Source organism: Balaenoptera ricei, chromosome 16, assembly GCF_028023285.1.
Source record: "Balaenoptera ricei isolate mBalRic1 chromosome 16, mBalRic1.hap2, whole genome shotgun sequence".
Lineage (NCBI taxonomy): Eukaryota > Metazoa > Chordata > Mammalia > Artiodactyla > Balaenopteridae > Balaenoptera > Balaenoptera ricei.
The window spans coordinates 1,284,433-1,426,902 of NC_082654.1; the positions used below are offsets into that span (position 1 = coordinate 1,284,433).

Here is a 142,470-nt window from a genome sequence, read left to right on the forward strand (position 1 = left end):
TTGGGGAACTAAGATCCCACATGCCAGATTTTCATTTCTCCTTCCTGCCTTCCTGCATTGCCTCAGACCTCCAGACCAGAACGGTCACAGGTGCCCTGGCTCGTTACTGACTTCATGGAAATGCACTAGCATTTCACTCTTAGTACGATGATTGCTGTAGGTTTCAGGTGAGTCCCTTCATCAGGAAGACTTCTTAGTTGAAGTAAAGGAAACCAGCTCCAGCTGATGTCCGTGGAAAAGGGATTTTTCTGAAGGAATATTGGAGGGTGCACAGAATTGCTGGAAAGGCCCAAGGACTAGCCATGAAAAATGGCAGGAACAAAGGGCAGCTACACAGCCAGCACAGCAGAAGTCAGACTGCACACCTGGTGCAGTTAGGAAACCGCTGGATGAAACAGAAACGCTTGTTCCATTGCCAGGCGGCACCAGGCACTGGAGGCTGCCACTACCACAGGTACTCCAGGAAGTGGAGAGCTGCTCTTCCCCTACCCAGCTGTGAGGGAGGCTAAGGATGCGAGACCCAGTGTCTTAAGTTCCTATAAATGAAAAGTTGGGAATTCAGGCACTGAGCAGGGCTTCAGGAGTTGAGCAGCCAACAAAAATTATTAAATGTCTCCTACACATTAATTAATTAACTGAGGACCTCCACCCCCTTCCCAGCTCACCAAGCTTGTTTTTGGTGTGTGTGTGTTGTCATGAATGCATACTGAATAATTATTTGCTTCTAAAATGATGATTATTCTTAATCTTTGATCTGTCAGGTATTTCATAAGATGATCAAGATATTTTTTCTTCTTTAATCTTTTATTAAATATACTATTACACCATCCTTACATTCCCAGGAGAGACCCTCCTTGCTGTAATGTATTAATCTTCTTTAGAACTCAATTTGCTATCATTCTACTCAGTATGTTTGCAGGTGTATTTCTTTTTTTTTAAATTAATTAATTTAATTTATTTATTTCTGTCTGTGTTGGGTCTTCGTTGCTGCGTGCGGGCTTTCTCTAGTTACGGCCAGCGGGGGCTACTCTTTGTCGCTGTGCGCAGGCTTCTCATTGTGGTGGCTTCTCTTGTTGCAGAGCAGGGGCTCTAGAGTGCAGGCTCAGTAGTTGTGGTGCACGGGCTTAGTTGCTCTGCGGCATGTGGGATCTTCCCAGACCAGGGCTCGAACCCGTGACCCCTGTGTTGGCAGGTGGATTCTTAACCACTGTGCCACCAGGGAAGTCCCAATACTGATGTATTATTATTAAAGTGCATGTTTTATTCTTATCTTCTTCGTGTTTACCTGAAATCCTTTTTCTGCCCCAGGAGGCGACCCTGGACACCACATTTCATTTAGTCTCGAGTCCCCCTTGGCTCCTCTTGGCTGTGACTGTTTCTCGGTGTTTCTGTATTTTTGATGACTTGACAATTGCAGGAGCGGGGATTTTGTAGAATTTCCCTCTGCTGGGCATCGTCTGAGGTTTGTCTGGTGGCTGAACTGGGGTGGTGTGTTCTTAGAAGGAAGACACGGAGGAGGTGCCCTTCTCATCACGTCCTATCAGGGGTACGTACTCTCAACACGATGCATTTCTGCTGATGTTGACCTTGACCCCCTGGCTGAGGTCGTGTCTGTCAGGTGTCTTCACTGTCCAGTGGCTCCTTCCCTGTCCACACTGTACTCTTTGGGAGGAAGTCACTCTGCACGGCCCACACTTAGCGGGAGTCGTGCTACCCTCCTGGGGGCACGACATCTATGTCACTTACTCGGGATATTTCTGTGTGGGAGATTTGTCTCTTTTCCCTCGTTTACTTGCTTATTCAATCATTTATCTACGTTAACACGGACGTGGGAATTTCATTCTTTGGGTGATAACCCACTGCTACGTCATTGCTCACAGAGCTCCAGCTGGCCCCCGTGTCTTTTCAACACCCCCTTCTCACTATGGCTTCAGTGAATATTTTTAAATCAAAATAATATACACCCAGACAGAAAAATCAAAATCATACAGGTCACAAAATGAAGAGTGGAGATCTCTTATCTCACTCCTGAGAAGCAGCCATTTTTAACCACTTTTGCTTCCAGTTTTTCAGGTAATGACCAACATAGCTTTGAAAAATAGATGTGAATAACTCTTTTTTCAAGTTAGGACAGCATCTACTGACTCCCTCATGAAAAATAAGAGATTAGCTCACTTCCCTATCGATTTATCCCTAGTTTTGATATTGGAACTAAACATGTTTTCTATTTAGGTCTTTTTAAAAATAATATACTTAAGTATCTATTTCTGGTTCTATAAACTTTAGACAGCACCTCCTGGTGTCTGCTCCCCTAGACGGCAAAACAGAGCCTCAACGTTGCCCTTCTCCTCGGGCCCCTAGTCTCCCCACCTTGTCAGGGTGCGTGAGTGGGGAGACCTGCCCTGTCCACCTCCTGCTCCCCCTCTCCACCAATGCCAGCACGAAAAGGGCTTCTGTTAATATCGTCAGCAGGGTGGTCTCAAGCTGGGGTGCACCTGGGTACACAGGAAGACTTTTCAAGGAGGGAGAGGCAGGATAGTTTGAAATAAATTGTCCTAAAATTTTCCTAAAATTGATCTGCCTGTGAACAGTTTCTCCCCACCCCCTTCCACCATCACCTCCTCCTACTCGCATCCCTTCAATGCTGTGGAGCTTGCTCCGGGCTGTGCAAACCATTACGTTTACAGTGATGCTGTCAAAAGGCTAGGCCTCAGGCCTCTCTCGCGTGGGGTTCTCCGAGTGCTGGAACTTGCTGGGAGTTGTAGCACGGGGAGGGAAAACCAGGTGCAGTAAGAAACATTTCCATTTAAACACTTTCAGGTAATTGCCTATAGACACTTCAGAGGACTTGGAAAATCTGTAAGTTTCAGTGAGTTTAGCAGGTTGCAGGATGTGACAGTACCCAAAAATCCAGTATGTTTCTATATGTTATCAGTGAGCAACCAAATGAAATATAACCATAGTAATCACAATAACATAAAAATATGAACACTTCGGGATACATCTGACAAAAGATGTGCAAGCCCTGTACACCGAAAACTACAAGATACTGCTGAGAAAAATCAAAGAAGACCTAAATAACAGAGACACACGGTGTTCACGGGCTGGAAGGCTCATTGTGGGCAGCTTCCCGGGTGAGGGGGACCGAGGCGCTGGGAGAGGCACCAAGGCAGAGGTGCATTGTCCGGGGGGCTTTGCAGTTTGTCCTTTGCGGGGACGCTGCTTGCTGTTTTCCCCGGCTGTACCCACTAGCGCAGGGCTGGGACAGGGCGCCGTTTGGTAAATGCGCGTTGACCAAGTGAGAATGAGGGTCCGGCTGAAAGGAAGGCCGGCGCTTCCACATCCAGAGAGAAAGCTGAGAAGACCAGCGCCTCTCCCAGGAGCAGCCTCATCCAGAAAGGAAACCAAGACCCCAAACGTGCACAGCGGCGGCTCCGACTCAGAGCTGCTGAGCGACGAGCCCCACGTGCGCGTGTCTGCAGAGACCTAGGGCGGGCGGGCGGGGGAGGGGAGGGGAGGGGAGGGGAGGGGAGGGGAGGGGCCCCCCGGGGGAGGGGCTCAGGTGGGCCCACGGAGGCGGGGCCCGGCCCACTAGAAGTGGTGATTGGTTGGGGGACCGAACGTTGGTCATATTTGGCTTCCTCTGGTTGGTCCTGAGTGGGAGGCACGGGCAGGAATCGGGGAAGCTGTCAGTCAGCGACCAAGTCCTGGCCGCTTGGGCTGATTGTTCCAGGGGCTGATGTGTGGCTTGCTGGACCAGCTGCTAGAGATACTGTCTGACTTCCTGCCGGTCCAATTTACAGCAGGTGGTCTCTGCACTGCAGGTGCGGGGCGGCCTCGCCGCCGGCCGCAGGGTGCGGGTCACAGCCCCGGGCCCGACTCTACACGCAGCCCCACTGTCAGCCCCCCGTCCCTTCCCCGGCCCTGTGTCTGAGGGGGCGCAGTCAGGCCTCAGGCAGCGTCGCGGATACGACTCACCCCGCCGGGCCCCGCCTCCCGCCCTCCTGTTTCCAGGCGGTGCCGGCACGTCCCGCGCGCACCTGCTAGACGCCCGCGCCCCGCCCCCGCCCGGCTGCGCACGCGCGGCCCCCTCCTCGCGTCCCGACCCGTGCACGCGTCGCACGCGCGGCACGCGCCGCGCGCCCTCGCAGGCCCCGCCCCACGGCCAGTGGGCGGTGCCGCCGCTTATCCGCGGAGCTCCGGCCGCCAGCGTCAGTCATTCGGAGCCGCGGGCCGACCGCGCTCTAGCTGCTGCGCCGCTCCTGCTCCCTCTCCCTCCTGGAGCGCCCGCCGACCCCAACCCCGACCCGCCGGCCGCAGTGCCCTTGCCCTGCCGCCATGTCGCAGAGCGAGACCCCCGGGCTGCAGGAGGAGAGCCTGCACGGTGAAAGGGGGCCGGGGGCTGGCCTGGGTGTGGGGGGCCTGCGGGGGAAAGGCGCCCGGCCTGCAGAGGAGGGGCCTGCGGAGGGACCCCCGTCTCCGGGTCGGGGCGACCGAGGCGCCGACGGCGTCCCAAGCCCGCGCGGTGCCTGGTCTTCCGAGGTGCAGCCCGGTGCTGGTTTCGGTGCCGCTACCGGCGAGCAGGCGCCCAGACTTGCGGTTGGCCTCGTGGACTCGGGTTGTGAGCCGTCCGCGGCTCGGTCTGGAGTGGCTGGGGAGGACGGGGTCCCGGGATTCGGGGCGAGTCGCCGTGAGAGGGAGAGCCCTGAAAACGCTGGGCCGGGGGCGCGGCCGGCCTTTCCTTGTTACGTTCGCTCGTCCGGGTGTCGTTCAGAGCCCAGCTCGGGGTTGACCTGCGGGGGGGGAGCACGAGGCCCCGTGGCCGCAGTGCATACACCCCGCCCCCTCCCGGGAAGCCGGGGCCGGTGGCGGCCTTGACCCACCCGGCTCTGGCCCCGCGGGGCCGCCCCCGGGCCGCCGCCTCCGGCCCGGGTGAGGAGCCCGAGGCCCACGGGTTGGAGGAGGGGCCGGGCGCCGACCTTTATTCTCTGAAGCAAGAGTTCAGGCGGCGGCGGGAGCTCGTAAATAAGTTTTGGAGAGGGCCGTTGAAGCTTTAGAGAGTGAATTTTAAAGTTTCGTTACGATTTAAAAATCTTTATACTGTCTGGATTTGAGCTACTAGTTTCTCGTATTCCTCAAAACAAGATTTCACTAGGCAGGACTTGGTCTACTGCGTTGTATAATTTAAAACTACAACCACAGCTTAAAAATCCTGCAATCGCTTAATTTCGACAGTGACTGTTTTCTTTGAAACAGATTAAGGGATTGAATCTTTGTCTTACAAAAGACCCAAGGAGTGTTTTGTAAACTGTCTTTTAAAGTCAGCCCTGTTACCAAACTACTTAGTTTCTAACACGGCCTGTTTTATTAGTCGGTCAGATTTGTCGGGAAGAGTTCGGAGTGTCCTGAACGGCTCCATCTTCGGTCCTCGATTGGCAGACCAAACTGCTGAGTCATTGGCAGTGCAGAGTGCCAGCTCGTGGGTTAAAAGATTTTTCTGTTTTGTGTATTCTATAAAAAGACAGTTACACGCTGAGTGGAAAGTGTCGAGGGTTCTCCGGGCTGCGCTCTCCGGGATACGTGCTGCGGGCACTCGCTGCCCGGCCGCCCGGTGTGGGAGGAGTCACGTGGGGCCTCGGCCGCCCTGGGAAACTGAATCCGAGCAGGGATTGGTGGCTGGGGCGACACTTGTCCTCTGCTCTGTGTTGATTTGATTACCTCTTGTTTACCTCGTTAAGAACTGAGAGCCTTGGTAGCTGAGCCCGCAGACAGTGGTAAACCTTTTCCCCTTTGCTTGTATCCTCGGACCAAATGTTTCCCCTGAGTTCACAGCGAAGTTGATGTTGCCTCTCGGACCCCTGGTCCCTTCTAGTTAAAGCTGTTAACCAGCAGCAAGATGTCGTATATGCCTTTCTTGTTCTGAGATAAACAACCCCTAATATGCAGGGAGAAGATGGAGTTTTGTGATACTGTGTCACAGCATCATGGGAGGGGATGTGAACCTTACTTCCCAGAAGGACCCCCCCCCCCAACCCCTGCTGTGCCGGGAGGGGGGGGGGTTCAATGCAGTAAGGTGACAGCCGCTGCCCCTTCACGCACTGCTCTGTCTGCAGCCAGAGGGTTCCGCTGTCCCGGGCACCCACCGCGGCTGAAGTTATATGAAGAGGAAGAGAATTCGCAGTTTTTGTGTCATGCAGTTTGGAAGGGGTTTCAGGCATCTAGATCCTGGCCCAACCTCTACTTTTCACAGATGTTCACAGTGAGGCTCAGAGGTGACGTGAAAAACAGGGCAGGCAGGCGCGTCGGTGACAGAAGACAGACAGGCAGAAGGATGGGTGCAATTTGCCAGCTCCTGTTAAGATCCAGGAACCTGAATGACTTACCTGCTTGACTTTATGTTCAAAATCACTCGTCAGTCGAGCCTCTCATTCCTGTCCCATCTAACTTGAGAAGCTTTTAAAAACAGTAATTTCTTAAATCCCACCTCTCCCAGGGAAGAAGCCCTCTGCTGAGGGTGGTAGTTGCTCTGCCCCAGGGCTCTCCTCAGGGATTCCACCTTCTCATTAATCCCATAGTCGTGTAGGTCGTTCCCCTAGTAGTTTTCAACCCCGGCTGCCCGACATCACCGTTACGGCTTTTTCAGAATAAATGTACCAGGGTTCCATTGCAGCATTCCCAATCAGGATTTTCAGGCCGCCGGGTTAGACTTGTGGAGAACGGGGGGAAAGCAGCACAGGTGGTCCTCCATAGCCAGGGCTGAGACCTGCTACCCCGGACTAGGGTGTGGAGCCTCTGCCAGCTGGGGCTGGAGGGCAGTGTTTGCCCCGGGATGTAGGAGGGCCTGGGGTCCCACAGTGGCAGCAGGAACTTTGAGAAGCTTTGCGCAGAATATTTAGGATGAACAGTGTGGGTGCTATATTAAAGTTACTTGATAGAGTAAGGGTTTCTTCCGTAGGTTGAAAAAGTACTGCTGTCGTTATTATCTCTGTTTTCAAGCTGGGTAAATCAGAGACAGCTGGAATCTATTCCGCCACCCAACTAACCAAGCAGTGGCTCAGTGAACTACGGTTAACACTTCTGCATGTGTTCCTAGCTTGCACTCAGTTAACAGCAGTTGAGTTTAGCTGAATTAAATGGCACCTATGGCTTACTCAGTAAGTAGCTATGTGTTTGGGTAATTCCTATAGCCTCTCTAGGGCTCTAAGATGTGATAACATATTGAGTTACAAATCTTGGGGCCCACAAGTCATCAAAGTCAAAACATGGTCTTTATTTTCTTTGGGACCAAGGATCGTGGAGGTCACAGGAGATTTAAAAAAGAAAAAAAAAATGGGTTAACTCTAAGGCTAGTCGGTTTTCTTTCTGTGATGATGTAATATTGGTAGCCTAGGCTTTCAGTCCATCTCATCTGCCTTGTTTGCGTGCCCTGTGTCTTGTTAGCGTAAATTACAGGTCTTTGTGGGCAGGGACCGGAATCGGGGTGCAGCTGGCCCGCGTCAGCAGCTTCCACACCTGGTTTTTTCCCTGAGGCCTAATTACACCAATTATCTGATAGGTTATTTGGGATTCTGAGGAAGTGTTATAAGGTTACCCTTCAGCAACCGGAATCCCGTCTTTCTTGCTTAGAAAGGTGAGTGATCTTAATTGCAGATGCAAGTAGATTAATGGCACACCTTGTCTTCATTTTCCAGGAAGCTGCCTTCCCTACCCAGTTGCTGCAGGTTAATAATAAAACTGTTGTCCTTTAGTAAATCATTTCTTAGAATACAGCTTTTGGACCCAAAGCTTTTGCTGTAGACACCCCAGAATGGGATTTTTTTCTGAAGGATGCTTGAGACTTTCTATGAGATGATTCTAAAAAGCATGTATATTTGTCTCCATGGAGTTTTGAGTTGGCCCTTGTGGTATAATATACATACACCTGAAACTGAGAATGTTATATGTCCATTATATCTCAATTTGAAAAATATATTTCATCTTTGTCCCTGGTTCCTGACCCAGACAGAGCTCAGCTCTAAAAACCCCTGGAATTTCCTGAGAGATGTTGTTATTCATAAGGAGCCCCTTTGGAAAACACTTGAGTCTGCTAATGAGGTAACTCACGAGGCCCTGATAGCCTCAGGGTGGGGATGGGAAAGCGCACTGGAGCACGAGGGTGGGAACTCAGCACACACTACCCACCGCCACCCTCCACCCGACACCCTCCACCCTCCGGGAGGGGAGGGGCGGGGCTGCAGCCTGGGTTATAAAAAGCTTTGAAAAAGGCTGCTGAACCCACTGAGGGCCTGGGAGAGGGTATGGAAACTGTCCCCCTCCACTCCCGCCCCCCCCGTACCCTGCCCTGTGCAGCTGGCTGTTCCTGAGCTGTAATCCTTCTGAGACTGGGGAAGTGTAAGCAAAGTATTTTCCCGAGTCCTGTGAGTTCTAGTGAATTATTGAAGAGGGAGGGGGTTGTCGGAACCCCTGAATTCTTGGTCTACCAGGCATTTGCGGCTGTCTGATGTGGGGACAGTCTTGTGGGACTGAGATCTGTAACTTGTGGGATCTGACACTAACTCCAGGTAGTGTCAAAACTGAATTGTTGCACAGCCAGTCGGTGCTGGAAATTGCTTATTGGTGTAGGCCTCCCCCTGCCCCAATTTCATGTCAGAAGTGGTGTCACAGAAGACATTGCACCTCAAACTCCACTTATGCCAGACACCGTAAGTAAAAGTAATCTGGGCAGCCAGGCCCAGAACCTGACTTAGAACCGAGAAAAATGGAACTGTGCCCAGAGCAGGGCGCCGTGGTCCTGTCCCATGCCGTGGGGGCCAGAGCTGCCGGGCCGGGTGTCACCTTGCTCCTGGCAAGGAAGGAGGGCTAGTGAAGGAACCGCACGCTGGAGCCTCTTATGGTTTGCTTCAGGGCTTTCCTAACCCCTGCGTAGCCACCAGAGCAGGTGGGAATAGGGTCCCCAGTCAAGACGGGCTGTCTCAGGAATGACACGGAGTCCTTGTAGCTTCTGCTGACCTGCAGAGGCTGAGTGGCCCTGGCTTTTGTCCAGGGAGCCCTGGGCTCCCAGACAGACCCCGGCCTGCCTTGTGCGGGCCAGGCCAACATGAAGTGACTTGAGAGGCTACAGTGAGAAGCGTGTTAACATCTGAAAACTGGTGATCCTTTTGTTAGCAGCCAAGTGGGAGGCTGGACGTGGTATAAACTGTATGTTTACGTTTTATTCCTGGACCCTTGATCTGCTGTCTTCTGACGAATGTGACCTATTCTGCAGCAAGCTGCTGTTGAGGGCAGGCCCGGGCTCTCAGGGGAGGGGGTGACGTGTAGGGGACGGGCCCGAAAGGGGGGCGCTGTGTGGCGCCCCTGGGGCCCTGGTTTCAGCGCAGAGCAGCAGCTCTGGGTCACAGTTCCTGGAGCGGCCGTACAGTGACCGCCAGCCTCGGTCGGGGTTTTCACTCTGGTCTGCCTTTGCGCTCCCCCTCCTGCACCCACCCTGGAGAGGCCTGGACCCACGACACACAGCAGAGGAACTGTCCTGGGCCCAGGAGCCCTGTGCGCGTGGCCAGCTTGGAAGCAGGGCGGGGCAGAGGGGACCGCAGAGGCAGTCTTGCCAGTGAACGGAGCCTGGCAGTGGAAGAGTGAATCGAAAGCAAGAACTTTTATGTTCGCCAGAAGGCTTGAGTGGAAAGGCTGTCTTTCCACAGCGAAAGTCACCTGCAACACATTCGAATGAAGAAAGGCTTGTGTCGGGAGTCCCTGGCGGTCCAGCGGTTAGGACTCGACGCTTTTACTGCCGGGGCCCTGGTTCAATCCCGCAAGTCTCGCGGCGCGGCCAAAAAAAGAAAGGCTTGTGTCTTGAATATCGAGCTAGATGGAGAAAGATGGACCGCTCCGTTGGAAAGAGGAGCAGATTTCAACAGCTACTTCAAAAAAGATGCTCTCCACATGGCCAGTAAGCAAGTGAAGAAATGTTCAACCTCAGTAGAAATCGGAGAGATGCGGAATAAACCATATAGCCCCCACCACACACCCACAGAACGGCTATATTTAAAGACGGATGCCACGTGTGAGGCAACAAAGACGCTCCCATTGCTTCGGCTGCATCGGAAAGCAGTGGCGTTGCAATACATTAAACGTACGCCTAGAACTTTTCCACCCTGGGACCCCGCTCCTAGGTGTGGGTTCAGAAGTGAGAGCCTGGGGACGCCGTGAAACGCTGGAAGCCAGCCTTGGTCCACGGCACAGCAACGACAGGATGGGCCCCCGCCCCCCATCCAAGCCCCCAGGTGTTGCTTCAGGGCCCTGACCGCCTGCCTTGTCCGCACACCTGTGGGTGTCTCAGCCCCGCCGCACAGAACGTGTACTTTCCACCTTTCGGGACCTCTCTAGGGTTCACACCTGTCCTCCTGTGGGAATTGCCGAAGTTGATCTCACCTTCCAGCTCTTCCACCTGTCAACCCCCAAAACACACACAGCCGAGCGCGACGGCACCTCTTCCCCTGCCTGTACCCACCTGGACCTCGGCTGTGCCCAGACCAGGGACACCTCCCCTCACGGGTGCCCCTGGAGGGGCTCTCCCCGGTCACTCCCGATTCCGGAGCCCAGCACGGCTGGTGCAGCAGAGTGCCCGCCGGGTCAGCTGTTGGCTGCCTTGGTGAATTTATCAAGTCAGCTCCCAAGTCATGGGGCTGGAGAGACAAAGCTAAGCTTCGAATGCTGGCTCGTAGGATGTGGGGTGGTAGCTGCTTTGTGCTACATTTTGGTAAGCAGATGACCTTGGTGCTAAGGAGTTCTCTGTTTTGATGACATCTGGGTGGATACATAACATGTCGGTTTTCAGTTCAAGTTAAAGAATGCTGAGTTTACTTGCCGTAAAGACTTGGCTAGATGAACACTCGGGATGGTTTGCTTGCTCTGGTTCATCAGGTTTAGTTACCTTTGTTCTATTCATCTGGTGTAAGATACAGAGCAGTAATCGGTAATGAATCCTGTGGGACCTCAGGGTCAGAAGGTGGCGCTGGAATGTGTAAATAGGTTGTAAACCTTTCCTGAGTTTGTAAATCCCTAAGGCTCTTGCTGACGCCCTTTGCTTTCTAAGAGCTGAGTGCAGGAGAGTGTCCTGGTCACTGGGACCCCACTGACTGAGCAGGTCGTCTGGGAGTGGCAGCAGGTGCACTGCCTTGGCTCCCAAGGGTCCCTGGGGAGGGTCACTGTAATGCAGGTGCCAGAGACGGGCCTCAAGGGCGTTGCAGCGTGATTCAAGGCGACGGTTCCTTGCGAGTCCCCGGCGCGTCTTGGAAATGGAGGGGTGAGCTGGTTATTTGTTAGGACCAGACTCCAGAGTGGGTGGAAAATTGCAACCATGTCCTTTTTTTATCCCCATCAGGCTCCTGGGTGGAATTACACTTTGGCAGTAATGGGAACGGGAGCAGTGTTCCAGACTCTGTTTCTATTTATAACGGCGACATGGAAAAAATCCTGCTGGACGCCCAGCACGAATCTGGACGGAGCAGCTCCAGGAGCTCCCGCTGTGACAGGTGGGCGTAAGCGTGTGCATCGCAGCGCTGGCGGGCCAGGCAGGGGCAGGCGCGGCTGCGAACGCCCGCCTGGCCTCGGCCCAGCCCTCCCGAGACAGCGGGCCCTGTGCCCTCAGGTGGGAGGAAGCGACCGGGGCCTGCCTGTGTGGTGCTGGGCCCCTGCTTCTGCTTGTCGACGGCGGGGCGTCAGAGCTCCGCCGCGGAGATGGAGGGACGCTTTGGCCCTGGTCTGGCCCCAGGTGCTGGCGGGAGCACTCGGGCCCTGGAGGCTGGCCCCTGCCTGTGGGGTTTTGCTTCTCCTGGTGGAAAGAAGGTTAACATGTTGTGTTTTCCCCAAGCCCACCTCGCTCACAGACCCCACAAGATACTAACAGAGCTTCTGAGACAGATACACATAGTCTTGGAGAAAAGAACAGCTCCCAGGTAAGGTGTGCACATGCACACATTTGCGATCTGTTTGTACGAAGTTCTGTGGAATCCAGCCCTCAGAAGCAGTGGGGGGGGGGGGTCACTCCCCGCTTTTCACGCTGGACCGGAAGTGGCAGGGGCTTAGGTTGGGTAGGCCGTGCGGCCTGGGCACCTCTGCCGTCACACGCGGTCCAGGGAGACACTGGGAGTGGCCAGTGGGAGGGGAGCTGGGAGCCAGGCGGCGGGTCTGTCTGCTGGCCAGTGTGTGGGTGGGAGAGAGCCTGGGGCCCTATGTGCTGCTTCTCCGGTGGCCTCGGTTGGGCCGGGGCCAGTGCGGCCTTGCCAGGTCCTTTCCGGTCGTGATGCCTGGGGAGTGTATTTTAGGAACCCGTGGGTCCCCGACTCGCTGTGAAAGCTGTCAGGAACCGTGGGCTCGGTCAGTACCACTTGGTCCCCCCTCCGCCCGTGCTGGTCTCCCCTCAAGGCCTCCCTCACCAAGGAAACCCAGGAGTCCTTGGTGCTCAGGCTTCCTCAAGGGCGGCGCCCGGCCTGCCCCCAGACACGTGGGGTCCACCCCCAGCTTTGGTGCGCCCAGGCGTTTGGTTGGTTTTGGTACCGTGTTTTATTAGAGTATTTCCAAAATTTGAACTGATTTTTTTCCCCCCTGATTTTAAGGAGGAATTAGATGATCAGGTACAGAGTTTTTCAAATGTAGAGAAGTAGGGCAGAGCACCTATAATCCAACTTGAAAAGCTCTTTAATGACGGTATTATGTACTTTACAAAATGTAGCTGCAATCAGGGGTGCACACAAGTGTTTGGTGTTTTTCTCTCCCGTTTAACTCGAAAGTGTGTGTCGCTTTCATTGCCCTGCAGTATCCTGCTTGCTTAGGCACATCCCTGTTTTGGGCCATTTTAGATGGTTTCCGTTTTCATCTCTGGACGTCTGTCCTCATTCGGCATCGCTTCCTTGGGGCAGTGTCTGCAGCTCTTCGAGTCTCAGTCGGGCCTTCAGCCCGGTGATGTGTGTGGAGGAGGGAGGAGAGCCGGGGGGTGCGGCCCTCGCCTCCCCCCTTGGCTGGGCTGTAAGCTCAGCTTGCTGGTCTGATGCTTGGGTGGGAGGTGAGATTTCTGCTGTGGGTGCAGTAGGCTGGCTTTCTTTTAACATCTGCTCTACCCCAGTCTGAGGAAGACTATATGGAGAGAAGGAAAGAAGTCGAAAGCATCTTGAAGAAAAACTCAGACTGGATTTGGGATTGGTCAAGCCGGCCGGAAAATGTCCCCCCGACCAAGTGAGTCTGTTTGCACTGGGGGCCTTCCTTGGCCCGGCTGGCCCGGCACGCCTCCGCTGACCAGCACTTCTCCCCCAGGGAGTTCCTCCTCTTCAAGCGCCCGAAGCGCGCGCCCACGCTCAGCATGCGGAACACGAGCGTCATGAAGAAAGGGGGCATCTTCTCCGCAGAGTTTCTCAAAGTTTTTCTGCCGTCTCTTCTGCTGTCCCATCTGCTGGCCATCGGGTTGGGGTAAGTGACTCCCCGTGTGGACGGCACAGCGTGGGGTCCTTCTAGGTCTTAGAAGCACGGGCGACGTGGGCGTGTGAAACAGAGCCCAGAGCCGTGAGCCCCGAGTGTCCGGCAGCAGAGGCTGGTTCCGCGCCTCTTTGACGCGCAGGGGCGCTCGTCTGGCTGCGTGACCTGGACCGCTGCCCGCAGGTGCAGATCAGCCTCTCTCCTTGTGGGGGGGCAGTGTCGGTAACTCGGGCTGCACGTGTCTGCTGGCGTCCACTCAGCAGTGAGAGAGAAGAGGGCGCCCGTTCTGACGACCGTGCGGAACACAGAGGGGCAGCCTGGGTCGTGGAGACGCTGAGCCCGGACGGTGCTGAGGAGCGGAGCCCGAGGCCGCCCTCGGTGGCCCCTCCCCAGCCTCTGACCAGGTGGGCGGGGGGGTCTCACTGGTCCTGGTGCGGAGGGATGGGCTTCTGTGGCTGCAGCTGACTGGACATCTGGATCGTCAAGATGGCATTCTGACGCGGGCTGGTGCCCCCGCAGGCTCCGTGAACGCGGCAGAGGAGACGCCGGCCCGCCTGCTCTGGGAGGCGAGAGCGGAGTCCTCCCGACCTCCCGAGCCCCAGCCCACGGTCCTGCCTGCTTGGGGAGAGGGCTCCCTGGCGGGGCCAGGCCCCCGGCCTCTCCCGCTCGGTTCTGCCTTCCCGCTCGGTTCTGCCTTCCCGCTCGGTTCTGCCTTCCCTCTCGGTTCTGCCTTCCCGCTCGGTTCTGCCTTCCCGCTCGGTTCTGCCTTCCCTCTCGGTTCTGCCTTCCCGCTCGGTTCTGCCTTCCCGCTCGGTTCTGCCTTCCCGCTCGGTTCTGCGTTCCCTCTTGGTTCTGCCTTCCCGCTCGGTTCTGCCTTCCTGCTCAGCACAGTGCTTTTCAGAGTCAGACTCTGCCAGTCTCACGCAGGGAGGTACTGATTTCTGGAGCTTTCTCCAGAACTAGCAGTCAGATGCTGTGGGGGCCTGCCGGGTTGAGGTTTAGGCCTTCATGTCAAGATGGATTTCTGCAGCCAGCCCCCAGCAGGGGTGTCTGCCCTTCTCACCAGCCTCCAGAGTGGTCAGGATAATAAAATCCACGCCGCCAGTTGCTCTAAGGAAGCTCCCCGTGCTGGGCTGCAGGCTCCTGAAGACATCCTCCCCAGCCCCCTCTGCCCGGACAGCCCTCTGATGCCCACGCCCCTCAGTTCTGGGCTCCTGGGGACGTGGGCTTCACTGCTCAGCAGGGGTCTTTGTGAGGTTGGTGCTGATAAACTTGGCGATATCACCTGTCCTGCAGGCGACTCTTTCTAGCAGCGTGTGGTCAGTTCAAAAAACAGTGACGGGAGTAAGAGCGTTTCAGGTTGGGTAGAATCCTCTCCTCTGTGCTTGAATTGAGTTTATCCACTGCAGGGCTGTTAGAGCACAACTGGATGCTTCTAAATTAGATGCTGAAATGTATACACACTGAGGAAGAATAAAACACAGGTTTTAACCGTGGGTATAAGAGAGCCAGTCCCCTTAACGTAAATATGCTGGGACCAGCGTCAGCTGCCCCTTCTCAGCTGTGCAAACCTGCCCGGGAGTTGTGAGACCACGTTAACTACTAATTCCTTTTTCTGTTAAGGATCTACATTGGAAGGCGCCTGACAACATCCACCAGCACGTTTTGATGAAGAATCGGCGTCCAGCTTTCTCCTGTAGTGGGGATGTGTGTTGTCCACAGCACAGCGTACAGAGGAGGCTGCCTTGGTCCTTGGGTGGCTGCACCACTTGTGTCATTTCTTCTGTAAATGCCACGTTCCTAACTCAGTAAAGTAAAGACACTAAGACCATGCTCTCCCATAATCATACTTATGGGATAAAGTAATATGCCTGTCACTGATTAATATCTATTAATAATTTGGTGGTAATCTTTCTTCGGATATTATATTTAAGTATAAATAATTTTAACGTATCCATGATGTATGTAGTATTTTAACACATTATCTGCAACCTTGATTGAGTTAAACACTGTATTTTGAAAGAACGAATACCGTTGACATTAAAAGGACTACATGAGGGTTTATCCCGAATAAACACTGTGGCCTTACCCCCCGTTGTAGACCATATTTAAGTGGATGCATCCGTCTACTACAGACGCCGCTCAGCTCTCACTGTGCTGGTGGTTCTTTGTGACGTGACACGTAGGCTCCAGGCCACAGCACGGGTGGGCCAGGTGGTCCCCACACCGGCACCTTGTGCAGCACAGGGAGTCCCGCTGAGGCTGTTACCACCACCCTGGACAGCGCCCACCGGCTGATCAGTGTCTTCTCTCTGCTCTCGGGATTGCTAAATTTAGTCTGTCTGTGTTCAGTTTTTGTGTGCTCTTAGAATCAGCTTTATTCTAAGCTATTCTGTGTCTACTTTAAAAGCCTGGAAATAGATAAAAAATGAATCTTTGCCAAATACTTGGTTACGGTATTTACATATGGTTTAAAACCAAACGTCACACAAGCTTTTTCATTAAACCAGGTGTATCCCCACTGCATGGTTTTTAAAGGCTGCCCCTTTGATATACTGTATAAATGCTGTTGTATTTGTTTCACTTTTCCAGACTAAATTCGGTTGTGTTAAATAAATGTAACATTCTAATTTTTAAAATCTTTGTATTTAAACAATTACCTTGGAGGTAGAGGCCTACAGTCCTTTCATTTGGAGACAGCTGATGGAATGGTATCAAGATTCTTTATGTAATTTATCCCTAAAACGTTAAGCCTGCATCCCACTGACCCACTCTGGCCAAGGGGATGATTCCCTTTTAACAGCAAATGCTGGTGGTTCAAGTGTCACGAGCACACCAGGCTGCACTCAGGACCTTCCAGCAAGGCCACGTGTCCTCAGAGCCAGCACCCCTTGGACAGCTGTGTGAATCCATCACTCAGGTGACCCGGCCCATGACAAAGGCCTTTGTGCATTGAGACATACAAGGCATCCCCCAGGTCTGGGGAGTTCTAAGCTATTAAGTGTAATCTCTGCCACCACCCCCCAACCCCCACCGGCCCCCGCCTCGCTCCCTTCTCTGGAGCACCAGTTTTAATTTATGATTGATCCCAATAGCTTTCGTCTGATTTCTTCACTTTTAAAAATCTGAGTTCTCTCTCGTCTTCTAGCTGGATCATGACTCTATTCCTTTCCTCCGTGTTACGTATCCTTCCTTCCATCTCCGCCCTGTCACTGACGCTCCCCAGGGCACAGGCCAAGCTGCCTGACGGTGGCCGGAAGTGCCTGCTGCAACCGATCACAAGGTTTTCCCCTCTCACTGCAACATTACAGTGGACGTTTGATTCTTTTAAAATGTGTGACTATATATGTATTTTTGTTTTGATCTTTTGGGCAAGAGGATAGCAGAATGGTGACAGCCTTTCCACACACCCCTTATGTTAATGCAAATAACACCATCATTCATTTTATTCACGGAATAGCAAGTTTACAGAATATTTAATATCATCCAGACAATTTTGGATTAAAATAACACCGATCCTGGGGTCGAATCCATTCTCCCATAAACCAGAGCTCCTTGGAAAAGTGGGAATTCCAGGGCAGCATAAGGAACATTTGCGGTGCCAGGAGGTGAGGCCATGCTTGAGGTGAAGGACAGGGAGCCAACCTGAGGGACCTGCGGTGGCTCAAAGTGGGTCAGCCTGGTAACAGGTTCCTGGTGGTGATGGGCTGTCACCAGACCCGAGCAGGATCCCCAAGTCCACACTGAGGGAGACCAAGTAAGTGGGGGAAGGGACAGTTCTTCCCGACAGAATCCAATTAATAAACGGGACGAGGGAACGAGTGACCGTCAGGCAGACAGCTGCTGACGTGGGCCCGGTGTCACTGCCTCCCCAGGAAATTACCGCCAAGGGAACCTAGGGTACTGTGGACCTCCTGACCCCAACATCTCTGTATTCTTGCCGAGATGTATAACTGTAGGTTAGTCATGAGAAAATATCAAGCCATCCCAAATTGGGGGAGGTTCTACAAAATACCTGTCTGAGGTCAAGGTCATGAGGAAATGAGGATCTGTTAGAGATTGAAAGATACGGAGTGGGCTCCCCTGGTGGTGCGGTGGTTAGGAATCCGCCTGCCAATGCAGGGGACACGGGTTCGAGCCCTGGTCCGGGAAGATCCCACATGCTGCGGAGCAACTAGGCCAGTGCGCCACAACTACTGAGCCTGCGCTCTAGAGCCCGCGAGCCACAACTACTGAAGCCTGCGTGCCATAACTACTGAGCCTGCGCTCTAGAGCCCACGCTCCGCAACAAGAGAAGCCACCGCAATGAGAAACCCGCATGCAGCACCGAAGACCCAACACAGCCATAAATATAAATAAATAAATAAATAAATAAATAAATAAATAAATAAATTAATTAATTAATTAATTCAGAGATGCGGCAATGAAATGCATCGTGGATCCCGGGCGAGAAAAAGACAACTGGGAAAACAAACACGAAGGTTTGTGGATGAGCTACAAGTACTGTGGGGTGACTTCACCCGCTTTAGGTGGTGTTAATTAAACCTGGGTGATGGGTGAAGGGCAGGCAGGAACTCTACAATTTTTGCAACTGGTTTAAAATTATTTCCAAATAAAATGTTACAAAAGTAAGATAAACAGACAGTATCTTTTTACTCAGAGAGCATCCCTGGACCGGCAGGTCAGCATCCCCCAGGCGAACGAGGAATGCCCGCCCAGTCCGGCTCCTGCGTCCTCGTGGTGCTGGATGTTTCCTCCGAACTGTGGGGAGACAGCCAGGACCACCATGCGGTGGAAAGAGCGAAATGCAGGTGTGTACACATTGCTACCTTGTGTGCAAAAACGGGGAGATGGGAATATGTCATGTTTGTGTTTGAGTAAGAAAAAGTGTGGCCCAAGACAAGACTAACAAGAGTTATCAATACCACCAGGCTCAGAAGAAGGGGCAACACTTTGCTATAATCCTTTTAAAGATTTTTGAAATTTGTACAGGTGTTACCAGTTTAATACTTAAAGTAAGAAAAAACATTTATCAAAAAGAAAAGAAATAATAGTATTGGCAAGGATATGGAGAAAAGAGAACTCTCACACACCGTTGGTGGGAATGTAAATTGGTGCAGCCACTATGGAAAAGAGGATGGAGTTTCCTCCAAAAATTAAAAGTTGAACTGGCATGTGATCCAGCAATTTCACTTCTGGGTATTTATCCAAAGAATGAAAACACTACTTTGAAAAGATACATGCACACCAATGTTCATAGCAGCACTATTTACAATTGGCAGGATATGGAAACAACCCAAGTGTCCACTGGTGGGGGTATGGATAAAGAAGATGTGGTACATGTATACAACAGAACATCACTCAGCAATAAGAAGAATGGAGTCTTGCCATTTCAGACAACGTGGATGGACCTTGAGGGTATTATGCTGTGAAGCAAGTCAAAGACAAATACCATATGATCTCACTTCTATGTGGAATCTAGAAAAACAAAGCCAATCTTGTAGCTAGATTGGTGTTTGCCAGAGGCAGGTGTGAGTGTGTGTGTGTGTGTTTATGTATATTTGTGTGTGCTTATGTGTGTTTGTGAGTGTCTGTGTGTAAGGGGGGGGAGGGAGAGGGAGAGAGAAAGAAGGGGGGTAAAAAGGTACAAACTTCCAGTTATGAAATAAGTCCTGGAGATGTACAGCACGGTGACTATAGTTAATAACTATCACATATTTGAAAGTTGCTAAGAGAGACCTTGAAAGTTCTCATCACAAGAAAAAAAACTTCCTGTGTGGTGACAGAAGTTATCTAGACTCACTGTGGTGGTCACTTTACAACATACACGAATACTGAATCATTATGTTGTACACCTTAAACTCATAGAGTTGTGTCAGTTACACCTCAAAAAAGAAAACCAAAAACAACCTCACAACATTTCTCATAAGAACTGTAGCGTTACACTGCATTCAGATAATTAGATTTTAGAAAACAAATTTTCCCTGAAAGTTAGTTCTTGGAATAACAAATTAGCTTCCCATCCTTACAGAACACACATCTTGTTTTTTTTTTTAAATAAATGTATTTATTTATTTAATTTTTGGCCGTGTTGGGTCCTCGTTGCTGTGCACGGGCTTTCTTTTAGTTGCGCCGAGCGGGGCTGCTCTTCATTGCGGTGCGCAGGCTTCTCCTCATTGCAGTGGCTTCTCTTGTTGCGGAGCACGGGCTCTAGGCGCGCGGGCTCAGGAGCTGTGCTCACGGGCTCTAGAGCGCAGGCTCAGTAGTTGTGGCACACGGGCTCAGCAGTTGTGGCTCGTGGGCTCTAGAGCGCAGGCTCAGTAGCCGTGGCGCACGGGCTTAGTTGCTCCACGGCATGTGGGATCTTCCCGGACCAGGGCTTGAACCACCATGACCCCTGCATTGGCAGGCGGATTCTTAACCACTGTGCCACCAGGGAAGTCCCCGGAACACACATCTTTTAAAGATGTCCCAAGATATACAAAGATAATTTACTGCTAATAAACTCTGGGGCAAACAAGTGAATCGTCTCAGGACACACAGGAAACCCCAAAGGAACACGGAGCAGCCTGGTGAGGGTCGGCCTCCACAACCAGCACCACAGGAGCCGGGGTCCCGCCCGGAGCCCCGGCCTCGGCCAAGGTCCCGTATCCTGCCTGGGGTGCCAGGGACCCTGTAGATGTGCCCAGGATGCAGACTCACCCGAGGTTCCGGTTGCGGGCGTCACCGTCCGGAGGGTGAGCAGGGAAATGGGACCAGCAAGTCCTCTCAGTTGCTCACCGGGCGCTGACGGGGTCGCAGGAGATTGTGGGCCCCAGCCCCAGCCCTCACTCTTCAGACGCGGGGCAGCTGAGGGAAACCTTCCCGGGACGGGCTCTGCGGGTCCTGGGGGGGCGCAGAGGCGGGGGTCAGGCTGGGCCGCGGCTGTCGCCTTGGATGCTTCAGGACCCCCCACCCCCCCGGCCGGGACTCCTGTGATCTCAGCTGCCCGTCCCCCACCCCCCCGTCCCGCCGCCGTGACTTTGCTCCTTGCGGGACTCAGCTGGTGGCGTGAAGGGAGGGGCTGCCGGACGAGAGGGGTGACAGCTGAGCAGAGACCCTGAGGTCTCCAATTCCCCCTTCCCCATGTCAGGGCTGCCACGGTTCCTAAGAGATCAAGGTGGCACTCCACCCCCCTGCTCACCAGCTCTCCACCAAGGGCTCGGGTGGGACACGGACCCCAGTGACCCCGCGCTGTGGCGTGTCCATCCGCGAGCACCGCTGGGTTGGTTCTGGGGAGCCCGTGCCGGGTGCCTGCCCGTGGCCCGCCCGGTACAGGAGGGCTGTCACCAGCCCCGTGGGCCGCACTGGTCAGGCCCCACCCGACCCCCCGCTGTCCCCACCCCGTCCACACCCCCATGGAGAAGCCCTGGCGGGGTGGGCCCCATGCGGCGTCCCCTCCCTCCCTCTCCGGTCCCCCCAGCGCCTGTGGAAGCTTCTCCCGGCACAGCACCCAGTGGGCAGTTCCTGATGGGAGGACTGTCCCCCGCCGCCCCATCATGACCCCGGGGCAGCACCTGGTCTCAGACCGGGACTCGGAGCGCGGCGCGCCGTCCTCCCCACGAGGGGCGCGGCCCGGCCCGGCCTGCGCACCCGCCTCTGCCCGCGGGCGCCGGACGCGCTCAGAAGAAAAAGCCTCAGTGCCAACCTTGGACCCCCTTTGACAAAAGCGTGCAGACAGTTCCTCCTCAGACGGCCACGCAGCACCAGAGCCCTGGGCTCGGCCCGCGGGGCCTGGACCCCACCACGCTGACCAGGGGACAGTCTGGGCCGGCTCCCGGCTGTGAGGCCACGGCTACTCAGCTCCACGGGGGAGGGAGTTTGCTGCTCATCCTGCGAACGCCCACGACTGGCGGACGGTTTAAAATCAGACTCTGAGTCCTGTCCTGTACTGGCTTCTAGAAGCGCCACTGTTCTTTAAAAAGTGCACGTCTAAATCCACACACGAATAAAGCGTATTCATCCAACCCAGGCCATCAACCTAGACAGCATTAAAGCTTCAGGAAAAACAGGAGCACAGAATTCTAAGGAACGATGAAAACTCACAGAATTACCTTTCAGGAACAGATAAAATTTCTCTAGCTTTCTCTAGCTTTAAACAGGAGAAAAGGGGTAAGCTTTGGAAGAACAAGAAATACAACAGATACTTTTTAAACAAAGAATATGAAGAAGAAATAAACGTCAAGTCTGAAACCCATAGGATTTTTACCTCATCAGGAGGGGAAAAAGGCTTAAATGGAATCAGAAGTGTCTAATGGAAAAAGACACGGAAGAAACTGCTAGACACCTCTTAAATTACACGTTTCTCAACAGCATCTCTGAGGGGCGTCTGCCCGACTCGGGGGAGAAGAGCCCAGGGACACAGGGAGCCCCGCCCGGCCGGCAGCAGCCACCACGCACGCGCCTCCTGCCCGGGGCCGCCTGAGAGGCAGAAGGCTGGTTTCCTGTTTGGTAGGAAATACGTCTTAAAGGAAAGATGGAAAAAAGTCGTCCAGTTACATAGTACAAATCTGGTTAAACATCTGAAATTTATTAAACTTTTTGGTCAAAAAGCTGAACAAGTAAATACAACCCCATCTTACTAGAACTGCTTTACCTTAAGGGCCAGGGTTGACTGATACTTAGACAACTCTGTTCCACATCTCAGGTTTGTGAACTGCGTCAACCAATACGCAGTAGAACAATTACCTTTAAATGAAAATAAATGTACTTGTTGATTCTCTATTTCCAACGTAACGTGAGCTAATGTGGCACCCTGTTAACATGAATTCAGGGGAATGAGTTGACAAGACATTTGTTCTTGCATATCCATATCACCAGTGACCAAAATACACCTTAATTTCAAGAGCAGCACGTGAGCCCCAGCTGTCCCGTCCCCCGGAGGACTGGGTCTCGGGCTCCTGTGTGAAATTTCACGGCCGCAAGCTCCAATCACTTAGTGTTGTTACCTCTGTATTTTTTTGTCTTAGGAAATCTTGATTTCTGATATCAACCTACTTTTAAAGTAAACCACCAAGGTACTGGTGGCATTGCATAATAATTAAAATTGTTTAATTTTTGCTGCTTGAAATGCAGTATGAAATTCGGCATGCATATAATTCCAGCAGTTTTTAAAAAGTATGTTACCCCTCCCCCAAAGTACTTTTAAAAAGGTTAAAAAAGCACGTAAGTTTTCAACTGCAGTGAATTTGAGGCATACTTTAAACCACGTGTTACTTTTTCAGCAGCGATCCTGTTACTACTCCTTGGGATTTTCTTTCTCAGAGGCAGCTGCAGTTAAGGCTTTTTCCAGACCTTACCTGGTGTGTCAGATGTACCATTTCTACAGAAACAAAAAAGTTATGGAAGTTTGTGGATACATACGTTCAGAGTTTGAAGTACTGCACACGTTCCACCACTCTGTTAACGAAGGACAAAAGATTTTTAAAGTTGAATTCTGCATAATTTCATTATATGCAATTAAATCAAATAAAAAGACGATACTTATTTTGGACTTAAAAACGCTTTTTAGAGTGTGTTGCTTTTATTAGGCGGTTACACCAGAGGCGTGATGGGAGTAAAGCGGCCTGAGCCCGCTCGGCCGAATCTCCGCGCCGGCCGAGGCCCCGCCTGGGCTGAGAGGGGCCGAGGGAAGGCGGGCAGCAGCCGCGCACGTGGAGGCCCCAGGATGACAGCGGAGGAGGAGGAGAGCTGGACAGGAGGAGACGTTGAATCTGACAACTTTCCTCGTGGATGTTAATTTTTGGTCTATAAATTGGAAGGAAGGCTCAGACTTCAATAAATACGTTTATTTTAGCAATGGCCTCTTTTGAGTCCTGTCCATCACTCTGCTTCGAGCGGGCTTCTCACCTGAGCAGCGACACCCAGGGCTCACCTTGCTGAAGCAGAAGCCTGCGGGCACCCGCGCGGCCAGCCCATGCAGTCTGTGCGGAGGCAGGAGGGCGTCCCTGCTCTTCACGGAGAGGATGTCGCCTGTCCTCTGGCACCAAACGACCAGGCGCGATTCTGCACGAGACGCGGGTCCCGCTGCCTCCTTAGTTGGCCTTGTCCTGGAATATGTACAGGTTATTGGTGGCAGCCACCGCAATGATGTTCTCCGCTGGGTGCCAGGCCGTGTGCAGAATCTTCTTGCTGAAGTCCAGGCTGTCCACGCTCACCTCGTCCTTCTTTCTCTTCCCACCTGCACACACTCTGCGAGGCTTCAAGCTGGCGCGAGGCTTGCTGTTCTCCCTGGAAGCTTCCAGCGTAACATCCCTCCATGTAGTCCTATCGAACATTCTGAAGAAGTTGTTGTAGGACCCAGTCATGATTGCACTGCTCAAAACAAGGAGAGGAAGACTTCTAAGTGGCCACCCCCAACCCCCAGCCCGGCCCGGCCCTGGACGCGTGGATAGAGCTGCTTACCTCTCCTACCCCCAATTCTACACAGCAGGGTCATTTTTACAAATAAGAAATGAAAAATGATAATGGTCAGGAGAGAGATGCAGTGAGAATTTCTTCCTAAACTTCGTATACATAATCCTATCCGTAAAAATAAATACAAAAAGTAATGGATTTATAGTTTTAATTACATTAATGTGTTTTCAAACAAGGTAAAAACCCCGACACAGTCACTGCCGCAGGCTCGGGGGACGGTCTCATTAACCTCCTACGCCTTGTCCCTGATTCAGTAGGGCTCCACACGTGCTCAAAAGACATTCGTGAGATCTGTCACCATCTTCGCTCACGACTGACCAGACAAGGTTTTAAAGTTCATTTTAATCTTAAAAGCGTTTTTCTCGTGAAGTCACAGGTATATAAATAGTTAGGAGGGGCCTCAGACACGGGGTCAGTGGGCGAGACAGCCGGGGCCTTCTTTCCCGACACTCCAGACGCTGCAGCAGCGCCCGTGGTCTTTTCCCTTCCGGGCTGGCTGTGGCGGCTTCCCACGTCTCCACTGAAGCGCACAGCACCGTGACGCGCTTCTATCACACTGGTGGAAACTTCTGGTCTCTCTACACAGCTAAGAGGAGAGTGGCTGGTTGCCGGCAAATGCTTCTGTGTGCGTCCAGCCCCTGCCTCAGCGGGCCTGTCGGGCGGGGTAAGACCAGAGTGTCCTGCAGCCTCCGCCTTGGCACCTTGGGCTCCCGGGCCATCCCCGAATCGTCAGGGGCGGGTCTTGAGGCCCCACGAGACACGTGCTGCCTCATTCACACAGTGCAGGGCTGAGCCGACTGTGCAAATCCTTCAGCGTCGGATTAACCTCATCTACAACCTCACACCACAAAAAAAGATAAGCTCTCCTGGCTTATCTCACCTGTACTGTTGAAGCCTGGAATGCACACACCTCAGGGACGGAGGGGCCCATGTGGCGGTGGACGCGGCAGGGCCACACAGTGGGGCCCAGGAGGGCCGCCAGCAACTGGCACTTGGCCACATTGATTTCCACACAGAACACGATGTTCACAAAAGGATAAGCAACAAACGTGCTGATCTGAAGCTTACATTTGTGGTATTAAAACTTAACCGCAGGGACTTCCCTGGTGGCGCAGTGGTTAGGAATCTGCCTGCCAATCCAGGGGACACAGGTTCGAGCCCTGGTCTGGGAAGATCCCACATGCCGCGGAGCAACTAAGCCCGTGCACCACAACTACTGAAGACCGCGCTCTAGAGCCCGCAAGCCTGCTCCTCAGAGCCTGCGAGCCACAACTACTAAAGCCCGCGTGCCTAGAGCCCGTGCTCTGCAACAAGAGAAGCCACCGCAATGAGAAGCCCGCGCACCACAACAAGAGTAGCCCCCACTCGCCGCAACTAGAGAAAGCCTGCGTGCAGCAACAAAGACCCAACACAGCCAAAAATAAATAAATAAAATTTTATATATATATATATATATATATATATATATATATATATAAACTTAACGGCAGCAATTATTCAGAACAGAGACCAATGAAAGAATTTTTTCGGGAAGGAGTATTTTATTATCAATGTTGATTACAGGTGCTGGTGCGTGACAGAAATAAAAGCAGACCAACCTTCATGCCGTTTATTACAATTATCACTATTATTCAGTAGTCCCGACGGCACCTGCGTGGGCGTGGACGTCCCCCCGGCCCGCTGCTCCACACGGCGGGAACGAGAGCCTTCCCCGGCACCTGGCCAGGTGCTGCCTAGGTGGGAACACCGCGAAACACAGGAGCACGACAGAGGGGGGCAAAACTTAACTGCCGGGCAGCGCCGTCCCAGGCAGAGTGACTGGGATGGTGGCAAAAACCTAGCCCTGCCCCCGCCCCCAGCTCCACACAAGCTTCCAGGCAGGAAGGCAGGGCACGTTGGCAGGCGCCACCAGAGAGCTTCTGGACGTGCTGCGGGTGGGTAACGTAAACGTGTTCTGCAATATCTCAGATCTACCGCGAAGCGTAAAGAACCGTGCAGGGAACATTCCTGTACACGGCTGTCCTTTGAACAGTTACACGGTCTTAAAAACAAAACCGTCTTGCATGCTCTAGACAGCAGATGAGTCACTTGTGTGATCGTGTACAGGTCTGTGCAGCTGTAACCCTGGCTTTCACTGCGTCTGGTCCACACCATGAACAGAGGACGATTCCTCGTCCGCACGCCCAGGGAGGAACCCCGGCATGGGTCAGCTGCCTCCAGGGCACGTCTTGGAACGTGTTTTCTTGTCTGTATATTCGAGAGGTTCCCAGCCCACCCGGCCAGAGAGCCTCATAAGAAGGGCAGGGGCGGTGGTCACGCCCACTGGCCTCCACCTCCACGCACCCCAACATTTCCGTCACTCTGATGGATGTGAAGGGACGTCCCTGTTGCTTTGATCTGCTGATTACTAATGAGGATGGCTGTTTTTATTCATTTCCCCCCCATTTCTGTTAATTCCCATTCATGAGTTGTTAGGACTTTCTCACTGACTTACGATTCTTCACATATTCTGGATATTTATCTCTTTGTTAATTTTATGTGCTTTTGTGGGTTTTATTTCCATTGTTTCATTATGATACAAAGAAGTTTAAAGTCTTAATGTAGTTGGATTTCTTTGTCTGGGTTTGGGGCCTTGTTTAAGGCATATTCCTGCATGATCATTTATCTCAGGACACAATTTTAGGAAGCGAGTCAGAAGGGATCACGACACACTGCATCAAAGTACCTTCCGGCTTCCACTGCCGGGCCGAGAAGTCTGCCCGCAGTCTGAACACCCTTTCTCCGAAGGCAACGGGTCTTTTCTCCCCTGGCTGCTTTTAAGATCTTCTCTTTGTTTTTGGTGCCCTGTAACTTCATTATGATCTGGATGTGGATTTCTGTGCTTCTTGAATCTGTGTATTCAGTGTTTCATCAGTTATAGAAAATTCCTGGCCATTGACACTTTAACTGCTACTTCTCCACAATCCTCCAATTTGGACACTTCTCTCCACTTAGGTTACGTTGGACCTTATCTGACCCTCCGTGTTTTCCAACATTCCATGTTTTTTCTGCCTCTTTGGCTCTCTGAGCTGAATCCTGGATAATCTCTCCTGATCTTTCTTCTTAAAATATTTCTCATCTTCAGTTCACTAATTCAAGATCTTTTCAGCTTCACGGGGTGTGCTAAATTCACACAGTGATTTTTCAACTACCACAGTTTTCATTTCTAGAAGTCCTGCATGATTCTTTTCCAAATGTCCTGGGTGGTTTTTAATGGCCTTATGGTTCCATGTTCAGGTTCTGGTTCCGTCCTTTAACCTGTGAGTATTTCCACATTCTCATTTTATATTCTGTGGCATATGATTTCAGTACCCGATTTCTCAGAGGTCACAGTTCTGTGGTTGTTTCTGCTGGCTTGCTCCCACTGGCTTTCCTTCATGTGCTCGGTGGTTTTCACCTGTGAGCTCCTGTTTAACTGATTTTAATCTGGGGAAATCCTGAGCCCGGGAGCGCTGGGAAAGACAAGTCCGCCACGGGTGCCGGGCACCCCTACGTGTTTTCAGTGGGTTTGCCAAGAATGCGTTTCTTCAGTGCTCTCTACCTGGGCCACATCTCAGGGCTGCAGCCTTGTTTACCACTCTCTGTAAAAGCGGTGGAGCCCCAAGCTGAGTGTGTGCTGGTGTGAGGCCAACCCCGCTGCGTGAGCGGCCTCTGCCCGGGCCCCTTGTGTCACCCCCAAGGCACTCTGACCAAGCTCATGCTGCTCTGCTATGCTGTGAGGAGTGAAGTCCCCTGCCACCCAGGGGCCCCGTGTCTGCAGCAGGAGACACTAACAGGTGGCACGTCAGCCTGTGAACAGTGCGGGTGCCCGGGGCTGCCTGTCTGCTGGGACTTACCCTCAGTGAGCTTCTCCAGGTCAGTACAAATACAAACACACGTCCTTGGGGGGGCGGGAGGCTTATGGTCACAAAGGTCAGGGGACTTCATCCACTCCAATCCAAGGTCTCAGACTGATACATTTCCCTTGGGACCCATCTGAACGTAGATGGATGCCTTTTCCATAACCCCGAGGGTCCCAGTTTCAACTGCCAACCCTGTGTGGGTCCAGGGCCACAGCTCTTGTACCCTCCTGGGCTGCAGGTTCCTGGTTCCAGCTAGTGCCCTGAGGCCAAGGAGGGCTTCCTTCTAGTTCCTGCTCCCTCTTCACTCCTGGCCTTACTGGTTGTGAGCTCATCTATACCCACGAAGAGATTTGTGGCGTGACATCTGATGTTGCTAGGTGTTTGTGCCAAAGCATTTCTCAGAATGTCCGTCAGTCCCTCACCGGAAGTGGCGAGGTCCTCTGCTCACTGACACCCTTGACAAGCAGCACCCGGCACAGAATCCATCACAGACGATGCAAGAGCATCTCCTTCCATCACGTGAAGCGTGGCATTCCGTAGAACACGAAACACAGACCTCTCGGCAGCACCGCCATCACCTTCAGGACGTGCACAGCCAGGTGGCGGAGGCCTCCGGCCGCCTCATCACGAGGCAGACCACGGACTCACACCAGCCACCGCCACTCTGTCCAAGCACAGCAGCGGCTCTGAGGTCTCGTCCTCCACTTGTCCCCGAAGGCAAACTGGAACGTGGCCACCCCACACAGGCCACAGTAACTAACCTCCCCACCGCCTTCCTTTCACTCATCTTGGAAATAACAAAAAATAAGAAATTATCATCCACTAAGCGTTTTAAAAACAGCCAGTATGAACCTCGTACTACGCTTGCTGTTTACATACAGGTGGAATCGTAAGCAAGGTGGGAAGTGGGCTCAGACGCCCCACGTTTCCACCGTGCTGCGGCCGCGCCTCCCAGACGGCCTGGAGAGCCAAGCCCGTCGGGACTCCTCCTGGCAGCCCGGCCCGCCTCCGCGGACATCAGCGTGCTTCGGGCCTGGTCACGACGCAGCGCTCACCTGTCGCAGCCGTTCCAGCAGCACTCAAACTTGTCAAAGATGCAGTCATTTTCGTACAGGGAACACAGCTTGCTTCGAAGGTACTCGTGGACCTTAATGAAAGTACAGGAAGGTCAGAGGGACGGTCGCGTGCAAGGCGTGGCAGGGTCCATGCCGCGGCCTCACCTGGTGGGTCTCGACAGGCCGGCTCTCCATGTTGAGGTCCCACACCTTCACCGACAGGTAGTCTCGGGTCATCATGTACCGACCGCTGTGGCTGAATTTCACGTCGGACACAGAAGAGATTATTTCTGAGAAGAAGGACCTACTGCTGGGGTCTTCCGGCTCTTCAAAAACTGGAAAATACAATGTTTTCAGCTTCTGTTTAAAAACCAGAGAACAAATCATTTTAAAGTCCAAGCGAGACTCGGGCCCTGCCCTGGCACCGCTGCGGCCTCCCATCTTCCTGAAGCACAGGACCCAGGCCCTGGCCTGCAACCCAGAACGCTGCTCGGGCGCTGAGTGCGGCCTGCTGAGGCCCCTGCATTAACCTGACGCTTCCCTGCAGACCCTCGGGACGCCAGTCCCTAGCAAACCGCGCCCCAGCCCGACCCTGGCTCAGGAAGATGCACAGGGCGCTACAGGAGACGCCGACACGGCGCCCCGAGCGGCTGCAAGTGCACTGCAGGGCCCGGCCCTTAGCCGCGAACGCCTGGGTCAGACTGAACACCGGAACAGTCCCAGCCGCCAAAGCCCGTCAGGAAAGGGGTTTTCCTTCACTATTCAACAGTCCAGACTTAGGCTAACAAAACCAAACTGCTAGTTTCAGAAAGATTCTACAGGCTTCCTTGGCAGACCTTTCTTTCCCTGACACTTCTGCTTTCTCAGCAGTAACTCGAGTGCCCCCTCACTCGCCCCCTGCCCGGGCGCCAGACCCCAGAGCCCCCAGCGCACTGTTGACCTTGTGGCTTGGTGAACTTTGGGTGAGGATTTCTGTACTTCATTTGCAGTGGCTTATGATTTTCTTTTTTTAATGTAGGAACCTATGTTTGTTGAGTCTGCATTTGAAGTTGATTATAAGCAAGCTGGTGGCAATACTGAGCATTTACTCAAATAAGTAACTTTGCTGACAAATAAAACTACTCTTGGAATCTAAAAGTGTTATTCACGAGTGTTGTCTTGAAAACATAGGCCAAACATTAGAAAAGACTCATTTTTCATTGCAGGAATTCTACTAAAGTACAAAGTCCTTTTAAAACACACTATAGGGGCTTCCCTGGTGGCACAGTGGTTGAGAATCCGCCTGCCAATGCAGGGGACACGGGTTCGAGCCCTGGTCCGGGAAGATCCCACATGCCGCGGAGCAACTAAGCCTGTGTGCCACAACTGCTGAGCCTGTGCTCTAGAGTCCAAGTGCTGCAACGACTGAAGCCCGCGGGCCTAGAGCCCGTGCTCCGCAACAGGAGAAGCCACCGCCATGAGAGGCCCGCACACGCAACGGAGAGTGGCCCCTGCTCGCCGCAACTAAAGAAGGCCCGCAAGCAGCAACGAAGACCCAACACAGCCAAAAATAAATAATTAAAATAAATAAATTTATTAAAAAAACCCCCAAAAACAAAAAAACACACTATAGTGGACTTCCCCGGCGGTCCAGTGGTTAAGACTCTGCGCTTCCACTGCAAGGGGCACGGGTTCGATCCCGGACTGGGGAAGATCCCACATACCATGCAGTGTGGCCAAAAAAAAAAAAAAAAACAAAGAAAACCACAAACCCCCAAAACCAAAAAATAAAACTGCAAGAAAACCCCCCTCCCCCTACACTTTAGCCTCAAAAAGAGACAGAACGAGGCAAAAAGGCTCCTAAGAACCAGTCATCAAGGACACTTCCCATCAGGCTCTGCTGGAGCTGCCCCACTTTATGACGGGAGACACTCTGGACAGACTGACCGATACACTGACTTCGCTGCAGGACCAAGTGTCCAGAACACGACAACCCGTGGCGCTCTGGGCTGGGATGGCGTCACTGCTCAGTACTTGGGAACGTGTTGGCAAAGTTCCCAGGACACACTCTGTATGTCTTGTGACACACAGACTTCTGGTTTTCTACAAAGTAGGGCCTGTTGGTTATGGCTGAAAATAAAAACAAAACCAAAGCTCTCCTCACCTAGAAGGACTTCAAGACTCAGTGGATGAAAGCCTAGACTTTCACCTGAGGGAACTGGCTTCAGGTTCAGCGAAGATCTCTGGGAACAGAGCCCATTCCGAGAGCCGAGAAATTTCGGTCACAGGTGGCCTGCGTCTCCAGCCTCAGCAGAGGTCCTAGTGCGCAGAGGTGGAGGCGACAAGGGGCTCTCACTGGGCCCACCCAGGGAGTCGGACGCCGCATGGAAGCGCTGGCAGGAGCGACCTGCGGGCTCCACCGCGGCGCCACAGAAGCGGGCCTGTCGCCCCGCATCCCGCCGGCAGCGCTGCGAGGACCAAGGCCGGGCCTCTGCTCGCGCAGGCACACGCGTTAACAAGAAGCACCTCTAAGTCTTCGGAGGTGGCTCAGCGCCCAGACAACACGGGCCCTGGACGGGACGTTTATATACACGCCCGGCACTTACACTTGGAGTGTCGGTCGCACAGGGCGGAGGAGCGCATGTCGCACAGCCTGATGGTCCCCTTGCTGCTGCTGTAGACGAGCACGTTACACTGGTGCGGGTGGAACTCGGCCGCCGTGATCACCTCCGTCAGCTCTTCCATGTTGGCCGGCTTGATGTCCACGATGTCTGAAGCGCACAGTTAAGGCAGGGCGCTCGCAGGCATGAGATGACCCACGTGACGAGGTTTCAGAGATTAGGTGTGCAGGAGGCGATTACACGTACTGTATGCCGGGCGAGCACACCGGTAAGAGGATCTACGTTAATACACTAATCAGACTCCAGTAACGTGCCCGACGGGCTACATGCATGCAGACACGAGGGCTGCCTTCATCTCGCTGCTACTGCTAGCATTCTAGGAAGAGACTTTCCCAGCAACATAACACACATTAAAAGATAAGGAAGCAAGTGCCCATCTGCACAAAAGTCCCATACTAACATCCACAAAAATGACACAGACACACGAGTATTGCCAGGTTCCAAAAGATTCTGCTTTGTTAAGTATCTGACACCAAGAGCTTGCTCTAAGTAGTCAGAACAACGTCACATGGTAGGTTGCCAAATACAGAAATCACTCAACTGAAAAAACAAGGAAGTGTACAATTTGGCTTTGGGCCAAGATAGGATAGCAGAAACAGATCACAACTAAGGAAGCTAAAAAACTTGGTGACACTACAGCTCAAGTCTCCAGACATCAGACAGCGTGGGCAGGGACCCTGGAGGGACTGGAGCCCTACACTGCCCGGCACGCCGTCGTGGCTGTCTCCAGGCCACCAGGCAGAGTGGGCACCAGGCTGAGCCCGCGGAAGCATACGAGGCACGCAGGGCCGAGTGCCCGAGAAGAGTGGCCAACAGGCTCTGGAGGACCGGTCAGCAAAGGCCTGTGAGGACACTGCCCAGCTGGGGAAGGAGCCACGCCCACAGACGAGAGAACGGCACCCCAGCTCATGCGAGAGCTCGCCAAAGAGCAAAGCTGGGCTGAAAGCGAAGTGGGAGGTGAGGAGCCACGAGGGCACCAACTGGCCCCTGTGAGTGGATCCAAGGTGTTTTTAAAGTGCTAACAGATAGGGACTTCCCTGGTGGCGCAGTGGTTAAGAATCTGCCTGCCAACGCAGGGGACGTCCTACAGGTTTGAGCCCTGGTCCAGGAAGATCCCACATGCCGCGGTGCAACTAAGCCCATGCGCCCTGACTACTGAGTCTGCGCTCCAGAGCCCACGAGCCACAACTACTGAAGCCCGCGTGCCTTGAGCCCGTGCTCCGCAACAAGAGAAGGCACCGCACCGCAACGAAGAGTAGCCCCCGCTTGCCGCAACTAGAGAAAGCCCCTGTGCAGCAACGGAGACCCAACGCAGCCAAAAATAAAAAAAAAAACAAAACCAAAAAAACATTATATATATGTATATATATAAAAGTGCTAATAGCAGAAAGCACATGCCTGTTTCTATGCTGAATGATCTCAGTTGCAATGAAGGGCATCTGAAGCATGACGGTGGGACAAAATCTTTAAGAAAACCACGAAAGATACGACTGCATAAATGAACCCTTCATGAATTAGAGTCCTCACAAATCATTGAGAGAAAATGTGAGCTTCCGACAGGAGAAAAAAGTGACAAAGGACAGACTCTGAGACAAAGGGGTATAATGAAGATGAGAATGACCTATCCAAGAACAATCCTATAAAAATGTTGCGATATCCATCTGATGAAGGATACTAAAACTTCTATCTGTGATTTCTAAATGCCATAGATTAATTCTCAGGTCATCTGCAGAAAGATATGTTTCATGATCACTATTTACTGAAATGGAATTTATATGATATGTGTGAGCATTTGCAAAAATTCGTCGTGGACTTGCTTCTACCATAAGGTCCATGGGCTTCAATATTGGGACCTAAAAATGGAAGGAAACAGGAATTCAAAACAAAGATCCCAGCAGCATAAAATCAGAACAGTTACAGTAGGTAACAAAAAGGAACAAATCTGTATGCACAGTTAAGTAACAGTATGTACAGACAATACTCCAAACAAGCAACAGCTTCTGGCTGCTCGGTAAGCAGATGGCCCCCGACACTGATGCCTGATGTGGGGCCTGAGTCGAGCCCCCCTTCCTCCTCTGGCCTCACAGCCATGGCCTCCAGAGTGAGAGCAGGCGCATCGCCTCGTCGCCCCCCCACCCCTGCGCCCTGCAACAGGGCTGGGCGTGCGGGGTGCAGGGACTGGGCGGGGGGAGCACAGGAGAGGCCTCTCCTGACCTGGCGCCCGCGACACGGCACGTTCAGCCTGCAGACAGCAGCGGAGCTGCTCACTTAGACGGCAGAGGCATGTCGGGTACGTACGTTATACTTCAGTAAAAGGCTTTTTAAAAAAGGCACAGAAACCCCGACTGCGATGAGTGCTGTGGTCAGGAGGGCTCCCAGGGAAGGGGACGTCTGCACAGAAAGGGAAGGGGACGCCTGCACAGAGAGGGAAGGGGACGCCTGCACAGAGAGGGAAGGGGACGCCTGCGCGGAGAGGGAAGGGGACGTCTGCGCGGAGAGGGAAGGGGACGCCTGCACGGAGAGGGAAGGGGACGCCTGCACGGAGAGGGAAGGGGATGCCTGCACAGAGAGGGAAGGGGACGTCTGCGGGGACGTCTGCGCGGAGAGGGAAAGGGACGTCTGCGCGGAGAGGGAAGGGGACGTCTGCGCGGAGAGGGAAGGGGACGTCTGCACGGAGAGGGAGGACAGGTCAGCCGGGCGCAGGACGAGAGGGAGGAGCCAGCACAAGAGTGACCACAGCCAAAGGCACAATCGTGGGTGACGGTGTCACATGTGAGAAAAAAAGAAAAAAGGCCCAACATCACTGACATCTAGAGAAGCTTTAAAATCAAAACAAAAAACTAAAGTGTGCTATTTTTTAAATTAAAAACCCAAGGAGTGTACCTAGAAAGGGTAGGAGAGAATCTCTTAATTTAGTTTTCTCCAGCCAAAATGCTGTAAAAATGAACTTGGGGAAACATGTATAAAAATACTCCCCTCATTTTAAACCAGCCAAGCGCTGAGCACACGCTTCCCTCCTCTGGTGCAGGAGCTGTTGGTTCCACGAAGGACAGGACAGACCCGTCATGCCCTCTAACAAGTCTCTAATTAATCAAAATGCGAGACAACTGTAATATGGATAACAGAAAGAGCCCCTTTCTGGCACCAAAATAATTTAAGAGGAGAACAAAATTTCTGTTCCCCTTTCAAAATTTTGTTTTCCTCTTCAAGTTCAAAGGAGTCCATGAACTCACAAAGGTAAATCCACATACAGAGTGACCTGGCCTGCGATCTCTCCCCCACCGCACCCCACCCTGCAACTGTGATGACCTCACACCTGTCACATGCTTCGCCACGGCCCCCGACGAGACCAGCTTGGTTAGGCTAATTGTAGAACAGCAGCCTTGACCAGGGCGAAGACTGGGCCTCAGAAGCCCTTACAGACTTCCCACAGCCGGGACGGACGTGAGCATCACGGTGGAGAAGCAGGCCTGGCTGGGAGGCGGGGGGCTCCCTGGAGAGGGGGAGCGTGCCGGGCCGGGTGCAGGGGAGAGGCGGCCGAGACAGAATCGGTGCACCCACAGGGCACCCCAGGCCTCATCCTTCCAGCGCACTTACAGTTTCCAAGGAGCAGTTTACATGGTGGTAACTGTAAAACTAGTGTTACTGTCACCAACAGTGATTTACCTACAAACTGTCACTAATTCACGGGTGGGAAAGCAGCAGCATGGCACAGAGGATCCACCACTTGGATCAGAACATCTTGGTTCAAATTAGGGTTTAGATTTGAGCAAATTACATAGCTTTCTTGGCCTCAACTCCCTGGAAACAGGGCGATACCACTGACCTACGAGGTCCCACCCCACCCTTCTCCTCGGCAGTGCTTACCTGTTACACCCACTGTGCTCCTGTCGGGAGCACCCCCTGCACGCGGGGCTGCGACTCCGTGCTGGGCGCCCGCTGCCCCAGCACCTGCGTGCACGCGGCCAGCAGAGCACGGGGAAAGAGATCGAAACCCACCACACGCACCCTGCGCTGGGGCCCTGTGGGGCGCGGGATGGGGAGCTTCCTGCAATTCCGTGCCCTCCTCTGTAGCTCCTCAGCTACTAATACAATGTGTCCACTCACTAGGTCTTCACTTGATAGATCACACTTCCGCAAAGGGTTTAAACCTCGCTGAAAAACCAACCAACCGGCCAACAACTTTCTAATGAACCAGGCGGTCGGTTCGGGGAGCGCCTGAGTGACCGCTGGTCTCCGCTGTGGCCCGGCCCATCGGCAGCACCCCGGGGTCTTACCAGGGCGCATCTGGGCAGGACTCAAGCTTGTTTAACCTCCTTCTCATACTCCATTTAATTAAAGGCACCACCCCAGGACACTAGATTTTAAATTGTACTCAATTTCACAGATGTTAAAATGTGAAAAAAATCGAGATATTAGAATTGATAAAACACAGTCATTTCATACTGTACCTAGGGGCACCAAAGAGGGAGTGAAGAACTTATTTAAAAAAAAAGAAAAAGAAGAAGTAATGCTGCTCATGGATTGATGGGCAAAGAATTCTGGTCAGAATCTGCCTTAGCTAATAACTCAGAGGAAATCCAATGAAGGCCATCCTGCTGGTCCACAGGTCATCTCTCTATCTGCAACCCACGCTGCTTCCTCCAGGGACGTGTGCTGAGTTCCAGCTGCTCCAACCCCACCAATGGGCTACTCTGAACCTTCACAGTGAAAGGCAGTGGATGTACTTAGAAAGATTTGTTATGGAATTAAACCGGAGTCTTTTCTTTAGTAGTAGTATATTTTCTGAAGACGTGTGACGTTTTTGTTTTTGTGAGACTATGAGGACTTCCATTGTAACAAGTATACATAAAAATGATTACAAATAACTTTCAAGATCAAGAAGACAGACCCCACAGTATTTCTATTTAACAGTACTCTCTAAACAGCCGACTTAAGCATTGTTACTGATTAATCTATGACAAGTACCGGCTAGGTGAAAGAAAACGTGACGTGTACCCGCAGTGCCGTGACGCTAGACGGATCTCGAAGTCGTCCGTCTTCATCTTGTAAGTTACAGCCTTCTGCTCGTTTATCCCGTTCACTTATTTTCCATAATTTAATAGTTTTATCTGAAAATAAAAACCTCATTCTCCATATTCAAAGAAAAACCATATATCATGCACCACTATTAGCTGAGTATCATACAAGAAAACTCTGTGGTTCTATGCTGGTTTATAAGCTAGGAGTATTTGAACATTAGTACTTCCAGTTGTACATGAACATTTTGTTTCCTACACTAAGTAAAGATGTAGAAATGTCTGCAGAGTTGAGAAATATAACACTGCGAGTGTGTGTGCGTCTGCGTACTTTGAGTTTTCAACCTGTCACTTCCTGCCTACCTAATACTTTACCCTCCCCCTAAGTTTAAAGCAGAGATAACCTCCAGAAGGGTTAAAATCAAAAAGAATCTACACGCAGAAAATTAAAAACACAGCCTCAACTCAAACGGCCGCATAAGGAAAACAGCTCTTACCATTTGTCGAGAGCAGAAAACGAGCAGCACTCTGTCGTGGTAACCACCTAATTTTATTGATTTTTTCTTCAATTTCTAGACTCTTCAAATAGTCAAACTCTGGTTCGTGACTTTGAAAGGTACTGTAAACGTTATATTCCCCCCTGGAATGAGGGCGGCTTTTATTCTGCAAGGAAACATGAAGCCATTTTAATGAACAAAGCACAGTGCAGAGAAACGTTCAGTTCTCCCAATTTGAATATCAAATGACCACACACATTTTTAAAAGTTAATAAAAATCCTGGGTCAAAAAAATGTCAAACAGATGACGCTCAGAATTACTTTACTTGGAAGAAACAAATAAGAGAGCCGACTCCCCAGCCTTCTCTTCCACTTCTGGGCATCTGCTCTAGGGCAGGGTCTGGAGTCGAGCTTCCCTGCGTGTACACTGGCTCTGGTCGCCTCTGCGCTACTGGAGCAGCTTTGAGAGAGGCCGAAGGGCCCATAGAGGTGGCAGCGGCTGCAATCTGGCCCCGTGGAGAGTCGGCTGAGCTGGCCCAAGTCCTCCAGGGGTGAGCCACAGGGACGCACACTTCCCCATCACCTGTGACAGCCAGCCAACACACACCCGCGCCACCAGGGAAGGGGACTGCTAATTGGCAGAGTCACGAATGGGCAGTTATGGCAAAGGAACCAACGAGGGCAAATCCTGCAGCACGTGTAAGAGAAGCAAGTTGCGTGGACACACCCATAGTAAGATACCTCTTGTGCAAAATTTTAACACACACAAAACAATTCTACACATTGCAGTAAAAACAAAAGAACAAGCTATCGCCAACTCGGAGGAGGTAGAGGGATAACAAAATAAGATGTGGAAGTAACATGGAAAGATAGAATGGGGGAGGGACACAGCGCGTGCTTCATCTACATGCCCAGGGTTTCCTTTTCTAAAGGAATAAAAGCCTGAGTGGTGGGTTCATAAGTATATTTATATTAATCCCTGAAATCTTCTGCATGTCCAAAATGACATTTTCTATGAAATAGTAAATATTTCATAATTAAAAATCAAGGAGACCAGTATTTTAATTCTTGTTCTATAACCAGTATCTAAAATCTTACATTTTTAACACATTAGTGTGTGTGTCAAATAAATTGAACTAAACAAATAACCTTCATGTCTAGATAGACACCCCTTTACGTTTCTGCATCAAGATCATGTAGTATGAGAAAAATCTCCCCAAACCACCTACATCTCTCTACTGCGCTGCCCCGGGAAGTAAGTGCTGCACAGCCCTTGCGATCAAGCACTCCTCAGCAGGACCGCGGAAACCCCTACCACGTGTCCCACGGGTGTGCTGGATTAGAGGCTTATGCTATTCACACTGCTCTCCTTCTTCGTGGCCCGCACGCTCTCTATGAAAAAGTCTAATACACCAACGGATACTTCTAACTCTCAAATGAACAAACCGAGATTGAAATATTTAAAAGGGAAAATCTGTGGAATCGGTCAGTCCCATGCTTCAGACGTGAATCTCCGAAGAAAAGCACCCATCACGGTGCTGCCCGTCCTTCCCGGGCCATTCTCTCCGGGAACAGCGCCCTGCCTCTAACGCTGCCACTAACTGCCCTGATCTCTGCCCTCAACTCCTGAAACCCAAGGCCCCTGCTACCCCCCCGGCCTTGTCCTCCACCCTGAGACCTCACATCAGCGCCCGAGGGCCTGTCCAGGGAGAGGCAGGAACAGACCAGGGGAGAGGAAGGGACTCTGAGGAAGGCTCGCAGGGCACAGTGACTGCACGCCGAGCAGGAGGGCGGAGCTGAAGCGGCTGAGACCGCCGGTCCGGCTGCTGGGGACACGGGGACGACGAGGAGAGGGAGAAGGTGGGCCTCGCTTTGTTTTGGGACATGCTGATCCCTAGTTACAGTTCTGACGTTACTGGATGGACCATGCAGAGGGAAGACATTCTGCAGAGGGGTGGGAGCTGTGGGGCCACGTCCACAAACTCTGCTCGCCCCAGACTGACACACTAGGGTCCCTTGGACAGAGGGCTCCACCACTAACATGGAAAAAAAGCTCGAAAACCACGTTGCCACCGAGTTTCTGATGGCTCCCTCTTGACTGAACGTCCTGCACCTTCCCCAGCCAAGCGGGGTGCTGCTCTCTCCTCCAGGAACCCTGTGCGCTTCACGGATTCTAAAGCACGTGTTCTGACACCTCTGGAGGCTTGTTGCAGTTTCCGATCGAGAGCTGCTGCAGTTGGACCGGCAGCCGCCTCACCCCAGCGGTGCTGCGATATCATCAACTGTCCTTTTGATGATGGATGAAGACAGAGTCTTACCCACACTGGAAACACTCAAGTCCGCAATGAGGATTATACAGCAACCACTAAAATATCTGAAAGGCAGATGGGATACAAAACCTCTTTTTATATTAACCAAAATACGAAGAAAAAGACGGGGAAAAATGTTGCCCAGGATTTCTGAAGTTACAGTTGGTCGGGCTTATCAAATTTAAACAACTTTAGGGACCTGCTACTGTACAAATCTGTGGCAACATGGACTTAATACATCTTCACTGAACACAACATGATAGCTTCTCAAAACTAAAATACTTAACACATTTTATAGCAAGATGCTTGAGTTTTATCCTCATCTTTCGTATTTGAAGCTAGCCTATTTTTAGGTTTAAACAATGACCCCCCAAAACAAGAAAAAACTTCATTTTCTATAAGGACATCATTCAAATGGCAGACTTTACGGAGCTAAAAGTGAACTCTTAAATTTAAGATAGCTATGGCTAAGTAATCTGTTAAATAATCCTTCTGCTAAAAGTATTATTCAAACACCGCCACCGACTTTTACTTCTGTTGAAAAGGGTAAAGTATATAGTTCTTTTTAAGTAGCACTGTGTGATGATCCACCTCCAAGATTATAATTATAATCTAATTATAAACTTATCAAATTGTCTGTGAAGATTTAGAAAGATTCATGATAATATATATGATATTCACAAAAGAATTCTCACCATCCCGAACCAGAAAAAATACAATTAAAAAATTTTTAATCAACATTGGAGCTGCAACAGGTATATTTTAACCAGGCGATGTTGGGGGCCCAGGGCTTGCCCCCTACAGACGCCACCAAGTGCCCCTCTGCAGTGCAGGGCTGGCACTCCCTGCCACGAGGAAGGGAGCAAGGGCCCACCCGCCTTGACACCACAGTTGTTTTACCACAAGAAGTTAGAGGGCAGAATTTGGAGATGAAAAGCAACTGCACGCTGACCAGCTAGGAAGCAGGCAGGAAGGGCGCTCTGTCGGGAAAAGGCAAGGTGGGCACCTCACGGAACCCCCGGGCCTGGCTGCGCTGAGGCTCCTGCCTGGGGCACCTGCACAGCAGAGCCTCATCCTGCCTTACTGGGCACTCGGCGAGGCCCGCTCGCCAGAAACGAGAGATGACAGGGGCTGGCAAGGCCTGGCGATAGCTCCCATTCTCCTCTTACGTGTAACTGACAAAGTAGTGCTCCTCTCCCCTTTTCCCCCGGATGGGAAGGACCTGATAGCCAGTGTTCGTGAGTGAGGCTCATCTGTGGCTCCTCCAAGGCCCGCGTTCTGAGGCCCCGGCCCTCGAGGGTGCGGCCAGTGCTGCGGGGCACTCAGAGTGCCCGCACCAGCCAGCAGACCCTGGGGCTGGAGGCCAGCACCTCCACGGCCGGTGAAGGGGTTTCACTCGCTCCGGGATGAGAGCAGACAGATCCAGAACCCCAGCAGCCTACACCCTTCACTTGGTCCGCACCGCCGCCTGTGACAACCTGGGGCGGGGAAAGGACTCTCCGCCCGCCCTACAGATGAGGGCACTGGGGGCTTAACGGGACTTGGGGGCTGTACGTCCGTGAGCAGAAACACAGGTCTTCTCGTTTGCCCCGAGATAATTTCTGAAAGAAGGTGCTACATGGTGAATGTGATATAATGGAATCAAATGAAATCAGACACTGAGAAAATAATTGTGCTTCCTTTCTTATAAGTGATGTGAGAAGTGTTGAATGATTTCACTTGGTTTGTGGACTGTAAATTACTGACCTCTTGTTCACGCTGAAAAATAACCACTCTGCCGCCCTTGTCTCCTGTTGCAAGAAGATCTCCAGAGTGACTAAATTCCACAGTTGAGATGACATCAGCTGTCAAACAACAGAAGCAATTTAACAGTTTATGATTCTGAAAGGGGTTGTAATAAATATTTAAAAAATCAATAAAAAGGATCAAAAGAAAGATACACACATAAAAAATTTCCTCCAAGGATAAAGCAAAATTTTCATGGGAAACTTATAATTACCAAGCAGCCACTTCTTGGTTCTGGCGCCCAGAGCCCATGTGGATTTATGGGTCACTGATCCAATGCCTGGTCTGTGGCACACCAGCATTTATCTAGACTGGGTTGTCTTGATATAAGATATAGGGTAGTAATTTAGGAAATTAATTTTGAAAAAAAATAGAAACAGATAAAAGTTGGCTCTAGAAGACTGCTGCCTAACTTTATAATGCATGCCTGAATTACCTTTAAAAATAAACCTGATTCTTACATTACATTAACACAGTGACTGGTTGGCTTCTGTACAAAATAACGTTACAGACAGTACAAGTTCTAGCTTACTGTCTGGGTAAAGTCACTGCCATTGATAGCGATGACATCGTTACCTAGTGAGACACTGCTGGTCAGACACCGAGATTTCTACACCATCAACACCAAGATCTGGACATCAGCTCACAAGGGGTAAAGGCCACAAGGTACAAAAACGAAGTCAAGCCTGGAAAAGTCTCAGGTGTCCTAAGGTTAATACTTCAGGTAGAGGAAACGGATCTGGATTTACGACACAGACTACTGAATCAGGAAGAATATCCCAGGCTGGGCTTTAGGGGAAAACCACTTTCTCCATAGTTCAGACTTGCTGAGCACTAAGAATCAGACAAAGGTACGGCTCTGGTCTCCCAAGCGGCTGCTGTGAGCTTGTTTTCCGACTACAACTGGACGCTTCACCTTGGCTGCCGCAGAAAATCTCCTCTCTGGCTGCTCCGAGGAAGGGATGGATCATACAGACCCGTCCCCGCTGCCGGGGCCCCAGCTCAAAGGGCATATCCTACCAGCAACTGAGAGTGACCTCTCTGGGGTGCCAGGGCCCCAGCATCATTGAGGTCGTTAAGTGTTTACACACAAATAGCACTAAACAGCTGTTATAAACGACCTACTTACTAATGAGAAATGGACCGCAAAGTTGAAACTACTTGAAGAATGCTTCCGAAAAGTGGTCATAATATACTGCGATTCTTAAAGGTCTGCACATACATTTATTTGTTAATATACAATATCCTGGGCTTCCCTGGTGGTGCAGTGGTTGAGAGTCTGCCTGCCAATGCAGGGGACACGGGTTCGAGCCCTGGTCTGGGAAGATCCCACATGCCGTGGAGCAACTAGGCCCGTGAGCCACAACTACTGAGCCTGCGTGTCTGGAGCCTGTGCTCCGCAATAAGAGAGGCCGTGACAGTGAGAGGCCCGTGCACCGTGATGAAGAGTGGTCCCCGCTCGCCGCAACTGGAGAAAGCCCTTGCACAGAAACGAAGACCCAACACAGCCAAAAATAAATAAATTTATTGAAAAAAAAATATATACGATATCCTTCCTGCAAAATAAGTTCTTACTGCATTGGTATGGTTTACTGACATTTAAGAGCACACCGAATTCTACCGCCTGGGATTTCTTTTTTTCTTTTTTTTTTCTTAAGTCTTCAGTAAGTCTTGGGGAAAGGATTAGGCTTCTTGTTAGCAGTGTCACTTTTTAAATTAAATTACCTGAAATAACCTGATTTGCTTAAATGAAACTAAAATATTCTGTATTGGACTAAAAGGAACTAAAAATTTATGTCATTTATACCCAGGGGGTGCACAATATAATATAATTAATGGTATTCTAGCTCTGTCAGTGATTTTCTTTCATTCATTCATCCATTTATTCATTTATGGCTGCGTTAGGTCTTCGTTGCTGCGCGCGGGCTTTCTCTAGTTGCGGCGAGCAAGGGGCTACTCCCTTGCCGTGCGCGGGCTTCTCATTGCGGTGGCTTCTCTTGTTGAGAAGCACGGGCTCCAGGCACGTGGGCTTCAGTAGTTGTGGCTTGCGGGCTCTGGAGCGCAGGCTCAGTAGTTGTGGCACACGGGCTTCGTTGCTCCGTGGCATGTGGGATCTTCCCGGACCAGGGTTCGAACCCGTGTTCCCTGCCTTGGCAGGTTTCTTAACTACGGCGTCACCAGGAAGTCCCTGTCAGTGATTTTCAAACTTCATTAAAATGGAGTGAATCTTTTAAGAAAAATTGCATGACTGCCAGTGGTGAGAAATTATTTTCATTAGGCTACGTAAATATGTATGAACCTAAAATTAGAAATACCCTCTGTAGAATTTAGAAGAGCTCTAAAATCAAAATAAACAAACTAAATACTAAAATTGCACAACCAATAAAATTTACATCACCAGCATGAATTTAATCCGATGGGTATTACTGATGCCATAGCATAAATGTGGTCCTGACCGAGGGCACCCAGTTGGGCATTTCCAAAGCACCACGGACTGTGCAGCGACTCAATTCTGCCGCTTGTTCTGCCCCAGTGCCCCGCGGCTCCTTGCGTGGCGAGAGTGCAGTGCCTTCGCGATGGCACAAAGAGCGGCGATGACGCCCTTTGCTGCAGGGTGGCCGCCTGGAGGACGCGAAAACCATGCAGGAGGCCCAGCAGCCCCTGAGGAGCATCTGAGACTTGCAGCCAAGCGTGGGGCAGGGCACAGGGCTCCCCACCCCGCGGCATCAGGAGGAAACGGAAAGGCGTCCTCTGCCAGGCCGCCAGCGTGAGCGGGCTTCCCTAAGCGCTGCGGACGACGGCCGGGGAGTCTAAGTGTGCATCCGCGGCCTGGGGCAGGCCCCCTGCCAGACGCTGGGCCCCGAGATGGCGGGAGGTCTGTCTGCTCTGCTGACCTGCTGGGTCCCCAAGCCGGGCCCCGTCCGGTGAGGCAGGAGCACACGGCTACTCCCACTTCTGGTTTCCCGAATGCTGGCTGCCAGGAGTGGACCGTTTCCACAAGGGTTCCTCTCCAAACCACCAAAGCCCGAGAGAAAAGGCCTCAAGATTCAATCACCTGAGGTCCTTAAAGAAATGGCCAACCACAGGAAAGCCCTCCAGCTGAAACGCCCACCTGCTCACAGACCTGCCTCTCTGCTCCACAGTGGCTCCACTTAAACAAGAACCAAGAGCTCAGGGTCGAAAAGACCTGTGAGAGAAAACGTCACAACCAAGGAGGCACGCGGAGGGAAGAGGGACAGCGAACCAACAAAAGATCAGCGAAACTGACAACTACCCTGGGCAGGGAGCTAATCCCTAAGGAGAGCGATGACGTCAGAACGTGGGCCTCGCGCCTGTTGAGGTGCCAGGCGCTCCTCAAGGAAGCACTCGCCTGGACTAACCCAGGGGACCTCACCACCGCCTATGGGGCAGGCGCTGGGCACGGTATCTGCATCCCACAGTGCAGGGTGCCAGCACATCCAGCGGGGTCCTTGGAAGACAGCAGCACGCCACAAGAAAGGAAAAACACGGAAGTGCTCCTGGAAATTCAAAGGGTAATAATAATAATTTAGAAACTCAAGACCTCTTCCAAAAGGTAGAACAAAAAGACAAAGAAGTGGACAATAGGAAAGAAAAGATAATGAGAGGATAGGTTTAGGTGGCCCATCACCCAGTTACCAAGTTCCAGAAAGATGACAGAAAAAAGGAAGGGAAATATTATCAAAGGAGTAAGACAAGCGTTCCCTTAAACAGCAGCAAGTACATTCCTAGGCTGACAGGGCACAAGGCGGGCCCAGCACGATGAATGAACAGGCCCGGCCCAAGGCCCGTCTCTCTGAAATGTAAAACACCAAGGACAAAAGGGAGATTCCAAAATTCTCCAGAGAAAACAGGTCACACAAGAGAGGAATCAGATGGCATCCCACAGGAGGCAGGAGAATGGTGAATGGAAGACCATCTACCCTCAAATTCTAAGAAAAAATTTTCAACCTAAAATTCTAAACCTAGCCAAATTTTCAAACAAGTTTGAGGGAGGAGTAGAGATGTTTTCAAACATGCAAAGAGCAAAAACAACGAAATCCCTTTATCAGGAAACCACTGGAAGACGCAATGTGGCAAAATGAGAATAAACCAAGAGGAAGGAAGATGGGGATCTGACATCTCAACAATGGCGAAGAGGGTCCCAAGACTGGAGCCACGCGGTCGACAGGCCTGGAGAGAACAGTCCAGCCTGAAGGAGACTGAGGCCAGGATAGGTCATCTGGGGAAAGGAAAGAAGGGCTTGGGATTATCTGCTGGGTTTGGGTAAAGTCACTGCTAGGTATCTGACAGATTTGCTGAAGTGACTGTTTTTTAAAACAGCACTAAAGACAAAGAACTAAGCATATGAAAAAATTAGGCAATCATTAGCTCTAGACAAAATGAAAACTTGTATGAAAACGAAAATGTACACTTTAGTTCCGTGATGAACAATATTTACAAAGTCAGCATAATACTGATGTAACCAAGACTCGCAAGAGAATTCTCTTGAAGCCTCTCTTTAGGGGAGGAGGCGAGTATGTGTGGGTGGAAGGTGATGTTAGCAAAACAGCTAAATCATCAGTTACGATGAACAGGAAGTCAGTACTTACTGTTCAGACTCACAGATCAAAAGCTAGCAGTGTCTGACATTCCTCAGAGGCTGCTAAGGATGCTGCGAGGGGGCAGCTGGTAAGGAAAGAGGCACTGGATGTCAGATACCATTACTGCGCCACAAGGAAGCAGGGACAAGAAATGGGGAGGGGGAGGACTCGAAGGGGAAATGCAGTCACTGGGGTTTTTAAAGGACAGAGGATATAAAGTCATGTCCGTGTGCCATGGGCATAATGTGGCAGCGGGGGCAGACGCGGACGGTGCAGGAGCGAGAACAGGGTTACAGGATGAGCAGGCAGGGACGGAGACGCAGAGCGTGAGCCGGGGGGTGGGGGTGGGGGTGGGGGGATGGTGGTGGTGAAGGGTGGGGGCGGGGCTGCTAAAAGTCAAAGCGGGAGGTACAGGCGATCTGGGAGAACATACGAAGGAGGTCTTCCCAGAAAGTCAGGAGCGACCGCACTAGGGAAATGCAGGTCTGTCTCACAGCATCAATGCCCATGTGAGATTTGAGGGCAGTAGTTTTCTAAATCCAGCAAACGTCCAGAATGACTACTATAAGCCGGTGCTGCACAGGCACTGGGGACACAACGAACAAGGCCAAGTCCCTGCCCTGCTAGGATGGACACTTTTGTGAATGAATCATAACCAGCACAGCTCCCGCAGCCGCATGTTTCCACCCTGCCCGGTGCCTCGGGTGCAGGCTGAGAGTAGGCAGATGCTCGGTTCAACTAGGTTTGGGGTTTTACCAGGAGTATGAACCCAGGGGCTGAGAGAGGCCAGAAGGTTAAGAGCGAGCCAGAAGTAACACAGCATTAGACCCTGGAACCCAGCCGAGGGGAGGGAGCAGAGCAGGGAGAAGGGTGAGGGACAGGGACAGACAGTACTGAGGAAGGTGCAATGGGGGCAGGAGTCCAGCTGAGCTGGAAGCATGGGAGGGAGGCAGAAACCCCAGGGGAGAAGCACCTTAAACTAAGATTTCAGAAGTAGTACAGCTGGTGACGACCAGGACGCACAGGGTTATGGACCAGCTCAGATGGGGCAGCACCGAGGAGATCTAGAACCACGCCGCTGGATCCCAGAGCCTAGAACCACGGACAGATCACTTACACAGATACAAAGCCACAGAAATGAGGGAAGACAGGCAGCTGTGGTGGCAGATTCTGGGGGGGAGTATACAAGTGTTTGTTATATTATTCTTGTACTTTTCCAAGTTTTTAAGCTTTTCAAAACGAAAACATACAGATGTGAGTACTTCATTTCCTCTACTTTCATCAGTCTCACTGCCACTGTCTTATGTCCAAAGTGACCATAATCTCTGGCTGAATTATTGTGACAGCCTCCTAAGTGCCTCCTCCCCCCACCTTGCCCCTTCGAGTCCAATCTCCACAAGGCACATGGAGGGATGTGTTTAAAGGAATAAGTCACATTACCACCCTGCTTAAAACCCTATCAATACTCAACTTTCCCAATCAAAATGAACCCAAAACAACAATTAGACGGGAGATGCAGTTTCCAGCAGTTTGTTTCATTTTCTCCCTCCCCTTCTCCTCTAGTTCAAGATGTGCAGGTCTATTTAAACACCACCTCCCAGCCTGTGATCACAGTGTGTTCCTGGTAAGGAACACAGCTCTGCTGACCTACACAGCCATCAGCAGGATTAATGTCTGCATGTCCCTCATGAGACCACTACCCCCCTTCCTCACTACTAGGAACTGCATGAGGATCAGTCCCAGAAAGTGGTCACTATTAAAATCAGTCATCTACTCCCCACTAAGGTATCATCAAAACTAATCCTAGGCCAGTAAAATAGGAAATGGTGTTCAACCTCTTCAGCCGTCAGGGAAAGAAGGCAAGTAAAAACCACACTGAGACACCACTACATGCCCAGGGAAATGGCTGAAATTAAAGACTGTTCCAAGTGTTTGCAAGGATAGGGAACAACAGGAACTCTCACACACCACTTGTGGGAGTGAAAACTGGCAATATCCACAAAAGCTAAACGCCCACACATCCTGGGAGCCAGAAATCTCACTCTAGATGCACAGCCACCAGAAACACATACGTGTACCATTAAAGCACTTACAAGAATGTTCAGAGTAGCATGTTTGCAAGAGAAACGACTCAAATGTCCATCAACCGTAGAAAGGATGCATAAATTGTGGAATGTTCACATGGTGGAGTACCACACAGCAGTGGAAGTGAACAAACAAGCACTCCACATAACAATACGGATTAGTTTCATGAAGAAAATACTAAGGAGTACTTACACCACGATCCTATTTATATTAAGTTCAGAAACAGGGGAATGGAATCCATAATGTCAGCAGCTGGGGTGGAATAGGGCTGCGGGTAAGGGTTGGGTGCTTTCTTGATCTGGGTCATTTCCCAGGATGTTTGCATTTGTGAACACCGCTGTGCTGCACACTTGGGCATCTCCTGTGTCCTGTTTACTTCTATCCATCTTCTCCGCATTTGGCCCTGTGCTTCCCCAGCCCGACTCGAGAGTCCACCCTCCCCGAGCCTCTCTCTGACTACAGCCTCAGCCTCTCCTTGGAACGCTCCATCCATCTTCTTGCTCTGAGACATGCCGATCCCTGAGTTCCCCCAAAGCCTTCTCCGGTGGCGGCTGTTTGCTCCCCGACGCCCGCACACAGATTTCCGTCTGATGCTCCCAGACCACTGATCCCCCCTACTTCACAACACCCCCATCACACCTGTTCCTCTCAAACGTCCAGCACCTCAGCCACCCACACCTCACTTTCTGTTAATAATTCTGTGTATTCCTCTGAAGAACAGAAGTGCCCAGAAGAGATCGTCCACACACACACCCACGAACAAATATGGCACCTGCGGGGACTGATCCCCCCTCCCCTGTGGCAACGGGAGCAGCCGCTGCTTCTAGCTGGGACCAACCAAAGCGGGAGGCCCTGTGCTACTTGGCCTCCTCGAGGGCTGTGCTCCCCCGTCAACCATCCCTCCTCTCCCCTCTAACAGGCTGCTCCCATTTTCAAACAGGGGCGCTGCAGTCGCTCGTCTTAAGGAAGAAAGCGGCCCCACCCCTCTTCTGGCCTCTGCCGCCCTCGGTCCTCCGACAGCCGAGCTGGCTGGCTCACTGCACTCACTGCCTTCCGCTCTCTCCTGAGCCCCCCCAAGGACTGTCTGCTCCCACCACTTGGCAAGTGCACCATTTCAACCCACCCAGCTCCTCTGCCACCATCACCAAACCAGCCAACTTTCCCGGTGCATGAACGTGTAAGACGTGAACTGAGGGTGTGGCCATTTATCTCGCGCTCCCTTGCACCTGTCAGACTGGCATGCAGCCACATATTATATGACTTCATTTAAATGAAATGTGCAGCACAGGCAAATCCACAGAAACAAAGTAGGTCAGTGGTTGCCAGGAGGTGGGGGAGGAAAGATTGAGAAGGGACTGCTAGTGAGTTTCTTTTGGGAGTGATGAAAATGTTCTAAAATTAGCTAGTGGTGATGGCTGCACAATTCTGTGAACACACTAAAAACACTGAACTGTACACTTTAAAAGGATGAGTTTCATGCTATGTGAATTATATCTCAATAAAGCTGTTTTTTGAAAGTACACCATAAAATGACTGGATCAAGTCATTAAAAGGGTCTTCGCGACTTGTAATCTTTCTCGGTTATATTCTAAAAGTAGACTACATTATTTCAAGTTTTTCTAAACAAAACCCTGCTATGAATTTTTCAACAAAACACTATTTTTAATCCTCCTTCCATTTAAACCTAAAGATCCCTTGCTTTTGGTTTTGTTCTGTTTTTTTGGTTACTTCTTGCAAAGCACGTGCATAAGGAGATAAAGGCAGCAGAAGGATATGGTGCATCTTTTACTGTTGTTTATCAGGAAAATTAGTGTTTACATCATTCCCTAACTAGGTGTCTTGCCTAAAGAATTTCAGTAGACTTCAAAACTTAGGAAACCACATTTAACCTGTTATTAAAATTAAAGCCCACTGGAAAATTAATCACTCTTTTCAAGGAAAATCCAATTCATACAGAATATTCCATTCTATTCCCCCCACTACATGCTAAAAATTAGAAAGTTTTAACCGAAAAGGCTATCTGACTGTCCATATTAACCTTTCTCCCACACTTGAATTACAGCTAGGAGATTTTATGCTTAATTTCATGCTTAGTAATTCTTTCGGTCAATTAGAACTGTGTGGTCCACGGCAGAAGCCTGATCCAAACCAAGCCAAAGCACCCTGTAACTATGAAAGACAAGGCAATGTCTCTGTAACACAATCATCAACATACTTACTATAGACTCTTTTGAAAATTAAAAAGCAGCATCTTGCCCTAAAATGATTCCAGCCCACCTCTGCACACTGCATCTGGAGCAATTTTTATTTTTAAACACAAATGCGATTGTGCTATTTTCCCACTAAGACACACCACGTGAATCCCCACGGTCCTTCGGAGAAAGATCAAAATCCTCGTTCCTTCTCCCCTTTGCTTTCTATGGTCTGATCACCCAGGTCTCTTTCAGTTTCCTGACCTGGTCATAATTCTCCCTGTTTCAAGCCCTCCTCCACGTTCTACTCTGCCTGGACCACTCCTCCCATCCCTCAACCCAGTCCATGCCCATCCATCCTTCACTTTAGAGCTCAAAGAGCCGCTGCCCAGGGAACCCCTCTGACTCCTTCTGGAGCCCTCATCACAATGGCGATTCACTAGTTAATTGCTTCCCTCCTAGGACCATGTCTGTTGAAGAGCAGTGCTTGGCTCAGGGTACCTTCCACACCATGGACGGATGCACAAGAAGCAAAAGAATGAGGAGGTCAAAGTTCATTTATTGCCTCGGGGTCACTTACTACTCTCAGCAAGGTTTCTTCTTTCGGCCCCTCCCCCCTGCTGCATACCCAGACATGTAACACCACACAGCCCCTCACTGGAATTTCAGACTCAGTCAAGCCAGCAAGAAGACAGTGACTAGCACTCCTGTCATCTGCAGTAAAAAGGTCACTACCTTGAGGAGCTGGTACCAAAAGAAGACTAACCTCTGTCTACACGTGAACCTAGTCCATCATATTAGAAAAACACGGCTGCTAATGTTTCTCCTTCAACGCCAACTTCTGTTAGCATCTGTTAGGAACCCACACAGCCCTGAGATTCTCCCTTAGAACTAAGTACAAAGTTAAGTATATTTAAACACACATGAAAGAACTCACAGATATCTAAGTTAGAGAAACCCTAAAATAGGCAAGATTATCAAGTAAGTGAGAACTTTCCCAGGTGAATGATAAAACAAGTCAGAGTTTACCAAACTTTAAGCAATTACCCACCCCCACTTTGTGATTTTTTACTATAGAAAAAACTTGTAACAAGCTATTTTTGACCAGTCATTTCACTCAATGCATATAAATAATCCAATTTCCAAACACCTTTTCAGGAATACATTTATTGTTTAAGGGTAAAAATTTAAAAAGTGCATTCAATGACCAAAAACAACATAAGAAATGAGGTTAGAAACGTATCATTTCTATTTCAAAAAATCCGTATCTAATTCTGCCATAAAATGGAATGAAATTCTGATACATTCAAGAGAATGAGAAGACAAGCTACAGACAGGGAGAAAACATTTGCAAAAGACACTTCTGATAAAGAACTGGTATCCAAATATACAAAAGAACTCTTAAAACTCAACAATAAGAAAACAACCCAATTACAAAATGGGCAAAAGACCTTAACAGACACCTCACCAAATAAGATATACAGATGGCAAACAAGCATATGAAAAGATGCTCCACAGCATATGTCATCAGGAAATGCAAAGTAACACACAATACCGCTACACACCTATTAGAATAGTCAAAATCCAAAAACAATGACAACACGGAGTGCTAGAGAGGACGAGGGGCAGCAGGAACTCTCTCACATCGCTGGTGGGAACGCAAAACAGTGCAGCCACTGCAGGAGAGAGTTTGATGGCTTCTAACAAAAATAAACATCCTCTTGCCATACGATCCATCCAGCAATTTTGTTCCTTGGTATTTACCCAAAGGAGTTGACAATGTACATCCACGCAAAAAACCTGCACACAAATGTTTGTAGCAGCTTTATTCATAACTGCCAAAACCGGGAAGCAACCAAGATGTCCTTCCGTAGGTGAACGGGTTAATAAACTGTGGTCCATCGAGACACTGGAATATTATTCAGTGTACAAAGAAACGAGCCACCAAGCCATGAAAGACAGGGAAGAACTTTAAATGCTTATCACAAAGTGAAAGAAGCCAATCTGAAAAGGCTGCCTACTGTGATTCCAACTCTATGATATTCTGGGAAAGGCAGAACTATGGAGACAGTAAAAAAAACAATCAGTGGTTGCTGGCGGTGGGGGGGAAGGGAGGGGTGAACAGGCTGAGCAAAGAGGAGTTTGAGGGCAGGGAAGCGACTCTGCATGAGACTATACAGATGGAGACGTGTCATTACACATTTGTGCAAACCCACAGAACGCACAACATCAAGAGTGAGCCCTGAGGTCAGCTATGGACTATGGGTGATGATGATGTGCCAGTCTTGGCTCTTCGCAACACGTGTAACAGGCTGTGACGGGAGGGGGTGCTGACCGTGGGGGAGGTTGAAGGGGGAGGGTAGTATATGGGCGATTGTTGTACCTTCCTCTTAATTTCGCTGTGAACCTAAAATAGCTCCAGAACAATAAAATCTTTAAAAAATTCTGATACATGCTACAACTTGGGTAGATCTTGAAAACATTATTTGTAGTGAAATAAAGCAGATACAGATGGACAAATATTGTATAATTCCAGTTTTATATGCAGTTCCTGGAATAGGAAAATACACAGAGACAGAAAGCAGAATAGAGATTACCAGGGGCTGCAGGGAGGAGAGAAGAGGGAGTTGTTATGTAACAGGTGTGGAGTTTTCGTTGGAGATGATGAAGAAGTTTTGGTTATAGGCAGTGGTGGTCACACAATATTGTGAATGTAATTAATGCCACTGAGTTGTACATGTAGGAATAATTAAAATGATCAATATTAAGCTATGTATAGTTTATCACAATTAAAAAAAATTCCCAAACCTTTAAAAAAAAAAGCCAAATCCACTGTTATTTTTTTCTCTGTAGGTCAAATGAAACAACTAGATGCAACCTCAGGAGCCAAGTCTGGTGAAAGGTGAGGGCACCTGTTCTCCCTAAACCAAGCCTGCCCTCTGCCGGCCACCACCAGGCCTGCACAGCCAGCAACCCCAAAGGTAAATTTTTTTTTTTTTGGTCGTGCCACACACAGTTTGTGGGATTTTAGTTTCCCGACCAGGGATTGAACCTGGGCTCTTCCCTGGGCCCTCAGCAGTGAGAGTGCAGAGTCTTAACCACTAGACCACTAGGGAATTCCCCCAAAGGTAAACTTTCAATGGATTTCTAAAACAACAATTCATACAATTATATTATTTTACTTAGGAACACATTTTACCCTGAACAGTACTTTAAAAAGCACACAGAAAGTCCTAAGTGGATAATTTCATAATTCCAATCAATTTCTCTTTCTCCTACTGAATTCTACTGTGCTTTAATGGACATTAAGTAAACTGAGAATGGTTAAAATAAAGATTTTTTGCATTCTCTCATCTTCAGATTGATATCACTACTACATACCTGAACATAACCAGGGCTTGATGGCAGAAAAAAATTAATGATCACTGTGGCTAATACTACTTCAAGAACTATCTCTGATATTTCAGATGACTTCAACAACTGACAGATACATGCTTTTTGTTATCATAACCAAAGTCAAAATCTAAGAAATGTTGACCTCTAACATTCAATTAGATCCTTAAGGTCTAACAAAAGCAAGACAACTGGAGAAAAAGCAGCAGCAGTACATCTATTTCGATAAAAATTCAGAAGCAGGGAATTTATAGGCCAACTTCATGGTAGAAGTTGCCACTGGTGAAGGAAAGAGAGAAAAGTACAGGAAATGGAATTGGGGAGTTAAAAAAAGAGAGAGAGAACTTCAACTGTAACTTTTACATCTTAAATCTGAAATAAATATGACCAAATGTTGAGAACATGGGTGTTTACAATTAGCATATAATATTATATATATTTTAATAAATAAATATACCTTACATTTATATGTAACTGTATAATTAATAATTACATAATAATTATTGATATTATGTTAAGAATATGTATATTACTACTTATTTTAAAGAAAAACTATAAAGTTTATCAACATGAGGTGGCAGGGACTTCCCTGGTGGCACAGTGGTTAAGACTCTGTGCTCCCAATGCAGGGGGCCAGGGTTCGATCCCTGGTCAGGGAAGTATATCCCACATGCATGCTGCAACTAAGAGTTCACATGCCACAACTAAGGAGCCTGCCTGCCACAACTAAGGAGCTGGCAAGCTGCAACTAAGAAGCCCATGAGCCGAAACTAAGACCCAGAGGACCAAAAAAAAGAAAAAAGAAAAAAAAAGCTATAGAGGAAAAAACAGATATTGTTAAGAAAAAAAAAAAAAAAGTGAGGTGGCAAATGGTTGTCTCAAGATTTAAAGTATTTCTCCTAGGGACTTCCCTGGCAGTCCAGTGGTTAAGACTCCGCGCTTCCACCACAGGGGGCGTGGGTTCTATCCCCAGTAGGGGAAGTAAGATCTCACATGCCACAAAGCGCGGCCAAAACGTAAATAATAAAATAAAAAATAAATAAATAAAATATTTCTCCTATATGTAAGGTGTATCCAAAAAAAAAAAATGAAATTATGACATTTCTTTAGAACATGCAGATACACAGGTCACTGCAAATGGCCGAAACCAAGCCACAAGCAACCCCCATGAGATGGACAGTTAGGTCCATTTACAAACGCACTGAGGTACCAGGCATGAAGGCCCCCCTTTCAACAATCATCATCAGCTGGGCTGTCACTTTGCTTTGTTTTACATCTAGTTACAAATACTAGAGCTTCAGTAATATATATTCTTATGGATATCTATTTTGTCATCACAGATACCTGGAGCAGAGCAATTAAAACTCGGAAAAATGGGGTTGATACAAACCGCATAAAACAGATAAGCAATAGGATTTACTGTATGGCACAGGGAACTATAATCAGTGTCTTGTATCTTATAGTATAGTAATAACCTATAATAGAAAATAATCTGGAAAAAATATACATATAACTGATTCACTTTGCTGTACCTGAAAGTAACACAATATTGTAAATCAACTATACTCCAAAAAACCCCTAAGAAACAAAAGACCTTACAAAAAATGTTTAGGGTGTTTTCAAGTGGCAGCCTAAACAGCAGGTGTTCATAAGTAACAGGAAGGGAAACCATCCTCCGTTGTTATAAAGCTAGTCTTTTCCTTTTCTTAACTGGTCTTTTTCTTTTTATCATCACAAAAACAATGCTGCCTTGGTGTGGAACATTAAATAATACAGAAGCGTGTAGAATAAAGGCCAAAGTCCCTCTGATGCAAATCTGACCCCTCGCTAACCCTGGTCCCCACTGATGTTAGCCATCCTGCATCTTCCAGACATTTACAACCCCACTCAGTTTTACATGCGATCACTGTTCTGTGAATTGCTTTTTTTCACCTAACACGTCACAAACTTCTCTCCAGCAGGCACAGACCCCTTTACTCCACAATATGGGTGCACCACAATGCATTTAATCACTTCACTACTTTTGGGCATTTTTTTCCTGATATTTTATTGCTGCAATGCACAACTCCGTAAATACATCTTCATGAAATGCTGGCACAGGACTTCCCTGGTGGCGCAGTGGTTAAGAATCTGCCTGCCAATGCAGGGGACATGGGTTCGAGCTCTGGTCCGGGAAGATCCCACATGCCACGGAGCAACTAAGCCCGTGCGCCACGACTACTGAGCCTGCGCTCTAGAGCCCACGAGCCACAACTACCGAGCCTGCGTGCCACAACTACTGAAGCTGGCGCGCCTACAGTCCGTGCTCCACAACGAAGAGCAGCCCCTGCTCGCCACAACTAGAGAAAGCCCGTGCGCAGCGACGAAGACCCAATGCAGCGAAAAAAATAAATAAATCAAAAAAAAAAAAAAAAGCTGGCATATTCCTGTAAGTGGAATGAATCATAGGCTCCCAACCCTTGCTTAAGGTTTGATAGATACATGTGAAATTGCCCTCCAGAAAAATGAGTGTAGAGATACTCTTTCCAGAAATGTAAAGCAAAAATAAAACCTCACCACTGCTTTAATTAAAACATCTTTACGGGCTTCCCTGGTGGTGCAGTGGTTAAGAATCCGCCTGCCAATGCAGGGGACACGGGTTCGAGCCCTGTTCCGGGAAGATCCCACATGCCGCGAGCAACTAAGCCCGTGCACCACAACTACTGAGCCTGCGAGCCACAACTACTGAAGCCCGCGTGCCTGGAGCCCGTGCTCGGCAACATGAGAAGCCACCGCAATGAGAAGCCCACGCACCGCAATGAAGAGCAGCCCCTGCGCAGCAACAAAGACCCAACGCAGCCAAAAATAAATAAAAATAAAATAAATTCAAAAAGAAGTCTTTGCTCATTAATGCCCTTTCTTTGATGATTTATATGAACTCTCTTACCCCTTTTTAAAAATGAATGACACGTTTACAGATACGGTTAAAAATGAGGACTCATTGTTTGTTCCTTTTTTACACCCAAATTTTCCACATCATTATCAGGGAACTTAATACCTTTGGGGCAGGTATCATGACTAAGAATTCACAATTTATTAAAATACTTCCTATGTGCCAGCACTGTGCTACGTATAGCCCAAGATATAGAATTCATACACCCGCGTTTTAGTTGTGACTTTATCTCTGGAGATCTAGATAAAATAGGCTAAAGTCTGTTCCCCAGTCTGTGTAAGTCTAACAGCCTTACTAAGCTCTCTGTGAATTTTCCAAGCTCTTCTGTTTTCACGGTCACTCTCTGAGCTCCGGCTCTCAATACTTAGTTCAACCTATGAATCACTCCTGTTGTCCCGCACTGCTCCTCTTCCACACCACTACTGACCGAACAAAGATCTCAGCTTTTTCTTAATTCTCGACAGTGGCAACGGCAACAAAAAAAACGCCTATAGAAGACACACATACAGTGGACATAACTGAAAAATTAAAACTCAAGGTTAATAAAAAATATTCAGAGATTAGTACTTATAATGTATTAAAAAGCTTTTAAAATTGGTTTCTAAAAACCTCAGTAGAAAAATGGACAAGAGATACAACCTGACAATTCATGGAAGAAATAGAAATAGTTGATAAAAAAAATATCAATTGCCTAACTGTAAGGAAATGCAAATTACAACATTAAAATTGACATTAAAATAGCTAAAATTAAAAAGTTTGATATTCCCAGCATGAGTGGATGAAGGAAAAGTTTGGGGAAGGTGTAAGTCAGCACCGTCTTTTGGAGGACAATTTGGCAGCCTAAAAAGGTAAATGTTGGAGGCCTTTGAGTGTGGCTGTTTCTAGGACTCTAGCCACAGGAACGCCTGCCCCAGGCAGATGGATGGACAAGTCTCCTTACTGCAGCATCTTTAGTAATAGCAAAACTTGGAACCCACCAACAGAGGACTTGTTAAATAAATGAGTAATCCGTACAACTATATACTCTGTAGCCATCAAAAAGGATGAAATCGAGCTATGCAAGAAGGCAGCACGGTTAAAAATACCGACGTATGGGCTCTGGACCCAGAACACCTGGGCTGAAATCCTGACCTCAGCACCCACAAGCTCTGTGTCCTTGGGCAAGTGCCTACCTCTTCTGAGATTCAAGGTGCTCATTTGTAAACACAAGTAACAGGAGCACTGACATCCCCAGGGGCTATGTTCAGGGTCAAACAGGCTCAAGTGCATGCCCAGATCAGCAGAAAGCCCGGGTCACTGTGCGATCTCAAATTACACACTGCTGATGCAAAGAAGCAAGCAAACAACATTTATAATAGGAGTCACACTTTGCACGGGATTTAAAAACTGCTGCTTACACGCAAACTAAATTTTAAAACAAAAGTACATAGATAAATGAATAGGAAATGGTCTAAAAAACATACACACACTGCTAGGGGTCATTACCTCTGGGGAGGAATGAAGAAGAACTTTTGCTTTTACTCTTTTTACATCTGCATCATTTGAGTTACTTTAAATAATGAATGCTCTCCTTTTGTATTCTGAGACAAAAACAGCAAAATCCAGTAAAGATGAGAGGGGACAGTTAATCTTAAAATCTGCCCTGTTCTGTTATTCCTATTGCTAGTAGCTAGCTTTAAAGCAGTAGCTCTCAAAGTGTGGTCTGTGGACCCCTGCAGGTACCCAAGAACCTCTTCGAGGACCACAAGGTCAAAACTATTTTCACAATAATACGAACATCGCGTTGCCATTTTCACTGTGTTATCATCTGCATGAAAGAGCAAAAGCAAAGTGGCTGAAACTGCTGGTGTCCAGCACACGTCACTCAGCAGCATGGAACCGCACCAGCAGTCCTGCTGTTCACACCACGCGCGGGCAGGAAGAAAAGAAAGGAAATAAGCCAGTTTTACTGAGGATTATCCTTGATAAACCATCAAACGAATTAATTTTACTCAAACCCAACCCATTAGTATGAGTCTTTTCTTTTTTTTTAAGTTTATTTATTTTTGGCTGCGTTGGGTCTTCGTTGCGGTGTGTGGGCTTCTCACTGCGGTGGCTTCTCTTGTTGCGGAGCACGGGTTCTAGGCGCGCAGGCTTTAGTAGTTGTGGTGCATGGGCTCAGTAGTTGTGGCTTGCGGGCTCCAGAGCGCAGGCTCAGTAGCTGTGGCGCACTGGCTTAATTGCTCCGCGGCATGTGGGGATCTTCCCGGACCAGGGCTCATACCCGTGTCCCCTGCATTGGCAGGCAGATTCTTAGCCACTGCACCACCAGGGACGCCCCCAGTATGAGTCTTTTCAATATGCTTTGTGGTAAGATGGGCGCTAGGCACACAGCAGGTTTGCCGTACCCCCCCCCCCCCCCCCCCCGAGTACAGCGACTGTCTCAAGGAAAAGCACGTGCACGGTTGTTAGTGCTGCAGGTTGAACCAGCCACTTTCATGGAATGCCACTGTTATCTGAAAGAACAACTGACCAACTATGGTTGTTTAGATTTTGACATCTGGCAGAAATTTTCTTAAAAATAAACAAAGTGAGCCACTCACTACACAGAAAACAACTGACGGTATTTGTTGCCAATGATAAAATCCAAGCTTTCAAGAGAAATCAGAATTTTGGAAAACTTGTTTCTACTACTATTAATTTGACAGCTTCCCACTTTAAGACTTTTCTAATGAGATCAGTGGTGATTTTCTTGACCTTGTACAATGAAATGTATCAACATTTAGAAGATCCGAATAACTCAGTGTACCAATATGTATTTCCAAATGACCACGGTGTGATGCTACCAAATTACCCACATAAGCAAGGGATACAGTCAAAGTACAAGATAGAACTATGGACTTTAATGTTAACGGGGGTAAACAATTCATTGATATGGTCTCAGGTTCCAAAGTGTTACTAGAAGAAACCACCACGTGTGCAGTTCTGTTGTAGTATTAAAGTGGAATATCTACAATTACATGAAAAGCCTATTAAATCACCCCTCCTGTTCTAACTACATGTAAGTATGAGGCCAAATTTTCTTCATATATTTCGATAAAACAATTGTTAACTGATTGAATGTAGAAGCAGATCTGGGAATCCACCTGTCTCCTATTAAGCCCTACACTTAAAACACTTGCAAAGTATAAAACAATGGCACTCTTAATCTTTTTTGGTTTTGGTAAAGTTGTTTTTCATTAAAAATGTTATGATAACATGTAATAGATTTATTATTAAAGTGAAATAATAAATAGTTCCAGTTGTCCTAATTTCCAATACAGTAAATATTGATAGACATAACCCTCATGAACAAAAAGCTCTCTGATCCTCAAAAATTATTAAGAGTATAAAACCAAGAGGTTTTGGAACCAAAAGGCTTTGAGAACCACTGGCTTAGCACAGGGCAGGCAACCATGTGAAATCAAAATCTGGCCCTTGCTGATTTGTAAATAGTGTTACTGGCCCACTGTCACACCCTATGTTCCTGGGGTCTCTGGCTGCTTTCCTGCTGCAAAGGCACAGCTGAGTTGAGTAGATGAGACAAGACTGGCCTGCAAAGTCCGAAATATTTACTATTGGGCCCTTTAAAAAGAATCCGAAAACCTCTGATTTAGTGTAAGCTCACATTGCCAGCATTTGTTGTTGGAGTAGCTGAGCAGCTGGCATTTCTGTCTCCACTCGTACCCTGTCACCACCCATTTTCCAAAGGCCAGAGTGACTTTCCGTGAAGTTGATGTCACTCCTCTACTGAGAATCGTAAATGTTTATGATCACATTTACTTCGAAACACAATTCAAGGTGCTCAGCACGGTATTCAAGGCTTTTACTCATCACTCTGGTCCCTGCCAGCCGGCCCCGCATCTTGGGCCTTCCCCTTCTTTGCCAGACAAACACATCAAGTACTCTGGTTTCCCAGAACGCACCATGCTCTCTGCAATCTCCACTCCAAGCCCCCTCAATCTGGAACATTCTTCTCCCTTTCCTTCCTCCCTCTTCCTACACCCTGATTTCCTTCCCTTCACTCCCCACCCAAGTCTTGTGTACTGGGCACTCTATCACATTCCCTCCACATACCCTGCTCTCACGATGGTGCCAGGACCCAACTGCTTGCCAGTCGCTGTCTTAACACAGGGTTTCGTGAGGCAGAAACTGGGTTTCTCCACTGCAACATTCAGCATGAGCAGACCTTCAGGACGCTGCTGCGAACTTTTTAGATGAACTAAGCTGAAAGCTAGCCCCCGTAACACCCTTCATTTCCTTAAGGTGGCCCCCTGGAGCAACACAGAGTAAGCTACTCTCCTATGCAAGAGGGTCTCTTAAGACATCAACATTTTGCTATCATCAAAGAGAACACAAACAACAACTGTTGTCAAGGATGTGGAGAAAAGGGGACCCTCCTCCACTGTTGGTGGGAATGTAAACTGGTGCAGCCACTGTGGAAAACAGTGTGGCAGTTTCTCAAAAAACTAAAAATGGAGTTATCATATGATCCAGCAATTCCACTCCTGGGTATATATTCGAAAAAAAACAAAAACACTCATTTGAAAAGATATATGCACCCCAATGTCCACGGCAGCACCATTTACAACAGCCAAGATATGGAAGCAACCTAAGTGTCCATCGACAGATGAATGGATAGAGAAGATGTGGCACATCTACACAATGGAATACTACCCAGCCATAAAGAAGAATGAAATAATGCCATTTGCAACAACATGGAGGGACCTGGAGGGCATTATGCTAAGTGAAGTCAAAGACAAACCCTGTATGACATCACTTATATGTTCAACCTAAAAAACACAACAAACTAGTGAATATGATAAAAAAGAAGCAGACTAACAGATATAGAGAACAAACTTGTGGTTATGGGGTGGGGGGTATATAGGGGTGGGGAAATGGGAGGTACAAACTATTGGGTATAAGATAGGCTCAAGGACGTACTGTACAACATGGGGAATAGAGCCAATATTTTGTAATAACTGTAAATGGAGAGTAACCTTTAAAAATTGTATGAAAAATTAAAAAAAAAAAAAGACACCAGCATTTTAATAGTTATCAGTTACTGTAAGCCAGTTTGCCAAAGATTTTCCTGCATTACCTGGAATCTTTCTAACAACCTGTAATGGTCACAGGAAATAGCACCCTGTTTTACAGCTGAGGAACAGAAGGTAAGTAACTGTCACGTTAACACAAAGCTAGTAAGAGGGCTGAAGTGGAATTTGCACCAGAATCTTTCAGTATCTTGATTAACATCAAGTTGAAGAGCAAGCCTAACCCATATGATAAAACTAGGGAACAAGCAGGGTCTCAGCCAATGCTAACACCATGACATGCTAAGTGACAGGAAAGGATGTTGAGTGGCTGAGCAGTGTTCCATAAAGAAAGTGGAATCTGAGATGGATGTAGATGGATGACTAGGTGTGGAAGGAGGAGAGGAAACTAAAAGAATATAGAAATTCCCCACCTTTTTTTTTTTTTTGGCCGCCCCGCATGGCTTGCGGGATTTTAGTTCCCCGACCAGGGATCGAACCCGGGCCCCGGGCAGTGAAAGCCCGGCATCCTAACCACTGGACTACCAGAGAATTCCTGAGAAATCCCCCATTTTTTGAAAGCTCGCTGTATGTCACTTCGCTTTTACCAAAGACCTACAGCTTGCTAACTGAAATCTGAAGATTTCACTTTTGGAAAAAAAAAAAAGGGCAAAAAAAGCCTTCAGCATTTGTTTTGCAGGAAATGATTATACAGGTAGTGCACCCTGCGCAGTGAGAGGGGCCCCACCAAGCTCCTTCTCCAGGAGCTACACTGAGCATCTCAGCATCAAGCTGTCAGAGCTTTGAACTGTGTCTGAGCGTCTGGGCTTTTACCTTAACTCCTTCTGTGCCTCCAAGATGTGTCATAGGGTAATTGACACCTGTGGCTAAGGTAACTATTGCTTCTCCCTTTACACCATTTCGGCTTACGAAAGGTTTTGTAGGAATGCTCTGCTTCCAGACAGGATAGCAGGGGAAAGCTGTATTCTACGTTGGGAAAGAAATATGAGCCAAGATCAAGGCATGGGAAGATCACTGAATAATGATGGAAAAACCAAGAGGTCAGGCCCTATGGAAGGGATCTGGGGTGAGTGGAGAGATTGAGGGAGGTCAGGAAAAACTAAGAGACTGCTACTTTCACATTTAAATATAGCTACAATTAAACCCAAACACCTTGAAATACATGAGAATTAGTGAACAGTTGTACCTGACACTTCAACAACACCTTACAGGTTCAAAAGCACAGCACTGTTTTATCTCAACAAAAATCTTATGATGTGATTTCTAGATAAGCAAGTTGAGGTTCAGAAAGGGCCTTCAGGCTTGATAAACAGCAGACATGAACTGAACCCAGAACTTCCCATCAAAACAACAGATTTTTAAAATCAAGGAATAAAAAAATCAAGGAGTATGATTTGATATTACCATAAACCTGCACCCGATTATCTAACTAAGATCAGTCCAGCTTCTTGAACGCACAGCCTGATTTCAGAGACACTACAATGTAGCTGTGCTCAGTAAGTACACTGAAAGCATTAATCTTAAAAAACCATGCACATCTGATTTCTTTAAGGCAGAATCTCCACAGGAAAAAACTATCACAGTACTCTAGAAATAATGACTATGACTGAAAAGTTTTGCATTCACAAATATGGTATTTCATTGATTCTACAAAGCACATTTTCCCTCATTTTCACATCTTTGACATCACATGTATCTTACATTCAATGAAACACAATAACTTCCTGCTACTGATGCCCAAGTGCTCTTAATTTGTTACCCTTCACCAATTTAAATGTTTCTTTCTTTCATAACATCTATGTAAACCCTTTCAGAAAGGCTGGCCATACCAGATTACCGAGAAACCTACATTATTTACACAACTTCCCAGACTCAAGCTTGAATTAAGCAGATGAACCTTTAGTTTTGTTAAGCACTATGTCTTTAGAAAAAGATTAATGTCTAATTCAAAGCAATAGATTAGATGGTGGATGAAGAAACTGGTTAAAACAAAATCATCAAATAGAAAGCCTAGACACTTAAACCTACACACTCTGAGATGAAAAGAACCAGCTGCTCTCAAGCTATGCAAAAAACTATGTCAATGCAGGCAGTAGTTCATGACAAGCCCTTCCCTCCTCTAACCCGTTCCCCCTGTTCCTCCAGAAAATCAGAAGAGCAATGAATGTACAAAAGCAGCAGGCCCAGAGCTTCCCTGCGAGCGGGCAGCTGAGGTCCTGGGAGAGTCACTCGGCAGGCAAGGCCACCGGATCACTCACTGGACACCCAGGTGTTCCCGCTGCTTACTGTCTCTGTACTATCTGCTCTTCAAATACTTTGAGAATGGCCGTTCTGAAACCCTTGTCACTAATCTTGTATCATTTTGATAGGCACTCCCCTTCAAGACAGCTCATTTTCACTTGCTCTCAGAGGTCGGCTCCTGTAACCCTCGGTAGTGAGACCTCTCCTGAGCTTTGGAAGGACACAGCAATCCCACGGATGGGGAGCCACACCCCACACTGGGGGGCTTCAACACTACTGGCCACGAACGGTCACTGACGCAGCACAGCATGCGTGGGCCCTCGAGCCAGCGGGCCCAGCTGCCAACGCTGGCTTGGCCACTCTGCTGACCACGTCACCTGTCCTCTGGGCCTTGGCTTCCACATCTAAAACTGGGAAGAACAAGAGTTCCTCCTTTCCAGGGTTGTGTGAAGACTGAATTAATGGGCACAAGTAACTTGAAGCAATCTCGGGAACATAGTAAGACTTAACCATCTTTACCTCCAGGCTGGGTCTTCTACAAGGCTGTGGGGTGAGGGAGGGGCACCTAGCCCTCCAGCTCTAAGCTCAGTCACTTTCTGATCACTCACAGCAGCGGAAAGCAGAAAGACGGTACAAAATTTAGGGTTACCAGCGAACTCTGCAAAGTGGAGCTTGGAATAGAACAAAACCTTCAAGAACGAAACGCCTCACGAGCCACAAATCTGAACAAATAAACTTACTATACCTCTAGCCCTACAGTCCAAGTATCGATGTCCAGTAACCTCCCTTCAAGTACATCTCCCGTTAATTATCTCTTATCAACACTCCTTCACCAAGGTTGAGTCTGGGCACAAGCTTCACCACCAGCTTCTTTATTCTCGTTGCTTAACCGTCGCTAGCTGTTAGCAATTACTTTTTCCTTCTTTCTCATGGACTTTTATGGAAATAGTACAATTCAAACAGGTAGTATCACGACTGCTTGACGAAATAATGAATGTTATAAATGTGTTAACCCTGATAGACGATTAAGTATGGAGTAAGACAGAGAACTGTGAATACACACGATCAAAAAAACACGTGGGTAATTACCACAAAGCGATCTTACAAAATACATAACTCAAGATACCAAACTTTTAGATATAGTCAAAATTTTCCTTAAAGTAGGGATGTAAAACTGCAAAAAGTTCCAGTTTATTTTTATTTATTTATTTTATCAGGGCCAGTTTGCTCTGGCATGGGACACTATGAGAGGCCCAGAAAAAGTTCCAGTTTAATTCAGAGAACAAAATATTTCTGTCAAGATTTTTTAAAAGTAAAGAATACCATTTTCGAAGTGTAACATCACACTTAAAACACACCATTTTAGTTAGACTTACATTTTAATTCATTCGGCTTATCAACTAAACCTTCTTACAAAAAGGGAAAGAAACCAGAAGTTAAGACAGGCATTAAGCCCTCCCACCTTCCTACCCGTGAGTAACCGGGTTTTACTTTATCCCCGATAGAAATTTTGAGTAAGCTAAACGGTCACCCACTTGGCACTGCAAAGTGAAAAAAAACGTACCTTATGTGAATGTAAAGAAAAATCTCAATCTCAAATCAGATGCAGCTTCACAAATTTCTGGAGCACCGTTTTACCTGCTTACTGATCTGGGCACTGTTTGTCTCCAGATGTCAGAGGATCTCCAGATGTCACTCTGCCAGGGGGAGGTGCAGAGCGAAGGAGGACGGAGCCAAAGGTCACGCGAGCGGGCGCGGGGGGGGAAAGGCGCAGCACACCTGGCCAGAGGCTGCTGGTTACGTGGCGCAGAGAAGGTGTAGCTCACGCAAACACAAATACTTGTCAAGAGAGGGTTAAAGGCTCACCGTGTTGAGTAAGACGGCTGAACAACAGCAAGAGAGCCAGTGCCTGACTTTACCCTCCCGAGTCGCTGCACCGCGCGCACGGGCACGAGTCTAGGCGTTCTTCCTTCAGGACGACACGCGGCGCCGTGGGAAGCGCCCCCGCCCCCCCGCAACGCCGCTCCCCTGCGACCACCGTTACGGAAAAGACCAGCCAACCTCAACACCGCAAAGTTCACCAGTGCAATCTGCAGCAGGAACTTTAAAACACGCCGCCGGGGAAGGAGAAAGAGCTGATAAGAAAACTGAAAAACTCCGGAACCTCAGAAAGCAATCTAAAGCACCAAGGGGTCCGAGCCTGTTTTTAAAGAAGAAACTGAGGCCGGACAGGATGCCCCCATCGCACAGGTGACTGGACAGAGGCCCCCGACCTGACCCAGGCCGGGGCGATTCCCCACCCGACTCCTGCCAGCCTGCAGTTACCCCAAGCTTACGTTTCTCCAGTCCCCGGCTTCTGCAGTTACTTCCGGAGCTCCAGCAAACGCAGGAGGCAGGCACTTGCAACGGAAAGAACCCAGAATCCACTCGGGAGACCCGACATCTGCGCGCCCCGCGACCTGGGGCCCCTGACATAACCCCCGGGGCCGCCTCCCCTAGGGACCGGGCCGGCGTCGCCTCCCCGGCGGACCGGACCTCCGAGCGCGCGCCCGCCCCACGCCCCGGCCAGGAGCGGCCCAGCCGGGCCCCGGTGGCGCCCAGGTGCGCGGCCTTACCTTCCGCCACGTCCTCGTCCACGGCCCCCTTGACCTGCGAGAAACACCACTGCAAGTCGTTGCCGCCCGCAGGGCAGCCGCCGCCTCCGGCTCCTGCGGACACACCGGGCGCGTCAGGCTCGCGCCCCTCGCCCGCCCCCGACCCCGCCCCGCGCGGGCCCTCACCTGCCATGGCCGGTCGGCCGGCGCGCGGCCGGGGGCGGCCGGGCGCCGAGGCGGCGGCGGACGTAGGAGGCGGCCGCCGCGCAGCTGCCGCCCAAGCACCTCAGCCCGGCAGCCGCCGCCGCCGCCGCCGGCGGATTTTTTTTCCCTTTTCAAAATGGCGCCCAATGCCCGTCGTCCCGCTCGATGACGTCATCCCCCGCCGCCTCCGACGGCCGTGGGCGGGGGCGGGGCCGCCGGGAGTCTCCTCTGAGCGGAGCGGGGCGGGACGCACGGCCGCGGCGGGGGGGAGGGAGGGGGGAGGGAGCCACCCGGTGCGCCGACTGCGCCTGCGCGACCTGCGCTGCGCCCCGCCCCCTGGGAACGGGGCTTCAGGGCCGCCGGGAACGCCTCGGCCGGCAGGCGGCTGTAAGTTCGGAGCTTGGTGCTCCCCTGAATATCAGCCGCTGGGTTGCTGCCGGCCGTTCGCCCCTCTGGGGAGTTTTGGAGGCCGCGAGACTGCCCCGGACCCTAGCCCGAGCCGGGCCCGTCCCTAGAGTCTTTGGCCAATGGAAGCGCGATCCTTCGGCGGAGCAGCCAATGGAGAGCGCGCTCAGTGGCCGGTGGGCGGAGCTTCTGGGCCGGGCCGCACCTGGAGCGCCCCGCACCTGAGAGCATCATGCCGGCCCACCGCCCGTGGCCGCACTGCAAATCACTCTCCTCGGACACAGCTGGAGCCCCGGTAATCGGCGTCCACCTTTGACGGCAGCCCTGCACAGAGCTCACGTTGTCTACCAGGGCTCCTTGAGCCCCCATCACTGTACAATCTTAGGGAAATGGTGTTGCAGTACAGTGTGCCCATCGTCCCTTCATTCCTGGGTGTGTTTTCTGTGGCCTACGGAGGGATTATTCATTTGTGGGGTTTATGTGTCCGAAATCATAACTTCTTTCAGTGATATTGTGAAGTTGGTAGTTACCATGTGGCACCTCTGGAAGATGATCATTCCAAATCAGGAACATTTGTCCGCTTAACAAATATTATTTTTTGATCAGCTCGTGCTATGTGCCACACTGTTCACGGCCCAGGAGATGCAGGGGTAAACAGAGCAAATGCCTACCCTCAGGGAGCTTACATCTCAGTTTAGGGATCCAGAAAATAGCAGGAGTGGGCTCCCCTGGTGGTGCAGTGCTTAAGAATCCGCCTGCCAATGCAGGGGACATGGGTTCAAGCCCTGGTCCGGGAAGATCCCACATGCCGCGGCGCAACTAAGCCCGTGAGCCACAACTACTGAGCCTGCACTCTGGAGTCTGAGAGCCACAACTACTGAGCCCGCATGCCACAACTACTGAAGCCTGCGTGCCTAGACCCCGTGCTCCGCAACAAGAGAAGCCATGACAACGAGAAGCCCACGCACCACAACGAAGAGTAGCCCCCGCTCACCGCAACTAGAGAAAGCCCACGCAGCAACAAAGACCCAACACAGCCAAAAATAAATAAATAAAATAAATAAATAAATTTATATATAAGAAAAAAGAAAATAGCAGGAGTAAGCAAAGTACGTAGTAAGTCAGATGAAGTTGGATAGAAAAATAAAGCAAGGAAGGAGGGCAAGGGAGTGCATCTAGGGAGTGTTGCAGTTTTAAACAGGGTGACTGGAGAAGACCTCGAGGAGGTGAGGGAGCCGCGCGGACATCGGGAGGAGGCTGTGCCGGGAAGCAGGATGGAGTCCAGGTGAGATAGGAAGCTATGGGGCCATGAGCAGGGAGGGGTCACGGCTGACTTGGCCTTGAACGGGGCCACTGTGGCTGCTCTGCTGAGAATGAACTGTACGGAGCCAAGGTCGTCCAGGCAGAGGGATGACGGTCGAGTGGTCATGGACGTGGTGGTCCTGGGGAGAGGGCTTGAGAACTGGTCAGGCTTCAGAGATAGGCATTTTGAAGGCGCAGCGCCCCGGGGCTGACCGTGAAGTGGATGCGGTGTGAGAGAGAAGGGACTTGGGGATGACTGCATCCATGGTCTGAGCACCCGGTACAAGGGAGTTTCCTGGCGCCGAGATGGGAACGGCTGCAGGAAGAATGGCTGGGCCGGTGCAGGGGTGCAGGCCGATTGAGAGATTGGTTGTGAACTTGCTCAGCGGTTGCAAAGGTAGCTGCACGTCCAGACCTGGAGCACTTGGGGAAGTCGGGACCTGGAGCTGTAGATTGGAGCTGGAGGCGCCAGCATCGAGAGGCATTTCAAGCCAGAAGAGACTGGGTGAGCTCACCCCAGGAGGGAGGGTAGGTGGGGAAGAGGGCCGAGGACAGAGCCCAGGAGGAGGCTGAGTAGGAGCCACGTGGGAGGCGGGCTGGAGAACCAGGAGCACGTGGGGTCCCGAGCCCATGAAGACAGGGCAGGAAGGGGTCTGCTCTCAAGCTCTGTGGGAGGAGCTCCAAGGAGGGACCATTTGGTGGTAGCAGCTGGGACGCCCTTACTGACCTGGACAGGAGAGTCACTGTGGAGTGGCCGATGCATCCTGCTTGAGAGGCTTGAAGAGAAAGTAAGACGGGAGTGGAGGAAGTGAGGGGCAACAATCCTTTGTTGTGAAGAGGAGTGGAGAAGTGGGGCTGTAATCTCCCTTTTTACTGATAGATTTAGCTGGTCTTGCTCTGAGCTGTTGAAAACCCAGGTTAAATCACAGACTCTCTTATATGCAATTGCTTTAATGTGTGTTAAAGACAGGTCTTTGGAAGTGATAGCAAGAGAATTAATTTTAGTTTAGACTGCATTCTTTGGTTAATTAGCTACCATTAAATTAAAATCTTAAAATAACACAAAAGGAACATATTCCTGAAAAGAGAGCTGCCTCCTTTGTGTCCCAGTGTGTCTCAGCTGATATCAAGAGATTTTAAACCATTCTGTTGCATAATGCCAGTGAACTTTAAATATCCAGTTAGTTACTCTGGATTCTAATTGGTGTTTACAAGTCACTGGGTATCGCAAAGCGTTTTTCTTGTTTTATTATTTGTAGATCTCATGGCCAAATTGTGAAATGCCTGGTGCATATTAGAGTCTAGCTTACTGTTATTCACACAAGAGAATACTTCTCAGTAATAACAGGGAAGCAGCTACAGATACAAACAACAGGGGTGACTCTCAGAAATTTACGCAGAATGAAAGGATCCAGAATAACTTCCTTTCAAACATAAAAACATTAACTTCATGATATTCCATAACGTGGTTTTGTTCTCTAGATTATAAAAATTAAGGCAGATCTAAAGCAGCTTCGAGCCCTCATGTCAGCAAAAGGATCTGAATCGCAGTTCAGAATATCTTGTAATTTTCCTTTACTGGGAGCAGATTTGAATTTTAAATTATGTGCGAAAAATGTCACATCTTCCCCCATTTATCTTAGTAACTTAGGAATTCTGTATATTGAAAAAGATCTTTGTTCTTCAAAGGCTCCTTGGCAATTTGAGTCTCCCAGCCTTCTGAGGGAGGTGAGTCAGCCTGACTGATCAGGTGACTTTGAGAGGCTGCAGGAGGCCGCCGGAGGAAAGGGCCCGCCCGCCCCAGCTGCGCTCCAGAACCCACACCTTTGTCCTCCGTCTCCTGCATCAGCTCAGATATGCCTTGTGATGAGACCCCTTTTCTTGAACTCTTTCTTTCTGCCTGCGGCGACCATCAGCTTCAGACACTGGCCTCGTGCGGTGCAAAACGCCCATTACACCTAGGGGTTCACTCGGACACGCTACTGGGTCTCACGCCCCCAAGTTCAGACAGAGTTCCAGAATCAACTGAAAATGCAAAGTGCAAGGGTGTGCCCTTCCCACCTGCCCCAACCTTGGATGGTGCTGGTTCCCAGGAGCTCAATTTGAGCTCTAAAAACAAGTCCCAGCACGTGGGCGTGAACTTGGGGGTGTGGACCCCGTTACAGCAGCCCCTGGGAATTGCTCTAAAGTGGGCGCGCGCAGTTGGGATGGACGCGCGCCCCCGGCGGCCCCTGTTTTGGGAGCCTGGTGGCCAGAGTGCTCAGCCCCGGGTGGGTGCCAGTGTCCACACGCCCCTCCGGGGGACGTGGGCGCCGAGGCGCTTGGACTCTGGGTCACAAGTTTCCAAATCCCGCTCTGCTCCTCCAGCCGCAGGCCCTTAGGGATCCCGGGCCCGAGTTTGTCTCCTCATCCTTGGCAGACAGGAGCATCGGCCATCCCCGCTGGGCCACAGGAGGTCACGCGGTCGCAAGAAAAGAGACAAAATCTCTGAAAACTGTCGCCTGTGTCTAAATGTGGGTGATTTTTGTCGCTGAGCTTTAGAGAGGAGGGGAATCATGCTACGGCCCCCAGCGCTTACTGCCAAAGCGGGGGCGAGATTGGAGGATGTGGCCGAGGGGCTCTGGCGGCCCCACCAGCGGCCGCCCTGGCTGGACCCAGGCCCTGCCCACCTTTCCTCGGCTGCCTGCTGCCCTCTGCTGGCCGCGCGGGGAAGTGCGAAGGCGCTTTGGGGACAGGCGAGCGGGTGCTCCCGGAGTTGGGCACTGTGCCCACAAACGCATCTTGGAAATGGGGGGACCTTCGGGGCGGGGGCCACGTGGGAGGCTCAGCGTTCTGGGTGGGTGAGCACCGTGGAGGGGCAGCAGCAGATACAGAGCCCTCTGTGTCTGCGTCCTACGTGGAGGGGAGGAGCACGGGGCTGCGTGTTAGCATGCACTTGCCTCGTGGCGGCGACCAGGACCGCCTGGGGGTGGACGGTTCATCCGACCTGTGCCAAACCACCGTTAGCAAAGCAGAAGCACAGCCCTCATTCGACACGGGTCTCTGTGAACAGGGCTGTGGCTGGCCCCCTTGGGAGGCGGAGCTGGTCCTCAGGCCACTGGTTTCAAGCGTGTGGCTCTTGAAATACAGCCTCTGCTCGGAGGCCACGGCTGCCCCACGGCCACTGTCTTGCCGAGTGTGAGTTTGATGCTTTGATGAATGTGATGCATCCTGGGAGGAAACGCATCCTTTGATTTATTTTTATTTGAATTTAAAAAATAAAGTGCAGACTCCAAGAGGTAGAAGGCACGAGTTGCCCTGCCCTGTGCGAGGCTCAGGGCTCAGGCTGAGAGGGGCAGAGGGGAGCCAGACCCGGGTTCCTTTAGTGCCACCCGTGCTGCCCCAGGACCCAGGCCAAACCACGGCCGGGAATGACTTCCACGGCCCGTCGGGAGTGTTCTGCCCCCCAACCCCTGCTCTCTCTAGGAAGCCAGGGATGCTGGCTGCCCATCTTCTGGGACACCAGCTCCCTTCCTGGTCATCCCTGCCAGGGAGCAGAGCCAGAATCCAGCGTTCACCACAGCCCATCCTTGTGGGACGAAGCAGATGAGCCATTTGGCCAAGTTGGTAAGAACCAAGGCTTTCAATGTGAGAGACGCAAATTTCAACCAAAGACGATAAATGGAAACCTGAGAAGAGTCAAGTTGTATCATTATGAATGTGGTCTTACACACACACACACACACACACACACACACACACAGTAACTTAGTAAATGTTTAATAGAGTGCAACTTCCCCAACTTGATAAAGGACATCTGCAAAGACCTTACAGTTAAAGTCGTACTTGATGGTGAGAAACTAGAAGCTTTCCCTCTAAGATCAGAAACAAGCAAGAATGTGCCCTCTCATCACTCCTTTTCAGCATCATTCTGAAAGTCCTAGCTAATGCCGAAAGCCAAGAAAAAAAGATAAAGGGATCCAGATTGGGAAGGAAGACACAAAACTCTCTTTGGTCACAGATGGCATGACTGTCTATGTAGAGAACTTGAAAGAATTGACGAAGAAAACCCTCCTGGAACTAATAAGCAATTATAGCCAGGTTGCAGGATGCAAGGTTAACATGCAAAAGTCAACTGCTTTCCATATCCCATGCTCTTGGATTGGAAGAATTAATATTATTAAAATGGCCATGCTACCCAAAGCAATCTACAGATTTAATGTGATCCCTATCAAATTACGCATGACATTTTTCACAGAGCTAGGACAAATAATCCTAAAATTTATATGGAATCACAAAAGACCCAGAATTGCCCAAGCAATCCTGAGGAAAAAAGAACAAAGCTGGAGGCATAACCCTCTCAGACTTCAGACAATATTACAAAGCTACAGTAATGAAAACAGCTTGGTATTGGCACAGAAACAGACATATGAATCAATGGAACAGAATGGAGAGCCCAAAAATAAACCCATACACCTGTGGTCAATTAATCTATGACAAAGGATGCAAGAATATACAATGGAGAGAAGACAGTCTCTTTGGCAAGTGGTATTGGGAAATCTGGACAGCTGCATGTACATCAATGAAGTTAGAACACTCCCTCACACCATATACAAAAATAAACTCAAAATGGCTTAAAGACTTAAATATAAGACATGACACCATAAAGCTCCTAGAAGAGAACATAGGCAAAATATTCTCTGACATAGATTGTAGCAATGTTTTCTTAGATCAGTCTCCCAAGGCAATAGAAAAAAACCAAAAATAAACAAATGGGGCCTAATCAAACTTACAAGCTTTTACACAGCAAAGGAAACCATAAACAAAACGAAAAGACAACCTATGGAATGGGAAAAATATTTGCAAATGAGGTGATCAACAAGGGCTTAATTTCCAAAATATTAATATATAAACAACTCATACAACTCAATAACAACAACAACAACAACAAAACACAACCCAATCAAAAAATGGGCAGAAGACCTAAATAGACATTTTTCCAAAGAAGACATACAGGTGACCAACAGGCACATGAAAAGATGCTCAACATCGCTAATTATTAGAGAAATGCAAATCAAAACCACAATGAGGTACCACCTCACGCCAAGCAGAATGGCCATCATTAAAAAATTCTACAGGGAATTCCCTGGTGGGCCAGTGGTTATGACTTTGCATTTACACTTCAGGGGGCTCAGGTTTGATCTCTGGTTGGGGAACTAGGATCCCACAGTCCTTGGGGCCAAAAAAAAAAAAAAAAGTTAGAAAGTCTACAAACAATAAATGCTGGGGAGGGTGTGGAGAAAAGGGAACCCTCCTCCACTGTTGGTGGGAATGTAAACTGGTGTAGCCATTATGGAAAACAATATGGACGTTCCTTAAAAAACTAAAAATTACCATATGATCCAGCAGTCCCACTCCTGGGCATATATCTGGAAAAAGTGAAAGCTCTAATTTGAAAAGATACCTGCATCCCAATGTTCATAGCAGCACTATTCACAATAGCCAAGACATGGAAGCAACCTAAACGCCCATAGACAGATGAATGGATAAAGAAGATGTGGTATATATACGCAAAGGAATACTACTCAACCATACAAAAGAAGGAAATAATGCCATTTGCAGCAATATGGGTGCAACTAGAGATTATCATACTAAGTGAAGTCAGACAGAGAAAGACAAATATGATATCACTTATAAGTGGAATCTAAAAAAAAAAGATACAAGTAAACTTATTTACAAAAACAGAAATAGATTCACCGACATAGAAAACAAAATATGGTTACCAAAGGGGAAAGTGGGAGCAGGGGGAGATAAATTAGGAGTTTGGGATTAGCAGATACACACTACTATATGTAAAATAGATAACCAACAAGGACCTACTGTATAGCACAGGGAACTATATTCAATATCTTATAATAGCCTGTAATGAAAAAGAGTATGAGAAAGAATATATATATGTATAAGTGAATCACCTTGTTGTACACATGAAACTACACATAATTGTAAATCAACTATACTTCAATAAAAAGTCAATTGCTTTTCTGTATAACATCAATGACAAGTGGGATTTGAGATTAAAAACATAACACTATTTACAGTAGCACATAAAAAGAGAAACACTGAGGTATAAATTTAACAGATATATACAAGATCTATATTAGGAAAATGACAAAACTTTGATGAAAGAAGTCAAAGAATAATTAAATAAATGGAGAGATAGTCGATGTTCATGGATAGGGAGACTCAGTATTGTCAAGATGTCAGTTCTTCCTGACTTGACCTATAGATTCAATGCAAGCTCTTTCAAAATCCCACCAAGTTGTCTTGTGGATATCAGTGAACTGATTCTAAGGTTTATATGTAGAGGCAAAAGACCAAGAATAGCCAGAACAATACTGAAGGAGAACAAAGAACAAAGCTGAGGATTGACGCTCCTCAACTTTGAGACTTAATACAAAGCTGTGGTAATGGGCACAGTGAGAGAAGAGACGAATAGACCAGTGAAACAGACTAGAGAGGCCAGAACCAGACTTGCATAAATATAGTTGGCTAATTTTGACAAGGGAGCAAAGGCAGTCAATGGAGCAGTTAGTCTTCAACAAGTGGTTCTAGGCCACCTGGACATCTACCTGCAAAAGAACGAATCTAAAAAAAAAAAAAAGAACAAATCTAAGCACAGACCTTACGCCTTCACAAAAATTAACTCAAAGGGGATCACAGACCTAAATGCAAAATGCAAACTTCTAGAAAATAACATAGGAGAAAATACCAGTGACCTTGGGTGTGCAGATGAGTTTTTAGATGCAGCACCAAGGGCACAATCCAAGAAAGAAAAATGTATAAGTTATACTTCACTAGAATTAAAAAACTTCTGCCCTGTGAAAAACGCTATTAAGAGAATAAAAAGACAAGTCACAGACTGGGAGAACATATTTGCAAAAGGAACATATGATAAAGGACTTGTATCCAAAATATACAGAGGAGTCCAGAGAAATTAGATAGGGCGGAGTATGAGTTTCCTGTGACTGCTGTAACAAATCACCACAGATGTGGTGGCTTAAAACAGCAGAAATTTGTTCTCTCGCAGTTCCGGAGCCCACAGGTCCAAAATCAGTACCACCGGGACGAAATCAAGATGCTGGCTGGGCCATGCTCCTTCTGGAGGCTGGAGGGGAGACTCTGTTCCTTGCCTTCTCCAGCTCCAGTGGCTGCTGGCATCCCTTGGCTTGTGGCAGCATCACTCCAACCTCTGCCTGCGTCTCACATGGCCCCCCCCCACCCTGTGCATCTGTCTCCCTCTGCCTCCCTCATAAGGACACTTGTGATGGCATTTAGGGCCCCCCAGATAATCCAGGATGGTCTTGTCTCAAGATCCTTAGCTTAACGACACCTGCAAAATCCCTTTTTTTCCAAATAAGGTCATTTTCACAGGTTCCAGGGATTAGGACCTGGACCCATATCTCTGAGCAGTCAGCAGCAGGAAGAGTCAGCATGGAGGAGACAATGAGAGATGCAGACACCCAGGGGGAGCAAGTAGACTGCAGCTACCCGGCTGAGTGAAGAGTTGGGGTGAAGCCTGGAAAGAGGCCCCACGGGCAACGGAGAGGCAGACGGCGAGGACTCCTGTGGGGTAGTCCACCTTGATGCTTTCTGAGCAGCCGCAGTGAAGATTTTAATTTTTTTTTTTTTTTTTTTTTTTTTTTTTTTTTTAGAAGGAAGCTTCTCTTTTTTTTTTTTTTTAAAGCTGCGTTTTATAGCTACTTTATTTATTTATTTATTTATTTATTTAGTTTTGGCTGTGTTGGGTCTTCGGTTCGTGCGAGGGCTTTCTCCAGTTGCGGCAAGCGGGGGCCACTCTTCATCGCGGTGCGGGGACCGCTCTTCATCGCGGTGCGCGGGCCTTTCACTATCGCGGCCCCTCCCGTTGCGGGGCACAGGCTCCAGACGCGCAGGCTCAGTAGTTGTGGCTCACGGGCCCAGCCACTCCGTGGCATGTGGGATCTTCCCAGACCAGGGCTCGAACCCGTGTCCCCTGCATTAGCAGGCAGATTCTCAACCACTGCGCCACCAGGGAAGCCCCGCAGTGAAGATTTTAAATGGTTTCTTATTCCTTTTGGATGTCAGCCCCATTTCTGTGCTGTATTTCTTCTAAATGCACTGTGGAACTTAGACAGACATCTTGAAGATGAGGATGTATTTGGAAAACCTTCATTTGAAGAGTCACAAAAGCTGAGGCGGATGCAGGTGAGCTCCCGCCACGAGGCCGGTCTGCAGGGAGGCCCAGGACACAGGGGTGACCCGCTGGGGCCGATGAAACCCCTCCCCCCCGCCGGCCAGCTGGGGCCAGGAAGGGAGGAGCTGATGGGCTCATGTGGCCAAAGCTCAGGAGGCAGGGACGCTTGGGTCCACGGTGCTGACCCGGCCCCTGAGTGGGGGCAGTGGCACCCCTGCGTGGGGTCCTTCAGGTCTCAGAGGGTGGGCACCGGTGACAGTGGGAGCATGGGGAGGGGGAGGGGCCACCCCCCCCCTCCGAGGGCGGCAGACACCTGAGGACCCCAGGCTTCCTGGCTGATCTGCTGTCCCCGCAAAGCTCTCCGCCAGGGCCACTCACACCCTACCCCCGTCTCCCAGTCCCCAGTCAGCCTCTGCCCCAGCCCGGCCCTCCTACCCACCCCGGACTCCTCCTCCGGCCCAGGAGCCCGCTGGGGAGAACAGAGGCGGGCCCCTCCCTGGGCGACCCTGTGACCGCCTTCTGAAGCAGGTGATGGCGGGAATTGGGGTGCTTGTCCCATTTCCACACGTCAGCTCAGCCCCTGCCGTGCTCTGAGCCCGGCTCTGCACTAGAGGCTATGAGTGGGAGCAGTGTCTCCTCCCACCGTGGGAAGGGGGACCCACTTCAACCCCTTAGGCTCCACCCTTGGGCCTGGGGCCCAGGACTCTGGCCCAGAACTGGCTACCCTGGGGCCCAGCAGCCCTGCTCCTAGGGCGCCAGAAGGGGAGTGTTCTTCTCCAGCCAGTCCCTCCCTACAGACTTTGCCCCCTCATCTCCTGGGTCTCAAGGCCATCCCGGGAAGGGGTCCCCCATCACTGACCCTGGGGCTGGGGGAGAGGGCACGGTGCCGTTGACCAGGGTCCCCGATGGGGCCACACAGCCTCTGCTGAAGGCTTCCGGCCGAGGTCCACGGCTGCTATAGGAGGAGGGAAGCTGCTGGGTGGAGGTGACCACGGGGGTCTGGAGGATTGGGGTTGGGGTCAGGCCAACAGCTGGGGATAGGAGACAAAGTCTGGCACCCATCCCTGCGCTTGGCCTGCCCCCCAAAGAGACAAAGCATCCTTTCTGGGTTGTGTGACCAGCCCCTAAGTTAACTTGGATTCATGGCACACTCCCTGACTTGGTACCTGCCTCTCCCGGGGGAAGAAAGCCCCACCCACGGCTGAGCCCCCTTCCCTGTTTATCCTCCAGGCTCTGTGGTTGGAGCTCTGCGCATACCACTTGGGGAGATATCCAGGGACACACTCTCAGGAGACACCCCCTCGGCCAGGGTGGGGCAGGGTCCCGACTCCCCGGGCAGAAAGAAGGCAGGGAGCTGCCAGGAGGCTGTCCGCTGACCACCTGGCTCCCCCGGGCCTTCCGGCAGGATGCGGGACTCTACATGCTGGGTGGGGTGTGTGGACGTCCCAGGCACCCAAGTAAATAAAATTAAAGAAGGAAGATGCAGAACGCACCGTATCAGAGCCGGAACCTAGAAAGCGGCTGCAAACCAGCTGAGAGAGAGCTGCCACAGGGTGGCGCCCTTGCACCTCATTTAAAGGGTGGGCGCCCGCGGCCTCTGTTCTAGTGCCTTCATTTTTGCCGGACTTCTGCTAATTTGCGGAAAACGAGAGGACGTGTGAGATGAGACACAGTGCTGTTGAGTTCATTAGGACTTCCCGGTTATATTTTCCAAGGTTATTCCCCCATCCCCCAATCTTCATCGTCTTGTAACTGTCCCTGCTTTAGAGATGAGGACACAGGCCTTGCCTGGCCCCCTCTGGAGGAAGATGCCCGTTTCTCAGGACTCCCTCGGGCACTAGTCCCTCCGCTGGGGTGGACGCGGGAAACACAGCTCCCCGAAGGGAACGCGGGTGAAACCGCCCTGGCTGCGCTGTCGCCCCCGTGGAGGGGTTCCGCCAGCGCTCTGAGCCGAGGGTGCCAGGGAACTGTCCTCGGTGACTCTTCCCGGGGCTTAGAGCTTTCCTTCCTGATTCGTGTCACAAATCAGCCTCCATAAGGCAAGAGGAAAGAGGCCAAGCCACCCGCGCGACTGTGGACGGGACGATGGGCACCTCCCACCCTGGTCCCCAGGGTCCTGGGTCACAGCTGAGCCAGAGCCATGCTGGACACACCCAACTGCGAGGGGCCGGGCCCTGGGCCCTCACCGCCTGCAGGAACCACCCGTCCACCAGGTTTGGCCCACATTTCATCCAGACCTACGGCCCCCGAGAGCATCAAAGCTGCTTCCTAGGATGGAGGAGGGACACTGGGTAGAGACTGGCCAGGATCAGCCACGAAGAGGCGGTTCCTCTTGGGGGGATTGGCGGTCCCAAGCTAGCCCCTTGCCCTTACATGGCGACCGGGGCAGGGCCCCCGTGTGTCCCAGGCCTGGGATCCTTCTCCCACAGCCCTGCCACCCTGGCTCGGGATGAAGCTACTGGGACCGCCAGAGCTGGGAGGCCGCGGAGCTCACCACTGTCCGGTGGATGAGATGAGGGTCACCCTTCTGGGCTGAGTCGAGTCCACGACCAGACTCCTTGTCACACTAATGGAGGGGGTCAGGGGACCCCCAAGGCCGACCCTCCCCCTCCCCACGTGGAGGTGGGCTCCTGGCAGCCAGGGGTCAGGTTTGTGAGGCTCAGCCTTGGGGGTTCTCAGTGCATGGGACCCCCCACTTAGATCCCCAGGCAGGAAGGACCTGGGCCATCCGAGGAGGAGGCTGGCCCGGGCGGTGTGGTGACATGGCGGGCCGTGGGAAATGGCTGATGGTCAGCGAGGACTGGAGAAGCCGAGGCTGGACACCTGTGAACCTCACAGCCTGGGCACCTGGGCACGAGGTAGAGGGCTCCACGGGCTACAGTGGACCCCGGGCCTTGTCGCTGCAGTGACACCTGGTAGCAGCAGGGGGCAGTAGCAGGCGGATTTAGAAACCACGCCTCGTAGGTTCTCCCAGGTGGGATTTAAGGGAGGGCCACCGGCAGCCCCCAGGTGGAGATGCCAGGGGCCCAGGAAAGACATCATTTGGGCAACTAGATGTGAAGTGATGGCTGTTACATCCCGAGTCCAAGCACAGAGTCTGGTGTTTTCCTCCAGACCGTGAGCAGCTTGAGGGCCCGGTGGGCCCTTGCTTCTCCACTTCTGTGCTGGTGGGTACAGAGGACCCCTAAGTAAGGCCCCGCCTGTGGGCCTGGAGTCCCACAGTCTCCCCTGGGCTTGGCGTGTGGAAAGTGGTCATAAAACACTGGGGGACAGGAGCGAGCCTTGCACGGACCCTGGGCCCAGAGGCTGAGCTGTGAACGGCGGTGATGTTTGGTGGGCTTATCTGCCCACCCACTGGACCTCCCCTTGGTTAGACCTGGCCTGTGAGGAGCTTTAACCTCTGCAGCTGAATGAGTGATCGAGTGATGGTTGTCCCACGTCATAAACACGTGATGCCCGCGAGCGCTCTGTAATCTCACCAGAGTTCCTGTGATGAAGCAATTGCTCCTTACATTTTACTACCTTTCTCTACCATCTCTCAGTCATCTGATATTCCAAATACACAGTTTTCAAATAGGCTTCAGAAATGTCTATCACAAGACCTGAAGGTTCATTTCTCTGTAATTTGGATCTCAGTTTGTGTTCAACATTTTAACTCTTGTGATTTTTAGATCAGTATATCAGAGTGGAGGAGAAAATATTCAGTAATTGATTTGGAAAAACGAGACTCCATAAATAATATAAATAACAATAAATGAGTAATTTGGGTACATTTGTAGAATACAGAGCACTCGCGTGGTGGCTGGGAATGGCGCCCCATCGTTGCCGTTAGTTGGACACAGAATTACAAGTGTCCAAGGCGGCTGGTATGCTGAGTCTGGGCCACTTGACCGGCCACACGTTAACAGCAGCGGAGTTTGCCTGCGGACACGGGAAGGTGCAGGTGAGTCCAAACGCTCTGATGTTGGGAGTTGCTCCGCCTCATCCTTAAGAGCGCAAGTGTTCGCGAAGAGCGATCGTCCTTGGCCAGGTCTCCACCTGCTGGGCAGCGCTTCTGTCTCCGCTTCTCAGCCTGGACTGCTTCCCTCCGTGCTGGGGTCCCCAAGCACACAACCCACTGGGTAAAAAGGATGCACCTTCCTGGACCACCATCTTACTCCATGGTAACTCACTTAGCAGTGCTTCTATATGAAGGTGAATGAACGTATTATACATAGAGTGAAATACAGTATTGGAATTAAAAAACTGTGAATAAAACTTGTACGATACTTTCTTTGCGTGGCGGGCAGTCCCAGGTCTGGCGTGGTGAGTTCACTTGCCTCTGAATTTGGAGAAAGTTCAAGCAGCCCTGGGTTAGGTGCCATCCTACCTGGCATGGTCTCCCTGGTATGGGCCCTGTCATTTCTCCCTGGGCGATCATGGGCCCTGTGCCTGGCGGGCCTGCCCCTGGCCCTCTCCTTCCCTCCCACCAGCCAGGAGGAAGTCCCCGGGTTCAGCCACTCAGGCCTTTGGTGGTGCTATTTGGAGATGTGACTGCCTGAGTGTGTTGGAACTTTTGTCTGGGAATTGGTTTGGATTTTAGTCTTAGGGCTCATTTTTACCTCTTAACAATGATCTCCGTGTCATATATGGGGGAAGAGAGAAGCAGTATTACTGAGAATGAACAGAGCTGTGGAAAGAGCCCGGCGAGCTGCACCCTGGAGACCCGAGGGGCCCCTGCAGAGCTCCCCACCCTGGACCTCTAGGGTACATGGCTGATTGAAGGGGGGGAGGGCAGCTCTTTAAAAATGCTGCTCTCAGATGAGCCCGCTGGTCGTCAATAAGAAAGAGGGATGTGGACACCCGAGCCTCAGAACCCTGGGGCCTGTCAAATCACCGTGTTGCCTTTCCCCTTTCTGCGACCCCCTCCTTCTCTCCCACCCCGGGGTCTAGCGCGAGGCCCATCCACTTACCTCCCCTACACCCCTGGCACAGGGCTTTGCAGGTAATGGCCCCCCATGTGTATCACCATAGATCAAATATGCTTTGGACAGCATTAAATGTTCATCAGCTCTGACTTCTAAAATATTTGTTAAATTAGCAGCAGTTCAGTTTTTTCCCTTGAATGGACTAAGGGCCCGTGTTGATTTATTTAGTCTGTTCAACATAATTGCAAGGTAAGGTCTTAAATTCAGCTTATTAACACTTTTAATAGGATGCAAAAACAGAAAATTTCAACTGAGATAGAATTCTGGCATAATAAGAAAAGCAATTATGAAGGCTTTAGGAGGTGAAAAGTCAACTCCATGCCTTAAATGCATAATGCTGCAGCTTTATTTAGTAAATGTGGATTTATGTCATCTGAGCGTATGCCCCAGCAGGGGGGCGGCAGTGTCATTCTCTCCGGCCAGCCTTCTCAAGCTGTCCTCTGTTTTCCTGGGACACCAACATGGCTATGGTTTCATTCACTGCTTACACACTGGGGGATATTCCAGAAACATCCACTGAGCATGTGGGCAGAAAGGGGGAGCTCTCTGGAGTTTTTCCTCTTGCTTCTGGAATTGCTCAATTCTTGGGGGCCACTGAGTAGATGTGAAGTAATTGATCCTTGAGGTGACCTTGATACCCAGACTGGGAGGGTGTGGCCTGGAGGTGAGAATCAGAGTTTTACACCTAGGAGAACTCTGTAAATAGAATTTCATGCCAAGATGGAATGTTCTAGGTCTGCACTGTCCAGTACAGTTGCCACTAGCGACTGTTGAAATGGTGTTATTGAAATGTGGCTAGTGTGGCTGAAGAACTGAGTTTTAAATTTTATTTAATTTTAACTAATTTAAGTGAACTAGCTTATGTGTCTAATGGTTACCGTATTGGGTGATATACTCTAGTAGGTGGCCTAGAGCTCATCCCTCTCTTTACAGAAGGGCAAGGAGCCTCTGGGGCAACTGGTCTGCATTTCCACCTCCAGAGAGGGTCCAGCCACTGCTGTGCCTGCTGGGAGAATGCCAGGATCACGGGAGGGTCAGGCCATCGCTGTGCATGCCGAGGCCGCCCGGGGCATGCTGGGAGAATCCGGCTGCCCTGAAGGGTTCGCGGGGGTCAGGTGGCACCGTATGGCTGCCGCCCCCTCTTGGCAAGCCCGTCTTTCTCCTGTTGTCCGCCCCTCCCCTAAATCTTCTCACGTCCATTAATGTAGGTTTAGGACAGAATTCACAATGATTATTATCAGGGAGCCTCTGGGGACGCCTATCCCCATTTGTCCTCAGCTTCTCAAGAAACCCAGAGCCCTTTCTTCCCCAACCTCAGGGTAGCAATGGCGCTGCTCTGTGTGGGAAGATGGGGAAGCCAATCCATCTACCAGGCCTTAGGACTCAAAGACCTCCTTGGAAGGCTTTTTGCTGTTCGTCTATTTTTATATCACTTATGGTAAAGGTCCTTAAAGAGTCCAAATGAGTCTCCTGCTTAGATCTTCAGGCTGGGTACAGAACCTCTTCAACCTCTCAGAGAGAGACTTTTTCAGACCCCCAAACACCCCCTGTCCCCTTGTGTAAAAGGGCAACCTGGGCCCGGCCCTGGGCCTCGGGGCTCTAGGTCTGCTCTGTGGCCTTAAAGGACACAGGATCTGCTGAGTCACAGAGCAAAAGCTCTCACAGAGTCTGTTTTGCCTCAATCTCAAAATGTGGTGGGTTATAAATTTGGGACAGTTTCAGTATAATCAAGTTAAAATTTTAGTTTATTATTGTTAGAGCATAAAATGATATTCATTCTTTCCCGTGGTCAGCTTGAAAAGTGCTTTCTCAGGTCTCAGGGGGTTTGGGCACAGCCTATGATGACCCACGCCTCCAGGCGTCCTTCCTTCCCAGGCCCGGGCAGTGCCACTCACAGCCTGCTGAGCTTCTGTATTTGTCTTGTCAGACTAGTTGGGCTGCTGTCTTGATACCGACCGCATTCTTGGCCTTCCCCAATCAATAGAAATTGATAAGAGGCCAGACAAGAAATTCAGACAAGGCTTTATTGGGGCCCCTGCTGCAGCAGGGCAGAGTGAGAACGACAGGTTCCCTTGCTCGCTGCCCAAGGCGGGGCGAGCTGCTTCCTTATATGCGGCGAGGGTAGGGGTGCGTCCAGGGGCCGGGCCGGAGGGGTGGCGTCGGTGGTCTGCCTATCCCTTTGGTGCTGTGTGCAGGGGGCATGCGCAGGACCCTGTTTTTGCTCCTGACCCCCTGCTTTTGCGCCCAGCTCTTCAGAAGTGGCACTTGGGCTTTTTTGGTCTTTTTGTATCTTTTGTCCAGAATTTGCCCCAACTGCACATGACGCAGTTATTTTTAGTCCCTTATAGTTTTTTGTATTTTGTTGCTCTAGGAGAGGTTTGTCCAGGTGCAAGCACTGCAGCAAATGGTCCCAGGTCCCAGCCTGTCTCAGTCTGTCCAGGCTGGTCTAGGGGCTGTCAAGGGACCTACCTTGAACTTTTTAAAAGTACATTTTATTTTTACTTTTACTTTTTAAAAATTGTGGTGAATATATGTAACATAAAACTTACCATTTTAACTCTTTTCAAGTGTACAGTTCAGTGGCATTAAAGTATATTCATAATGTTGTAAAACCATTGCCACCCTCCATCTTGGGAACTTCCTCATCGTCCTAAACAGAAACTCTGTCCCCATTGAACACTAACTCCCTACCCCCTCCCTGACCCTTGGTAACCTCAAATCTACTTTTCTATCTCTATGAATCCAGCTAATCTATGTACCTTATATAAGTGGAATCACACATTTTCACTGGCTTAACTCATTTAGCTTGATGTCCTCAAGGTTCATCCATGTTGTAACCTGCGTCAGAGTCTCCTTCCTTTAGAGGCCGAATAGCATTCTATTACGTGGATGGACCACATTTTGCTTCTCTGCTCATCCATTGATGGATTGGATTCTTTCCACCTTCTGGTGAGTGTGAATCATGCCACTATGAACATGAGTCTACAAATATTGCATTGGCCAAACAGTTTGTTTGGGGTTTTCCGTAACATCGTACAGAAAAACCTGAACAAACTTTTTGGCCAACCCAATACCTGCTTGAGTCCTTGCTTTCAATCCTTTTGGGTCTATACTCAGAAGTGGAGTTGCTGGTTCATATGGTAATTCCATTTTTTATTTTTTTGAATAACTGCCCTACTATTTTCCAAGGCGGCTGCACAATTTTACATTCTTGCCAATAATGCACAAAGGTTCCAATTTTGCCACACCTGCCAAAACTTGTTTTCTGTCTTTGTTTTGTTTTGTTTTCTTTGATTATAGCCATTCTAATGAGTATCTCATCGTGGCTTTGATTTGCATTTCCCTAATAATGAGTGATGTTGAGCATCCTTTCATGTACTTATTTGCTATTGGTCTTTTTTTTGGAGAAATGTCTATTTGAGACTTTTGCTCACTTTTGAATTGGTTTGTGTAGTTTTTTTGTTGTCGACCCACCTTAAACTCCAAACCCACTTGGAAACCTACACTGTAGTCCTTGCACCAGTAAGAAATCAGGGCCAGTATTTCTAATTTAAGTCGATAAATACTTGGGGAGTAACAAGGGCTGGGGCTGTTCGAGGACAGATACTCTGTCACAGATTGTGTGGATGCTTGGCCTCAGGCTAACGAGGTGGCCTGGCTCCGTTCAGAAGAAGAAACCAGAAAGGCCTCCTGTCTGCAGTCAGAGAGGATAACTTCCTGTAGTGTCCCAAACTTCAAGAAAAGCATTTGGCTGATGGAATGGGAGTCATTGGTGTCCTTTTACTGCGGGAAAGATCAAATCCCAACCTAATTATTTGTAAAAGTGATTTTTTTCCCCTGAAAATAGCCAGCTTTTAATAATTGGTGTGAGAGGCACAGTCCGTGCACACAAATGGGGGTGATGGAGAGATGCCCGCCTAACCGGCCAGCGCCCACGGCAACCCGGACGTATCCAAAGTGGGGGTACCGTGGGCTGGCGGGGAATGAAAATGGGGAACACTGAAACGAGTGATCCTGGGTCATTATTTAGCTGGGGGAGAGACTGGGGAGCTAATAACGGCTCCAGGAAGAGGATTTAATGAGGACCGGAAAGGCAAGAATTCATGCAAAGGTCAGCAAAACGATGTAAAGTCACCTGGAGTTTTTAATGAGCTCTGGCATCCCGACCTGCTCTGCTCAGAAGCACTTTGCAATTATGGAATATGAGTGGCTAATTTGATAAGGAATAGTGATAATAATCACCCCAATGTTTATTTAGTTCTTGGCGATTGACGAAGCCCTCTCCCACACATTCCGTTTGACGCTCCCCAACGCCTGGGGGTGGGTGCCTCGGCCAGCCTGGCCCCGTGAGGCCTGCCCAGGACCTGCGCCCGAGGGCCGGGGACGCACAGGCAGCCTGGCCCCTCCTCCAGGTCGGGTGGCCGACGAGACCTCAAGTGTGGTCCCCTCCTTGTCATCCTCCTGGCTCTGCCCAGCTCGCCCCTCCCCTGTGGCCACCGTGGGGTCCCCGACGAGTACCCACAGCAGACACAGCCTGGAGGCCACCCCCTCGCATGCCTCCCACAAGCCTTTCCCCCAGAGAGAAGGATGGAGGGAGCCCCGGCTCAGTGTCTTGGTCAGCCAGTCGCCATTCAGCGAGGCCGCTCAGCGTGGCCCTGGAGGAAGGGGGATCGCGGGAGCCCAGACGTCACAAACGCCTTCCAACAGAGCAGCTTCAGTCGGGAAGGTTATTTATTTTGGGGGGGAAGGTTATTTTTTTGAAAAGACTGAATCTTATCAGTGTCTTTTGGCGACACTTGAGCAAGAATGGAAGCCCGTAGGTGTTTTTTGGTGGATTCGGAGAGAAGCCATTTCAGAGAGTGACTCTTCTGTGTCCTTATCAGCCCTGTTACAGACTCAAGTCACCCTCCAGATGGAAGGCAGGGGCTCCTTCCGCGGCTGGAGGATGCGGCCCCTCTCCTCGGGCCCCCCCACCTGGCAGGTGCGTACTGAGGTGGTGACTCGGGTAACAGGCAGGGTGCCCGTGCCAGCTGCATGGAAGGCTGCCCCGGGCTCCCGGCCCACCCAGGGCCCTCCCAGCCGCACAGCCCTGACAGCAGTGCCTTCCTGGCCCCCATCGTCCACAGAGCTGGGGAGTGGCCTCTGCTCCTTCTCGGCCTCGGGACACAAGGGTCGCAGTGGTGTCCTGTGTGTGTGTATCAGTGACAACCAGCTTCAGAGAATCAGAGGCAGCTCAGCCTCCTGGGGACACTGAGGACTGTCCCTCTGCCCCTCCCCAGAATGGGCGCGACTCCCTGGCCTTGTAGCCAAAGGCTCGGTCCAGGCTGTGACCTGCCTGGGGGCCACGTATCTTAAAGACATTTATTTATCAACATCCCCAACTGCACGTCTACACAGATGAGTTACTGCAGTAGCTGGGAAGCTACCACCCAAAGGAGGACGACCCTACCCTCCCGCCTTCCTAAGCAGACAGCTTAGCTAATTTTCATACGTAATTTTAATTTAATTTCTTTAAATTATAGATACAACTTTGAATCCTGCTTTCCCCCATATTGTAAAAATCTTTTTGATCATCGTTTTTAACAACAGCCTAATGTCCTGCTGCTGCCCCATCGGAGGGCACTTGAACGGCCCCCAGTGTTCCCCAGGTCCCCACACGTCAGTATAGGGATATATTTATGCAAAAACATTGTGAATATTCAGCGTCAGTTCTTTAGATTTCATTCTCGGTAATGCAAGAAATGGGTCAATGGAGGTTGTTTTTTCTTAAATCTTGCTTGAATTTGAAACTCCTCTTTCTTTTAGTGCCAGGTACCAGGGGAGGGGTCACGGGGGCCTTTGCTTCACATCATTCTGTTAACTCACTCATTCGTTCATTCATTCACTCATTCATTCCCACCTTACAGGGAACCGTCAGAGCAGGGGGACAGCTCGGAGAGGGGGGGGAGCAGGGCCCAGGCATCGCACCCTCTTGTCTGGGAGGGGTGCTGGGATCCTGCACCGGCCTCTTGGGCCGTGGGCGTGGGCTCCTGGCGGCTCCTGGCGGATGAGGGCGGCCTCGGGGTGGGTGTGGGACCCTGAGGGTCCTGCCCCTCCTGGGCTTTGGGGACGGCCTGCCGTTCGCCCCGTGGGCAGCAGAGGGCAGTGTTCCGACGCGGATGGCGGGAGCTCCCGCGACCAGGCCGGCTTCGCTCTGTTAACTGCTCTGGGTCAGAGCTGGAGGGGAGAGGTTCTCAGTACACGTGTTCCCTGAACGTCCCTTAACTAAATCAAAGCTTGATGTGAAGTGGAAAAGTTGTTTCATACCTGACATGAATATAGGTTTCCAGCCCAACCTTCAGACGCTGAGGAATGAAGCCGTCTCGTTTTGGAATGAGGACCCCCGAAATCAGACATCGTGCGATGGGGTAAGTGCTGATCACCCAAGGACATCTGTCCAGACCTGACTGACACATGCGCTTGCAAAATAAATTTCTAAAACCTAAATCTATTTCACACATGGATAATCCATAATAAATTGCCAAAAAAATGGCTACATCTTCAGCACTGATGGAAGGGACAACTTTCCCCAAAGTCTGACGCGAGCGCCGAGCTCTGTCCTTCCCTTCCTCTCTCCCTCCCTCTGGCTGGTCTTCAACTCCTCTTCCTCATTCTTCTCATTCATCTTCACATCCTCTTTGCCGGGGATTTTTCTTCCTATCTCTCTCCCCTCCCTCTGCCCCACATTTTAAATCCCTGCATTTATTACAACGTGGAACTGGTTCCTTTTCTCTAGACAGTGGTTGTCAAATGAGATTTTCCCCCCCCTTTTGTGATTTAAACTTTAAAACAATGTACTTATGTCCTTTATTTTTTGGCCTCCGACTCAGAACTTTTTTTTAAAGCACCAAGCTGCTGTTCACACGTGTGCAACAGTCACGGTTGGCACTTTCCTGAGAGAAGGTTTCCTTTGATGAAGAAAGGAAGTTTCCCACCTGTGCTCTGGAAAGCATCTGTGCTAGAAAGTACCGTGAAAGATCACTTTGTACATTTCCCTGCCAGTAAAATACTCAGACTAAAAATGCACCTAATACAGTTAATGGTAGGTGTCTAGATTGGCTACTTTGCTAATGTATTCCAATACCTGCCCCTTGTTTTCAGTGGCTTAAACAAATTTTGTAATTTTATTGATTTACTTTCTGATTTTCTGACTATATCTGCCCTATAGGAACGATTTTATGTATTCGGCTTTAATTGCATTTTCCTAGTACTACAACAGGCGTATCCACGAGATAATCCATCCAGAAAATTTATGTGATTTTCCAACTCTTTCCTACTTGATAATGGCTAATTTATGCCCCGCCCTCCATTTTATTTCCTTCATTGCTTCTTTTGGCCCAACAAGCTCTCAAATTTAACTTTAAATACCTATTGGAATAATAGAAAACTTTCCAGTTGAAAACATAGGAGGATATCTTTACGACCTTGGATTTGGTAAAAACTTCTTAGGTATGATACGAAAATCACAGACCATAAAAGAAAAAGGCCAGTAAAGTGAACTTCATCAAAATTAAAAACTTCTTCTCTGTGAAAGATGCTGTTAAGAAAAGGAAAAAGCAAGCCACAAACTGGGAAAAAAAATCTTTTCAAATCATGTATCTGAAAAAGTTACCTTCACTTAACCTGTCCACGAATATTTAGAGTGGTTTTATTCATAACTGCCCCAAACAAGGAACAACCCAAATGCCCTTCGACTGGTGAGCGGATGAGCAGACTGTGGCTTGTCTGTGCGAAGGACCATGACACAGCAGGAAAGGGGGACAGACCGAAGCCACACAGCGCCATGGACAAACCCGAAGGATGTCACGTGAAGCGAAAGAAACCAGATTAAAAATGCAATGATTCTATTCATACGACATCCAGGAAAAGAAAAATCAAGAGGAACAGAAATTAGACCAGTGGTTGCCAGGGACTGAAGGTGGGGAGAGGGTTGATTAAAAAGCCCGCAGGAGGATATTTTCGGGGTGATGGAAGTGTCCTGTATTTTGACTGTGGTGGTTCTGTAGGGCAACAAAAACCCTATGCCTTGCGCCCCGCTTCTCCCCAGAGGGGACCCTTTGGAGTTTTCACAGATGCAGTATCGTTTCTTATCAATGTCAGGAATAATTATAACTTTAAACAGTTTCCTTCGGTACCCTGCACTTTCTCTGGTCCCCCACCATACCTCTTCTTTTAATTTAACAGGCTTTTTCTCAAGCATCTTCTGGTCTTCGGTGGCCCATCAGTGTCAAAGAGTGAGGCAAGTGAGAGGGACTAGAGGGTCCCCGAAGAGGCCTTGCTGGGGGGCCTCCCTGGACACTGGGGGCTGGGCTCCAATTCCTACACCTGTGGGTCTCCTCAGTGTGGCCCCTGATGACCCCCACCTCACCTGGGGGCTGAGCTTAACGCTTAGAGCTCCCACGTTGCCCAGCCCCCTGCGGCTCTCCGGAAACTTTTCCGCCATCTCTCTCCGGTGTCCTCCTGTGCTTGTGGGTTCACATTTACAAAACATTTCTTCTGTCATTTCAGGGGGTCTTTGGATGGAGTGGCCGTACGCCTTTGTTTGAAGAGAAACCCCCTTTTGTGCCTCAAGATAAGGTCTCAGCAGTGGGCTGTGGGTAAAAAGCACGGACAATTTCCGGCTTTCGATGCAGCATCTCTGTCCCCACTGTTTTCCTCCCGGGGTCCCTGTGTTCGGCGTACGGTTCCTGTCTTTTGCAGCTGCTTGGGGGACGGGCTGCGTAGCTCTGGCTGGGGGTAGGGTTGCGGCATCCGGGGCGGAAAGGGTCACAGCAGGACACGCGGGGAGCGCTGGGGGGACCCCTAGGAGCAGGGCCGAGCCTGGTCTGCTCACGGGGATGGCGGGAGCGCGAGCTCTCAGGCCTCTGCCCGGGGGGGTCGGGGGTGACCTCTCTCAGGAAGCAGCTCTAGGCCCCGCAGGGCCGGGCTCCAGCTGGGCCAGTTCCGGACGCTCTGCTCCTCCCGAGCGGGGCCGGGCGAGCGACGGTGGCTCTCGGGCCCGGGGACCACGTCACTGCCACACAGGCCAGCAGGCCGGGGCCATTCTGCAAACGGCAGCCCTTCCTTGGGCAGAGGGGCTGTGTCATGGGCAGGTGTTTTACGTGTCAAGGCATCTCAAAGGAATGAAATGAATGGTTTCTCCTGTAGTAAAGGCCTTGTGAGCCAGGCGTGCGGCCAGCAGGATGCCTTGTCCTGAGGTCTATTTGCTTGCGTGTCATGGGGTTAGACCGTGCTAATGCTTTCAAGGAGAATAGCCACTCATTCACAAAAACCGCGTGTTTACAGTCAAGTGTTTGTTTTCCTCTGTGGTCTGGCCTTTCTGAACCGTCTCAGCCCCACAGCCCTCTTGGATCACTAAACGGGAACCACTTCGAGCTACCCAGAGGGTCTGACGCCCGTCCCCAGCCGGGGTGCCACGGGGCACCCGGAGGCACTAGTGGGTCCAGGGGGAGCTGGCCGGCGCCTCGGCCTCATCGGTGCGCGGCTCTCCGGGGGGCCGCCCCCGGGGAGGAGAGGAGGGCTGGGTGCCGGCTCCTGCCGGCACCTGCCCGCTGCCCTGGGCTCTGGGCACGGCTGCAGCTGGCTCTCAGGAGTGCCTGTTCCGGGATCAAGGCACCGCCAGACACAGCAAGCATCCCATGAGGCCGAGACTGGGGAGTGGGACACCACGCTGCACCTCCCCCACTTCTTTTCATTCCCTTTTGTTTTCATGGCAAACTGCTAGGGTGGGGGGTGATCACATTACAACCTGGGGCTGGCCGAGCTCTGAGCTCTCACTTCTGAGGAAGACGTCCTTCCCGCAGCTTCTACTGGGCACGGCAGCCGTGCTGGGGACCCTGGGCACAGGTGGGGGTCAAGGGCGCCAGGCCCGTCAGTGGCCTCTGACCCCAGGTTCGGTGGAAAAGGTCTAGCCGGCCAGGTGGTCTAGATCTTATGGCCTTGATGTAAGCGAGGCAGAAAGCACTGGTCACCTGGGCAATGACCCTGGGGTAGAAGCGAGGCTGAGGGTCAGAGCCGGTGGAGCGGAAACAGCGAGGGGCCGGGGCGGCTCTCGGGAGGAGGCTGGAGAGGGGCAGCCTGGCCCTGCTCTCCGCAACCGCCCAGCTCAGGGTCTGGGGTCTGGGGTCCTCCCCAGCAGGGCCTGACCTGGGCTCGCCCTTGAGCTGTTCAAGTGGACCTCCTCGCTGCCAGCCCAGCCAGGCAGAATGTCGGGGTCAGTGGTGGGCTCCCCGTGGCTGCCTGCACCCCGGCCCAGGTCTGGCCTCCCCCGAACTCGCTCAGTCCCCGTGAGCTCCAGAGAGCCACCAGGGCCCCCGCGTGCTACCGGGGGCGCGGCCTCGGGCGGGGTCGGGGGGGACGGCTTGGACAGTGGAGGCTCCGGCGTGCTGGCCTCCAGCGTGGCCTGACCCCCGGGGAGGCGGGCTCCCTCCGCGCTCGCTAGGGAGTACGACTGCGGGCCCCCTGGGGACCCGAGGGCGCTGCGGGGTCCGACCCCTCCCCCGGCACCACTCACTGTAACACAAGAGCGGCAGCTGCCCCTCCCCCTCGTCGTCTCAGGTACACAAGACACCTTCCTGATGGATTCTCCCTGAGGTTTTATGCATTTGTGTGTGGCATGTGCTTCTTTTTTCTTTTTTTTTAAATTTTATTTATTTATTATTTATTTATGGCTGTGTTGGGTCTTCGTTTCTGTGCGAGGGCTTTCTCTAGTTGTGGCGAGCGGGGCCACTCTTCATCGCGGTGCGCGGGCCTCTCACTATCGCGGCCTCTCTTGTTGCGGAGCACAGGCTCCAGACGCGCAGGCTCAGTAGTTGTGGCTCACGGGCCTAGTTGCTCCGCGGCATGTGGGATCTTCCCAGACCAGGGCTCGGACCCGCGTCCCCTGCATTGGCAGGCAGACTCTCAACCACTGCGCCACCAGGGAAGCCCGCATGTGCTTCTTAAAGCTGGGGCTTGTGTTTGGTGTTTTAAATAGGCCTGTCTTCCACAGCGGTCCCAGAACCTGCCACGTCCATGGGAGACGGATGGGGAGGGAAGGCGGGGGCGGGGGGCCTGCTGGAGAGAGCCAGAGGGGGTCGCTTCGAGGGGAAGGTGGCTCCGGCTTCCCCCCGTTCAGCCCCGCTCAGCCCCCGTGGGATGGGACAGCCTTCCTGTGGTCGATGGTTGTCACCCGGCACTAGATACTGGGCATCAGCTCCACAGCCCGGCTACCAGTGTGCACCCCACTCCTAACAGAGGGTGAAGGGGCAGCCCGAACCACCTGCCAGCCCCCCTGGGACTCTGGGGAATGTGCCTTTTGAAGGCAAATGTCTTACATCCTTTTGTTTTCGGGAGAGGGAGAGGCACCGGCCTCTAAAATCTCAAGGAACAAGCAGGCGTGGAGAGGCCCTGGGGCAGGGGCAGGGCATGACGTGGGCACACCATCAGCGTTAGGGTCCCTGGTTTTAGGGGTGTTTTAGGGAGGAGAGAGGGGCCTGATGCAGTCAGGCCGCCTTGGGGGCTCTGCTTCCCGCCTCTGGTGTGGGATCTACGACGATTTACAGGACTGCCCAGGTCCTGTTCCTGCAGCAGCAGCGGGGCTGTTTCTGGGGAGGGGGTCCCCCAGCGCACCCCGCGCCTCCCATTCCCCCATCTCCACCTGGCTTCCATGCAGAGGGGCAGGGGCATCTCTGGGGGGAGTGGTGGGTGCTGCAGTGGGAGGGCTGCTCTGGAACCAGTGGCTCGCTGGTCCGTCCCTGCCCCTCCTACCTGGACTGGTGAGTATGGGTGTGTCTGGTGGCCCTGGTGCCCAGGCAGCTTCAGGTCTGGTGAATCATAGCTGGATTGACGTCCTCCTCCATCATCTAAAGAGGTAACATCTTCATGGGCAACTTAGGCATCACGTGTGGGCATTAATTGTTTAGCATTACTAGTTTACCTCGCGTAGGGTTTGTTACGGGGCAATAAAATGAGTCATAGAGTGTAGAAAAGCCATTTATTTTGTCTGATGATCTAAAATTCAAACTAAAGACCACCTTTCGTGTTTTTCTGCTTTGGGGGAACCAGTGACCTGGATGGAATAAATATCGCACATAGATTTTCCTGCCTTCACATTGTTGATTTCAGTTTGGAGCTGCTCTATTTTTAGGGTGCTCCCAAATGTTTACAGAACTCAGAGGGCTTGCATGAAACACATCTTCTGAGGGGATTAGGTAACGTTTTAACTTGACGATGCCAAATCTTTAAAAACCAGACAGCATATTTGTTCATCTTAGAATGAGCTGGATTAGAATGACTTGTTTTAGGTGACTGGTGTGGGGGGGGGAGATGCTGGGGGGTGGGCGCGGGAAGGAGGGGAGCATGCCCGCTGCACCCCAGGAAGGTCCCCGGGTGCTGTCGCCTGCTGGGAGGTGTCTGCTACCAGCCTCATTATGAAGATGAAGGTGCAGGGGTTCGAAGGGCCCCCCGTCTGCTCCCCTTGGCCGTCCTGGGTTGTCTACCTGGGACAGACAAGGGAGAGGCCCAGGCCCCCAGCCAAGCTGGGCGGTGCAGGCTGGACACAGCCCACCTTTCTGCCTGCACTTTCACCTGGCCCTTCTGCACCTCAAACGCCACCAAAATTGTGCAGAGTTGAAAATAATTTAAGCATGACTGTGGGCTTTTCCGTTTTCCATTCATGTCCCTAATGAGCCTCTTCTCCAGCCGTGTTAACGGCGCTATGAACTGGCTTCTCCTCAGTGTCCTGCACCGATTACGTGACCCCGCCACACAGGGGCCTCCATCGTGGAGCGTGGACTCTGTCACTGGTGCTTAGCGGCTTCCCTGGGGAGTTTGGAGGATTAAGTTTTGCTGTAAATAACCGGAAGCTGCTCTTCAATCTGAAGTCGTAGATAATCCGGGGTGAGAGTCAGAAGGCCTCCACCCCACCAGCACCGCGACCTTGTTCTCAACAACTGTGCTCTCTCTGCGTTGACCATAATTTCGTGCCGGTAACCAGATTTAAGAGTCAGTGCAGTGTTCAGACTGATGCAGGTCGGTTCTGAATTGGGGTGAGTCTGGAGCACGCGTGGGGCTGTGGTGGCGCTGTGGTCGCTGCCCCGGGAGGAGCTGTGGTCCCCCTCCAGCTCCCCCCGTGCTTGGTGACTGGAAATTGGCCAGGCAGGGCCTTTGTCACCTGTTTGAGAGCTGGGGTACCTCGGGGGACCCGTCACTCTGGCTGAACACCCACATGCCACCGCGCCCTGCACGTGCTGCCCCGGCCTCGCCCCTCTGAGCGCCAGCCACCTGGGCTTCCCCCATTTGGTGGACCCACGTGCTGGCTGAAATGGTCTGTCCCTTCCTCTTCCCCTCCCTTGGGAGGCCTGCCCCGGCCTGGGCAGCCGGCCCTTCCTGCCCCCGACGACGGGTGGGTCATCACCTTCACCTTCCCAGCTCTCATCGCATGACACCCCCGCAACCCAGCACAGCCCAGTGTCTGCCTCAGAGTGTCTGTCACTCAACAAGCAGGTGGTGGTGGAGTGGGGTGTCTGCCCTGGGGGATGGGCGGCCGGCCGGCTCTGGGCACCGCCCTACTCTGGGCACCGCCCTGGAGGACATCGGGCTGCAGTTGTAGGCAGGTCAGGCGCACAGAGGCCAATGGAGTCTGCCCAGCAGGCAGACTGGGCCCGTGAGGCCTGGGGGAGCGGGTGAGGTGCAGGCGCCGCTGGGGCAGCCCCGGGTGCAGTGTGGCAAGGCAGCGGTTGCGAGAGCCAGAGCTGGAAGCTGGCAGCTTGGCCGGGGCTTGTGAGTCTATTCAGGTTCTGGAATAAGGGGGGGGAGTACAGCACCTAACGTCTGCGCTGAGTGTGAACCTTACCTTTCACTCCTTTTCCCACGTGGAGAATTTAGTGTCAACAGCCGGAGTATGAGAGTTGAAAGTGGGGGCTGCAACGGGGTGCACTGGGGGGGGCTCTGCCACCCCCTTTGCCCTTGGCTGTCACTCTCGCCATAGTGACAGTGTTTGCATGTGGGGTCCTCCCATCATGATGGTGACTATTTACACATGAGCTCCTCCCATCACCATAGTGACAGTGTTTGCACGTGGGCTCCTCCCATCATGATGGTGACTATTTGCATGAGGGCTCCTCCCATCACCATAGTGACAGTGTTTGTACGTGGGCTCCTCCCATCACACTTGCTCATATGACGGCTTTATCTTGTATCAACTATTAACATTGAAAATCCACGTTTCCTGTGACCCAGTAATTTCACTGGGTATCTACCTTCTACAAGGATAACTCGTGAACCCAGGTCTCCTGTTCCAGGATGCTGACTGGTACCCGTTCACGGAGACAAAGCCCTGGGAGCACCTGGCGAGCCCAGGCAGAGGGGGCGCAGACACGGAGGATTAGCCAACTAATACCAAGAACTAAGTGGGGCTCAGCAGGGTGTCTTGGAGTTCCTTAGCAGAAAAGCAAGTCTCAGAAAAATGTGCATATCATGTTCTTATTTTTGTAGTGCAAACAAGGCAAACCCACTCTAAATGTATATTTGCCTAAAGAGCTGTACCTTTATGTCTATGTGATTGGAGAGAAAAATACAGACACATTCATATGACATTTTCAACATGGTTACCTGGGGGCAGGTGGGAGAACTGGGAGGGGCGGTGGAGCAGTCAGCAGGTAAAAACAGGTAAAAAAGTGGAGAGAAAAATGGCTAGGCTTTAAAGTAGAGTTCATATGAGCCAGCACACACGTGGAATTTTGTTAAACCGTACGTCTGTGGATACCTGTATAAAGACATTTAAAAGCCCATGTGGCTGGTAGATTTGCTGTGTGGATTGACTGAGGGTCAGGTCTGTGCCTTGCAGGATGGGCTGGTCCTGTCTCTCCCTGCGGGTCTCAGCACAGCGCCTCTCAGCTGTTGGCAGCAGCCGGGGAGCTCCGTCTCAGGGTCGTGGTCTCGTCCTCTGTGGACACGGCTGCTCTTGGGGGCCGCAAGGAGAGAGGGAGCGAGTCTTGTTTAAGATGCTGGTGGCAGAGAGTAGGATTCCGCTCTGGAGGCTGTCCAGGCTTCCCCAGGGCACTGCTTTCAGAAGAAGAACGGCGAAGAAGAGAGAGACTTTAAGACAGAAAGTTGGCTCCTGTTCGCGGATCCTTAGATGAAAACTTATGAAATAATAAGCTACACAACATAAAACGAAACATCCCCATTTACTAGTAATTAAATGCTTAAACATTTAAATTATCCACGTCTTATGTTTATCAAATTGCTGGTAGCCTTCAGGCTATAAAAACATGCGTTTCTCCAGTTTCCCAGATGTTTCATAGCTTCGCTATGTTAAATCTCAAGTTGTCAATTAAACCTCTCTCACAGTGGAAATGGCACTGCAAAGGCAAACATTAACTCTAGCACGTGACGAATCCACCGATATCAGGATTCCCATTATTAGGGAAGTAAATCTCCTTCTAGAATAAAAACATAAAGACCATGTTTTTTGCTAGAAAAATGGTGTGGGAAGATGGCCTCCAGAGATGGTCTGTCAAACACCCTTGAAGAAACATATCTTGGTGTGTTTATTGCAACAAACATTCTCTAAATTGAATGCCAGCTGCAGATCTGCTCTGCTCTGCACACACACCGTCCTTCCCCGCACGGAATGAGGTGTCAAGTTCAGGGGCAGACTGGGCTCATCAATGCAGACCTGCCTGAGGTGCCCACAGATCAGGAGGGCGAAAAATAACAGGAACCTGAGAAAACCCACCAAAGAGGTTTTGGTGTCACCCAGCAGCCTGGGATTAATGAGTCCAGAACGGCCTTCGACTGAGAAGGTTGACTAGGGCCAGGCCCCTGCCGGGCTCAGCCAGGCTGGGCAAAGGGATGGTAACTCCCTGGAAGTGCCGTCAACGCTCCTCTTTCGTAACGTGGACGAGGAGAGCTATGGACCGGTGCGCTCAGACCAGAAAAGTATTTCCTCATCAGCATGAGAAGACAGAAGATGTTTTGTGGGATTACTTCCCTGGGACGTCTCCCTTTTGCTCAAAGCTCTGAATCTCTTGGGTACAATGACAATTTAAACTGTGGCTGACACAGGCAGCGTTCCAGTCACTACTGCTGTGTAACAAGTTACTCTAGGAGTTAACAGTCGTTTCATTGTGCCTACGGGTTCAGAAGGTCCGGGGGTTGGACAGGGAAAAGAGGATGGCTTGTGTCTGCCCCACAGTGTCTGGACCTCAGCTGGGAAAACTGGAAGGCGGGGGGTGACAGCACAGCTGGGCGCTGGGATCATCTGGAGGCTTGGGTGCTGTTTGGATGACCAGAAACCTAGGACTGCCGACGGGGCCTCTCCAGGTGGCCTGGCTTCCTCACGGCAGGGCGGCCTGAGGTGGCACACGGCCAGGCACCAGTGTGCGGTGAGCAAGGGGAAGTGACACTGCCTTTTGTGACCCAGCCTCAGAAGTCACCTGCTTCACCTCTGCTTTCCACGATCTCACAGAGCTTGCCTGTGGCCAACCCCAACCTGGAAGCACACAGGGAGGGGCCCCTGGGAAATGCAGCTCTAACCTGTAGATGGTACCGCCCACTGGGGGGCCCGTTCTCAAGGCCTCTCTTGCTAACGTAGACATTTTCTTCTCTGGAGCCTGGGGAATTTACGAGGGTGATGCGGTGTCGGGTGGTTTACAGAAGATGTGGACCCTAGCGTCAGGCTCCAGGAATCGGGATGCGCAGGCTGAGATTTCCGTATGAGGGTGAGCAAGTTCCCAGCGTGGACCACGGGAAATGAGGCAAATGCACGAGTTGTCTCGCCGTGCCAGCTGGGTCTCCGGTCACTTGTGGGGCTCCTCCCCCCGAGGCTCACCTGGGGGAGTTTGGCCTGGAGAATGATCAGAGCCGAGGGTGAGTCTAAGTGACCGGGCGCTGACCCCGCAGGGGCTGTGCAGACATCAGAGCAAATGCAGGGGGCACATCCCGACTGAACGTCAGCGCTGCCAGCAGACAGGAAGGTGGCGCTCACGAGGGCCGTGACAACGTGACATAAACACTGGAGTTCCGGTGGAGGTGGTGGGGCTGAGCGTGAGCTAGCCCTGAGCGGGGCGTCCTCCCTCCCCGCCTGCACCCGCCCCTGCCTGGGCAGCCCATCAGCACTTTGCGGTGGACGTGGGCCTGGTCCATTGGCTGGCTGTGACTGGAGGTGTGGCCTGGCACCAAAGGATGGTTCTGTCCTTGGGGACTGGCCTCAGAGTTGGCCAGGCTGAGAGGTGCCACGAAGGGACTCTGTGCTGACCACAAGCCTGAGACTCGACTGCCCCTGCTGGGAAGGTCAAGCCCCTTTGCCTGCCTGGGACAGCCTCACACACCTGTGGGCACAGGGACTCTGTGTGTGTGTGTGTGTGTGTGTGTGTGTGTGTGTGTGTGTGTGTTCACGAGCCACAGGAGTGCTGAAAACCCTTGCTGATAACTGGTGGTCTGGGCAGAGCTGCCGCTTGGTGGCTGGTTTGTCAGGGAAGGTTGGCCCAGACCTGGCGTCCTGCTGCCTGCTGGCTTTGTGGGGATCTGGGAGCTTGAGCCAAAGCTAAATATGATTTAGGTCCCCGTGCCGGCTGCTAGCCATTCTGTGCCATCAGACCACAGCGGGCCGAGGCTGGAGATCCACACGTGGAGGCAGCTGCACCTGGACAGAGGGTGGGGATCTACGTTAGCTGTCACCCAGGGCTGCCTTTGACCTCTACAGTGTGCTCCAGGGCTGGGCGCACGAGTGTGACGTCTGGAGAGTTGGAAGTTTGGACAGCCCGTGTCCTTCGACAAAGGAACTGTGTTTTACAAACTTGGCCTTCTTGCTACGGCCCATTACCAAAGCTTGTAAATCCTGCTCATCAGAGAAAAGGCCAAGGAGGAAAGTGCCGTCTTAGTCATTTGTCTGATACGCTCGTGTGCCACGTGCTTGACTCGCTGTAAATCTTCCCCATTACGACCGCTGCCAGGAGCCTCGTGCCAGGGCCAACACGCAGGGACAGATGTGGGGGACCCAGGTGGCTGGGAGGCTGCTCAGGACAGGTACCCGCAGACCGTGTGACTGCCTAGGAGGCCCCAGGAGGGCAGTTTCCAGTGAAAGAGCAAGAAAAACCATCGCATTCCATGAGCTTATTTGCCATCCATATTTCTTTTTAGGCAAAGTATATGTTCAAAGTATATGGTTGTTAGATTTCCTATGCTTTAGACAATTATTTATATATTCTGAATATAAGTCCCTTATCAGATATATGATTTTAAATATTTTCTATTGGTCTATGACTTGTCTTTTTGTTCCCTTAACAGGGTCTCTGAAAGAGTAGATATTCTTAATTTTGGTGAAGGCTAATTTATCAAGTTTTTCTTATGGATCATGCTTTTGGTGTCCCATTCAAGGACTTTTTGCCTAACCCAAAGAGTTAGATTTTTTCCCTATGTTTTCTTGAAGAGTATTATAACTTTTCATATTACATTTATGCTGGTGGTCTCTTTTGAATTAATTTTTCTATAATGTGTGAGGTATAGGTTGAGGTCCATTTTTTTTTTTTGCATATGTATGTCTAATTGTTCCAGAAATATTTCTTGAAAAGGTAATTCTTTCTCTACTGAGGCCTTTGCACTTTTGTCAAAGATTGATTGATCATATTGTTGTGAATCTATTTCTCATCTCTCTCTTCTGTTCCGTTGATCTATGTCTATCCTTTCACCAATATTACACTATCTTAATCATTGCAGGTTTAGGGTAAGTAAAATCAAGCAACATGAGTCTGCCAATTTTATTCTTTTTCAAAAATATTTTTGTCTATTACACTTCCTTTGCCTTTCCATATAAATTTTAGAATAAGCATGTCTATTAAAGAAATCCTTCTGTGAGTTTTTTTTGGATTGTGTTAAATTTATAGATGATTTTTGGGGAGAATTAACATCTTAACTAAATTGAGTGTTCTATTCCATGAACATGGTATGTCTTTCCATTTATTTAGGACTTCTTTGATTCCTTACACCAGCATTTTATAGTTTTTAGCCAATAATCTTTCCCTTTTATTAGATTTATGCCTACACATTTCATTTTTTAGAGCTATAGTAAATGGCGTTATTTAGAAAATTTTCTTTTCTAATTATTCATTGCTAGTATATAGAAAAATAGTTGATTTTTGTATGTTGACCTTGTATTCTGTGAGGAGTTTCATAATTCATGTGTTGGTTCTAAAACTTTTGTAGATCCCTTGGGATTTTCTGCATACGCAATCGTGTTATCTGTGCATAGGGACAGTTTTTTTCCTTCCTTTATATCCTATGCCTTTTTATTTCATTTTCTTTTCTTACTACATTGGCTAGGACTTAGTAGGATGTTGAATAGGAATGGCAAAAGAAAGAGAAGACATCTTTGCCTTGTTCCTAATATTATAGCAAATGTAGTTAGTCTTTTGTCATTAAGTATGATGCTATTCATAGTTGGTTTTTTTGGTTTGTTTTTTGTTCTAGTTTTTTTGGTCAGTGCTCTTTATCAGGATAAAGAAGTTCTTTTCCTGTTGAGAAAGAAAGGTTGTCAAATTTTGTCAAATGTTTTTCTTGCTTCAACCTATATGATCATGTGGTTTTTGTTTCAGTCTATTAACCTGGTGGATTCCATTGATCAATTTACAAATGTGCATCAACCTTGCATTCTCAGAACAAACCCCAGTTGATTGTGATGTATTATTCTTTTAAAAGACTGAGGAATCCAAGCTGCCTGGAGTCTAACCTGGGAAAATGGGAGAAAATAAACCAGGAAATTTCTGCTGTCTAATCTCCCTTTGACATTTGATTTCCAGCTCCAATCTTCTGTTGTTATTTACTTTTCAATGTCCTCAGATGGTTGCCTTATGTTTTCTGCCTGGTGTTTTTACCTGTAATCAGTGGAGGAGATGTGTATAGTGTGCTAACTCCATCTTAACCAGAATTAGAAGCTTCTCATTTTTCATCACTTCTTAAAATTGTCTGATTTACCAACTTTGCTTTGATTCAAATACACTGACCAAGTTTCTTTAAAAAAAATTGCTTTCAACTAAACATTGTGGACAAAGTGCGTGCACCTCTGCCCAATGTCATTGCCTGGGCCCCTTTGCCTCCAACTTTCCCTGAACTTGCAGCCAGATGCAGGGGGCTCCCTCCTGGGGCACCCCCACCCTCCATCTCTTGGGATCCGAGGGCCCTGGACCAGGCTGTCCCCTGCGCTGGGGATGCTGTGGCCGGGCTGAGACAGGCTTTGACACTCAGCCCAGGTTTGTGGCCTGTTTTCATGGTTTCGGGCACGACTGGTCCCCTGACAGGGTTCCTGTTCCCATCTCTTCTCTAGCACCGTTGAACGACTTGGAGTGTCGTGCGAGCAGCCTCTTCCACACGAAGGATGAGCTCCAGAGACATGGGTGCCTGGCCTTGTTAACGATAGAGACAGCTTCCCGAACTTCTAACAGGAGTGGAATCAGCCCCTGGGGTTTCAATTACCAAGTGTCATTGTAAATTCTCTCTCAGCGGTGCCGTCTGCCTGCAAAGGCTGAACCCCTCATTAGGGGGATCTGAGTCACCAGGTGGGCTGCCTGGGGGGTCCTGTAAGCAGAGCTGGGGACGGGGACTCCCAAGGGACCGGCTGATACAGGGCGGGACCCACAGTTTGGCCAAGGGTGGTGGATCTCGTGTGGCTGCTGAGGTGGGACGTGGTGTGAAATTCTGGCCCCAGCCTGGCTCTCCCCGTTTCCTCTCCTCCCTCAGATTTCCGGGACATGGCTTGGGGCCAGCTGTGAGGTTTAGGGAGCCCCTCTGGGTAGCCTCCAGGCCACATGCAGCAGCCGTGGGTGCTGAGGGCTGGTCTGGCAGAGGGGTCAGCGGTCACTCATCTCGGTGGACGTAGACGAGGTGTCTGCACCCTGCATCATCCCAAAGCTGTCCTGCTGCTGTTGCTTCCTGACAGAAGCGCAGCTTCATCGAGGGGCGGCAAAGACTCCCACCAGGGAACTGCACGAATGTCCTGGTCATTCGGTCCTGCAGCCTGGTCTGTGTGTTGTCTCAGAACCAGCGTCACCGTGGGGAGTGTTACACTCGGATTCCTGCACCCACCCCTGGCGGAGGGGAGGGGGAGGTGAGGCCAGAGGACTGGCATTTTCAACGTCCCTAGATGCTGTCCACTCCCCGGGGTAGGCTCTCAGGCTCACACTCGGCCTTCCCCTCCCCATTATCCAGGCCGGGGCCTCCCCACCTCCACGCCCTGCGTCCCCACACTGTCCCGGTGGTCTCTGAGGCAGAAGGCCACCCCTCACCCTAAGCCCCCTGTGCCTTCGGCTTCCTGACTCTGGGAGGGAACCCGGGCTGTCCCCACCCCCCGGGGAGGCCTGGCACCCGCGTGACCCACCAGGCATCCGAGCTGCATCTGGCAGAGCAGTCTGTGTAGCTTGGCTTTCAAGTTTGTCACCTCAGCTGGCTTATTTACTTTCACAGCTGTAGACTTTCCCCTCGTTCTTATTTCCGTGTTTGCGAAGTAGAAATAATTTGCGAGGAGAAGACCTCTGGCTTTTCCCTGTTTACTGCGTGACTTCGGAGAAAACGTCTGCTGCTTGGACCTGGAGAATTGCTGCCACCACAGAATGAGAATGAAACTTTGTGTCAACAGAACAAGCCGAGCCCTTTCTGACACCTGAGCAGCGGACACAGGTTCCTGTGCGCAGGTAGACTGAGTCCATCGCTGTGGTTTCAGAAAGGGCGCAGCACAGACTCAGGAATGGGAAACTGCAACCGAGGCTACCTAGTGATGGAGCCCGGATAACACTCGTTTATTTAGAAAGCACAAAAATCGCGCTCACTGCAAGCCTGGAACCGCGCTGAGCGCTTCGTGCATGTTGACGCATTCAGTCCTGCGACCCTCCCATGGCCAGGTCTTGTTACCATCTCCCTTTCGCAGAGGGGAAACTGAGGCTCAGAGAGACCCAGAACCAGCCAGTGGCAGAGTCGGGACTCCTGTCGCCCGTGTGGCTGCGGCGGGGTCCCCACCCATCACACTGGCTGCCCACCGTCTCCCTGCTCTGTATGGGACATGTGGCTCAAGGGGGCGCTCGTGTGGCCAGGGGTGCGTGCACTCCTCCAGAGGCCAGCGCTCCCTGGCCCAGGGTCCCATCTGCTCCCATCAGGTGAAGGCACCAGTGAGGCCTACTCACCCTTGTCAGCACAGGGCTGGGCCGTTGGGAGGTGGGCAGGCGGAGGCGGCCTGGGCAGGGTCCTGCCCGTCCCCGGGCACCGTCTGGGCAGCGAGACCCTGCTGGGCTCACACACTTGGGCACGTTTCTAGCCTCTGTAGCTAAACTTGCCTCAGCGGGGCTGAAGGGCTCTGCTTTCTGAACAGCAAGAGTGCTTTTCTCCACGACGGACCCCAGAGGTGACACCTGCCAGGATTCCTGGGGATCATGGTGATGGCGGGCGCCCTGAGAGGGGTTTGCGAATCCTGCTGGAAAATGGGTCTTTACAGTCGCTCAAGTGCCGTTCCTGCCCGGAAGAGGCGATCTGTCAGCAGCCAGTGCCCGAGGCGAGTCCTCGCCAGGCTCCCCCGCGTGCAGGCTGCGGAGCGAAGCTCATTCCCACGCAGATCACCCTTGGAGCCAATTAGCGATCACGCGTTCACCGCCTCTCCCGCTGTTTTTTTTTTTTTTAAATAGTTTTTATTTATTTATTTATTTATTTTAATTTTTGGTTGTGTTGAGTCTTCGTTTCTGTGCGGGGGCTTTCTCTAGTTGCGGCGAGCGGGGGCCACTCTTCATCGCGGTGCGCGGGCCTCTCACTGTCGCGGCCTCTCTTGTTGTGGAGCACAGGCTCCAGATGCGCAGGCTCAGTAGTTGTGGCTCACGGGCCTAGTTGCTCCGCGGCATGTGGGATCTTCCCAGACCAGGGCTCGAACCCGTGTCCCCTGCATTGGCAGGCAGATTCTCAACCACTGCGCCACCAGGGAAGCCCTCTCCCGCTTTTTATCTGAGTTCAGCACGAGGCTGCTCTCGTCAAGGGAACTTTTCAGATGCACGAGGTTTGGGGAGGGGTTGGGAGGGGTAAAGATGACCAGGGGCAGGATGCAGACTCCAGCTGCCCACACTGTGGGGAAGCAGAGCTGAAGCCTAACATGGCGGGGCCGCGGGGACGGAGACAAGTCCTCTTCCTCCTGGGTGGACTCCAGGTTCTAAAGTCCCTCACTGGTCACCCTGATGTATTTAACCAAAAGACAGCTCTCTTTCAAATAACTTACACAACGTATCTTGTCACTTCCATGTTTTCCAATATAGAATGTCAGTCTGAATAAATTTGGGGGCAGTATTTTGTAACCATGAAGGTGCTTTTCCTCCTCTCAGGGAAGCACTTTTCTTTCTGAATATTTGTGTTTTGTTCGCTGGTCCTGATGACGCCGAGCTCTGGCATGGGGCGAGGTCGCACGCTTTTCAGTTTGAACTTCTGCTTTCGTTCTGCGTAGGGGCTGCTGGATGACAACTTCTCGCAGGGGCAATTTCAGGTCAGAAGTGCTCCCAGATGCAGCGTCAGTTCAGGGGGCTTTGTGGACCATCGGGAAAATTCTTCAGAGCAGCCCAGCTGCTCCTGGGTGCCAGCGGGAAGGTACGAAGAGGCGTCAATGAGCTGATCTGAGGGTAGTGTTTTGGAGCAAGATAAAAAGTCTGTGCCAAGGCAACATGAAAACAGGAAACCCAGCAGGATGGGCTGCCTGGGCGTCAAGCGCCATCTAAAAGAGATGCCCGGGCGCTCAGGCTGGAGGGAAGCTGGACGGCCCCAGCTGGCTGGCCTGTGCCAGGTCCTCTGGGTAGAGCTGTGTGGGCTGCCCTCCAGGCCCACCGCCTCTGCTCCCTGTACGTGCCACTGTCGCGGGTGGGATGTGTGGTGAGCGTGGCAGTGCCAGGCACCCTTCCTTGCAGTTATAAACCTGGTGGTTTTTCTCTTAGGTGCACCCTCCTCCTCAGCCAGCTCTGGGGCAGGGCCTGGGGAGGGGGGTGTCCCCAGACCAGCCCTTCTCAGGGTGTGGACACAGACACTGGGGGCCCCAGACCCTCTCGGGGGTCCGGAAGGTAAAAACTGTACTGATAATCACACAGAGACACTATTTCCCATCCTCACGTGCTGACGTTGCCCTGATGGGGAAACTTGGAGCCTCAGCAGGAATCAGGCCGCGGCCCCTGGTGACACACGCGGTCACACGGAACTGGCTCCTTCTCAGAATGCCCTCGATGGAGCAAAAGTATTATCACCTTTTGCAATCTCCATGTTTGAGGACTTGTCTTGTTCCTGGTCTGTCTGTCCCACAAAGTGGGATGTGCGTGCAGAGGGTGTCTGCTGCGGGGCTGTGGTTTGAGCTGTGAGTTGAACTAACTGCTTTTTTTTTTTTTCCTTTTTTGAAAATGAAGCGCCACTTATACTTGAAGGGAAGACCAACAGGCAAACTACAGTTATTCTGGTTTTGATATTTCACAGATTTTTTTCTCCAAATGGACACAGTAAACTTGCCGCTTTGAGGAAAACAGTGGGCAGTATTTGTCGCCAATGATGAAATTTCAGCTTTCAGGCAAAAATTAGAATTTTGGAAAACTGGTGTCTGTCACACTGAGTCTGATGGCTTCCCAATGTTTAGCAACTTTCCTAGTGGGGTTAGTGGTGATTTGAGCAAATGTGGTATTTGGACACTGGACAATGGAATGGGTCCACATCTGGAAGGTCTGCACAACTCATGGAACCAGTGTTTCCCGATGGCCAGGGCCTGACGTTACGTATGAAATTCATCACGTCAGCAGACGACCCACTCAGGGTGCAGGACACTCTTGTAAAGCTCCATGCATGGGGCAGGAGGTACCTATTTGGGGTCAGATGCCGCTGCCAACCTCTCACAAACTCCCGCTTGTCCAGTTGGGTGCAGTATCGAAGAAGATCGCAAGTCTCTGAAAAGCCTTTTACACACTTCTCTCCTTTCTACCCACTTATTTGTGTGGGGTTGCATTTTCTTTGATAATTACAGACAAAATAACATAGCATGAAAGACGGAATGCAGAAGCAGTTATGAGAGTCTAACTGTCCTCTATCAGCCAGACATTCAAGAGATGAATGAATGTAAAACATTGCCCTTCTCAGTACACTTTTTTTGATTTTGAAAATCTAGTTTTTTTCATAAAAATATGTTATGTACGTTAACATACACTGGGTTTATGATTGTTATTTTTAAATGAATCAATTGATAAGTATTTAAAATTCCCTCAGCTTTAACTTGTACTACGATGTAAGTAGACAGAACCAAGCCTTGTAAACAGAAGCTCTTTAGAGCCATCCCCCCACCCCAGAATTTTTAAGCGTGTGCGTTTGAGACCTGCTACGGACGTAGACAGAGCAGAGGCCCCGACAGGGCTGGTGGTCATGGCCGTGGCTCTTGGCAGGGCAGAGGGAAGCAGAGGAGTGTAAGCTGAGAGCCACGCTCTCGTGCATGGTGAGTGTCATTGCACCCGCTGGGGCAGCAGGCCAGAGCAAGGGCCCCGGCGTGGATGGGGCGTCGACCTTCAGGCAGCCAGCTCTGCGGCCCTGTGTCCCCTCCCCAGGCGGGCCACCACCTCACCTCAGGCAATGACTTTCCCTGAAGCGGTGTCTCTCGCTCTCTATCTGGGGCTTCAGGTTTTCATGTTCAGGGGGCAACCGGCGTGTGTGCCTTATGCTAAAGCCCACATTTTGACTGATGTCCACATTAGCCAGGAAGGGCTGGTTCACAGCTAGACCTGGGGAGACAGAATAAATATGTCTATATTTTCTCATAGGGATCAGTACCTCTGAAAGCAGAGGACAGTTATTATTTCTTGAACCCACTTAATAATAAGTTCCTCATAATATCCACAATTAGATGGGTTTCTTTGGCTAATGTTAGGATCGGTTTCCCATAATGGTCATCGGCCAGCTTTGGGGCTTTAGTTTTCGTTTGATGGGCACATACGTAAGGAAGCCACTGTGGTCTGCCAGCAGCTGGACAATCTCTATCTACTACACTCTGTAGTATACGTTCTATAGTGTAAGCGCGTGGCCTGCACGCGGAGGTGGGCTCCGCGCGGGCACTTGGGACGGACGTTTCGCAGAGGCTGCGTGGAGCCCGCAGGGGTCTCAGAGCCTTGATATTCCTGGCGAGGCCGAGGCCTGACTGAATTGCAAAGAGCAGTCACGCTTCTTTTCACTGTGATGCTGCAGTTGAAGCCGCGTCAGGGCCGCGAGCTTCTCGACCTCGTTCGGGTTACTCATGCTTTGGTTTCCCGGGACGCTGGGCTCAGCATCTGTGCAGAGCAAGCTTGGGCTTTGCCTGCTGGGAGGCGCTGGAAGCGTCGCATGGCGGCCCAAGGGCAGGGCTCCCCGGCCGTGGGAGCGCCGGCTTCGCGGGTCGCGGGGAGCCCAGGTGGTGCGGGGTCCATCCTGGGCTGCAGGGCCTGGCTCCTGTCTCTGAGTGAGCACCCACCCTCACTCTGCAGGGGTCCTGCCTGAATGGCTTTTTCTTAGTGCTGCCCTACCAACCAATACTGTGTATTCGCACCACGTAACCTACTAAGTTGAAAAAACTGCTCAGACACAGCTCATGCTTTCAAGGAACTTATAGTCTGGAGGAGAGAGAAGCACCGACCAGGAGTGGCACAGGCTGCCATGGTCCAAGCAGTGTGTCGTGAAGCAGAGCCAAGGACGTACGAGGCAAAGGGCTCCGGAGATGCTGAAACGGTGAGAAGGGCGGTGGGGCTCAACACAGGGGCCTGGACTCAGAGGGCATTGAGGGTTGTATAGGAGTCCAGTAGACAGACACAGGGGCAGGAGAGAAGAAGGAACTTGAATAAACGGGGGTGCGCGTGTCTGGGACAGAAGGGTTGGAGGAAGTCTACCAGCTTTGCCCTTTGTTTCCACACGGTTTTGGCTGTTAAGTCCTTTGCCATCTCATCTGGACTTAGAATCAGCTTATCCTGTGGGTCCTTGGTGTCTTCCGTCTGGATGCTGCAGTGGACTGGGCATCTCATGCTCCGGCCTGACCTTCCCCAGACACGGGTCTGTGTCCCCAGCACTTGCTACCTTTCTGTTCACCCCACCTTACGACATGGGATGTCCTTTCTCCATGGCTGCTCTGGGATTATCCCATCATTGAAAGGTTCTGGTGATTGAAACAACCAAAATGTTTCATTTTCCCTCACTCCTGGGTCATAATATTATACATGTAGTTGTTTTCTTTTTGAACCAGTTTTGGTTCCTCACAAGGGTTAACTAGAGTTATCACACCTGTTTGCCTGAAATGTGTGTTTCTGTCAACAACGTAGATTATTGGGAGTTCCTTGGTGGTCTAGTGGTTAGGATTCGGCGCTTTCACTGCTGGGTCCGGGGTTCAACCCCTGGTTGGGGAACTGAGATCCCACGAGCCATGCTGCGTGGCCAAAAAAAAAATCATCCTCCTCAAAATTGTAGATGATTAAATCTGCAGCGGTGAAGCTGATTTGGGCCCCCAGGAGGTTCACAGCGATGGCCCCGTCCCGCTCCTGGCGGCTGAGTGCACGGCGGGCCGCACACCCTCGCCAGCTTCCCCCTCGCCCCTCCCTGGGGACACACGTCTCTTCTACGCCACCAAGTGGTAAAGGTCTTCACGGAGCAAGTGACAGAGTGAACCGGCTGGCCTGACGTGCGTTGCGCTCACGGCCAACCTGGTGACACGCCCTGGGCCCGGGGCCTGGGTCCCGGGTGTGAGTGAGGACAGAGCGGGCTTAGTCATCCCCCGAGGCTGCTCTCCGGCAGCCAGGGAGGGGCTCCTCGAAATGATTCGGGTGTGAGCCGGGGGCCTGCAGGTTTCCAGGCGTAACGTCCCCTGCCCCCGGCATTTTAATGTCCTCACGTCGGGCTGCAGCGAGGGTTCCCAGCTGTTCCCGCTTGCCCTGGAAGTTCCTGGTTTTCCCACCCCTGGGAAGTCCTCGGTCTCGGGCCGTCCAGGGTGGTGAGTCCCCTGAACCAGAGCTACAACCCTGTCGCTGTGGCTTCGTGGTTTCCTTTCACCAAGTTGTTAAGAGATGAAGGAGCGTTTCACCACAGACGGAGTCCACACACCAAGGAACTGGGCCCTGTTCTCGCTGGGAGGTCGCAGTGTTTGGTGAAGGCCCTGAAAAGGTCTGCAGTGATGATTTTACCCACCACTTCCTGGCCTTGTGAGCACAGGGCCGGCTGGCAGGGACCCTGCCGCACCTGCAGTGTCCTGGTCCCTGAGGCCACCTGGGAAGGCTGCTGCGGGGGCAGAGGGGCTGTGCAAAGGCCCTGGGAGCACAGAACGTCTCCCCTGGTGCAAGGAGCCTCAGCTACTCGGGCACCACTGCCCTCTGGGGAGATGAGGTATCCAGAAAGCAGTTAGCGAGAGGAAGGGGAAATTGCCGTACCAACTAGAAGCAAGCCAACGAATCTGGGTGGAATTGCTCTGAGTGCTGGGGAGGGCGCGTCTGTCCGCTTGCTCACCTGACGCGTGTGTGGAGGTGATGAGCTCCTGCCCTACGGAGCCACAGTCTACAGGTAACAAAACATCAGGCAGTTCCAAAATGGGCCGAGCGCGGGGGGAGCCGTGTCTGAGCGCCCGGCAGGGAGCTGGGAAGGCCTTCAGAGAAGGAGGCGTTAGTTGAGGGGCCGCGGGGAGGACGTGGGCCGGGATGAGGGCGGAGGTGGCCTGTGGGCAGCGGGGCTGCTCGTGCCAGGCCCCAAGGCAGAAGAGAGGTCAGTGGTCCCCAAGAACTGAGAGAAACAGGGCAGCGGGGGTTCAGGCGGTAAGGGGTCGCGAGAGAAGCTTAGTGGGGACCCAACCCGAAGCACATTTGTGGACAATTGCTTGGGCAGCAGAGAGCGGGCTGTGAGGTGGGGCAGGCGGCGGGTGGTGGTGGAGGTCTGGGCTGGGTGGGCCGTGGAGCTGGAGGGATTGAGTGGGTTCTGGGTGGAATTTGGAGGTAACTGGGGCAGAGGGGTCAGGGACAGATGCATCTCTGTGGGGTTCGGGGAGCCTGGGGTGCCGGGGCCTTTGGGGCAGTTTGGTGAGAAGGGTCAATGGCATGGCTTCTAGAAGTGACCTAGGTGTCTGTCTCCCTGCACCTGCACAGGACAGGTGAGTGTGGGGCAGGGGGCAGCTCTCCACGGAGATGATGATGAGAGAGTCTGAAGCCTCTGAGGGCGTTCGAGCTGCTCACAGGTGAGACCCACGGTGGACCCTCAGCTTCTGTCTGAGCCGGCCCCTTGTGAGCTTCCGGCTTTGCGGAGCAGGGAGGTGCTGAGTGAGCAGGGCTGAGCTAGTCCACACAGGAAAGGAGGGCGCCCAGCACCTGGAGTCAACGCCAGGGGCCCGGGGAGGGAGCGTGGAGGAAGTGCTGGGGGGAGGGAAGGGATTCAGCCCCCGAGAGCCTCAGCCCCGGGGAGTTAGCGCGTGGGCAGCTCTGGCAGAGCCCCAACCCCTCTGCAGACACAGATGCATGAAAAGGGGTGAGTCCCGCACTGGAGTTGGAGCGAGAGAGGCAAAGTCACCAGGGTGAGCACAGTTGGCGCGGGCTGCCTGAGTGGGCCAGCGAGGGAGACATCAGAAAGCCAGGCCCTGAGGACCCCGGGGCCCACTTACCAGGAATCCCAGACGTGCTGCAGGGACACTGCGACTCCTGGACGTGGCTGGGAATGTCCACCTCCACAGGAGCATTGAAAAGACTGAGGACCCAACCCCCCCAGGCATCAGACTGGCCTGGCTCGGGGGGCACTGGAGGCCTGGACCCCATCAGCTGGGCCAGAACCTCTCAGGGCGACATGGAGGGGACACTGTGCTGAGAGCCACTGTCCTTGGAGCCTGGCTCTTTGCAGGGAGTCACTGGGGAGAACGGGGAGTGGAGAGTGGTTCGGAGTTGGCCCCTGGACCTTAGGCGCGCCGGCTGACCTCTCAGACACACGGCTCTCTCTGGAATGCGGATCTTAACTCCCGCTCCTCAGGGTGCTGGGAGGGTGACCTGGAGGGACGCACTGTCCGGGGGGCACACTCGGTGCACCCAGAACCCCGACCCCAGGTGATATCTGGGGTGGCCTTGTGGGGAGGTGCGGCCTTTGTCACATGATCCTTTGAGTTATATGCCTGCTGGGAGGCTGGCCTGACTCATGGTGATTTTGTTTGGCTGAAGCTATAACAAATGCCAGAGAGCTATGGCTTGATAAATATCATTTCAAAGGATAACATCAAATAAATCATCACTGTTGTCAAGTTATGTTTAAATATGCTCTGTTTACAAAGTCAGTTGTGCCGTACATAAATCAAATAATGTCTTCAGTGGGCAAAGTGAAAAGTAATCACCCAATCAATTATTAATAAACATTTTCTAAGGAAAGCATCTCTAAATATGGTTGTCTGGGTGCTAACAGTAAGATCTGAGGTTTAGAAAGCACTTTACATTATTTATATTTTGGGGGGTCAGGCACTGTAATTACCTCTCCTTAATCACCCTGCAGGAAGGTTTTCAGAATTGCTATCTGCACCCAAGTCCCCGCCAGGGCCTGTGCCTCACCACACCCCACGAAGCAGGGGATGCTTCCAGAACTTTTCTGAGACTAGCTGGATCCTGCCTGTCACGCAAACTTCTGGGATGCAGAGAATGTGGGATTTTTAAGCTACTGTTCATCAAGCGCTTTGAGTATTCCCAGGCTCCAAACATTTCCACACGGTGTGTCATTTGATCCTAACAATCCCTCTAAGTGCAAAGGGTATTAAATAGAGAAAGAAGAGTATTTTTGTAAATAGGGCTGAATAATTGTATATCCAGATGCAAAAAAGCAAAAAAAAAAAAAAAAAGAATCTCAACCCAGTCTTTGCACCATAAACAAAAATTAACTCAAATGTGTTTGGGATTAACATATACACAGTTCCATATATAAAATAGATAATCAACAAAGACCTACTGTATAGCACAGGGAACCCTACTTGATATTCTGTAATAACCTATATGGGAAAAGAATCTGAAAAAGAATGAATATATGTATATGTATAACTGAATCACTTTGCTGTACACCTGAAACTAACACGACATTTTAAATTAACTATACTCCAATATAAAATAAAAATAAAAAAAATTAACTCAAATGCATCATAGACCTAAATGTGAAGCCTGAGCCACAGAACTTCCAGAGGAACTAAGGAGAGAATTTGTAAACTTGGGTCAAGCGAGGGTTCTTAGATGTGATGCCCAAAGCATGATCCATAACAAATTAAGAAATTAAATTTCACCAAAATTAAGAATTTTGCTCTTCAAGATAGATTGCCCAGAGAATGAAAAGACAAATGCAAATCACATATTTGTCAAAGGGATTGTAGTCAGAATGTACAAGGAACACTAAAACTCAACAGTAGGAAAACAGTAGGAAAATAAAGACCCAGCTTAAAAAATGGGCAAGAAATTTGAACAGACACTGCACCAAAGCGGATACACAGATGGCAAATGAGCACATGGAAAAATACTCAACACCATCAGTCACTAGGGAAATGAAACTCAAAGCCACATTGAAACATCACTTCACACCTGTAGAAATGGCTAACACACAAACAGACAGAACAACGATAACGGGCAACATCAAGTGCTGGCGAGGATTTGGAGCAACTGGAGCTCTCAGGCTGCTGGCAGGGGTGCAAAGTGGTGCGGCAGACGACCTCGGAAACCAGCCTGGAGGTTCCTTATATACATACACGTATCACGTGATCCGGCAATCTCAGGACTAGGTGTTTACCCAAGGGAGACGGAAGCTTATGTTAACACAAATACCTCTTTGTGAACGATTACAGCCGCTTTATTTATCATGACTCAGAACTGGAAACAACACAGATCTCCACCAACAGGTGAGTGGATATGAAAGCCGTGGTGCATTGGGATGATGGACCCTCCTCTGTGGTAGACGGGTGTGGACGCCTGACACACAGCGGGAGTCCCCTTCCGAGGTGGCCCTCTAAGTGCAGGAAGCCAGGCCTCGCAAGGCTACGCGTGCAGGGCGTGATTCGACTTACGCCATAGTCCAGAAAAGATGAAAAGGGCCAAGGACGGGTGAGTGGTTGCTGGGGGCCGGGCTGGAGGAAGGGCTCGACTGTGAAGGCACGGTAGGCGTGATCTGGGGGGATGACAGAACGGTCCTTTGTGTTGTGTTGTTGGTTTCACGATGTTATGTGTTTGTCGAGACGCACAGAAGTGCACCCCAAATAGAGTGGATTTTACTGAACTTAAACAATAACAGAAAGTCTCCAAATCACCGAAAGGATCACCAGAATAGATTTTCTTCAGCTCTTTGTGGTGGCTCCCTGGTCCACCGGCCCTGATTCACAGAGTATTGGGGTCTCCCTTCCATTCTGAGGTGAAGCAGAGTGACGGGGGTGGGGGAAGCTGACAGGTTCTCAGAGCCACGTGGAAAAACCTGGGTCTGCAGAGCAAGCCGGGGCTGCCTCCTGCTCGAGCCCCTCGGCGGGCCGCGGGCTCTCAGGACGGACGACGTCTTCCCACCCTGACCCTCCACGTGGCCGGGGCCTCGAACAGGACCCCATGACCCTGCGTGTCAGCCTTCTGGGCCAGGGGCAGCCTCCTCTCAGGTGGGCTGTGGTGTCCCTGCCCAAGCCACGCTGTTCACCCACAAAGGAGGGCACAGGCGCCCCTGTCGCAGCGGGTTAGGGACAGTGCCCGGGACAGCCCTGCTAGTGCCGGTACACATCCGTGGACTCTGGTCCACTCGGGGCCCTTAAATAAAGCTCTCCCTGTAACCGAGGAGGGAAGAGATGAACTGAATCTCTGTGGAGAATGGACATGCTTGCTGGCCTTGCTAATTACGTGTTTTACCCGGTAACGGCTGGTGGCTTGTGCGTCACAATCGGACTGAAGTGCTTGCAGAGAGAAATCTCACCAGTTAGGGTCGGTGGCCCCAAGGTCACGGTTGCCTGTGTTCTGATGTCAACCCTGGTCCAAGGCTGGGGGCTGAGAGATGCTGGACTCCAGCCCGTGGGTCTGTGTGGTCCTGGTTCCGTCTGCGCCCCTGACAGAAGAGCAGGCCCCCGGCCAAGCTCCCAGCTTAGAAGGGTCCCGGGAGGCTGAGCAGGTCCAGGAGACCTGGGGGTCAGCTGCCCGTCTGGCTGAGGCATCATCAGGGGGTGAGACCCGTTCCTCCCTGGAGTCTCTCTGGAGGCCGGAGCCCCGGGGGTGAGGCAGTGTGATGCTGAGGTCTCCTCCTCCTCCCTGGGGCTCAGCTGCGTTTACTTGAATATTTTTTTGTTGTCTTGGAAGGACTCTCCCCTAAGCCGGGAGAGGCAACCCTCTCAGTGAGAGACCGTCTCTGGGAAGTGATTATTTCCAGAAGCTGCCGCAGGGGCCTGGCTGGGACTGCTGTTCTCTCCCTGTGGTGAGGCGTCTTGGTAACTTCTGGGGAAACAGAAGCACTTCTGGAGGGCGGAGGTAGTTCTGCCGTCTTTGTTCGGAGATTCCTGGAAATACCTCAGGAATGCGTTTAGCTAAAAGATCTGATTCCTTCCCGACCAGCTGGCCCAGGTGTGTGGGCAGCCAGGGCAGAACCACTGAGAATGCCCTTCCTTCCCTTCAAGGCTGTTGGCTCCATTTCCATTTTAAGTGTCTTATTGTCTGCGGACGTTTGCTGTGAGCCGGTGGTCCAATTCTGATTGGGAAGAAGGCGGGGTGTGCCTTATACACAGACTGGGGTCTGCTCGGCTTTCCCAGGGAGGCCCGTGTCTGCACTGGGGGTGGGGCATGGGGACCCTCGCCAGGCCCCTCCCGCTGAGCTGGGCAGCTACCTCCCGCCCCCAACGTGACGCTGACCCGAGAGACAGAGTGGCAGAGGGGGGTGTGTGGGAAGGGGCCCTGTGGATGTCAGGGAGGTAGAGAGAAGTGGGACCAGCAGGGGCGAAGGGGGGAAGGGGCCTGGTGTACTAGAGGAACAGTGGGGGGATTAGGGCTGCAGGGGGACAGAACAGGCAGACAGGTGCGCTGATGGAGGGACCGTCTCCCCGTCATCCGGACCGCGTCTTTGATGGTTTGTGTTTATTCTGTAGGAGCATCTCAGGCAATGGCTTCTCCCACCTTTGGGAGCGTGAGGCTTATGCGAATAAATAAAATACGTGTTTTTGGTAAATGAAATCCATGCCAATAGTTGTTAATCGCTGGGCTTTCTCGCTGGGGTAGAGCTGAGTCCCGGGAGCTTCTGTCTGCACCACAGATGAACTTTCTGGGCATCACTTGCCTGCATTTTATTTGTTTTAAAAGAATCAAATCAATATTTTATGTAGGAAATATGGTCATTCCCAAGCCATGCATAATTCAAATTTTTCCGAAGGTAAGCTCTTAAATCTTCAGGAAGGAAACGAGTCACCTGCTCTCCTTGGTTCAGATTCGTGGGGTTAGCGGTCAGGGTGCGGGTAGTGGGCCTGGGCCAGCGGGGGCAGCTGCCTGGTCACTTTCTCTGGGGCGCGCGTGGCTGCAGGCGGGCAGGGGAAGAGTCTGCTGGGCCAAGGAAGGCACGAGTGGGGTCCTCAGCTGTGTTCGCATCGCAGGGGGGGGGGCCTGCCTGGAGCCCCAGGTGGAGGCCGTGGGTGGGAGAGACAGCAGGAGATAGAGAGAAGGAGTGAGGGCGCTCGTTCTCTTAAAATGTTCTTTTTAAATATTTAAATCTTCTGTTATAAGTTGAAAACATACTATGTGCACCTAGTAACACGGATCTACACCCCCTCTGATGACAGGAAACGAGCACCGTCCTCTCGTCCCAGCTCCGGGTGCCACCGCATCCGGCACCGCTGTCCTCACCTTCACGGGCCTCCCGGGAATCGTCTGGACGAGGCTTGCAAATATAAGTACACGTCCATTTTGTGAAGTCTATAAACGACAGTGTGTTGCGTATTGTTCTGTCCTCGGCTCTGTTTACTAATGAAATATTTAAAGTATATAAAAATGGGGAATAATACACCAGTGCCGCTCCCTACAGATCAGCTTAAGAAATACAGCATAACAAGCACACTTGACCTTCCCTGGGAGTCCCGGGAGCTTCCCGGGAGGGAACCCAGGCTCTTAATTTGGTGCTTATTATTCGAATGCACACTTACAAAGCACTTTTAACAGTATGTATGTATTCATAAACAGCGTGTGGATTTATCCTGCGCTTTCTGAGGTTTCTCTACCGTCATGTATGGCACACACGGCGCTCCACCTCCTGCTCTTTTGCTTGTTTCTGTTCTGAGACTCACGCCCGGGGTCCGTCCCCCTGCTCGTTTGCTGTAGTGGCGTGTCATGTCCAGCGTGGAGTGCACCGCTTGCCCCCCACGGCTCCTGTCCTGGGCACTTAGGTTGGTTCTACTTTTCCACCACAAATTCCGATGTCAGAATATCGGGAGGATCATGATTCCAGTTTCTGAGAATAATTCCGATATTGCCAGAGACTGCAGCTTCTCTGAGAGGCGTGGTCTCTGAAGAAACGTCCCTACCTCTGCACACGTGTGGTCGTTGCTGTTTGTAACGCTGACCACAGGCCTCTGCCCACCTGTGGAGTGGAGCAGGGGCTTCCACCCCATGGGACGAGAGGCTGTGGCCGCGTGCTGGCGTGGGAAGGCAGCCGAGGGGCGCTGGTGGAAAAGCAGATTCCGGGCGGTGTGTCGGTAGGGGCAGGGCATCCCCCGGGGCCACCTCCGTGGTTCCCCAGAGATACTGGCCATCAGTGGTGAGGCCCAGTCTTGTCTGGTGGGGACACAGGGAGCCTTGGTGGCCCCCGGCCGAGGGACTGCCCTGACTGGGGGATGAGGTCGGAGGGACGGTGCCAGCACGGAGGAGGCTGGCGGGTGTGGCCTCGGGACCTGGTGAGATGTGAAGCGTCTGCTGGTGTCAAAGGTTATGGGAACAGGATCGTATCCCATAGCAGCCCCTCATGTTCCTTGGAGGCTTTGCTGTCTTGGGCATTTCACATTCTTTTCACTAACCCTCTCCTCTGAGTTGTTCTTTCTAAGAAATACTTTATATTTAAAGTGAACACCTGGTCGAGTTGCCTTTTCTGCTTTTGGCGGCAGGTCTGTGCATTTGGACACGGCTAGGGCCTCAGAATGGTGACCATCCCTTTACGGTCACACTGTCCCCGGGCCTGACCCGGGCTGACAGGGACGTGTTTCCAGGGCGGCAGTGTGTCTTTCTGAGGATGTCTGCACGTGAGCCCTGCAGGACGGGGCTGGAGGCCGGCTTCCTCACTCAGCCGCTGTCGCCGGGATTCACCCGAGGGGATGCATGGTGATGGGTCACTCCTTTGTCCTGAGCCGTGTTCCATGGTACGATGGAACTATTTATCCACGCACCTGTAGAACTTGGGGTTGTTTCCAGTTTGGCCGTTAGAAATAAAGCGGCTGTGAGCAGCCACGTGGAGGCATGTGAACCCTGGTCTCCATTCTCCAGGGCGGGTACCCAGGTGTGGGACTGCTAGGTGGTGGGCACGTCTATGCTTAACTTTGCACGAAACTGCCCACCTGTTCTCCAGGGAGGCTGCACCATGGCTACCCTTCATTTGGATCTGGTTCACCTGGCCCGAAGCCGTTCACCTGTTCCCCAGACACGTGGAAGCTTCAGCACCCGGGAGAGTACAAGGTGGGCGTGCTGGCCCGGGCGGCCAAGACTGCAGCCCCGTGGAGATTCTGGGGCCAGTCTGGCCTAAGGTGCCCAGTGCCTTCCCAGCTGTTCACGCTCTTACCGTGGCACCTGCGTGGTGCCCACCGGGAGGAAGACCGGGAGGAAGACCCGCCACTACTTTTGTCTGAGGTCCACTCTCCCACCAGCCTGGGGGGGTGTCTGGAGTCAGATCTGATTTGAAGGAGGGAAAACACAGCCATGTGATATTCAGGGCACACCTGGGTTCCCAGCTGCTGCCCACAACCCAGCAGTCCTCTGGGGACTGGACGTCTCCAAGAGACCCCTTAACGTTCCCACGTAGAGATTCACGAGAGGCAATGGCGCTGTAGGTAATTTCAGGCTAAATGCAACCCTGACTTTTGCATCCTTGCATCTCCAAGTGCGTTTCACCCTCTGGCCCTGGTTATGGCTTAAACACAAAAAACACTTCTACAACCACCAGGGTGGAGGTACCGCTGTGGGAGATTCTTTAAATCATGCAAACAAGAAACCTAAGGAAGTTTTACTTGTTAGAAGAATGACGTGTGTCGGTGGAAGGAACATAGGACCTGGGGAGAAGCCCACGCTCAGGGGGTCAGTTGAGGCCGAGAGCTCTTCTGTCTCACCTGTGAACGTAACAAGTGGGTGCCCTTCCCTTATGGTGGACGGAGCAGTGTTGGCAGGAAGGGCATCTCTGTTTTGCTCCTTGGAGACGGGACTTCCCGCCCAGCAGACTCAGCAAACTGAAGAAGCAACTGTGCCCCAGTGTGAGTTAACGTTCCTCAGAGACACTGGGAGGGCCAGACGGAGGTTGGCCCGGGGCTGAGGTGCTCCTGGTGTTGGAGAGCTGTTTGCAGAACCTCTGGGGGACCTGCAGAGCCTCGAGTGGTCCAGCTTCCTCCCCAAGGTCACTCTGAGCCAGTGGACATTTTTATTTGGAGCAACTTGGCTCACGACCTGGCCATTCGGGGATGTGCAGAGAAACGTCTCTGAGAAAACGCTTTGTTACTCCAGCTCAACGAGATCGATGGTTTCTATTTGCTTCAGGATCTGACCTGTTTTTATTTATTTAGGGGGCGAGTCACCCGGGGAAAGGATTGACGTGTTGAGCTGAGATGGCTCAGGAAACTCTCTAGAGAGCTGGCGGGCTCTGCCGTGGAGTTCATGAGTTCCTGCTTTTTAAATGGAACTGGAGAAGCACTGAAGTCCAGGACTTCATTACGGAATGCTTTGTTTACTTATTTATCGTAAACTATTTTCGTGACTATTCTCTACTATTTGGAGAGCAGAATTTCTTCTTTCAGGAAACACATCTACACCTTCAGCCATTTGAGAAGGTGTGAGCTTCAAATGATCAAAAGCCTAAGAGATTCACAGCTCAATGACTTAGCTGAAAATTACCCCCAGGTCCTGGGACATGGGGTCTCTGCCTCCAGAGTCGAGGGAAAATGTCCCCCCTTTTCTCCCGGGGGGGCAAAGTGTTGTGGATGCGAGCCCCCTGGACACCTGGGGGTCGTCCTGTAATTAGACCAGAGGGACTTGTTTGCCCAAAAGTGGCAATCGGAGTCTTGCATGAAAGTGAGCTACTCAGCGCCTGCGCACAGCGGTAACCTGACTTGGGATACCATGTCTGGCACAGGATTAAGAAATACGCATTTTCTAGTATTTGACAAAAATTTGAACTCCAAAGTAATCACGGCATCCAGTGTTTGATTCCGATCTCTGGTTGTCATTAACATTCCATCATCCTCTTCCTCTCAGAGGTGTGCCAAAAGTCTATAATATCAAGTGAAGCACCACATATTAGACTTGCTTTAAATCAGCCAAATAAAGAGCTAATTGATTGTCTCCTAAGCTGGCCCGATAGGAGGAAAACTTGGACTTTGGTCTTTGTGTGGGGTCTGGGGGGAGGTGGCCTAGGAGAGGAGGGAGGAGAAGGACACGAGGTGTGAGATGTAAAATTAGGGCTGGCTGTTCTGGTAACATCAGGGACCTCAAAGGCCCCCCACTATCCCCTCCCCACGTTGTGCCTGGCATCCCATGGGGGTAGCACTGCACCCGCAAGGGTGACGCCCGAGCTCCCCAGGTGTCCGAGGGCCCCATGCTGTCCGCGCCTCCAGCCTCTAATACCGCGGTCATGAAATTCCATTAGGTTTCATAAATCTGCATAAATGATTTAATTTAAATGACTTTCATCACTGAGACCTGCCTGTTACTGTGAAGCTTACTAAGATTGATCCACCTCCTCAGAATTTAGATCGGCCTGGGAGGATGTTCCTTTAGACAAAGCAGGGACATAATTTTGTTTAGGAAAAGAAAAGTCTAGTGAGCTGCAAGCAAAATGTCCTGAGATACCCCCACGGCTCTGACAGCTAATGCAGACAATTACACTCCAACAAAGATCGAGTAAAAAAAATAAGAATGTCAGAAAAAGGGGAACTTTGAAGTAATGGTGTGAAGCTGGTGTACTGTGCCTTTTACTCTGTAACAAATTATTATGAACTCAGCGTCTTAAAACAATACAAATGGATTATCTTACAGTTCTGGGGGTCGGAAGCCTGAAGTGAGTCTCAGTGGGCTGAGGTCAGGTGTGGGCAGAGCTGGTTCCTTCCGGAGGCTCTGGAGTGAGCCCGTTTCCTCGCCTTCTTCCTTCTAGAATACCCGGCGTTCCCTGGCTCGGGGGCCCAGCCCCCCGCTTTCAAAGCTGGCCGCCTGGCAGCTCCAATCTTTTCCATCTGCTCTGCTGCCCCTGTATCCCTCCCGCAAGGACCCCCGTCCTGATGTTACTCATCGTGATGGTTCATTTTATGTGTCAACATGATGGGGTTCAGGGTGCCCGGGTGGCTGGTCAACCGCTCCTGGGTGTGTCTGCGGGGTGTTTCCGAAGGTGACTGGCGTTGGTTCAGTGACCGGTAGCAAAGATGGCCCTCTCCAGGGTGGACAGAATCCTACCCACCCAGGCGGAGTGGAAGGAAAGGTGGGGGGGGGGAGGGGCTGTCTGCCTGTGCCCGAGCTGGGCCTCCTCTCTCCCGCCCACTGCCGACCCCCTGGGTCACACACATGCACACACACGCACATGCACGAACGTGCACTCTCTTTGCTTCTGTTTTAATGAGCCCCAGGGATTTGGGAGTCCAGCAGGCCGCACCCCGAGGACCCCTGCCCGCCTCCCCGCACCTCTGATCAGGCTGCCTGCAGCCCCTCTCGCACACCCAGGACACGGTTCTCGTGGGAAGGCTCTCCTCGGGGAGGAGGTGGGCCCCCCGCCTGGAGGAGAGGAGCGCCGGTCGTCGGCTGATGGATGCGATGCTCGTTGGCTGCGTCCTGCAGGAACCACTCTCTGAAGATGCGTCTACGATGAAACAAGGGAGAGAGAGGGCGAGACCCGGCCGAGTCCAGGCACCAGGCGCCCTTCCGTGGGGACCCACGAGCGACCTCCGGGGGCCGCAGCCTCCGGAGCATCGGAGCCGAACCCTTAGCCGTCGCCCTCCGGGAGTGCCTCGGCTGTGACCGAGGCGCGCCGGGCCAGCCGTCTGTCTTCTGTGTTCGCTCCTAATCACACCATCCATCCGCCTTATCGATCGTCCTCGTCCATCTTGGCCAGTCTGTGGCCCAGAGAGATGCCTCCGATGTGTTTCCAGAAGGCTTCTCACCCAACAAAAGTTTATTTCACTCCCAGGGGCCCCTACCGGGCTCCAAGGTGCTCCATCTTTTCTGCTGCGTTTTCAGGGATGGAGAATGCCTGGGGGAGTGTTTGGTCCAATGTGGTCTTTAGCTCCCCTCCCCGCTCTCCCCCGGCTGCGTGGAGCCCGGATGTTCCCACAGACAACAGGCCGGGGGCCCAGAGGTGGGCAGCCGGAAGGGCGGGGCTGCAGGGACCTCCAAGGTCACGTCCTTCCCAGGTGTGCACGGGTGTGGGCCCTGGCCAGCGTGGCCCAGCTCGGGATGACTCCCACGGCCGCTGCGGCTCCAGAGCTCCCGGGGGCTCCGCGTCTCAGCTCCAGGCCCCTCTGCTAACCCCGTTCTTCCCTCCCTTCCCAGGGGCTCCCCAGCACTGTCCTGCCCCCCGGGCACCGTCTCAGTCTGCTGGGGTGAGCCCCATCTGCCTCAGTTGTACCCATCCCGTGCTGGCCACTCTCTAGCTGCTGTGCTGGGTCCCCATTATCCAACTGATCGCGCCAACCTGGGGAAATATTACCATCTCCATTTTTTGATGAGAAAGGGGGGTTCAGGACTGGCATAGGCCGCATGGCGTGCTGTGGGGAGCAGAGAGGGTTCCAAGGACCCTGCTTTCGGGCACTGGTTAGCGACCGCTCCCGCCTTCTGGGGCCTCCTCCCGTCTCCCGGCTAGCGCGGCTCCCCTCCTCCCTGGGGACCCGCCACACCCATGACGTCAGTGGACACCCCCGCTGAGGCACCGCAGCCAGTCTGTCGTCAGGACTCCTGGGCCCTTTCTGTGAATTGATTCCACAGGCAGGACACCAGGAACCCCCCCGTGGCCCTGTTCTAGCCATCGTCCCCGTCACGGCTTTCTGAGGGTGGCCGACGTGCTTTGTCATCTCACCTGATGGGGGTGGAAGTGGCATCCTCTGGAGTGGGAAATGCTGAGAGCAATTTGTGCCTTCTTCATCATTTTCTGTTTCAAGGTCACTTTAAAAAAGTCACCATCTTGCCGCTACATGGAAGGGCTCTTCCGCTTCCAAACACAGGCTGAGTGGACGACGCAGCAGGTCACGGCTGCACTTTATTGGAATAAACAGCAGCAGATTCTGCCGCAGGGATGGGAGCTGACACCAGGAAACAGGAGCCGGGCGGGGAAGTGAGCAGGGAGGAGTGTGGACAAGGGTCCATGACCGGGCAGTGAGCTGTGTGGACACCTGGGGCCCAGCAGGGAAGGGGATTCTGAGCCACCGTGGACCGTGCACCTCAGAGCCAACCCCTCTCCAGGAGTGAGGGGCTGGGGACTCCCTGCACCACTGCGTCACCGTTGGCTGAGGGCTGCTGCGGTGTCAGCTCGGGCACTGGCCACCTGGCACGTGCGTGGGCAGAGCGGGGATTCACGGGGCAGCCGGGCAGCTGGACCAGCATGTAGAAACCGGGGGTGGGGTGGGGTACGGATGGTGCCACGCCAAGGGCTCCGCTCACGGTGTCGAGGACAGGAGGTCGCCTTTTCTAACTGTTTGGAAATTTAACTCAAGGCAATCCTTTCATCCCAAATTTTAATAAATTAAATGTATTGCTTCTATGGGTCTTAAAAGTTGGAAGTAATTATTCATAATTAAGATGGATAATTACTACTGCATAGACATGATAGTCTGATATAAAAAACAAATAAAGATGTGACAATCATGGCGTGAGCCTGGGTTATGTGTTCACACGACTGGCTGTACCACCCTCCGACCTCACCCTCGCTCTCTGCGGGAAGGGTCCACACTGTCACCGGGACCCCTGTGATAACTGGCCGAGTGTCCCCTCTGAGTGATGGCGTTTGATCTGTCGGGTCTGTCTGTCCTCCCTCACACGGGACTTACTGTGACGACCGGCCCTTCACTTTGCTTCAGTCCCGAGTGTCTTGGTTGGCTGAGCACACAGCACAGCCTGGAGGGGCGGCGAGCTCGCATGGCCTTGTGCCCAGTGGGTGGTCAGTGCCCAGCTGGCCAACGCCTGGGCGACATCTGGCAGAATTCGGCACATTCCCGAGAGCCCCTCGGAATTGGCCATTGGCCACAGCATTGACTGGAGAACAGGACCTCTGGCTGATCTCCCTCCTTCTGGCAATCCTGCTACTTTTTACTGTCAGCCCCCTGGGAAGCCACCTGTCCCCAGCCCTGCCTCTGACTGTTTAGGAGGAAGCCAGCTAAGCAGACCCACACGGACATCAGCCTAACAGCACAACATGGGGCAACCTGGTCAGGACTGTTTTATCCAGGGCTGCTCACCTGCGGAGCTCCTCGGCCCCCGAGTGCAGAGCGGGTGTGCTGGCCAAGTTCCCAAGTCACCGGCTCCCTTCTAACTCACAGGGCCCTTGACTCAGGACCCCGTTCCGAGCCCCGTGATGACATCACCGTGGGGTCTGTCGCTCTGCGCCCTCCAGGACGGCACGGGCCCGGGGAACACGCACAGCGGCGCAGCTGTTGATGGGCCGGCCTCACCTGGGCTCTTTTCGTCTTTACCCCTGTCAACCTTTTAAAAGAAAAAGGTACGTGATTCAGCCAGCAAAATCAAGTTGATTGGGGAATTGCTGAGGAACTGCAATTCAGGACAAGCAAACTATGGCCAACTCCAGGCGAGTCCGGGGAACAGGGAGACGGGGGATTTGGGGGCGCTGTTTGGAACACAAGTTCACAGGAGGGATGAGAGTCCAAAGTGCACCTGACGACTGCCCCACCCTCCCCAGTGACTGATGAGAAGCCCCCAAAGCGGAAGTGAGGGTTAGATCAGACATCTGCTTGGACATGGAAGTTCCATCAAAATCCAGGTGCATTCAAATATTCAGCTTAAAAAAATTTCAGGAGATTTCCCCCTTTAAATGTTTGGTCAAACGTGGACATTGGTTTAACATTTATCAAGAAAACTCTAGCACTATAGGGTAATATGACAATCCTTTAAAATATAATATTCTCACCACGCTCATGAAATATACGTCCATTCATATGATATACAGTCATCCCTCCGTATGCGTGGGGGGTTGGTTCCAGGACTCACAAGGACACCAAAATCCCTTATAGAAAGTGGCGAAGTATTTGCATATAACCTATGCACATCCTTCGTACACTTTAAATCACCTCTAGATTACTTAAATACCTAATACAATGTAAATTCTATGTAAATAATTGTAAATACAGTGGAAATGTTATGTGAGTAGTTGGCATTGGGTGGCAAATTCAAGTTTTGCTTTTTGTAGCTTTCTGGAATTTTTTTCTGAATATTTTTGATCCTCAGCGATTGACCCCAAGGATGCAGAACCCTCGATACTGAGGGCTGACTGTAACTCTTATTTCTTGTATTTATTGTATGAAGATACAATAGATCAGGTTAGATCCTGAAGGTGGAACTTAAATTAAAAGATCAGTTTAGACCCTGAAACTGATGACATTGTTTGCTAAAGACTGTTTTTTTCCTACCAGAAATTCAAACTCAGTTTTTCCCTTTGTTTTCTAATCAGCTCTGAACTCCCTTCCTTGGAGAAGGTAGGAAGCTTTGTTATTCAGAGATAGCGGTGGGAGAAAGAATAAAATTACACGAACATCCAGGTGATTTGATGAATATTCATATGGACAATTTAATCAGTGTCTTCTCATTATCTGTATTTCCACTTGAAGCTGGTTCCGAGAATATAAATAAAGATTGCAGAGCAATTGTATCGACTTTCATTTCTCTCTGAGATACTCAAGTCTCTATCAATAGCCTCTGTCCTTGGCTTTCTGTGTCCTGGGATGTAGAGACAAAGGCAGAACCTGGGGATTCATGGGCTTCCCTGGTGGCGCAGTGGTTAAGAATCCGCCTGCCAATGCAGGGGACACGGGTTCGAGCCCTGGTCCGGGAAGATCCCACATGCTGCGGAGCGGCTAAGCCCGTGTACCACAACTACTGAGGCTGCGCTCTAGAGCCTGCAAGCCACAACTACTGAGCCCGCGTGCCACAACTACTGAAGTCTGTGTGCCCTAGAGCCCGTGCTCTGCAACGAGAGAAGCCACTAAAATGAGCAGCCTGCGCACCACAAAGAAGAGTAGCCCCCGCTTGCCGCAACTAGAGAAAGCCCACGCGCAGCAACGAAGACCCAATGCAGCCAAAAATAAATAAATAAAATAAAATAAATGTAAGAATCTGGGGATTCATTACCTAAGGAATGAACACCCTGGGAATCCTAGTTGCATCTCACAGGTACCTGGTATTCTCTCCCTATTAAATGTTAAGTGGGTTAGACAGCATGATTTTCCAGGAGGTTGCCCTTTGTTAATAACAAGGTAGCAACAACAACAGTCAATCTAACGCAGGGTGGGGGGGTGGGGAGCATCCCCAGGTCGCCCCCTGGCATTTGCCTGTGGCCGAGAGGATGGTTTGGGAGCGTCCCCTACCCGGTAGCCTTGGTAACGGTTGTGTTTACTAATTGTCGGAGCTGAGGGGGCTGAGATAAGGGAGGAGTGTGGGTGATGGAGGGACAGATAAACGGAAGACAAACCACGAATCTGATGGTGGTCTTGGTCGGTGGGTTCAACTTCCCCCAGCTACTAACAGCCCAAGTTAAAGAAACCCAAATCCACATTCCTGAGAAAATGTTGACTTCGTGAGCAGTCAAGCAAATGAAATGAAAATAAAGCCATACCACGTTTCACCTGTTTATCATTAACGGTGATCATGGCAAAGAATGCAGCCCAGGGTGGGTGGGACTGGGGAAGGCAGGCTTGGGGTCTGAGCCTCTGGAGGGCTGTCAGTGGCAAGAGCTTTAAGAAGGGCAAACTTTCCCATCCAGTAGGTTCAAATCCAGAGGTTGATCCTGGAGAAATTATTAGACGTAATTTTTGCATAGGATAGTAATTAAAATACTTATAATAATGAAAAAGTAGAAGCCACTTCAACGTTCATTACTAGGAAACTGGTAAGTGATGTTGTGAACATTGATATATCAGCTGACTGTCTATGCAGGTAGGAAAAACCACGCTGGGACCCTCTGCAGGACCACTGGGCACAGAGATCAAGTGTGCGCTGTCCAGCAGCAGGCAGGGAGCGGGAAGGGGCACGCACAGGGTATTCGCAGGCAGGGAAGGAGCAACAAGCAGGAGGCCCCTCTAAGAGATCCCCAGGGGACAGGGGAACAGAGGAGGGTTCTTTTTTTGGTGTCAGAGGAAGCCGTGCCTGAGAGCTGTGAGGCAGGGGTTCTGATGTGAAAATGCGCTGGGATACTTTCAGGAAAGACAGACAGTAACAGGAGGGCCCGGATTTGGCCCTCGGGCCAGAGTTTAACCCCTGGAGTAGAGAAACCAGCTTTCTCTCCAAAAGCTTTGATTGAGGGGGGTTTTGCTTTCTTCTGTGGGCGTTTCTGCGTAACCCCCAATGAGTGTGTAAAGATTCTATCTCCCTCCCCTGTGCGCTGTTCTCGTGCCCCATCTCTGTTCACCAGGTCAGGTGCTGCTGGTCAGCGGTTCCGCTCTGGCCTCGGCCCACAGCCCCTGCGATGCGCCTTTCTCCCTGACAGCCATCAGAGCCAACTTATCCGGCTGTATCCCGCTCCGCCCCATCTGAACCGGCTTCTCTTGGAATGCTTTAAGAAAGATGAACTTCCCTCCGAGCCCCTGCGCTGGGGATTATAAAAGAGTAATGATTCAGTGACTTAAAGATTTAGTAGCCAGGTTGTTTCAGGCTTAGAGCAGAAAGAAGATTAATGAGCTACCAGCTTAACATATGTCTCAGAAAAAGAACAGTCGTTTAATTTCTAACTTCGTAGAACTTGTATCGGCTCCCATTTTTGCAATTTTGCAAAGTCCCAGCAAGTTATTTTGTAGATGTTGACAAACTGATTCTAAAGTTTATATGGAAAGGCACAAAACTCAGAATAGCCGACACAATATCGAAGAAGGACAAAGTTGGAGGAATGACACTATTCAACTTCAAGACTTACTATATAGCCACAGTAATAAAGACAGTGCCGTACTGATAAATCAATGGAACAGAATGGAGAGTCCAGAAGTACACCCACATAAATATAGTCAATTGATTTTTGACAAAGGAGCAAAGGCAACACAATGGAGCAAAGATAGTCTTTTCAACAAATGCTAGACACAGACCTTACACCTATCACAAAAATTAACTCAAAATGGATCATAGATCTAAATGTAAAATGCAAAAGTATAAAACTCCTAGAAGATAACATAAGAGAAAGTCTTTTCAACAAATGCTAGACACAGACCTTACACCTATCACAAAAATTAACTCAAAATGGATCATAGATCTAAATGTAAAATGCAAAAGTATAAAACTCCTAGAAGATAACATAAGAGAAAACCTAAATAACCTTGGATATGGCAGTGACTTTTTAGATACAACACCAAAGACAGACACCATGAAAGAAATAATTGATAAGCTTAACTTAATCAAAATTAAAAACTTATGCTCTGCGAAAGACAGTGTGAAGAGAATGAGAAGACAAGTCACAGATTTGGAAAAACATTTGCAAAAAACACATCTGATAAAGGACTGTTATCCAAGATATACAAAGCGCTCTTAAAACCCAACAATAAGAAAACAAACAACATGATTTAAAGTTGGCCAAAAGATTTAAACAGACACCTCATCAAATGACTTATACGGATGGCAAGTAAGCATATGGAGAGATTCGCAACATCATTTGTGATACGGAATTGCAAATTAAAATAACAATGAGATGCCACTACATACACGTCAGAATGGCAAAACCCAAAACACTGACAATACCACGTGCTGGTGAGGGTGTGGAGCAGCAGGAAGTCTCAGTTATTGCTTTTGAGAGTTCAAAACGGTAGAGCCATTTTGGAAGACAGTTTGGCGGTTTCTTACAATGCTGTGATCCATCAGTCACATTGCTTGGTATTTTACCCAAATGAATTAAAACCTTCCTTTCATGCAAAAACCTGCACACAGATGTTTGTAGCAGCTTTATTCATAATTGCCCAAACTTGGAAGCAACCAAGATGTCTTTGAGTAGGTGAACAGATGAATAAACTGTGGTGCATCCAGACAATGGAATATTATTCAATGTTACAGAGAAAGGAGCTACCAAACCATGAAGAGGCATGGAGGAACCATAAATTCATATTGCTAAGTGAAAGAAGCCAGTCTGAAAAGACTGCATAGGTGTGATTCCAACTCTATGACATTCTGGAAAAGGCAAAACTATGGAGACAGTAAGATGATCAGTGGTTGCCAGGGTTTTGGGGGGAGATGAACAGGTGGGGCACAGAGGATTTTTAGGGCAGTGATAATACTCCGTCAGACACTATACTGATGGAGACGTGTCATTATGCATTTGTCCAAACTCACAGAACGTACAACACCAGGAGTGAAGCCCAATGTATACTATGGATTTTGGGTGATTATGATGTGTCATGTAGACACATTAATTGAAACAAATGACCATTCTGGTGGGGGATTCTGATAGTGAAGGAAGCTGTGCACGTGTGTGGAGGGGTAGGAGGTATATAGGAAATTTCAGTACCTTCCACTCAGTTTTGCTGTGAAAACTCCTCTTAAAAAATAAAGTTTATTGATAAAAAATCCCAGAAAAAAAAGCATGCTGAAATTTCAGATTGGATAATATCGTATATAACTTTAAAAAGTCACACATTATAAAGCAATTAGTTCTCAAACATCTTTCTCTGGGGGTGTTTTGTCTAGCCCACTTTTCCTCCTAGTGGAAAGGTTTTCCTTCCATGAATCTGCTTAGATGGATAGTGAATTAACTGATTTGCTTTATTTATACTGCTGTTTGCTCTTGATGACAACCCTGTTTTTTTAGAACTTCTGAAATAATACAGACAAATTAATTAAGATGACAAGTTGAGTATGAATATTACATTTCCTTTTTAGTATCATGATTTGGATAGACTTTAATTTGCATTTACTGCATTTTAATTCCTAAAATATTTTTTGCAGTTTTTGGAGAGGGGAAAAGTATCTTTTCGGGGACACATTTTTGTTCTCAGCCAGCAGACTTTCTGCTATGGATGTGCCTGCCTCGAAGGGGCTCTGCAGCACCCTGGGGGCCAGGGGACTCTGGGTGGCCCTGCAGGCCCGCCGGCCCCTACATCCCGTGGGCAGCTGTGCCTCCACTCCACCGGGCCCCGGGCTCAGACACGTCCTCCTACAGGAAAAGGATGCGCCGGACGGTCAGCCTCTGAGCCGGACACAAACCTGAGCCTCAGCCCGGGGCCTCCACAGGGCGCTGAACATCTGCAAGCGTCGTGACATGCTGGCAAAGGCCACAGAAATTGTTCCTCTCCAGCGAGGAGTTCTAAGCCACGACGTTCCCCTGTGGTTTGTCGGGAGGAGGAGGTGGGAGTGGGACAAGGGTTAGAGAGCAAGCCTCCTCATGGTCCTGGGCAGGCGATGCCTCCGGAGGTGATGTCCCTTCCTTCCTCCTGGGGCAGGCTTCTCCTGGTGGGGGTCCCAGCGGCGCCCTTGCCCAGCGGCCACCCCTGCCTGAGTCAGGGGCTGCTGGCTCACAGATGTCATCCAAATGCCACTTGAAGGCAAGCATCAGATGAGGAGCTGCAGTAGAAGTGTTTCCTCCTGACACTTCCGGGGGACCAACAAGATGAGCCTCATCCCATCCCTGCCTTCCTCTTCCCGCCACCATTGGTGCCAGGGGTCCACCAGGTAAACTCGCAGAACTGAGCCCAGCATCCGGCTGGAGCCGGCCTGGAGCTAAGGACCCCGCCGGGCGCCGGCCTCTGGGGGTGGAGGCAGCTCCCAGGGGCCGACGTCTTCCTGTGTCACCCCTCCCCCGGCCTCCCCCGACGCAAAGAAGAAAGTCCTCCCGTGAGCAGGTGGCCGGTGCCGCTGGAGGGAGCCCTGGCCTCGGGTCCCTGCGCGTGGGTCTCCCCAGGTGGGACCCCCGGTCTCCACGCTGAGACGCAGTCACTGGGCGTCCAGTGCCTCCGTGGGCCTCGCTGGTCGCCCCCCTTCGGGCCTGGATGACGGCCTGGCGGGGGGGGGGGCTACACCTGTGGGCCGCTGGCTTGTGCTGGGTCTGGTCGGGGGAGCCAGGCGGGAGCGGGGTCCATCCCCCAGCCCCCCACGGCCCGCTGGCGCCGACCCCTGCCTGCTCGGTGGCGCCCTCTGGCGGTGGTGCCGGGCAGTGCGCGGGGAGCCGGCGAGGCCTCCCCGCACCTGCGGCCGATGCCTTTCAGAAACTGGGGCTTGTCCGGATCCGAGGGTGCCCTGTGCTCCGAGCGGCTCCGCGCACCTGCCGGCAGGGCTCGGGTTCACTGGGGCTCCATCCCTGTGGGCGGGCCCTCTTCCTCAGGTGGCGCCACCTCCTCGCCGGCCCCGAGGTGCCCGTGGCCGGTCCTGCGCCCGCCCAGACGGGTCTGAGGAGCAGGGTCTGCCGGCTGCACATCTGGGCGGACTTTGCTCCGACCGCGTGTGAGCAGCTCGGGCACGAGGACGGTTCATCACATCCTACGGAGCAGATCTTGGCGGTCAAGAGAGCCTCCCGCTATTTGTAAATGGAATTGGAAAAATCATCAAGGAAAAGGAGGAGCTTTTTCAGCTTCTAAATTAGAGAATTTATGGTAATAAATCAAGAGCGTCTACCCTAATAATCATAGAAGAAACATGATGATATGATTTAATCGTAAAAGTATTTCTAATATAATATTAGAAAAATTATATTTCAGCTAATACCTGGTTAGCCTGTTGTGAGTGTATGCAAATATCTTTGGAAATATTCATATATACTGCCAGCTTTAGCTAATTAAAGAAATAGTTTTAGTAGGAACTGCCTCCTGATAATTTAATCACGGTTCGGTCTTTGCAGATAATTATGGTATTTGTTATTAAGTTCTCTCTGATTTTCCAAGAAATGAGAAATCTGATACAATCTTTTATCATATGAATGAAAAATTAAATTTTATTTCATTGTGAAAATTATTCTGATCCAAATACGTTGTTCGAGCTATTTCAAGGGACTTTTCTCTCTTCTAGAACCGCCCAGTGTCATTTTATGGGACTTTAATTCTGGGCTGTGAACAACTCAATGGCCAATAAGATTGCAATTATGCTTGTGAATAGTCTTAGGGCAAGGAATGCTTACACTTATACTTTATGAATCATCTCCTCACAAAGAATTTGGGGAAAATTGTAAAAAATGATATTAATCACAGCATTTTAAAAATAAAAAAGTGGAATGATCCTAAGGGTCTAGTGACACCAGCTGGTTAGATAAGTGACCGAGAACCCAGTCCACACCCAAGGGGACACTGTTTGGTCTTTACAGCTGGGCATTGGCGCCCCTGAACTTCCCCTGGTGCAGCCCCTCTCCTCAGAACAACGGCCTCTCACCCGGACCGGGTCCCCGCCTCCTCTTTCCCCAGCTTTGGTGGAAACTTTTCTCTCTACCTTTCCCTCATTCCTACCTCCTCAAACCAGATAGAAAAAATGGTTCTGTCCTCTGCTCCCGCAGCGCTTTTTGCATAAACACTCATAGTATCAGATTATAGTCGTTATAGATACATCCATTTTCCTTGCCAGGCTGTGTGTCTCTTGTGGGCAGAAACTGGATCTTAAATCTCTGAGCATCAAACACCTGGCCCAGTGGCCAGCCCACTATGTGATAACTATCACATGGGATTAAATTTATTGTTGTGTTCAATAATTATATAAAATATAGGTTTGATAGGAATAAATACACATAACATACAAATACTTATGGGTTTATTCTCTCTCTGTAAATATCTATATCTCCTATATATACCTTTATCTATTAACAACAAAATAGAACAAAGATGCATTTGGTGTGACTTAGAAAACTCACAGGGGATCATAGCCACTAGTTCTTTTTTCACTGTTATCAGGATCTTTTGATTTGCAATCATCTGATAAGGTCAATTTCTAGATATTTTCCTTAAAACAAGTATTTTTCATTCTGCATCACGCTCCTTCCAAGCTGCATGAGAAATTTTTTGAAGGTGCGTGTGTGTACGTTTCCTTGGAGAGAAACTCCTAAATCTTATTGGATTCTTCAAAGTATCCATGACCTACAATCCATTAGATTATACTTGTTACCTGAAGGATTAACATTGAATAAATTCACCCATTTTACTATTTTCTTCTAAATAACTGGGAAGAATGTGTTTACTGATTTCACCAGCAGTGGTCCACGGCATAAACTTCACTTTTTGGAACATGCAACCCATGGTGGCAGCACATTTAATGACCGATTTGGTCTTCTGAGTGGTGAATAGATTTGAGAAAAAAGAATGGCGCCTGTAAACTGTGATAGGTACAATGCCATTGATGGATGTCACTTGTCAACTATGGGCTTGGCTGGTTTTTCTTTTGCACTGAATTGGCCACAGCTGCTGGGCGAGGCCCAGGACAAGGCAGAGCCCCGATCCCCAGGGCGGCATGGGATGCATTGCTGTTCCCGAATGACCAAGTTCCCCGCAGGCGGGGGCTCAGCTCGGGACCACCAAGACCCTCAGAGCAGAGCAACTGGCGGCAGGCTATAAGCTCACCTTCCAGTTAACCAGTTCCCTGGTGATCAGTTATCTAAGATGTTCAGACTTATGCAAGTCTGCACATTTTCTGTTGGAAAAAAAAATCATATTCTTTTGAAAAAACACACTCAGTGCTGCCCTTAAAGCATTGAATCATTGGCCTTAAAAACCACATTTACAGCCACTTGTAGATTCATGTTTCCTTGTCAAGTACACATTCGTACCCATGAGTTCCTACCTGGGACTATGTGGCAGGAAGCGCTGGATAAAGATTTTGTGAGTGAATTATCAACACAAGCACAGAAGCCCTCTGGTGGGTAGAGCAGGCCTGGTGGGGGGCAGGGCCTGGTTCCGGCCGCATCACGTGCTGGACGCTAAGGTCAGGTTGTGTAGGCCGCAATGGAGCCGTAGAGCCGTACGATTCCTCCTTAACAAGGTGCCTCTTGCCCAGAACTTATCCTTACATGTGAGACCTTAGGGGAAGGGGAAAGGGGCTAAAAGTTGGTGCCTAAAAGTTGCCTTTTAGCCAAGCCTTTAGTTGGCTAAAAGTTGGGAAGTGTAGACTCAACATGAAAAGTGAGGGCAGAGCCGTGGGCTGTGAGCGGGGCAGGGTGGGAGGGCAAGGTGCCACGTGGCGGGTGTGCCCTGTGGCCAGGCTCCTGCCTGGCGTGTGGAGCAGAGACAGCCGCACTCTGTCTCTGTGGGTCACACAGGGACCGGGAAGCTCACTGGCTTTTCCCGCACTCACTAACCTTCCCATCAGCCGTTGGGAATTAGGACGATGTACACTGTAGTTACAGCCACTGTGTGGAGAGCTGGTTCTGACACTTGTGAGCTGGGAAACCTCAGGCAGGTTACTTTTGCATCGCGTTTTTTCAGCTGTTAAGTGGGGATAATAACAGTGTCTGCCTCGTGGACTGTTGTGAGGATTAAACAAGATAAGTCACTGGTAAATATTAAGTCGTAGAGATGTTTATTCCAATATTTGTTTTGAATAGTAGTCAGTAGAAGCCAATGACTTAGGGTATCAATTTTCTATGTGATCTTGGGTATGATCTTGGCTTAATTCAATGGGCCATAAGGTGCCACTGAAGAAGCAGCAGCTCAGAGTGTGATCAGAGAGTGACGTTTCTGGAAGCTGGTCCAGCCCAGCTCCTGCAGTGAATCAGGAGAGCCGTGGGAGACGTGCCAGCAGAGGAGGAAGGAAGGCTGGGCAGCATGTGGCTCACACGTGCTTGGGGTGTGACGTGGACGAGCCCCTCCAGGGCTCAGTTGCTGCTTCTGTAAATGGGCTCGCATGGAGATGGCATCCTCAAGAGCTTGTGAGGATGGAACAAATGGCGACGTGGAGAACACACGGAGCCGGACGGCTGGGAGTGCTGGCCGGGGAGAGCCAGGGGTGACTGGGAGGGTCCAACCTGCAGGAGCAGGGGCCACGCCCAGATCGAGGCCACGCCCAGACTGCGACCACCGCAGTCGAAAACTTTAACCTCCAAGTCCCGGGGTCTCCACCTATAGTCCTCCCAACATCGCTACATCTGGTTCCTTGTCCTCCTCTGGATCCTGAAATCAGGCAAAAGGTCCTCAGACAGTGAAGGTCTGTGTGTACTGGGGTGGGGAGCGGGAGAGAGAGAGGTGTTCTCTGTGAGTGTCAACTTTTTGAGGACTTTGATAAGATGCACTGCTGTACGCGTTGCTTTCTTGGTATCTGTTTTAGTCAGGGTTCTCCAGAGAAACCAGACCAATAGGGGGATTCATGATTAGGGGTTGGCTCCTGCATTACAGAGGCTGACAAGTCCCAAGACCTGGGTGATCCCCTCGCCCCCCGCCCCGTCCAGGCCCCTCTCAGGTCTTGTTTGCGGAGTTTTGTTGCTGGAGCGGTGGTCTCAGAACCAGAGGGCGTCAGGGCTGGGGGCCCTGTGTCTGTCCCCCCCACTCACCCGGCACAGATGCAGAGAAGTGCCACCTGGAACGGAACAACCTGAGAACCAGGGAGGTGAGCTTTTGCCCTCCCAGCCCCCTGGGCAGGAGTGTGGTCAGGAGTCGGGGAGAGACACGTACAGGTCTGTGTCCATTACGTCCCTGGTTCTGGTTGTAATTCTCCTTCCCTCTCTAAGGGTATAATGTCAGTTATTTTCTATGTTTATGACTTTGTTTTTGAGACAAATCAATAAATAAAATGTAGAGGAAATATTATCAGCGGAGCTCTTATCTCTGCCTCAGACAAGGCTGGTATATGTGTTCTTGGTTATTTTTAGTTTCCTGCAAGTCCTGTTATGAATTTCTTTTTGTTTTTTGCATTATTGTTATGGAACAAGCCAAACAACTATGAATGACAGTACCAAAATGATAATTCTGAAATATTTGACGGTCCTGAAGGAAATCTCGATAAAGCCTTCCTGTGGAGAACGGTTTCTTCTAATAGCGTCGTCCTTAGAAAGATGCCACAGCTGAGACTCGCTTGAACTGCTGAGCACAGGGGCTGCCCAGGACGGGCCCCGAGCCACACACCATCCGTCACCCAGGAGCCGACCTGACCCGTGTGGAAGATGGGCAGCGAGGTCCGTGGAGGAGGGTCCCAGCTCCGCTCTTGGGGTCCTGGCCACATTCTGCCCAGGGACTGCGGCCGGCCCCCCAGCATGCCTCCGGGGGTGCTCTCTCTCCTCCTGCTTACCACCCCCATCTCGTTTTCTCAAGCCCTCGCTCTTACCCCGTCCCCACGCCCAGGAGCAGACAGCTCACTCCCCAGCCAGAACTCTGTGCTGCAGAGGCCACCGTCCTTTTATCGTTTCTGTTCCCTGGGGGCGAATGCTGTTCCAGCCCTGCCCCCTCCATCTGCAGATGTCCTGCCCCCCACTATGTATCCTGGAAGGTGGCATGTGCCCCTTTCCTTCTTTTTTTACCCATTTTGAAGTAGGCTAGTTTTATAGTTTATATTTCTTGATTTCATTCTTTCCTAAAGAATTTTATTATACTGAGGCACGAGATCTACCCTCTTGTTTTCGAGTGCACAGGGCAGCACGAGGCCTACCGCAGACCTCGGAGCTTCTCCGTCTTCCTTCACTGATACTTTCTACCGTGTCCCCCTCCCCTCCACCCCTGGCTGCCGCCACCCCAGTTTTTGGTTTTGGAATGTGGCGATTTTAAATACCTCCTGTGAGTGGCATCGCGCAGTATTTGTCTTTCTGGGGGCAAAGGGCATTTAGCCCCTGTCTGCTCACCAGTCTCTGAGGGATCTTGCTTTTGGAACCTGAGCTGAAGGGCCAGACGCAGTGGTTTATCCACCATCTAGTCCTGCAGTCACTTCAGAGGCAGAAGCTGGGCCGTGGGCACCACTGTCCTCAAGCTGTTAATGACGTGGTTGGTTCTCTCCAGCCAGGTGCCCGTCCCGGGATGTCATGGCCTGGCCCCCCACAAGCAGACCCCAGAGCAGGATGTGTGTTTGTTGCCGGGGGGGGGGGGTATCTCTGGAACGCCAGGTTGGGGGGTGAGATGGAAAGGAAAGGAGCTGATAAGGTGAGAAGACATGGCCGGGGCCCCAAGCTCAATGGCCTGGGGGTGGGGAGGCAGTGGGCATCCCCAGAGGCCCACGGAGGGCAAGGGGCTGAGGACTGTTCCCCCTTTCCCATCTGCTTACGGCTGGGACATCACTCCCCGCGCTGTGTCCTGCCCTGCGTGTCCCTGGAGAGGACCTGGGGGTGGGTGGCTCTGGAGAGGTTGCCAGGTCCCGGGCAGTGAGCGTTGCAAGGGTTGAGGGGCACCTGTGGGGTTTACTCCGTGGCCTCTGACGTCTGAAGTTTGGCTTGTAAAATCCCCGCCCCGTTTCTGGATGGGGGGTGGGCGCGTAGGTGTGCGGTTGCTCACGGGTGCAAAAGTGATGCCTAAGAATCATCGTCTGTCTTCCCAGGCCCCCCACCTTAGGGAGTGGGGGCGGGGGAGGGGGGTGTCTGTGTCCCTCCTTTCCGGAGGGAAGATTTCCATCTCCTGGCCCAGGGAGGCCCTCCCTGCTGCCTCCATCGGCCCCTGCGTGTCTGATCTGTAGCTGGTGACCGGGCTGCGGGGCCCAGAGCAGCGTCTGGCTGTGAGCACGGGGCCCCTGCCCGGGTTCCCTGTGGGGAGGAAGGTTCACTGCGGGTCTGGGAAGTGCGTGTGTGTGTGTGTCCGTGTGTGTACGCGTGTGCGCATGTGTATGTGTGCGCACGTGTGTGTCCGTGCGCGCGCGCGTGTACATGTGTACACGTGTGTGTACGTGTGCACGCGTGTGTGTGTATGTGTGTGTGTGCTCATTCCCCTGTGTGAGGAAAGTGTGCTTTTGCTGCTACAGCTATTTTAAAGCAAATTGAACTGCAAAAGTGGTCTCATTTTCTTGTCACTCAGATGAAAATATAAACCCAGAGCTCCAAATGGCCTTTGAAGCACCTTCATGGTCTGACCCTGGTTAACTTTATTTCTAATCCGACCCCACAGCGGTGCTGGGAGAGGCGGGGGTGGGGAGAGAGGAATCAATGGCTACAACCAGACTCCTTCAGCCGAACCATCCCGAGGGACAGAACCAAGGCTGACAGTGAACCAGAAGAGAAAATGGCAATATCTTCTCAAGGAAAGTTATTAAAATATTGACATTTCACCCACAGGTGGGCTAATTATGCTGTCCCTGCACATGCTCCATCGCCTGGCTCTTCCAGAAGCACAAGCTTCTTCATTTTGGAGGCTCTCCTGGAAGTTATCTCAAACTCCCAACGGGCTTTTGAGTTTTAAATCCCAGAACAAATGGAGTTGAACGTCTGGGTCACACGCTTGTGTTCTCTCCTCAGAAACCAAGAAAGCGGTGCTTCCCTGCGGGAGCCCAAGGCAGCTTGGGTGGTTGTCTTTCCTTCTGGTTTAATCCTTTTCAAATAATGTCTCAGATGCAACAACTGGGATCCCTACTCCTCCTGGGCGGAGGTCAGGGGGGCTGTATATGAAACTGGTGTCTTCCAAGAAGTGCTGCCCAGATGGAGTTGAGATTATATACGTGAGATTACATGAAGCCCAGCGGATGGGTGTGGTGAATCCAGTGTAGACAGCTGCCTGCTTGACAGGTTCAGGGACCAAAACATGGGGGGGGGTGAGGAGGTTAGGGTATGGTCGTGAGTGATGTCCGTACTGACGTGAAAGTCTGCGTGTGCACGCGTGTGCGTGTGGGTGCACACGTGTGCATGTGTGTGCGTGTGTGTGCACGCGTGTGCGTGTGTGTGCGTGAGCACACATTCTTCAGGGTCAGACGGAACACTTTTCATTCAGGAGAGATGCATGTGAGTTTTCTCTAAGAGGGGGAAGAAGCAGCAGTTCTTGCAGCCCCGAGGAGGCGCGGGGGGGCAGGACGACGAGCAGACCTCCTCCTGTTCCGGGCCGGAGCTCTCCGTTCCTTACCCCCCCCCCCCCCCCCCCTTCTGGTGATGTTTCAAGTAGAATTTCCATGATCTGCTTGTCAGAGCTGGTGAGCTTTGCCTGATTCCTGGGAGCCGGGGGGTGACTACCACCTGTTTACCTGTAGAAGCGCCTGGCTCGCAGGGCGGAGGGAGCTTGCACCTTCCAGAAGCCCCACACAGGCTCCAGGGGGAGCACTCGGCCTGCCCGCCCCTCCGCGGCTTAAGCCTGTGAATCTCCCCTCCTCCTGGTTCCCACGCCCTGCAGCTCCTGAGCTGGCCCCCCGCATGCCCTGCGGCCTTGGAACCCGAGAGACCCCAGCCTCCTGCCCTGCGCCGTGGCCCCCTCGCCAGTGGCCACTCTGGAGCACTGTCTTGGGCAACTCTGCAGCTGGCGCTCGGACCAGCCAGGGTGCATGTCCCGAGGCCCTGCCGCAGGCCCGCTGGGCCCCCTGCCAGCTGCACTGCCACCCTCCTGCCCTGGCCGGCATGCCGCCCCAATTGCCTGGCAGCCCCCAGCCCTGCCCGGGCCCTTCTGTGGCCCGCTCCTCTGCAGGGCAGGGGTTGGGTCGAGGCTCAGGCCCCCAGGAGCCCAAGCACCTTTCCAGCCAGACTTTCCCCTGCTTCCCACCTGCCCCTTTCACCACCTGTCTCGTTGAGTATTTGGGTATTTGCTGCTTTCCAGAAATACTTGCCTTTCCTCCCACTGTGCCTTTTCGATGGCATGTCTGTCCTCAGCCTGGCCAGCTCCGTGTCTCCTACTCCCCAAGCCTCCTGCCGGGCTCCCGCAGCTCTGCTCAGCGGGCCTCTTCAGGGCTCTGGTTGTATCCCCCAAGATCCCCTCCCTCGATGAGCTGACCCCCACCTCGGTGAGCTCCGGGGACAGAGATGGGTCCTCCAGCCCCGTAGCCCAGCGCCCAGCATAGCTGGATCCCATGAAGACCATCAGAAGGAAGGAAAGAGCAAACAATGTTTACATGAACCAAATTCCAGCATTAAGGCCCAAAGCGACGCAGAGCCCAGGCTTGTATGAAGGATGGAATCGTCCCGTTCAAACAGGTACCGGCAGTAATGGAGGAAGGGGGGAAATGGTGGCCTCTGGAAGCACGGATGCAGGTGGCAAGCCCACAGCCTGTTGCCCTCGGGTCCTGAGCACCCACCCCTCCCCCTGCCTCAGGCTGCCCGTAGGCAGGCTGTCCCCGGCGTCCCACGAGGGGCTCCTGAGAATGACGTTAACATGATCTGGGAGACAGAAACTGTAAGTGTTCCTTCGAGTGAGACGGTAATTTGGGTTTTTACAGCCGGAAATCATTCATTTCAGCAAGTCACAGAGAAGAGGCGGGCCCACAGCTTGCCGGTACAGACCTGCTGGTTTAGGGAGCGCGCTGGAGGCGGCCTGACACCCGGTCAGCTCCGTGGATTGTGGAGAGGAGGCCGGAGCGAGGCTCTGCTTTGGTCAACACCGCGTCAGCACCCAGCGAGGCTCTGAGGCTGCTCTAAGCGAAGTCGACTTCAGCCACGATACTCACACTAGTGCCTTGTAGACTTTATAGCAGCAGTTTCATTAATATTAACGCGCCTCTTTTCTATTTTTTGAGCATGAAAATGAACCAGTTTGCAGAGGTTTGGACCAGGCCCCGGGATCTCTTCAAGCCCGCCGGTCAGCCCACAGAAAGACGCACGGCTCCCCGGGCGGGCGTTCTGTGGGAACCAGGGCACGGCTGCAGCGGGTGTTGGCTTTCCAGGCCTTTGGTGCGTTTTCACCAGCGCAAGAGTTGCCGACTTGCATTTAGCTGAGAGAACGGAAGCGTGTCTGATAGACCCCCTGTGTTAGAAGGCAGTAAACAACTTGAAACGGGTTACAAACCAGCCTTCAAAAGTCTTCACATTTCCAGTATGGAGGCCACCTCTAGCGTCAGATGATATTACTCGAATAAATGTTTATACGAATAGACTTAGCCGAGTAGACTTGAGACCCTGATGATGGCCCCTAGTGCAGGGGTGTGGGTGGAGCTCGAGCTCATTTATGTATGCTGTGCAATCTGCTTACAGATGCAGAGCTCATCACATACGCACAGCCCTCTCGTTACATATGCAAATCTTATCACATATGCAAAACACTCATTACAGATGCAAACCTTATCACATATGCACAACTCACTTGTTACATATGCACAGGTCATCACATATGCAGAGCTCATTACATACACACAGCCCACTCATCACGTATGCAAACCTCATCGCATACGCAAAACTCACTCATTATATATGCAAACCTTATCGCATATGCAAAACTCACTCGTTACATATGTTAACCTTATCACATATGCACAACTCATTATATATGCAAATCTTATCACATACGCACAACTCACTCTTTCTATATGCATAGCTCATTACACACATACACAGAGCTCATTACATATGTACAGATCATTACATATGCAGAGCTCCCAGGCAAAGCTGGGCTCCGGGTGGGGACGGGGCGGGGGGGCATTAAGCAGGAGGGAGCTATTTTTAGGCGCTCACCTCAGTATTATTACCTTGTGGGGGGCATTCTTGACCCGCAGCACCTCCTGGTTGCTCCCCTCTCTAGAGAGACCTGGTTCTTGGACCCTGCGCTTTCCAGAAACATTAGTGTCGGAGAGACACAGTAACCACCTGATAAGTGCACGTTAAATGGAACTGACTCTAAAACAAAATCAAATCAGCCTCATCCCAGGACTAGGATGAATTTCCAAGAATGATCAAGGAATTGGGGGCCACAGCCAGTTAGAAGGAAGGGACCCTCACGGCCACTGTGGAGGGCTGGAGGGCCAGCCTCGCCTTGGGCCTCCGCAGGGACTGTGCCCACGGTCAGGTCAGTGGTCAGCAGGCCGAGGGGTCGGCGGGGCTGGAATGGAAGGCGCACGTTCTGCACGTTCTGATTGGAACGGATGCAACATTGGTTCACTGCAAAACTTTTCTTAGAAAAAACAAATATGGTTTAAAAAAAAGGATGGTTTCAATATCAAGCATTGCCTTTTGTGATCCTCTGCCTTGGGCCTTGGATGTCTCTCTTACTGTTTCTTATATTTACCGAAAAGTAAGCAGGCAGCCTCTCTGACTGGTGGTGGGAGACCGAAGGTTCTTGGCCAGGGTGTCCACCGCAGGCCCCAGGACACAGTGGCTTTCAGTGGTCATCTAAAACTCGGCGCATGGAAGGGCATGTGCGTTTGTTTTATTTTTCTTTGGGCTCAAAGGAGTTGGCAGTTTCTTTGGAAGGAAAGCCAGTGGCAGAGCAGACATAGGGCCGGAGGGGGAAGGTCCACAATTCACGGGGTGACCTTGTTTCCATCGACGTAGAGTGTTGGTCCCAAGGACTGAGGCATGAATGTGAATGGAATCAGGTGATTTAAATGACTGACTTTAGATGACCGCTTCCTGATGTGGAGGTTTGAGTTTTTAAGGACAATATATTATTGATGCACAGACCTGGTAAAGCGAAGCAGAGTTTGTGGTGACAAGATCAGTAACAGTTGCCCCAGAAGAGACGTCCGGCTCCAGCGTAAACAGCGATGTGTTTGCGGAAGGCACGCAGGCAGGCGAGTTCCAGAGCAGGTGAAGTGCCGGGCAGCTGCCACCCGGATGGAGGGCGAGGGCTGGATATTTGGCCGGCAGAAACGAGATGAAGAGGCAGCAATCTGAATTACTTTTACCCACTGGTGATTCCAAGAATGACGTTAGCTAGGAGCATGTTTGGAGTCTGGCTGGGGGGACAAAAGTCTCGACAGGAGTGGACGGAAGCTCCATTTCTAGCTCTGCTGGTTGTGGGAAAACCTACTCATGTTTAGGATATTCTGGCAGTCACACAGTTAACAA

General features: G+C 51.1%; 2 protein-coding genes across 7 annotated transcripts; one reads left to right on the forward strand and one right to left on the reverse strand.

The window, feature by feature from the left end:
• Positions 1 to 4,201: 4,201 nt before the first annotated feature.
• On the forward strand, positions 4,202 to 16,103 carry BNIP3 (BCL2 interacting protein 3). Its single transcript, XM_059900392.1, has 6 exons — positions 4,202 to 4,384; positions 11,378 to 11,528; positions 11,867 to 11,951; positions 13,118 to 13,227; positions 13,306 to 13,458; positions 15,088 to 16,103. The coding sequence occupies exons 1-6, from the start codon at positions 4,339 to 4,341 to the stop codon at positions 15,131 to 15,133; spliced, it is 591 nt and encodes a 196-aa protein (XP_059756375.1). The 5' UTR covers positions 4,202 to 4,338; the 3' UTR covers positions 15,134 to 16,103.
• A 3,415-nt stretch (positions 16,104 to 19,518) lies between these two features.
• On the reverse strand, positions 19,519 to 66,466 carry PPP2R2D (protein phosphatase 2 regulatory subunit Bdelta). 6 transcript variants are annotated; one of them, XR_009498026.1, is made up of 13 exons: positions 66,421 to 66,466; positions 66,256 to 66,348; positions 41,086 to 41,183; positions 37,031 to 37,196; positions 36,514 to 36,626; positions 33,191 to 33,368; positions 31,441 to 31,605; positions 29,021 to 29,190; positions 28,856 to 28,947; positions 23,378 to 23,817; positions 21,791 to 22,902; positions 20,167 to 20,349; positions 19,519 to 19,861 (listed from the first exon to the last, which is right to left on the reverse strand). XR_009498026.1 is itself a non-coding variant. In XM_059900387.1 (10 exons), the coding sequence occupies exons 1-10, from the start codon at positions 66,425 to 66,427 to the stop codon at positions 23,538 to 23,540; spliced, it is 1,362 nt and encodes a 453-aa protein (XP_059756370.1). In that variant the 5' UTR covers positions 66,428 to 66,466; the 3' UTR covers positions 22,946 to 23,537. The 6 variants fall into 6 exon arrangements, 3 of the variants coding, with proteins under 3 accessions (XP_059756370.1, XP_059756373.1, XP_059756374.1); XR_009498027.1 differs by having other exon boundaries at positions 19,528 to 19,861; positions 22,867 to 22,902; XR_009498025.1 differs by lacking the exons at positions 19,519 to 19,861; positions 20,167 to 20,349 and having other exon boundaries at positions 20,949 to 22,902.
• Positions 66,467 to 142,470: the final 76,004 nt, after the last annotated feature.

Coding starts and splice junctions, on each gene's coding strand:
- BNIP3 (XM_059900392.1), top strand. CDS start 4,339: ATGTCGCAGAGCGAGACCCCCGGGCTGCAGGAGGAGAGCCTGCACG. Junction 11,529..11,866: donor AGGAGCTCCCGCTGTGACAG/GTGGGCGTAAGC, acceptor GTTTTCCCCAAG/CCCACCTCGCTCACAGACCC. Junction 13,228..13,305: donor GAAAATGTCCCCCCGACCAA/GTGAGTCTGTTT, acceptor CTTCTCCCCCAG/GGAGTTCCTCCTCTTCAAGC.
- PPP2R2D (XM_059900387.1), bottom strand. Junction 31,606..33,190: donor AATCACAGATAGAAGTTTTA/GTATCCTTCATC, acceptor TGTGCGCTTCAG/ACATCGTGGACATCAAGCCG. Junction 29,191..31,440: donor GTGCGACCGACACTCCAAGT/GTAAGTGCCGGG, acceptor TGTATTTTCCAG/TTTTTGAAGAGCCGGAAGAC.